The 139,332-nt window shown below is 41.9% G+C and overlaps 3 protein-coding genes and 1 long non-coding RNA gene across 4 annotated transcripts; 1 reads left to right on the forward strand and 3 right to left on the reverse strand.

Moving 5' to 3' along the window:
* Positions 1–5,133: 5,133 nt before the first annotated feature.
* On the reverse strand, positions 5,134–9,851 carry LOC306926828. The gene is made up of 4 exons (XR_013790439.1): positions 9,817–9,851; positions 6,629–6,760; positions 6,224–6,414; positions 5,134–5,408 (listed from the first exon to the last, which is right to left on the reverse strand). It is a non-coding gene; the product is annotated as an uncharacterized lncRNA (long non-coding RNA).
* Positions 9,852–15,120: 5,269 nt separating this feature from the next.
* ttc22 (tetratricopeptide repeat domain 22) lies at positions 15,121–35,810 on the reverse strand. Its single transcript, XM_079506396.1, has 9 exons — positions 35,727–35,810; positions 23,746–24,027; positions 22,277–22,577; positions 21,729–21,784; positions 21,295–21,410; positions 21,075–21,193; positions 19,142–19,303; positions 16,834–16,986; positions 15,121–16,286 (listed from the first exon to the last, which is right to left on the reverse strand). The coding sequence occupies exons 2-9, from the start codon at positions 24,006–24,008 to the stop codon at positions 15,750–15,752; spliced, it is 1,707 nt and encodes a 568-aa protein (XP_079362522.1). The 5' UTR covers positions 24,009–24,027; positions 35,727–35,810; the 3' UTR covers positions 15,121–15,749.
* On the forward strand, positions 30,601–45,308 carry lurap1 (leucine rich adaptor protein 1; the record flags this gene model as incomplete). Its single annotated transcript, XM_079505450.1, has 2 exons — positions 30,601–30,947; positions 44,391–45,308. The coding sequence occupies exons 1-2, from the start codon at positions 30,726–30,728 to the stop codon at positions 45,306–45,308; spliced, it is 1,140 nt and encodes a 379-aa protein (XP_079361576.1). The 5' UTR covers positions 30,601–30,725.
* A 24,428-nt stretch (positions 45,309–69,736) lies between these two features.
* lepr (leptin receptor) lies at positions 69,737–107,221 on the reverse strand. The gene is made up of 21 exons (XM_079506921.1): positions 106,891–107,221; positions 104,231–104,281; positions 103,500–103,552; positions 98,620–98,847; positions 96,766–96,895; positions 95,487–95,677; positions 92,967–93,112; positions 91,221–91,362; positions 83,837–83,997; positions 83,360–83,459; positions 82,853–82,952; positions 80,581–80,804; positions 79,793–79,947; positions 79,012–79,165; positions 78,469–78,551; positions 78,014–78,227; positions 75,616–75,813; positions 75,006–75,089; positions 74,405–74,498; positions 72,567–72,642; positions 69,737–72,377 (listed from the first exon to the last, which is right to left on the reverse strand). The coding sequence occupies exons 2-21, from the start codon at positions 104,239–104,241 to the stop codon at positions 71,541–71,543; spliced, it is 3,381 nt and encodes a 1,126-aa protein (XP_079363047.1). The 5' UTR covers positions 104,242–104,281; positions 106,891–107,221; the 3' UTR covers positions 69,737–71,540.
* Positions 107,222–139,332: the final 32,111 nt, after the last annotated feature.

Genomic DNA, 139,332 nt, shown 5'->3' on the forward strand with positions numbered 1-139,332 from the left:
TCGTCGCTTCCAGTCATCCCGGTTCTCCATACATTTAGCCAGTTTGTGAGTGCTTTGCGCTCCTGCGTCTTTCTTGAGTACATCCACATTATGTTAATGTCAGATTATATTAATGTCAATGTCCTGTCCTGGACAGGAGAGGAATGAAGCTTAGCTGAAGCAAGACAGAATACATGTGTGTGAAATGTGAATGAGAGGAACAGAAAGGTTACTTTAGTAACCATGGTTATTTAAGTAAGTGAGCGAAATATTTCGCTTATGGGAGGTTTCCTACTGGCAAACCGAGCTGCAGAACTTCATTTATGAACTCCCACAGGGATCAATTGAGCCCTGTGGGTTTAAGAGCTGTGACGTCAGGCGCTATGCCCCCGGGGTATAGAAGGAGCGCCTACGTCACCAGCCCTCATTCGGAACTTTTCTATCCTGCCAATAGCAAGACAGAAGGGTGTTCCGCAAAATATTTCGCTCACTTACTTAAATAACCATGGTTACTAAAGTAACCTTTATGTTAGCGAAATGTTAGCGAAATATTTCGCTTATGGGACCTTATGAACTCCCGAATCTTGAACCAACGAGTGAGTATTAGGACCGGAGATAAAGGGTGGGCTGAATGACTTCAATGGTCATTTGCCCGGTCCCTGGGGAGATGTACAGGTTAACTCAGAGTATCGCCTGTGCATCTCATGGCACAGAGGGCCGGAGTGGGCCTATTTATAGAGCAGCAGCTCCTTGGACTGCATGTGCCGGAGAGGGCGTTGCCACATCTAAGTTGTAGTATGTGGCGAAGCTTGCTGCAGTGCAGACATCCTGGATCGACACCCCCTTATGGAGTGCCCACGATGCTGCCATACCTTGTGTGGAATGGGCCCTCAGCGTTTGTGGGGGCTCCTTTCCTTGGCTAGTGTAGGCCAGACGGATGGCGTCCACTATCCAGTTGGAGATAGTGACTGTTGTAACAGGCTTCCCTTTGGTCTTGGTACCCCAAGACACAAACAGCTGGTTCCCTTTCCTGAAGGGACTCGTTCTGTCCACATAAGTGCGGAGAGCTCTTACTGGACAGAGGCAGTTCAGCCTCCTGTCTTCATTGGAGATGAATGGAGGGTGATGGAAAGCTTGTAGGTCTACCAGTAGACTAGTAGCTTTAGACTAGTAGCTTTAAACATCAAGACTAGTAGCTTTAAACATCAATTTAGGAAATGCGGCAAATTATGAAAAACTACTCCTAATTGGGTTATACCGCCAGCCCTCTGCAAAATCTCATGCCATTCAAAATATATTCAATCTAATATCCTCCCATGGAATGACGGATATTCTGCTCATGGGTGACGGAAACTTGGACTGGTTCACAGGAGCCTCCAGCACCTTTAAAAATCTCTGTAATAATCTAAACCTCTCTCAGCTAATCACAGCTCCAACACGACCCAATAGAAATAATCCAGAAAGAGCTTCCCTACTGGACATCATTCTTACAAGCAAATCACACAATTATAAATGCAGTGGTGTCCTTCCACTTGATTTCAGTGACCATTGTCCCATAGCTTGTATTAGAAACACAAGGCAACAAAAATCTGAGCATCGGATCACGGTAAAAATAAATTTCAATAATTTTATTAATGAAGCTTTTATACATGAATTGGCTCTTAGCGATATATTCAACACTCTCTCTATTCCAGACCCTCATTCTGCATTAAATTACTTTATTTCTATTTTTAACTCAGTTGCTGATAAACATGCTCCCTTTAAAAAGCTTAGAGTGAAAAACAGGAGGAACCCCTGGTTTTCCCCTTATATCTCAATAAAATTAAGAGCCAGGGACATTGCTTGGAAAAAAGCACGCTCCTCTGGCTTAAAATCCGACTGGGATCATTTTCATCTCATCCGAAATAACTGCCTTGCCATGATTCGGAATGCCAAATCATCATATTACATCTCCACCTTGTCAGATTGTAGCTCAAACCCTGGCAAATTCTGGAGTACCATTAAAACGCTATCCCAAAGTCAACCCTCATCGCTACCCAAACAGATCATCACAGACTCCTCCACAGTATCAAACAAAAACGATCTATGCAATGTTTTTAATAAGCATTTTAGCACCGCAGGCCATTTCTTCAGGAATTCGGACACACCACCTAGTAACCCAGTCCATGACAGTTCAAACTCTCAAAGTTTCACCTTCAGGCACTTCTCCAGCATAGAGGTAAAGGAAGCTCTACTTGCCATTGACCCTAAAAAATCTACAGGAGCTGATGGGCTAAACCCACAGCTTCTATTATTAGCTGCTCATACCATTTCTGACATTATAACATATATCTTTAATCAAACCTTAGTAACTGACAGCATTCCTACTTTATGGAAAACTGCGTATGTCTCTCCGCTACACAAAGGTGGTCCTACAAGTGACCTCAATAACTACGGACCAATTTCTAAACTCCCCTGCCTTGCTAAGATTTTAGAGCAACTGATCAATACCCAACTCAAATCCTTTTTATCCCGAAATAACATCTTAAACTGCCACCAATCAGGTTTTAGACAAGAACACAGTACTGCATCAGCTGCCACTAAGGTGGTAAATGACCTTGTTCATGCCCTGGACAAAAAACAGGACTGTGTTGCATTATTTATTGACCTTTCTAAGGCATTTGATAGTGTAGACCATGATCTACTTTTAAATAGGTTGAAGGCTATTGGCTTTGATCAGAAGTCTTGCAACTGGTTTAAAAGCTATATCTTTCTGAAAGATCACAAGCAGTTATAGCTGACGGCTACACCTCAGAGTTTTTAAATATCAACAAGGGGGTCCCTCAAGGTTCGATCCTAGCCCCGATCCTTTTCACACTTTTTATAAATGATTTTAGCAGTGGAGTTACAAATAGTGCAGTACATCTTTACGCGGACGACACCGTCATCTATTCAGTCGCCCCCTCAGTTGATCTAGCTTTTCAAAACCTACAAACAGATTTTCACAAAATTCAACAGGCTCTCACCAATCTCAAACTGCTTTTAAACCCTGGTAAAACAAAATTCATTGTCTTCTCTAGAAAACCAAATGCCACTCAATCAAACCTTAACATAACAACTAGTGAAGGAACTCCTATTGAAAAAGTCTCAATCTATAAATATCTGGGCATCAGGTTAGACGACAAACTATCATTTAAAGCCCACATTTCACAACTCATCACTAAACTGAAACCAAAACTAGCATTCCTCTATCGAAACAAAGCTTGCTTCAATTCAAAAAATAGGAAGCAGCTGATTCAAAGCACAATTTTATCGGTTATTGACTATGGTGATATTATTTATATGCATGCAGCTCCGTCATCACTAACACCACTAGACACAATCTACCACTCTGCCCTCCGGTTTATAACTGGAGATGGGTTCCTCACCCATCACTGTAGGTTATATGAAAAGGTTGGTTGGTCTTCATTGGCTAAGAGACGAGAACAACACTGCACGGTTTTTATCTACAAAGCCTTACTTAAAAAAATGCCTACATATCTTAGCAGCCTACTACATCCCAAAACTGGCCAACATCACACCCGCTCCCAAAACTACCTTATGTTAGAAATCCCCTTTGTGAATTCTGAATTGGGTAAAACAGCCTTTCACTACTATGCACCTCACATGTGGAACTGTCTACAATCAATCTTAAAACTGAATACTTTGATTTCACTTGAACGTTTTAAAAGACTTGTAAGGATCCATTTGAGATCCAGCTGTACTTGCTCACTCTAAACTGTTTTTTATCCTGTAATGTATTTATTATTTATATTGTATGGTATGTGTACTGTAATCAGGGCGTTATTGAAAAAGAGAGCTTGCTCTCAACTGACTTCCCTGAATAAATAAAGGTTAAAGAAAGAAAGAAAGAAAGAGACACACCGAGAGGGCATTCTTGGGAAGCCGGGTTCGCCTTGATGGTCATCGAACCTCATCGCACTCTGGAGAGATCGAGAGTGCATGTAGGTCACTTACTCTCTTTGCAGTTGTCAAGGCAACTAGGAGGGCAGTTTTAAGTGTTAAACACTTCAGGTTTGCTGCCTGTAGTGGTTCGAAGGGTGCCGTGGTTAGGGCCTCCAGAACCAGGGACCCTGTGTTCTCTACGGACGCCCTTCATGAATTGTTTAACTAGTTGGTGTTTCCACACCGTCTGGTCGTTTATGCCCACGTGGCATGCTGAGATGGCTGCTAGGTGGGTCTTAACCGACGAGAGTCCAGCCTTATTCCGATGAAGTCTATAGACTGAGTCGGCGTCAGCATGCTCTTTTCTAGGTTTATTTGGAAACCTAGTGAGCAGAGGTGGTTGAGCACTTGATGTGTGTGCAACCGCGCCTCTTGTGGAGAGTTTGTCATTAGGATCCAATCATCTATATATGTGGCTAGACGAAGACCCTGTTGTCGCAGTGGGGCGATGGCCGCCGCTGTGCATTTGACAAAAACCCTCGGACTCAATGACATTCCGAAGGGAAGAACCGTGTACTTTGTATCATGGTCATTGGTCAGACAATCAGGGACGTGATGAATCTGAAATGTTTATTTGTATTAAATAAATTACCGTAATTAGGAAACTATCAACATTTGTATGTGACAGGGCCTGACATTTAAGGGGTGGAATGTGTATAAAAATTGTTTTATTCAAATACAAAAACATGTGTGCAACAGACAGGTGGAGAGATGCTTTGTTGAGACTACAAGTGAGCCGGGACAAAGTCAAAGCCAGAATCTTTAATACCATTAATAACATAAATGCAGTGTTGGAAATAAGATGTTAGAAAAAGGTGAATATTAAAATGTTACACAATTGTCTGTCTGGACAGACGAACGGACAGATATAGGTATAGATAATTTAATTTAAATGGATGGGGTAAGCAACAAGTAAAACATTCGAAGATGTCCATTCATCCTCATTACCAGTATTTGTTGTTCATCATTGGAGATTTTGAATCCTGTTGTGACAGATAACCTGGGTAGGCTGGAGGTTGGTCTGCATAACCTACTGGAGGTTGGGGTGCATAACCTACTGGTGGTTGGGCTGCATAACCCACTGGAGGTTGGGGTGCATAACCCACTGGAGGTTGGGCTGCATAACCTCCTGGAGGTTGGGCTGCATAACCTATTGGAGGTTGGGGTGCATAACCTATTGGTGGTTGGGCTGCATAACCTACTGGTGGTTGGGCTGCATAACCTGGTGCCGAAACAGGAAGACTAGCTGGCATGGCATAGTTCTCTTGCATATGGACCTGGTGATTTGACACAGTTGGAGCATTTTGGATGACTGTAATATTTGGAGATTGCACATTGTTGATGACCGTGGGACTCTTCTTGCGATATTTCAGCTCACGGTGCATCTGACACCAGGAGCACCACATGCAGAAGCAGGAGGTTGCAACGTCATTGCAGAGAGAACCCTATGGGAACCACAAATTATTTTAGTAATTTTAGTATTTTTGTTGATGAAAATAAATCAACACAATACTATACAAAGATAACCCAAAGGGAGGAGACAAGTTTTATAATCTCTGCCAGGGGATCATGAATTGGCCCCTGTGCATGTGTCTGTCTATGAGCAGTTCAAATTAATGTAGGGCACCGCTGGACCGATCAGCACGAAGTTAGATGCACTCTCCCAGTACGTAGCCAAGGAAGAAACCCCACCCCACAATATTCAAACGCTTCACTTCACATTTTGGCCTATAGGCCTACAATAAAAAGTTTCCCCTGATTATTGGGATCATGGCACAACTCCCGATATATGTTTTGATTGTTTTGATCTTCCAGATTTGATCAAAACCTCACACACAAATAAGTACAATCTCTCTGGAACAGTCACACACACACACACACACACACACACACACACACGTGCACGCACACACACACGCACACGCGCACGTGCACGCACACGTGCACGCACACACATCTCATGAGTTATTTGGTTATATGACTCAAACAAGATTTTGATACTCCATGCCGTTTCTCTGTAGATTTCCTTCACAAATCAGTGAGCGGGGCCCATTTCTTTAAAAATATGAAAGCAACATCCAATCATACCCAAATTACTATGATAGTAGTTCGTATTTTAGTCCTAAATTACTGTTGTCACCTTGTAACTCAGTTTTTAGCTTTTTGCATTGTTTACTATCATGATATTATTAGATCACAAATGGTTATTTGTACAAATGACATATTGGTATATTTTAGATTGCATTATACTGCACCAGACCTTGATTCTGTATTTGTATCGAACGGCAACTCGAACAGCCAAAGCACCAGGAGGCACAAACAGAGGAATCCCAACGGCTACTGCTATTATGGCAGGGCAGCATATGTCTAGTAAGGGGAAACAATTATTTTCTCCAAGTTTTGCTGTGGTGTCACAGGCAAGGCAAGGACAGCACCAGAACCCATAGCAACCTGGAAAACAACAAAAATATATTCATATAATTATAACATACAGATGAACAGAGGTAGATATATTAATTTGATGTATTAATTGAAAGTAAATTCGAAATAAATTTGAAAATAGCAATGAACAATATGTGTTTCAGAGGCCTGTTCCCAAAATATTTGAAAAATATAATTACTGCAAATAAAAATTAAATGCTGATAAATTGATATTGATACTGACAAGAATTCATATTATCACAGCAGCTCAAGAGATCAGAGTTCCAGCCCGTCTCCACAGGTAACTGGCTGTTGGCATTGTTGGTAACTGGCTGTTGGGTGATAACTACTGAATTAGCCATAGCAACCGGACAACCTGCAATCAAAATACAGAATACAACTATAAAACTGTGACACATAAAAAATATATATATATATATATATATATATATATATATATATATATGTTTAATCAGATTAATCACAGTTTAAAATGTTATATTGTTTACTATTGGGCGGCTCAGCTGACTGCAATTGTCGCATGGATAAGTAATGATGAGACAGGGTGGAACTGAATAGAACAGAGCACAATTAAAGGGGTGTCTCTGTCAACATTACCCTTCCTTGATAAAAAAAACAATTGATAAAAACAAAATTAAAATAGGAAATGAATGGATAAAGCATACATTAAAGGTGTGGGAAGCAGTTAGGAAAACACTGTGGGGACCAGGGTCAGTTTCAAGGGCAATGCCAATAATGGGTAATATTGATTTGATTGACCATAAATCAGTTATTTGACGGAACAACTTTTAAATCCTTTGCTCAACTCCAGACGCAATAAGCCTATCTCACAGAATTTCCCCGCCCCCCTAAATACGCCCCCTTTCGGGGTTAGTGGTGATAGCGTGACGTCACTCCATAGACGCTACATGTTAACAGAGGTAATTTAAGAAGTCTACAACTTTTGTTTTCTCAAGGTAAGGTTTGTTCTATCTGTTCGACCTGATTTACCATCTTGTTTGCTTCATAATAATATTGGTCTGTCACATTTTTACATTAGAAAATGTACTTAGATTCTCCAGAGAAAAAAACGTGTAAATGCTCATGTTAAAGACACCACTATTTACCGGAAGTGGGCGTGGAAAGCGGGCTGTGAGATAGGCCTATTTAAACTCCCTTCAAGTGATTTATTTAGGTATTTCCAAATAAGACATTATATCACAGATCATAGAGAGAGAGCTGGTTAGTAAGAACCCAAACGACATTGAGGTATACTTCATTGGTATTGCAGGAAAAAATAATCCCAACTAAAAAACATGTTTCTAATTTATATAAAGCGCTGGATGATATTTCTCAAAACACATGGTACATTAAGGATAAATGGGAATTGGAACTAAATATAATTATTGAAGACAAAACTTGGGAGGATATGTGTGAAGGCTGCCACAAGGGAATAAATAGCCAAATGTGGAAGGAATTTGATTGGAAACTCAAGACTAGATATTTCAATACTCCTCTGGTCATTTCCTCATATGTGAAAACACCATACATAGAACTATGTTGGAGAAAATGTGGGGAAATCGGAGACCATACACACATTTTTTGGGACTGTCCAATAATATCAAGGTTTTGGAAAAATGTTAATAAGGAAATCGAAAAATGTTTAGGGTTGAATATTCCTTTTGGTCCTAAGTTATGTCTGCTTGGAATTATACCAGAGGAGGTGCGTGATTGGAGTTACATATTAAGGATACTTATACTGATTGCTAAGAAAATGATAACAGTAAATTGGAGGGAGATAAAACCACCTACTATAACCCAATGGAAACAGAGACTGAAGCAGGTTTATATAATGGAAGAAATGACTGCAAGATTACAATTAAAAATGGAAAGTTTCATTATATTTTTATTTTTTGTAATTATGTATGCATGTATTTTGTGTATGTGTGTATATATATATATATATATATATATTTATTTTATTTCCTCCAGACTGTTCCGACTATCCTTGGGATTGTGGGTGGGGGAGGGTGGGATAGGGGATTGAGTTTTATTTTTATATTTTACATGTCTGTCTAATACTTGCCCCTGGGCTACTGTCGAAAAACCTGAATAAAAAGATTTTGAAAAGAAAAATGGAAAGTTTCATACTTAGATGGACTTCTGTGATATTGTATTTGGGTGTTTCGGTGTATGTGTAGAGGTTGTTGGGTCTGTAAAGTGTCGTGTAGTGGTTGTTTTGTCTGTAAAAATAATGTCATATCTTCTGTATATTGTGAGTCATGTCTCCTGCTCTTTCCTGTCTTGCCTTGCACTTAATTTGAAAAATTGTTGTAGTTTATGTCAAGCTGTTTTTCTGTTTATCTTTGAGTTTCTTTTGTTGTCTTTGTTTTTGTTATGTTTTTGTTTTCATTTATTTATATTTGATTTGATTTCTGTTCATTCATTATTTGGTGGATAAAAAATTGAAATAAAAACAAAAAAAAGTTATATTGTTGTGGGAATGATAAGATAAATGTCAGAAGGTGGATATATACATTTAACATACGTATGTACTGTATGTATGTGTGTATCTCTGTCTGTGAGCCTCTGTGTCCAAGCATGTGTTAAAAATCGAATTAATTTCACTAATTAATTTAGACAGATAGATAGATAGATAGATAGATAGATAGATAGATAGATAGATAGATAGATAGATAGATAGATAGATAGATAGATAGATAGATAGATAGATAGATAGATAGATAGATAAGATAGATAGATAGAAAAGTTGTATTATTAGGGGCCTCTAGTGGTGTATTTCCTAGGACCTATGGTATGCATTACTATTTGTGCATGGACAAAATGTTGTGCAGACAGAGTGGTTTGGTAGAAGAAGACAGACAAGATAAACGGGTCCCGCCTTTTCAAATAGTTTTCTATAACTTGAATATTCGACTTGGAGTTGCTTTGTTTTCTCATTGTTGCAGACAGATCTCCCTTGACATTTGCTTATAAGATAATAAGCTTCTAAGCTAAATATGTGTATGTATCAAGTAATTAAATAGTTAATGAATTCAAGAATAAATGTGTTGATGAACCAAAACTTAAATTGCACCTTGCAGTAAATCTCTTAAAGCTGGCATGGCAACTATGGACAAACGACCTAAGTTCACTTAGGTCACTAAGTGAACTTATAGGTTCACTTAGGACACAGACCGAGACCAGTCTGACTTGCTACGCATTTATTTAATGGGAATTCATATTATGGTTTATGAGCTATGTGTAGGTTTATGTCATCATGCCATGCAAATCCTTTAGAGATACATTAAATACATTGTAATTTAAGTAACAAAAACAATTAACTAAATGAAAAATGTTCAAATTGAAGTTAACCATGTTTCTTATATTGGCCAAATGTCAGATTTGTAAAACCAAATATGTTGTTCTTACCAGATGTCCTTGCGGCAGATTAGTGCGTCCCGCTGTAGTGAGACCGGCTGGACAGTGAATCAAGTTATACTTCCCTTAAGTACTTCACACAAGAAGCATGCTGCCAAACCTGATCCTGCAAACGAAAGGACATTTGTTCTTAGACCCACTTAAGAGGTTTTTAAGAAGGTTTTGGGATCCCTCAATGTTTTCTTAGCTGTGATTTGTTCGTAGGTAAGAACAGAATCTACGCACACTGTGGAGCACTCTTAGGGTGCCTTTTTTGTTCTTAAGTGCAATCTGAAAACATAAAGGAAAAACAGCACCCTCTGCATGATGCTCAAAGTTTGGTCTGGGGACCTCAAGGGGTCCTTGAGGAAGTTCCAGGCAGTCCACAGCAAAATATGGAACATTTTTGCTGAAGGGAAAAGCCGAAAAGAAGAAGATTGTTTGCAGTATTTATTCATTTATACATATAAGTGTATATCCTCCAGCCACAAACAAATCAATAGACAATAGTGCAGATGTAATATATGTCAGTAACTGTCTTGCACTCTAGACAGGAATGGCTTTAGCCTACTTATTTCAAGTTCAAAGGTAATTTTTTAATTCAAATAGTAGGGGGTGGTCTGTTCCAATGTTATAATTTGGAGCTGTCCATACATTTTCCCAAAGGGAAATGCTATTTAAATTCAGTCTGCAGAAGCAGGGATAAAACATATCCCCACCAGCAATAAAAAATGAATGACCAGAGTATCAAAAGCAGATAGGCATGGACTGGATTGTTAACTTGTTTCTGCTGAATCACTGTCAACAAATCAACTGCAGATTGCTTTAACGAGAAATGAGACTGTGAGAACAGGTTTGGTACAGGAAGGAACAAAATGATGAGAAGATTTGATTTATAATCCTTTTCCTGTCTCAGGTTGTATTTGAACCCAGGAGAAATGTGAGAAGGACTGTTGCCTCATTTGTGCGGTATGTGCTCTTATCATGTGAGTTTATTTTATACCTGTTTTGGTACAGTTGGCTACTCATGTGGAACATCCAGGTGTATTTACCCGTTTGTCCGTGTGCCTACTGAGCAGACCATCAAATTGGCCTATGGTGCCGCACTATAACAGGCTGCTTTTTATATACACTACGGTTCCGCTTAGTTTTAATCAGTATGATTCATACAGCTATGCACATTTTACCATGTTCTACTATGTTTTTATTGCTATGCTATTTGTGTTTGATTTGTTTTGCTGTAAAGTGCACAGAGACCCCCTGGGGTGATTTTGTACTATAAATAAAATAAACTGAAACTGAAACTGAACCATTTAGCTATGGCTGCCCTATATGCTACAACGAAAAAAACCCTCCCAAATGACCCAATATATCACCACTGAAATGAACATAATCATATGGTTTTCATAACCTTTACCAGGCCCTACTAATTTAAATCGAGCTAGGGACATCTCCCAGCTCACGTTACAAAAATCCAGTGGCGTGCACAGATAGACACTAGGGGGTGCTAGAGCTGCACTTTTTGGCAATGTGCCCTTTTGAAGAAAAACAAAAAAAATGTCTTCTTCTTTTTTGTACAGTGTACACTGTACAGTATGTGGACCATGGTGGCATTAAGGCAACCGGCCGGTTCCACGTGCTGCACAAGGTGCCCTTTTTTCACTTGAGCACCTGCCCCTCTAAATGTCTGTGCACGCCACTGCAAAAATCAGTATTTGTTAATCATTAGTGGACCTGCAGGTTGTGATATAAACCCAGTAGTAGGTGGAGACACATCACCCGGGGCTTGGGACACATAACCAGGGGGTTGGGCTGCATAACCAGGGGGTTGGGCTGCATAACCAGGGGGTTGGGCTGCATAACCTGGGGGTTGGGCTGCATAAGCTGGGGGTTGGGCTGCATAACCTGGTGCTGGAACAAAAACAGGCTGACCAGCTGACATGGCATAGCTCTCTTGGCTAACCATATGGACCTGTGAAGTCGTTGGGGCATTTTGGATGATATTTGAAGAATGCACATTGTTGACCGTGGGGCTCTTCTTTCGCTGTTTTAGCTCACGGGCCATCTGACACCAGGCGCACCACATGCAGAAGCAAATTGTTAAGCAAATATATGATTCATAAAGTAAATAAAGCTCAATTTAACTAAACGTCTCAGTTGTGAAAGCAAATATTACCTTGTTGCAGCAGACTACCATCCAGCTGAAGTGGACAATGAAGGCTCAAAAATACAGTATCTGACAAAGACCTCCCTTCAGTTCATTGATCGAAGGGAGGTTGCTGCTAAACCAAGTATGCTGCTAAACCTGAACCTATAGGCCTATACTATTATCATCAAATGAAAATGAGATTTAAAGTAGTTCTTGGGGCATTTCACTTTCAAACATGTTTGGTGTAATTTTAACGCGTACTCTGGCTTTTGTGAACACCCCAGACAGTTTTTAAGTTGCTTGATTCAGTATGTATATATTTAGTATTAATTTGATCAGAAACACCCCCTTCCTATACAAACCCATGTAACTTCAAACCCATGACAGATTCATCAAAATCACCCGTCCTTGTTTCTGGTGACTGATATTGTCCTTCCAATATGTGAGGGGGCATGTTTTTTTTTTCAATTACTTTTTTCATTCATTTTATTTTATTTTATTTATTTTATTTTTCAAATATCCCTTTTACACCTAGCTGCTCCCCCCAGCGCTGTCCCTGTAGCGGCCACTGCTTCTTACTTTAGCATGGGTTAAATGCAGATACCTCTTGTCTCTTCACTGTCAGTGAAGCAACAGTGACAAATACCACACGGGGAGTGTGGACTATACTGTATGCTCACATTCAAATATGTTATGTATACAGGTTACATTTGAGTGTGTATGTAGGTTATTCTCCTGTGACTTTCATGGTTAGTAAAAACAGATGACACATGTCTAAATACATGTTATTAACCATGGCAGAGTGAGAAAGTTCAGCTCAGATACTCCAACTATGCCGGGTATCAGAAATAAAGGTCTACAGTAACCTACTAACCACACTGATTTAGAGCACAGGTTTATATTTGTAAAGAAAATGAGCAGAGCGTGGTTCAATTCAATCAATTTATTTTAAACCACCAAACATCACTCGGCCTAGTGAAGCTGGAACTCAAACACACAGCAAAACAAGCTTATTACACAATAAGGTGGGTTAGGTGCACACACAACAGCATGCAGTGGATAGGAGGAGGCCAAAAGCCCTCCAGACAGTTCCCACGCGAGCGCCCCTTTCCCCGCTGTCGCCTCCAACCCTATTTGGTTGACGCAAGAAATATTAAAAACAACTGGGGTTCTCACAACGAAACAAAATACAAACAGGGGTCTGAAAAAGGGGCAAAGGCAGCAAGCCTCTAACATACACTGTCATTATACATGAGAATACATTCAAATCAGAATACCATATTACGTCAAGGTGTATGTGTAAGGGCCCCTCCCTTACGCTCTGCTTACACCTGATGCATTCCACAATGCCAGGAGTGGACAATAAGCCTTTGTGTACAGGTTACATTTCAGTAGGTGACATTCCATTCTCCTGTGACATTGTTAGTAAAAACTTAACATACTAGTCCATACCTGGGGATATGACAATGACATACCAAAAGTATGTGCAGAGTTTCTCCCTCTCTCCCCCTCTATCTCTCGGCTCCACTCTCTCCCTCTACTCTTTCTCTGCCCCCCCCATCTCTCTCTGTAATTCGCCTGGGTGAAGGAGGCTCTGGGCTCTGTCCTCTATCGTCTTTCCTCTGTCAGTAAAACCTACTTGAGTAGGTTAATAGATACATAAATGCTGACCTATAACAGTCAATTATAACTGTCTATTTTATGCTAATTGACACCTTCCAGCCAATCAGCGCAGAATGGCACACCTTCCTGTCCTTCCATCCAATCACAGCGCGCAATACGTGTGGACGCATTCCATCCTCAAGTTTCCGTCCTCAGAAATTTCGTCCTCAAATTTTGAGGACATAATTACTAAAATGATTAGTTATAGATGACACAGCCACACAGGTCTAAATACAAGGTAACCATGGCACAGTGAAAATGTTACTACGCCAACTTGGGAGTTTCACCCAAAGAACTAATAAAAAGGTCTAGGACAGGTAACACTGAATTCCACACATGTTCATATTTGTAAAGAAAGTGAGCAGAGATGTACTTAAATAAAAGTCAATTTATTTTAAACAAGACACATTACTCGGCCAAAGGCACTGACCAAATTGATGTTACCGTTAAAATTAGCCTAATCATTTTTGCTAGCCCCCAAATTCCCATTGACAATGAATGGAGAATTTTACGACATAGTGTCTGAGCAAATCGGCATATTTTTGTCCAACACAAAGATTGACAATCCATTGACAAATGGACAATTTTTCATCATATTGTCTGAGCAAATAGACATGTTACTCCATGATGATGTACGATGTTAAAGGGGAATACCACTCATTTTCAACATTTTACTATGTTATTAATATACCTTAGAGTTGTTGTGTGGAAATAATAAAAAGTCCCCCCATTTTGTGTTGCCTAGAACTGGAGGTCTGAAAAAAACATTATGAAGTACATCTTTGTGATGTCACTGAGATGTACTTCATAATGTTACTGACTTTTTTATTGTTTCCACACAACAACTCTAAGGTATATTAACGACATAGTAAAATGTTGAAAATGAGGGGGCCCAAAAAGTCTGCCTCGCGGTGGCGCTATAACAGCCCACATTACGTTTTGCCCTATAACTATTGAACCATAAGTCGTAAAATCTAAAATAATTTTTCTCATACAAGCAACGGCCATTTGCTTCCACCATTTTGAACACACTTTTTGCTCTTCCACCTACACTTTGTGACGGGTGTGGGCAACAGAGCCCTTAATGGAGACAACAGTCTCCCTGTTACATACAGACGTTGAAATGATTTATGGTACTTAGTAGCAGATCAGGAAAGGTTGGTGGAGCTTTTCCTATGACTGACAGACTGAGGTCTCATTGACCATTCCAATATAAAAGACAACATTAATATTGATGTTGGACACTGTTCTTCTTGTAGAAGTAATCCAAGTCCTTAATAGAACATTTTTAGAATACAGAGATTTATTTTTTGGTGAACACGATTGTAAATCTAAAAAGTAAATCTTCATCAACAATCTGCCCCACTCTGCACTCAAAACGATTCAACCACATAAAGTTCTTTAGCAGTAATGTGTCTTGTTCTGGTTGGTTCATAGATTAATTTATACAGTAGGCCTACTGAAGAAATCCAAGCCCTAAACGGAGCATATAAGAAATTTGAGAGGGCTGTCAAATATTTAATGGACATGGATGACAGTTTCCATTGTTGAATAAATATGATTAAAAAGATTACAACAAATGTAAAGGTATTGCACATTCTGGCACACTCATGCACCAGAGATGTGCGACACTTCACCACAACCTCTGCCGTGCGTTACAGTTCTTGCCACAATAAATCTGATTAAACATACAATATAATGTATTGTCATTCCATAATTACATGAACAAACAAATCTTCCTTCACAATCTACCCGCTGCACTCAACATGATTCAACCACATTCATACAGTAAGTCTGTTCTTTAGCAGTTTTATCTTTAGCACCTTTTCAGACACTTGGACAATGCTGCAGTAGCAGCACTGGCAATTGACCAACCGCGTTTGTGTCCAAATTCAAAAATAGAAATTAGCTGAACTGAACTGAAGTAGCAGTGAAGTAGCAGTAATGCATGTCTTGTTCATCATAGATGAATTCATCAAATCCATGCTTTGTAGCTCGTGCACATGAATTCATGGCTTGGTGTGTGTCCCCATCTGCTGGTCATCATACAATTGTGTACCGGTACCTTTATTCGATCACAACTTCTCATTTACTTGACCATCCAAAATCCTTAGAAGTCTGAAAAATAACAACCTCATGACAAGAAAAAGGACCTAGCCATTGGTCTCTTCTTGGTCAGCCGCTGGGGTTGCACCGTCTGCAGTAACCTCCTGACGAGCTTCAGCCTGCCTGTCCTGATCAGGGCCTTAGATAAGTCTGTCACCTCGGCTGTGTGTGTTCGACACAGGCTCCTCAACTCGGCCTGCACCAAGTCCTCAGGGTACCTCTCCTCTGCCCTCTGCACCCACACCTCCAGCTGGGTGACCGCAGGGCCCGGGTCAGACACTCCTTGGGTGAACAGAGCCAGGAGAGCCTCCAGGAGGCAGCGTAAGGCTGTGGTGTCTGTACTCCCGGGCCTCTCCAGCTCCAGGGCCCGTTTGAAGCAGTCTGCTGCATTCTGCTCCTCGCCTTTCAGCAGGAGGCAGCGACCCCTCAGTAGGTGCAGGTCTGGCAGGCTGTCGCCCATTTCACACTGCCGGGCTTGTGACAGACTCACCAGAGCATTGTTCAACGCAGCCTCGTCCACCACAAGGCTCTCCTGGAGGGCATCCACACCCATGTAGTAATATACCTAAAATGAAACGCCACATTATACAATTGTTTGCAAGGTACCGGTAGACAAGATGCATTCATATTTGCACAGTTTTATCAAATCAATCACAGCCAGGGAAATGTCTAGGGTCAACTCTAGACCATGTAGCAAATAAATGTACTTAAGTAACTCTCCACAAACACCTATGAAGGTCACAGTATTTTATAATGCACACCCATAGGGCCATAGGGAATCACCTTATTTCAACAAAAACAACCTAGTCAGGCCAGTGACAGTTTCTACCCCGACATTAGTGAACCAACAAGCGAGCTGTGTAAACAGAATTACTTACTAGTGGTGCCTCTTATCGACACGACAGTACTGATTGTAAATTGAATAAAAAAGACCTCTGTCATTGCAGAGGGTGCTGGAGTTACAAATACTCTTTGCCATCAGTTAGACAAGGAGTTTATTAGCTTGCATGACCTTGTCTTCATTCACAAATCTTCTCTACTTTTAATATCATGTAAACAATATATAATAACAATCAACTCAGTTGGAACAAAAAATAACCATGTTGTTTTACCTGTGCTATTTCCAGGTGAGTACGCAGACAGGGACGTACAGCCAGGACCTTGTCTAGGTCTTTTCTGGCCTCAGTTAGGTTTTGTCTGTCTGGCAGCCCACCGTCACCCTGCTTTGCTCGTTGCAGGTCCCTCACATAGGCAGTCATTTTGATCTAAATGATGTGAATTTACAAATGAGGCAATTATCCGAAATACGTTATTGACGACCTCATGAAATATATGTATTAATTGATTTTAAAACATGTTTAATAACATTATACTATCCTGAGGTAAATATTCCACTCACAAGTATAGAAGTAACTTATCATTATTGTTGTCAGGAGATATTAAAACATTCAATAGAAGTCCAAAAGTACTACTTATGTTTGATTTCTATTTAGTTTCTATTTAGTTTTGAATATACCTGAACAAATGTTTAAAACAGCATTAATAGACTCATAATAATAACTGCATAACTGTAATTCTTTACTGAAACTCTACTGAAATTTCCAGAAGCCGGTGGCATACCAGTTCTGGTTTGTTTATCCACTAGAATTTCGCGGGCCTTCGGCCCGCTCATCCCAGAGTTGCGTTGCCCCGCGTTGCGAGGCAGAAGTCCACAGGTACAGAAGTCCACAGTGACACGCGTTGTATGCAGCTGTTTTGTGTTGCAGCGCGTGCGCGCGTGTGCGTGCAGACTTACTGCCATAAGGAATGTAATTACCTTCCGCTCCTGGCGGATTGATCCGTCAGATAAGCTTTATTATTGATATCAAACCGGATCGCTGATTTCTATTTTTTCATTATTAGTTTGGCTCGGCCTTTCCTTCTTTAGCGATCCTAGACCGGATTGCGCAACCGCCCTGCCGCCGACCTCCCATTATACAGGCTGACTAAAAGCTGAATAACTCCTAATCTACTGAGCTCTCCATGGTTTGGATACAACGCGCGATGTTCAGAGGTCTTTGCTGATTATCCGGTGGTCTAGATGGAAACATTAGCGCTTTCTAGAGCAAGGATGGCTATGGTTTAGCTCGCTAGCATTGACGCTATTTATTTAGCATAAGATGGACGCCCACAACATCCGTTTCTGTGCTGTGTGTTCACCCTCTAAATCGCCCCCGCAGCCCTCGGCAGTCTGAGGTTGGCTTTGCGTCCAGCAGGTGGCAGTAAACGTGAGAACATGAGGGGGATGTAGCACAGCAATCGGTGACCCCTACATTAAGCTGTGTTGCTCCCAAGATGCAGTGCAAATGCGTGTTGTAGCAACCGTAGCCAATGGGGAAACAGGATGCAGTGTTGCCAGGTCCGCGAATTGTAAGCGAGTTGTAAGTAGCGTGTTGAATGGCATGTTTTCTGGGCTTGTTTTCATAGACCTGGCAACAAATTAGGCGGGGGTGTCGGTGCTTGTGGCGTGTTTGTGTTTATTATTGATATTGATATTGTTTGTGAGTCTGGAGGGGAGGCGGCTGTAGTGTCAGTGCAATGACAGTTTTTACGCGGGTGTTGTTGATTGTGGGCGTGCGGCGCGACATGAGGAGATAGCCGTGGATCGACGCGGAGGGTAAGGCTGTGTCGTGTTAGTGTGTTGTTGCAGTGTGTGTTGCAGCGTGTCAGTGACGTAGTAGCTGGTGACTTTATGTTCCTTTCCTGGGCTTGGGCACATGTTTTCAAATGTATAATAGATAGCTGTGTTTGATTGGCTCGGCAACAATATGTTGAAACTCACAGTTTCCTACAGTTACGCAGAGTAGTTATGCACAGAGCCTATTACGGTACTTTCCTGTAGCACATTGGTTCTCAAAATGGAGGTCCTTGACTTGAAAAAGTATGAGAACCACTGCTGTAGCACAGGGGTTCTCAACCCGTGGGTCACGACCCCTCGGGGGGTCGCCAAATTATTTTAGGGGGTCCCCAAATTATTTTCAAAAAAAAAAAGATTTTTTTTAAATTTTATTTTCACGATTTTTCAAAAATAGCAGACCTACAAGCTCGTAGCGCGCCACTCGGTGGCGCGCTATGAGCTTGTAGATCTGCTATTTTTAAATAGCTAAATTATAACAATGCTTAAAACACCAAAAGGGGTTCCCGCCCAAAATGGGTTAAGGTTATTGTAGCAGTCAATTTATATTGGGGGGCGCGGCGGGGGTCCCGAGACATTGCCAAAGCATTTCCGGGAGTCCCCGGCCAAAAACGTTGAGAACCCCTGCTGTAGCATACTGTTTTTATCCAACAAAACAGAAATAACTTCTCAAACAAAAGGGATTTCAATTAGTGATGGACTCAGATCTTCCTATTGAAAGATGTGGGTTCTTTATTCTTCATTACCTTGGCCCGTGTGCAGTAGGCCTGCCAGTTTAGCTCTGGATCAGGCAGAACATTGAGAGCCATGTTGCAGATCCCTGTGGCCATCTCATGTTTTCCCAGCACAAAGAACACCTTGGTCAGAAGGTTGAGGATGAAAGCATCATCACTGGCCATCTTTATAGCCTGTTGAAACATTGAGGTATACAGTAGGTTAAAAATATACGTCATTTATATAGATATCGAGTCTATCGACACCGTTTGGCAGAAACCTTTTATCTCCAGTTTTCTTGAATTCAAGCCCTATTTTTTGTTTCATCATATGACAGTGTTGACAAAATTAACGGGAATGGCTATTGCGTCGTGATCTTGTAGATCTGCTGTTTTTGAAAGACCTTTTTTTGTTGAAAAATGTCACCTATAATCATAACATGCTCAAAATAGGGACACTATAGGTTGAAAGGGATTAATTAAATAATAACTATTGGAACAAAGGTAATTTTTTCCATTTTCTGAAAAGTTACAGTTTTGGACATAAATGTTTCCGCCCAACAGCGACGATATAATCTCTGCGGCATAGAATAAGCATGCTGTGATTTGGCCAATCTTGTACCCAATAAAGCTGATGAAGAGATAGAATTATTATTCAACACCATCCCTCTCGGGGGGAGAGAGTACCATATAGCCATGTGATTTATATGATAACTGGATCAGCATAATATACATAATATACAAAGAGTCTGAGAAAGCATGCAGTATGGTCTTTTGCAAACATGCCCAAGTGCAGGCAAACATTGTACAATTTGATATAGACACAAGAGAAAGTTTTCCAATATGGTTGGAAAATCAAGAGCAGATAATGTCAAATGAAATACACCTGGAGGTGAAAAGCCTGCATAATTTTCCATGTTGAATCCAATACAGCAAAGTTTGCATACAGCAGCGCAGCAGAATCAGCAGCAGCAAGCAAGCAAGCAGGAGGAGGAGTGCAAACCTTCCAGTTTAAATAGCCAGTATGAAGATGGAGTGAGTGTGTGATTGGCTGAGTGAATCATGTGGACTGAGGTTTCCTGACTGAACTTGCTCTGCGCATGTCTGTGACAGGTGCGATGCTCATTTCAGTCAGGACAACTCAAGAATGGATGGAATAGATATTTATTGAATATAAAATTAACAATATGTTTATTATGTTTTGGCGATGAATTGGATCTGCTTTTTAGGTACTCAGATCAAGCGCATCAGTCCCGGCCATAGGGACTCCGAATCCCCCAACACAGCGCAAATCATCCGAATCCCCCAAAAACAGAGCACCTGATGTTTCCTGAACCAGGAAGACCATACCGTCTCTATTCCTGGGTAATGATGATTATGACATTTTGACCTTAATTGTGACCATGACCTTTAGACCCAGAAATGAATCATCTGTTTGGGGCAGCCTTCTGACAATTCACCCAACTTTTCTCTTGTTGTTTTGTTCACAGACAGACAGATAGGCCTACACAGACAGGGTTATAACTTATTACAGCAGCATGCCATGCATTTCTGCAGGTAGGTAATGAATCACATAACCTTACAGGGGCCAATGTGAGTTGGGTTGTTTGTGAAATCAGCCCTGAATCCCAGTCAGAACACATCAGACTGTGTTCATACACATACTTTGCAAAAGAAGGGAATGCATGAATAGTATGATTGAATGATTCATCATCTTGGGGCCTCGGTTTCAGGCATACATTTCCAGTAATTTTCTACAGTTATTTTTGTCAGTTTGTTTTTAAGGCCTCTCTGCTTTGGCACAGGAGAAGCAGGGGGACAATGCAGGGAATTCTACAAGCCAGAGTCAAATCCAGTGTAGAACCACACCTAACCGGCTTCCAATGGTTTTGATCATTATACTCCTGAATTCCCTGGATTTACGTCAGTAATAGTTGGATAAAGGACTAAATGTGACTTAACTTACAGTTCCATAGCAGGACAGGGGGTCAGAGCCTGAGAATCCACAGTCATGCACAGCCATGGGCACGGGTGAAAATTCCTCTTTTCTCTCCAACAGGATGCCAATGTAACACCAGGCTAGAGCTGAGTGTGTGCAGATATTTTTTACAATTAGAACATGAAAATCTAATATTCTACAACATGAACATGGATTATTGTTTGTCCTCAACAGTCCAGGAGCATACCTTTGTGCTGTTTCTTCTCTGACTTCAGTGTTTCAGTGAGAAGCTTCAGACCCTTATTGTAGTGAGAGGGTCTAGAGTAGTCAGAGTCCACCTCAGTCTTTACTATGTCATCCAGTCTACAGGGAGAAAAGCAGCCAGGAATGTTATCCCAAAGACCTGAGGCCAATTCTTCAAATGCCTTCTAAATCAGTAGTTCTCACACTCTTTTTATCAAAAATATCAGATGTACAAGCTCGCAGTGCGGCACAAAGTGACACGCTGTGAGCTTGTGCATCTATTTTTGAATAGTCAACGCTAAAGTCTAAAATGACACAGATGCTTTCACCGGTTTTAACGGGTTAAGCCAGGAAACATTACAATCAGTAAAATGTCATCATAATAACAGTAACATTTCTAGGTCAAAGTTGTTGGATGTGTCAGCATGTGTACAGTACCTTATATAGATTGTTGCCATTTTAAAATACCAGCTTCTCTTTTCCTCATTTGGGATCTGAAAAACAGACTCTGTATAATGAATCATCTTACATTTACTGGCTATAGAATGATGTTATTGTTCAACCTCTGGAGTCTATAGCCTATGTCCACTATTTGGTTGTCTCTATAAGATGTTCAAAAGAATCACACCCGTGTGAAGTGAGGGGCGATCATCGTACATCATCATACATCATCTCCTTCCGGCCAATCAGAATTTGCGTCCTCACCTTCGTCTTCAATGTTTGTGTTTATGCAATGTTTGTGTTTACACAAACACTCAAAATTGGCCATTAATTATCAATGGCATTCAATATTTCAATAAATATGTAAACTGACATACAGGACGTGCCAAGAACAACATTAGCACAGAGGGGCAGTTCTATTCTTAATCCTGCAAATAGAACCGCTCCTTTGTGCCAATACATTTTAATTCACGGCGATCCAACGCAGTCGAGATAAATTAGCCTTAGTATAAATTGGGCTTCATAAGCACACTCCTCCATCTCACCAAATGTCCACCATAGTCCAGGGCTCTGTTGTACAATGTTAGGGCTGCGGTCAGTCTCTCCCTCATGTCCTCATCTCTGTCGAGCTCCACGTCGTAGGGGTGAGCATAGGCCTGTTCGGCCAGGCACCGGGCAGCTAGGAGCCTGGACTCTGCCTTAAAGTCCTGCCCTGCATCAAGACCCATGAGCTCGGACACCTTATCCACACATTCCCCTGCGTCCAGCTCTCTCCCCAGCTTGTCATAGACTTGGCCAAGGTTAGCCCAGGCATTCAGATTCCCTGGGTCCTCTTTACAGATGCTTCTGAAAAGCCAAGATATACAGGACTGTCAACTTTCACAAGGAAGTAAGATTTGTGGGCATTTGGACTAGGCTGTATAAGTGGTTTGGGGGCTTTCATTTCACTACAGAAGTATTAACAAAATAATGTTTGTAACCTTTGAAAATTGACTTTTCATACCGATAAATAGGTTATGCTATGTTAGTTCATGTGATCCAAGATGCATCACAATCGATTGATTGATCATTAAAATAAACCCAGTGGTCAGATGGGTGGGCTGTGAACAACATTTAGGATTACATTTTTTAAATGAGTTGTGCATATCAGGCATGAGCTCAAGGGAACTTGTTGGAAGTACAGAAGTTCTGCTCTCAATTTGGTGATTATGAATTAATTTGACTTCTTATTTATTACCAAAGACTACAGGGAAAATACAACAATGGTGGTATACCTTTTGAAGTCTATGATATACAGTATAAGTAATGATAAAGTCTTAGGTCTGCAGTTAGTTCACTATCTGAGGCTTCTAAATGGTTGAGTGTATACCTATATGCCACAGTCTGAATTCAAAGTATTTACCATTCAGTTAATCATGTTCTTACTGTACAGGAAGTGATAGATCAAATCCCTCTTCTGTTAAAACTACCAGGAATAGCATTAGCATAGCTCATCATTGTCCAGCATTTACTTACTTACTTACTTAGGCCTTTAAATTCCCTGAGGAACATAGGCATTGTCCAGCATTTGGTGAATATAAATAGGCAATGTTTTTGGAACATCAGACAGGCATGTTTTTGTACTATCACAGGTACCCATTGTGCTCACAACGTTTGACGTGTGACAATTGTGTGTCACCCTTCCTGTAACTGAGTAACTCTCAACTGAATACTGTCGAGATGCAGTGGTTCTTAAAGGGGGTTCCAGCCAGGCCGGGGTCCCATTGTGTCCTCAGCTAAATATTGGTAACTAAATGGAACCAAATGGACACGTAAGGCTGGGTCCTTGATGAATAGCTTTGAGAACCACTGGTCTAGGCTCGTCTAGAAGCATAGAAGGCAATACCTTAAAATGATCAGTCTACAATGCTCTATACTGCACAGCTAAATCCTCTGAGTTAGCCTATAATGTTATCCTTTTTTAACTCCAAGAGCTACGTTTGTACACTCTCAGAGTTTAGTGTTGTATGGTCACCTGAATGTTTCCTCGGCAGTGTCCAGCTGGTCTAGGTGGAAGGCCAGAAGCCCCAGCAGATTGCGGACGGCGTACTGCAGGAAGCCAGTCTCTGCCTCCAGCTCGACCCGCAGGCTCTCCTGCTTCAGGTGGGTGTCCCTACGCCGCAGCTCACCCGGCCCCACGGGGTCACAGTTGAGGTTGAGGTCCAGGTGGAAGTGACCGGGGATGTACTCCATGTCATCTATGAGAGACTCGATGTCCTCTGTACTGTCTCCCTCCATGGTGTCAGCCTATATGCTCCTTTGGAATAAAATAAAATAAACCACATCAAAGTTACCGCAAAATGCTGTCTCATCCGTATAGGTCCACGCTTTGTATCAAAGACCTAGAGATTGAGAGATCAAAGCAGGGACAATCCTATACACCTCCACGGCCACCTCTTGTTCGGTCCAGTGTTGGCGGTACTGAGCTGGCAAGGAGTGCCTGACTCGGCTTGTTGTCATCCTGGTGCATACAGGTAAAACTGGTTAAGCATGGAGGTGACTGGGAGTGGAATACTGCGAGTCGACTGTCTTTCCCAATCTGTCCTCAAGTGTTTCCCAAACAACATAACATGTTTATGGGCTGCGAGTGAATATCCCTTTTTTAACGTCGCCTACAATTTAAAAATATATTAAAAAAATATATTTTCAGAAATTGTAAAAACAATATCAAACATTTTTTTAAATAGCCTAATTACATACTGAAATGCTTTTTTCATAAAATTACAATATAATGTCTGGACTTGGACATCATTACTACCCCCACCCAAACCCCACCCAACCACCCAAACCCCACCCAACCACCCACCCACCTTCACCTTTTTGCCCAAAAGACAGTGGAGGAATGTGACCCATCAGGCTCTGTGTGAACAGCTATGCTACACTGTCAGCAATGCGATGTTGTAATGTTTATAGTAGTTAAAAGTATACGTCAACATCACTTAGCTGGATAGAATGTTTATTTCAAGCTATATTTCTATATTCAATCACATCTCAACAAGCATTTATCATGATTGTTGTTGTTTTTTACATTGCCAATCAGTTGTGTCTTGTCAACTGACGATTTGAGAGAACGTCAAAGATCAAAGAGAAATACTCAGAGCAGCATGGATCGCTTCCATCAGTATCTACTATCTGTCATGATCTAAATCACTGTTTCACAGTGGGTCGGGACCCATAATGTGGCTTGCAGACCAGTTTTTATGGGTCGCGACTCGCGAGTAGATGGCATACAGTAAATGCGTGACATATAGCCAGTGTATGAGTTGTTGTTTTGAAAGCCCTGGTATTCCCATCCATTCCGATTCTTGGTCTGTATTTTCTAAATTTCCCTTCTTGAATATGTGAGTCAATTATTTTTTTCCCCATTCTACTGTCAGATACTGAATATCTTTCATTGTAAAGACCACAATACTCCACCAGGGGGTTCATTGGAGAGAGTATGTTTTGCACTCCGTCCATGTGTGTGTGCGTCCGTGCGTCCGTCCTTCCTTCCGTCCGTCCGTTACCAGCTAATCTCCAGCACCATTGGCCCCGATCCATGCCAAACTTTGCACACACACTCCCTGGATGCCAACGATGAACCTCTGCCCCAAATATTCTTAAACGGCCTGTTATAACGCCACCATGAGGCCGATTTAGGCAAAACATATTTCTGTAGATTACTCGTACACATTTTATCCATACATCACACAATTCGGTATACACCATCTCCATAGTCATGTGATCAACACGGATCTGCACCATTTCCCATCTTCCATCCTGATTGGCTAAGATTGGCTTCCAAAGCTCACATGATTGGTCCGTTTCGAACAAAATGCCACAAATCACAAACACAGTGTGCAATTTCCGTGAAATTATACACACATATTTCCACTAGGCCGCGGACGACATCAGTCTCACGGTGGCGCTTTAACAGGGAAATTCCTGTTTTTACCTATAACTGCATCGATCTGTATACAACTTCTGTATGCGCACTCTCTAGAGGCCATGGAAAAATATTTTCCCCGCCTCCCTCCACATCTGCCGGTTATAGCGCCACCATGAGGCCGATTTCTGCAAAACACATTGTTTATGTTAGTTGCACAGATTTCATCCAAATCTCATGCAAATCGGTACACATGATCTCTGTAGTCATGTGATCACCACAAGTCTGTTGGATTTCTCAGATTCTACACTGATTGGCTAAGATTGCTTTCCAAAGTTTTCAGGAGTGGCCCGTTTTGTACAAAATGCTGCACATGTCCTGCTCATCCAGAATTCTATCCTCATCACACACATCACACACACACACTCCTATCCTCCTGGTGGAGACCTGTGCCCAGAAGGGCTCTTTTTCTAGTTTGCATTAATTCAGTTTGGTTCAATTTTGTCTTGCAGGTGCAATGAAATTTCAATTTGCAACTCCCAAGTCAATTTCACAAAAAAGGGGAAAGAAAAACAGGCAAGAAAATAATATCCACAGTAATAATTTAGGTGAAATAAAGACATTTCAAATTATAATGCTAATGATAGTACCTATCACCTATTATGTGCATAAATTACATTTTGGAATATTATTCAACATAAATGTTGTGAACGTCAATAAAATCAGTGTCCCTGATGCTTGGCACAATCTAGCCTAGATAAAGATAAAGTATACACTGGAGAGGCAAAATATAATAGCTAAAGCAATTCATGGCTGTACAAATCTTTTTTGAAAGAAAGAAAGAAAGAAAGAAAGAAAGAAAGAAAGAAAGAAAGAAAGAAAGAAAGAAAGATAGAAAGAAGTGTGTGGGGAGTTCCTGTATCCAAGAAGAGGATAGTATGAAATATATTCTCTTTTGATACACATACTATAGTCACATGAACAGAAAGGGCTCTTTTAAGGTGACTCACTCTGGCAGTCTCTCCTGTGTCTCAAGCCTTTCATCGTTGTCATTTGATATGGTCTTTTTCTGCACATACTGTAGTATGTCTAGACATCTGACATAATATTGATTTCACTGGGTCTGGTTTCTATTCCATACCTTATACTGACTTATGGTATTAACATGAAATGAATCGTTTAGCCTGACTCTGCAGACATAGCTGAGATGTGAAACTTTAACATCACCTCAATATTTCCATGCCTGTGATTTTGCCTGTCCAATTAAGCCCTAAACTGTTTTTACTTGGTAGCCTACTGACCTTAACGCCGCAGAGACCTTTGGTCAGCCATGTGATTGGATTGTCAAGCACAGACAGAACTCACGAACAAGTGGTTTCCCTCACGTCACTTAACTGGAAAATGTGAGCCAATTGGTGTGTGTTTTCCCCCTTCTGTTTAATGTTTCTTCTCCTGTTTCTTTCTATATGATTTTAACAGGAGTGAACCTACCACTGCTGTGCTATGATGTCATAAGTATGAGACCATACCCAGGTAGAACACCAAAGTTCTGTAAAGCCTGATATAATCACCCCCCCCCCCCCCCCCCCCCGCCACACACACACACACACACACACACACACACACACACACACACACACACACACACACACACACACACACACACACACACACACACACACACACACAAATCAAAAGGAGAAAATTCTCCTGGCACACTGAAATTCTTCTGGTTTGTTCTGTATCAGATCAGACCACAATGAAATATACATTACTAATTTATACTTCATTGTGATGGCCTAATTTATAATTAAGCTTTACTGTAAGTGGAGCTACAGTAGAACTTTCAGAACAAGGGATCCATTTGTCTTTCCTTTATCTTATCTATCTTATGTCTGTATAATTTTATTAAAACAAAAATGACTTCTATCTATCTTTACAGTATCTGTGTTTTGTGTCTGCTTTAGGAGGCAAAACTGTAGCTCTGATAGCATTGTCTCATATCCTCAACATGTTCAAATGCAATGGATATTTCCACAACTGGTATTACTTTGTGTGGGCAGATATTCGCAGTGTAGCTGAGCTGCACAACAGTTGCCATGGCATTCATGCATTTTATCGAGGTAGAATATGATTACATGAAAACATAAAAATGGCATCCTCATACTGTACATGGAGCTACAGTATAAACATCTGCTGAGAATGAAGTAGCATTTCAGCAACATATTTAAGGTCAGAGGCTATAGTATAGGCTACTGATTAATACATTGTACATTCCAGGAGACATGGGCCAAAACAAAGACATTGAGGTGTTAACCTCCAATAATCCCTAAGGGCCTTAGCAACATTCCCCTATGGAGAGGGATTAGTATATGTATCCCACTGTTAAAGGTTCTGAAGCTGTCATGCTAAGCCCTAGTTAACCCAGTTATTAATGGTTGTGATAATGGATGCTGTCTTGATTCCTGACACATAGCATTGTCAGCGTATTATAATTAGAGTTTAACCAGGGCATATGCACAACTATGTACTAGTAAGGTATGAAAATGACACTGCATGACCAAATAACCTGTAGCTTTTACAGCAGGTTTCAGTCTAATTTAATCCAGATCTTTGTCAGAATGGCAAATGGCAAACAATTAGCCATCAAGTGTAAGGAACTCTTAGCTTAATTTCCTCCCTGCCTGCATCCACAATTCCACAGGACATGAAAGTGACATTGACAGAAGCTTAGCTAGGAGCTTTGGGCCCCTTTATGAGATGTGACAGAGAATACAAAAGAAGTTAAAGAACATATAAAAACTTGAATGCATTCAGCCCATTCCGGTCAGGGGATCTTAGTATAATCTGATCGACAGTAGGAATTGACTTTAAAGAAACACGTTTTTTTCCGTTATTTTGTTTCTGAACAAATGTCAAATATTGGTTCATTTTCCTAATTTTCTAGCGCACAAATATTCCCATTCCATTTCCATCTCACTAACTAGGGGCCTCCAGTCCACAATCATCACCACATTTCTGCCACTCCGAGTAGCTAAAGCCTGTTTTATGATCCTTTTAGTATTGAATTAATCTGATCCATGTGGTATACATTTTTGTCATCTGTAGGCCTAATACCAACACTGACCTGATACAAACTGTGAATGATGAGTTGTTACAAACTGATCATCAAGTAAGTGCGTAGAGAGCGGAAAACCCAGTATCTCTCTGTGCTGATCACCACTGTTGGCTACTGCTACTGCTGTGCAGTATTTTATTGTATTTTATTGCAGCATCTCTTAGTAAGCACTCAGCCTCTCTGTGGCACTCTGAGTGAGTGCTCACACTGCTAAACATCCTTCCAACTCCCCACAGGGCCCCACTGACTGCAGATTAAAGTATGGAAAGGCTTGTTGCAGTCTCCCATCAGTTACTGAACCTGATGAGCAGCATGATATTTTTCCAATTTGCTTCTTATCTGGTTAAACTTTCCCTGAACTGAATTTTGCTCGTTAGACTTCCATTTCATTTCTTCCAAAGATACAAAATATATTTTGTTCATTTTTTTTTATCTTAACATTTTTGTGCAGGGTACAGTTTAGTTTTGATTGTTGATTGTCGTTGGCCTATAGGTTGTCCTGGGGATGATCTTAATGGTAAACTAAAGGATGAGAAACTTCCCCTACAACAGTTATCAACAAACAAATGCATCCATCCACTGTCAATACTCAGACATATCGGCGTGTCGCCATCTGTCTTGAGAAAAAAAATATTTTTCTTTTCCTTTTTTTTGTTTTAAAAATAAAATAGACTTCTTTTTGACAGGTTTTGTTAAATTGAGCAAGACATACTCACTTTACTTATCCTCTTCGTCCCAGTTGGGGCATAAGGCATGCAATCATACACTACCACTGAATCCTGTCTCGTGCTTTGGCCTGTGCTTCGTCCCAGGTAAGACCCATCTCCTTATGATCACTGTCCTTCGCCAGGTGTTCTTTGGTCTGCCTCTCTTTCTTTTCCCAATTGGGGTCCATCTCAAGGCAACCTTGGGTAACCTTTCGTTGGGCATCCTCAATACATGACCGAGCCATCTTAATCTGCGTCTCTTTATCTCAAGCGACATATGAGCAGGACATAATGCAGAGAAAACATCTGTTGTCTCTGCAGTAGGCCTGCAGGTATAGGCCTGATCGATGATAACTCATCACACCTTCCTTGTGGATGATCATCATCACTACATATACTGTATTTATTTACTGACACTGTTAACAAATTATATATTCTTTTTGTTGTAATTAATGCCCATCCTCAACATGTCAATTTAGGCTAGGTGAGCTGGGATGATCAAAAAATAAACGTTTGTGTTTAAAAAGGGGGGCAGTCAGCCAGCTAAAGAAAGTGATAGTGCCAGCTCAGATCATAAACTGTTTAACTGTGCCTGACTTGGTCTCTGACAGTAGGCGGTTGCTGCATGCAGCTACCAGTGGGCCGGGATATTATAGCCATTACGGTGGACAAGTTGTGCGCTCCGCTCAGCTCTCACTCTGACTGCGGTTGTTGTTTGCTGTCATCATGCAGGTGGAATCTGCGTCTGCATGGGAGCTCTTGCCTTTCTTGGTCTCCGCAATGTAGCATATGGAAGGATAACCGTGCGTTGACCAAGACATGTCCATCTTATTCTGGACCAGAGGGATCTATTCAAACGGATGGAATCATAAACTATGTTTTTTCTTTGGAGGGATTTCGATCAAAAAGTCACGGACTAGTGGATTCTCGTGATTCCATGTCTCCAGTTGATGCGCGCATCAGATCAGCTGGTAGGTCGGATAGGCTACTTTAATAGTGGGACCTCAATCAACTTGACGGTATTTCTTAAATGCCACTCAAGTATTTTGTTAAAGTATCTGGACTATTTTTGATGAATGTATGCCCTGGTGCGAGGAGCCCGTTGCTATATGTTCTCCCTCCCTCCCTGGTCGCCTGGTGCATTCCAACTCCATACCAGACACATATGAGGATGCTATCAGGGGTGACACTTGCAGCTTAAAATACGAGGACTTTCATCAAAATAAGTCTACATATCTAGATTCGATTAACGGCGCAATACAATAATGGATGAAGGCAGCGCCAACAACGAAACCATCCCAGATTTGAAAGATATAGAAGTGAAAATCGGACGGAAGACCCCCGAAGGTTTGCTCAAGTGCATGCGGGAAGAGGTGTCCTCGCAGCGCGGAGACGCCAAGCTGCAGCTTCCCGTGCACGACGCAAAAGAACGCGACACGGGAAAGAAGAGCCTGGATGAAAAGATCAGGAAATTAAAACTCGAGATGGTGAGAGTCTGAGTGATTTATGTAACGCTAGCTCGCGTGCGCGTGTGCGTGAGAGAGTTACACAGAGAGAGAGGGGTCGGGAGCGTGGGTGCATGTGCGTGAAACGTGAGACGATACGATATTGATAGCACGCACGGTTGAGGAAAAAAACGGTTGGTCGTTGAGAGAGGCAATGCATGCATGCATCGACCTTTTTACAAAACAACCTGTCAATAATTCAGCTCTGCGCCTCGTGCGTAGAGAGGCAGGTGGCTGGCTTTGTTGCGTTGGATTTCTCGAAAAGAGCTGGTCATCACAGCCTGGCCTGCTGTAGCCTAAAGGTTAATTAATTCACTCACCAATCATAATCATAATTTAATTATATTTTCTATATTGCTCAAACACTAACTGCTATTAATTACCAGTATAATTAAGCTGATGGTTAAACCATCATCTGTGTACATTCTCAAGATTTGGAATAGCAATGAGTCTTAGTATTTTATTTTGTGAAATCAAATCAACACTGAAAGCCTGTTTTTCCATCAGGTGAAATACATGTTTTAAGTCCCATTGGGCAGTCAGTGGATGATTTGTGCCATAGATTTGTCTCACTGGCCTGTCTGTCTTGTTTACATTGACCCACCACAGAGGAGGTCTGGAGAAAAAACACTGCTTTGGGGTTGTTTTTCCCCTCGTGTGTGTTCACAGATGTCATGCATTCCAGTGGTAAATGCAAGCGTGTGCACAGTCTGTGGTTATGTGACAGTTAAGACAGCATACTGCTGCAAAACGACCTACCAAAACAAAGCTTTCAATCTTCACCCCTAAAACTCATTTTCACTTATTTTAGACTTGGATTCAAACATCTAGAAATCAACATGAGTTTACATGGAAATAGATACACATTGCATTGCACATCACCACAAGTTGTGGTTGGTTTCAGGGCCTGAGGGAGGGTGATGCTGCATGCAGTAAGCTGTATAAACATGCCATTATCCCAGGAAACAGAGCAGGAACCATTGACCAAGATATGACTTGGTCAATGGTTTCACTACAGTTTTTCTTATCCAGAGCAACGTACTGTAAAATGTCAACACATGACAGGGTATAGCCAAAATGGTCATGTAGAGTTCAAAGAAAACAATGAAGTGCTACAAAGTAACTGCACTAACTAGGCCTTGAAACATATGTCTAGGTGACAAGTAGGGAATAGGGATACAAGGAATGAGAAGTGCTATAGGGGTACAGTAGAGTCTGAAGAAGTGTTTTCATACTGCGGCGGAAAATGGGGAGTGAGTCAGTCTGCAGTCCTGATGAGGGGGAGGTCATTCCATGGCTTGGGAGCCTAGGATAGAATAGTCTAGGATGCTTGGAGCGTTGGTCTGGGTGTTTTAGGGACGGGAGCTACAGACGTCCTGTGTTAGCTGATCAAAATGTGCAGGAATAGGTGTAGGGGTGCATGGATTATATCCTGAAGGTGTAGCATGCCCTTGATTGCCTTGTAGGTCACCACCAGTGTTTTGAATTTGAATGAACTGCAGGCAGCAACAGATAGCCAGTGAAGGGAACACATTCACACTGTGGATGCACTGATGTATGTACCATATTGGTATCAGCCAATATCTCCCGCTATCAGTCAATATCGGTATCGGCAAATAAAACTGTCATTAACGATGGCAGTAGCAGATATTTATCTGTTGATACTTGAAAGCATACATTTTGCGTTGGCTATGTTGGTGTGTTGGTTTTCTGCAGCCTATACCAAGTTGTATATTCTGATTGAACATTTATTTATTGTATTGAAGTTGAAGATGTATTTATTTCCCGGCACAAAAGGGGGAAATACAAACAACAAAAAGTAAATAAACATATATTGGTATCAGTATCCGCTATCGGCTAAATTGTTATTTTAAACATCGGTATTGGTATCAGCCACTCATTTTCATATCGGTGCATCCCTAATTCACACACAGCATCTGTGAGGTTTATGCATGTGCTTCTCTTCTAATTCTATTATCAGAGTGTGGGAAGTGAAATCGGTTACTTACATTTTGGCATTAGGCATTATCAGACACTGACAGAGAGAGAGAGAGAGAGAGAGAGAGAGAGAAAGAGACTTGATTGAATTAGTGAGAGTGTGTTTAATTAGTGGGACAGCTTGTCCTATCGCCTGTCTGTCACATAGGTCAGACATACAGCCTATAATCTCTCTCTCTCTCTCTCTCTCTCTCTCTCTCTCTCTCTCTCTCTCCATCCATCCATCCATCCACCCATCACTGTTTTTGGCATGTAGAGAGTATGACCTAACATGATGTAACACAGAAAGAAAGCTGAACGGAGACAGATGTGCATTGTAAATAGTATTACAGCCTGTGTATATGCGGGAGATGGATTAGAGCTATCTCCTGCAGACATCTATGTGCTGCACACAGCCGCGCACACGTGCACGCACACACACAGACACACACACAGTCATATGCCAACTACAGCCTGAGGCGTATACAAAATAATCTATAGTTTTTCACCACCTGCAGTAGCATCCACAGGCTGAAAGAGGCTGAATGCAGAGGTGTTGCTACGAGTAGGCCTACAGTATGAGTCACTACTCTCTCTCTCTCTCTCTCTCTCTCTCTCTCTCTCTCTCTCTCTCTCTCTCTCTCTCTCTTTTTGAGGCATTTTGTTCCAAAAATGTGTTTTGCAAAAATCCACCTGTTGGTGGCGCTATAACGTCTGTCTGTGTACAGCTGTGAGTGTGTGTGTACATATATAAGTCCAATGTGAAAAGGGTGGAATATATTCCTCAACCTAGTAGGAAAGTCTGTGAAAGATTTCACGTAAATTGCACACTGCGTTCATGATTTGTGTCTTTTTGTTCAAAACGGGCCAATCTTGCAAACTTTGAAAGCCAATGTTAGCCAATTAGGATGGAATATGAAATATCGGACAGATCCGTCTTGAACACATGACTATAGAGATACTGTGTAACGATTTGCGGGATTTTTGGACAGAATCTAAAGGAGTAATCGGCCTCCTGGTGGCGCTATAACAGGCCGTTCTGTAAAATTTGGGGCAGAGGTTCATCGTTGGTATCCAGGGAGTGTGTGTGTGCAAAATTTGGCATCGACCGGGTTAACGGTGCCGGAGATTAGCTGTACACAGACGGACGGACGGACGGACGGACACACAGACTCACAGACTCACACACACACGGACGGAGTGCAAAACATACTCTCTCCCCATGCCTTTGGCCTGGTGGAGACAATTGCCGTAACCAACATGGCAGCAAGGGAGCAATATGCACTAAAACAATATACACAATAGACATCACTGTCTGACACTAACGGTGTGAATTGAAGCTGCCCAGCATTCAGAAGTGAAGTCAGACAGATGGAGTAGGACACACAGATGGAACACAGCCGTCTGCTGTCTAATGTGACCGGAGAGAAAGCTTGCCAAGGACACCATACACGGCGTACAGTATGTTGACAGAGAGCATGTGATAGACAGGGAAGGTGAAGATACAGAGAACGGCAACACACGGTGAAACCCTAAGTGTTCATTTAACCATGAGAGTGTTAAAATGGACCTGTAAGGGTACATTGTAACACTCGCACAGCAAGTGTGTGTGTGTGTGTGTGTGTGTGCGTGCGTGCGTGCGTGCGTGCGTGCGTGCGTGCGTGCGTTTGCATGCATGCGTCATGGTGGTGTATAATGTGTTCCATTCCCGAAGGCAGTGATGTTGTGCTGTGCTGTTTCGTCACAGAGCCTATTAGCAGCGTGACATTGTGAAGCTGGTATATCTCACCATGGGAGAGTCACTGATTGGACATCAACTGTGTACACACACACACACACACACACACACACGCACACGTTCACACGTTATATCTAACAACGTGTGCCAGATTTAGCCTGACCTGTAAGCTATTAATCGTTCCGCATATTCCTGGCATGTCATGTATGTACCAGGGCATGGCATATAATGTTGCATCCCTTGTTATCTTCATCAGTTGAAGCCACCAGGAAAATGCAGTTATCCCTGAGAAATACTTAAAGTGTTGTTTTCCGTATAATGTAAGTGCCACATTGAGCATGAAAATCTGATTTGCACTGTGTGCCAAGAAGTGATCATCCTTTAATCCTGTTTCCTTCCCTGGTGGCACAGATAAAGGCTTGTATCAGCAGGAAATGAGTCATGTCTTATGATAAATATTCCTAACCAAGTATATTTATAACGCACCATATCTGTTGATGCTGCAGGCTAAACACTAGAATGCATTTTGCTCGGAAAGCACAACCTGATTATGCCTTTTATTTGCACCATATAAAGACAAAGAGGCATGTTCAAGATCAAAAGGAGAAAATTCTCCTGGCACACTCTTCTGGTTTGTTCTGTATCAGATCAGACCAGATGGAAGAGAACACGTACTGTCCACAGTCTGAGAACACGTTTATTTTATTTGTATTTATTTTTATTGATTGAATGCTTTAGTAACAGTTATAGATAGAGGTACGCTTTACAATGATTGTTAAAACACTGAAAGCCCTAGGCTAGGGGCTTGTTTCCATTGGTCCATACTGTCCACAGCACTGATGTTTCCATTGCAGTGGTGTGACACTGTCTGGAGGGTGTATAATACCACTGACTGTACTGTACATTATCTATTATACAATTGAAAACGTGTGCCCAAAACGCTGTGCGCACGCACAGGAACAAAAGCCACCAGCTACTACGTCACTGACACACTGCAACACACACTGCAACAACCCACTAAACACACTAACACGTCACAGACTTACCCTCCGCGTCGATCCACGGCTATCTCCTCATGTCGCGCAGCACGGCCACACTCAACATCACCCGCGTAAAAATTGTCATTGCACTGCCACTACAGCCGCCTCCCGTCCAGACTCACAAACAATCAGTAAATAAACACACACACAAACACGCCACAAGCACCGACACCCCCGCCTAATTTGTTGCCAGGTCTATGAAAACAAGCCCAGAAAAAATGCCATTCAACACGCTACTTACAACTCGCTTACAATTCGCGGACCTGGCAACACTGCATCCTGTTTTCCCATTGGCTACGGTTGCTACAACACGCATTTGCACTGCATGCTGGGAGCAACACAGCTTAATATATGGGTCACCGATTGCTGTGCTACATCCCCCTCATGTTCTCACCACCCCGTTCGGCTACACCACACACACTAACCTACACAATTCTCCACATGCAACACAGGGCCCTTATTGGCTAGCCCCCTCACATGGCGATCCCCACGCTGCAAAACACAGGGCAGCCAGCCACACACACACACACACACACACTCATTCTAACTTGGATGGACAGCGCCGCGATTACATACACAGTTTACCATACGTCCTCTTTTGGGGGCCTGTCCGGCCAGTCCGGGTGGTTTTATAAATTCCTTCAAATGTCCGGGGTTTTACACGTATCGCCTGTAGTGTATCGCTACGCTCACAGACCATTCACACCAATGTGTATTACAATGCACGTTCAATGGTTCGTAGTGGAAAAACACTGTGAGAGGTGGACTTTCAGCCCGAACCCCGGAATGTGTATTCTTCATAACTCTGCATGCGCTGCACGCTGACACCACTACCACTGGTCCCGACCGCAGATCAGGGAAAGGCTCGCTGGCTGCTCCGCTGTCTGCAGATAGACAGACAGCGGAGAACTATCTCATCATTGACATGCAGAAAAAGTAGGCTGCTGTTTTCTTAGCTTTGTGACTGACCACTGAGAAGCACATTGTATTGTCTGCAAAGGAACTATGTGTCTGTCACAAATACAAGTTCTGTCCTGCAAGCCCATGTCATGTCAACACAGACAAGGCAGCTGTGCGCGCGGTGAGTCCTGCAAATTATAATGACCCAATATTATTTTGTACAACCTAGCAAAGCATAAGATATGATGGTTTGGAGAATAGGCTGGTCTCTCTTTTTACAACAGATAAGCCATTGCATACAGGTTCTCAAACTTTTTAATTTCAAGGACCCCCATAACTCTGAGAGTCAAACCAAATGGACCCATAAGAGTCCCATTTGATTCCTTTTCTACAGTATCAGAGTTAAAAGTTATAAAAGACTCCATTTGGTTACATTTGTACACTCTCAGAGTTACAGACCTGTAAGGGTCCATTTGGGTCCATGTGTTACACTCTCACAGTTACAGACCTATAATGGGTCCATTTGGAACCCCCTCAAGGAACCATGAGGGTCCCTGGATCACACCTTTCAGAGCCACTGCTTTAAATACATACATAACTAATATAGAGCATATTTGATCCATTTATTGTTAGGCTATAGATTCTTTTGACATCTCAATTTAACAGAACCGCCCACGCACGGCACATGCACGACGTGCACGACGTGCACGCGCATGTGCACATCCACATGCACGCGCGCATGTGTCCTCTTTTTGGTAATTCAGAATATGGTATGCCTACACAGTTAAAATAATGCAAACACGCAAATCGCACAAACGACTGCGTCGACACCTGGCGTGGAACAAACGGGACGAACCGAGGCGCATATATGGATAAGAACAACAACACTACACGCGCGCGCGCGCACGCGCTGCAACACAAAACAGCTGCATAAAACGCGTGTCACTGTGGACTTCTGTATCTGTGGACTTCTGTATCGCAACGCGGGGCAACGCAACTCTGGGATGAGCGGGCCGAAGGCCCGCGAAATTCTAGTACAGTTACATTTGTTGAACACAGTGGCTATACAGTACAGTACACACATACTGTATGTGCAACACACTCATACCCACAGTACACATACAATACTGTACATCTCCACACCTACTGTAATCTGCTTGGGATATCTTGGCAACCCTGGTGGTCCTTGACCCCAACTAAATAATTGATAGTTTGGAATCAAATATAGACCCCGTATGTAACTCTGTCAGTGTACAAATGGAACCAAATGCACCCTTATAGATCTATTTTGTTACATTTGTATCATGCTTTTAGAGTAAAATGAACACTGACGATTTTACAGTGTAGACTGGGATCACAGAGAGGCCTAAGCATGTCAAACTGGGGGTCCTTGAACAAAAAAAAAGGTTTAGAATCTGTGGTGCTGGATGTGAGAAGCAGGAAAATGAGTTTTCCAGAATCCCACACATTAGCCGGGAGTTGTTTGGCCTGACTCCGGAATAGTAAAGCTGAAATCAGTTTGGCTTTGTTTGGTTGGCAGAAAGAATGGTTAAAGATGCATTAACAGAGTCCCAGTGCTCAGGCCCTATGGTCCATACGTCAACCCCCATATCACTGCTGTTGCATGGAAACTGCATAACCCACATATGGACATGGTCCTTTAGTTTTTACAATGTCTTAACCATGAGTTTTATGTATTCCAAGACTGCATGGTTGTCAATCTGAAAATAAGGGTGTTTTTCAATTCAGAAAACCAGCTTTTACAGCGACAAATCTCTTTGAACAGCCGCAGTATAATACATGCTGGATACCTGCATAATAAAGGGTTTTTGTATAGTATACTGTATATGCTTGAAGCTGGCTCTTCAAGTTCTTCATAACTGACATAACTTTTCTGACAGCAGATATGAAATACATTCACAACAACATCACTAGTTGGGACACAATTGAAAAACTGTAGATAATAATAACAGTACACGCATCCGCCTGGGTGATGGCAGACTGCTGGGGAAGCGCTGGCATTTTGGCATGGGGGTCAGATCAACATATGGAATGAATTCTGTACTGGCCATACATGGAGCGTGTCTTGAGTGTACAGGGTTTGATGAGGTCAGATCAACATGTGAATTGTCAGAACAGGTCAGCTCCATATATGGAGATCTAAGGGTGGAAGCGGGGCAGTGTCTTGAGTGTACAGGGTTTGATGAGGTCTGGTCATATATGGAGCGTGCCTTGAGTGTACAGGGTTTGATGAGGTCAGATCAACATATGGAATGTCAGAACAGGTCAGCTCTATATATGGAGATTTAAGGTTGGCAGCGGGATCAGTGTCTTGAGTGCACAGGGTTTGATCAGGGCCCAGGTAGGGCCAGGTCCTAATTTTCGGGCCTGTTGAGAACTCTAGTTCTCTAGTTCGCCGGCTTCCGGGTGCTAATAACTGTCTAGACTAGAGTTTGAATGGACAGGTATCAGTCAAAAGGGAGACATCGAAGAGGAAGGACGAGTGGGGATGGATCAACATATCGAAAGTCAGAACAGGTCAGCTCCATATATATGGATATCTAAGGGTTTGAGGTCAGATGTAGGGTTGCTGGCCGGCTACATATATGCAGATCTAGGTGGTGTTGGCATGTCATTGACCATGTAAATAGCATAGTCATAAACCTGTGAAAATGAGGCAAAACAATAGTATTGTTTTGTAAATAACATTTTCGTTCTGTGTGGTGTAAATATCTTTGACCATGGTGGCCTTACAGTATGTATTTAAATACAAGGGATGTATGAATACAAGGGACATGCTGATGTGGGCACACTTGGAATTCTCCTACACAACACCTTTATTATATGAAACCACATTATGACAGACAATGTTCTCATGCAGTTATGGATCATTGTCATGTCGAAGTGTGAGTCTACCACCCTATATAGTACATGATTCATTTCAGCGCTGCACTTTCTACTTGGATGGGTGTTATTACCCGCAAAAACATGCTGATGTACACCATGTCAATTCAAGTAGTACAAGCTAAGCTAAATACAGCTTGTAAACAGGGCACATACTGTAGCGATTAGTGAGGCCTTGGATCAGCAGAAGACAGGTTAATGTTTTGGCTTTTAAATAGATTGTATCAGCAAACAAACTCCGCAGTTCAATTGTTTTTTTTGTTTTGTTTTTTCTACATGTTCTTCTATGCAACCATGGAAAACTGGCTATTTCTCTCCTCCTAGGCAATGTTCTTTAACAATATACCATCTTACTGTATTTTACAAGGTAAAAACACTACCCATTACAGCTGAGATAACATTTTCTAGCATTAAAAGTAAAAGTCATTACGTAAATGCAACCTGCAGAGAAGACTAGCTCAGCAGCAGCAGATTCCACAGACTAGACACGGCTTTGTCAGCGTGTGCCACCTCAGCGCTAGCTGACTGAGACACAGTAGTATATTTACTACCATCCTCATTAGACACTCAGCCGTTGCCAGCCCAAACCTCAAACCTCAGTCCAGAGCCCAACCCCTGACTCTACCACACCCCAGGAGGCCTTGCTATTTACAGCAACACGCAGGCAAACAAAGTTGTGCTTGTTGTCTGTTGCTCACGTTCCCCGTTTTTCTGTTTTGTTTGGTACGCGTTAAATGAACAGCAGAAATGGACGGATGGACAGATGGATGGATGGATGGATGGATGGATGGATGGATGATTTGATGAATTGTTGAAACTTATGGATGGATGGATGGGACAAACCTGATGACTTGATGCCGGTTGACGTCAGCACAAATTATTTCTGTTGTGTGTGACATCAGACCATCATAGAGAGAGATGAAATCAGAGAGTCAATTTCACCCATGCAATAGTCCAGCCAATGCTGGGTGCAAAACCATTTGTTGTGCTTTTAATCTGATTGATTTCTATCCCCTATATTATCCTCTCCCTCAAAAGGCCTTGCCTTTTGCCAGGCCACAATTGTATTTTAATTTGTCTTGTCTGATTAAACAAAGGTTTAATCCTAAATTCATTAACTCGGACATAACCATAAACAAACCTGATACTCCCATAGGGCATATAGCTATGGCGGTCATTTTGAGGTGCCACAGATCGAAAGCCTATACATTTCTTTTAAAGCCTGGAAGCCTGGAAACAAGCCATCCAAGCTCCTGGTGAATCATGGCCATGAAACATTTGGTTCTGTGTCAAACAATAATTTATTTGAAAACCACAAAAATTATAATTTATTAGTATATCCTAGCTGTCGGGCAGAAACCAGCTAACTCCATTTTTCAGCTTTTTTAGGGGCACTAGCCCCTCCAATGCCTGCCTGGCTTTGTGTGTGTGTCCTGTGATGTCATGTGGCAGCCAAGTCTATGGACTTTTTATGCAGAAATCATGGATATGCTGCCTGATGGGTAGACTAAAGAGTGGTTGAAGTCACATCCACATGGGTGATGTCATGCCTCAACACTCCCTAGCTCAACCCTCTCATCCAAGTATGGTCACTAACTCTCACTTGTGGCTGCAAGGATACATGATGGCAGCGTCCTATATCCAACATGGCGACGGTCAATTAGCTCAAGGCTTCAAAATGAGAGTACACAAACCAATAGGTGACATCATGACAGTCACATTGACTCTGTCTATTTCTCCCCAGTCTATGTGCTCACCACCACCTTTTAAATCAGTTCAATATTGTGGTTTGAGAGCTGAGCCTGCCAGTGTAATTCATTGTACTGAAGCATACAGTGTGACTTTGGCATCAGCAGATCTCTCACCTCATTTAGCAGGCGCCTCATGCCATTCCCTCCGTCTAAACTAGCTCTGCTGAGAACACCCTGACTTTCTGCCTCATGTCCTCTTCTGGATGGTCACCAAGGCTTATCCTGCCGTTGGACAGGATTGTGGTGCCATGGTGTGTGTGTGCATGTGCGTGCGTGCGTGCATGTATTAACATTACAGAAAGCACAAAAATAATGGGTATAAGAGAAATCAAGGGGTCACTTTCTCAGCTTAGAAACAAGTAAAACGAGTAGAAAAATGTTATCAAAGCTTTGGTTTCAATCCCTCCAGCTATACTGTATGGACAATTAGTGTTGAACACTGTCAACTGTCCTTTGCATGAACCAATTGTGTGAGTTCATGCAAAGGGCAGCCGCCACCACCCTCATATAGGGAGGGAGGATATATCATTAAAATGCCCTAGAAAATGTTTAATCAATCTGTTACATTAGCATGCTTTCCTTCCTCCATAATGGAATATGGGTTCTCTGATCGTATTGTTTGGAACAATAATGATACACTTGAGTTGACAGAGACGTAACTGCTAAATCTATATTGGTATGTTGTTCCACTGGACAATGCTATTTTTTTTTTTGCATTTTTGCATTTTTTGCAATGCTAATGGCACTAACTATTTGCAGATAGTCGGAGATAAACAGTACGATGGCATCGAATAATCAATAGGTTCCTCTCGAGTCTCCACTAGTTCATTGATTTGACCTCGAGGGTCAGAAGGAAGCCATACAGGAAATAAGAAAGGTACGTTTAAGACCGCTAAAGGTCGGAGGGCAAAGGTCTTTGGCTGAGGGACAGTTCTATTCACTCTCTACAATTAGCTCATTACTCCCATTGACAATAGCTCAAACTATAGTGGTGAAATAGTTAATCGAACTAATCAATTTAATTGATTATAAAGAATAATCAATAATTTTGTAAAACAATCGACTAATAGTCTATCTATATATCGTATGTTATTTTGAACTGTGAAAATAGAAGCTCTAGAAGCTCAATGCGTGTGACAAAGTATAAGATTAAGATTGGCTTAAGTGGTTATAATCGATTTGTTGATATTGTCGATTTTATGGATATTGTGTTTCTTTGTTGTTATAGTTAGTAATCTCTGCATCATTGTAAATAAGGTTCTCCCTCAATGATCTGTCAGAGTAAAGGTTGAATGAATGCATGATATATTTGATTGAAACCTTTATTTATTCTCGAAAAAGCATTGTGGTTCACCCTCGCGACTGTGACTCACGAGGTAGAGCAATCGTCCAATGATCCATGGGTCGGCGGTTCGAATCCAGGCTCCTGTCTACATGTTAAAGTGTCCTTGGGCATGACACTGAACCCCAAATTGCTCCTGATGTCCTGGTTGGTACCTTGCATGGCTTCCGCCGCAATTGGTGTATGAATGTGTGTGTGAACTGTGAATGGGTGAATGTAATGCACCTTGGATAAAGGCGATTGTGTCAGGTTCAATTCACTTCCCAACAGGACTGGTGAATGAAGCATAAAACTGAAGCACAATGACATGTGCGAATGCATAGTATCGTATCATCATCTCCAGCAGTCATTATCACAAATCATCTGGCAATGAAACATTCAGAGAAAATCCTGTGGTGCACTGGTTTCTTTAGTGTGCTCAGGGCTGCGGAAGCCCCCAGATTGGCACTTAATGCAAAATAATCTAAGTTGAATTTTAAGATTGTACAGTGTGTCCATGTCCAGTTGGCAGCTATTGTGCTGTCCCCTGGGGCCAGGCCAGCAATCATAGCCAATCCACTTTGTTGGAGCTAGCGAGAAAGAGAGACAGAGAAAATGAGATGGGGGCAGGAGACAGACAAATAGATAAGTAGACTAGGTTGTGTGCGTGTGTGTGTGTGTGTGTGTGTGTGTGTGTGTGTGTGTGTGTGTGTGTGTGTGTGTGTGTGTGTGTGTGTGTGTGTGTGTGTGTGTGTGTGTGTGTGTGTGTGTGTGTGTGTGTGTGTGTGTGTGTGTGTGTGTGTGTGTGTGTGTGACAGACAGGAGAGAGGGGATGGATATCGTCATGCTAAACCTTGAATGACAGTTCCATATATCACCTCCTGGCCCCTGCTCTTTCCTGCAGGTTGCTCTGCTAATGTATTCTGTGCAGTGGCTGTTATTTTGGATTCCTAGTACTTACATTTATTTCCACTGCGCAACTCATAAACGCACACACATCTTTGACTAGCATTGATACCTGACCTACAAACGGAGAGCAACTAAGCAAATAATCTGGCATAGTGCTTAGTGTATTGTAAGCCATGGTGCGTTTTCTCCATCTCCCCTTATCTTTCCTTCCACCTACATAAGTCTTGTACCTGTCACTATTGTATGTGCTGTTATTGCAGTGGTTCTCAATCTTATCACGCCGTGACCCCCAAAGTAATCTCCAGTGTTTTCCCATGTAAAACTTATGTCACTACCTGAGTTGCCTGCGTATTTGAAATCCGAGTCAAATAGGACCCTGTAGCTGGCGAGACTGAATAGTGAAGTGAGCAAAAAACCAACGTAGCAAATCAGCCTGGACTCCAGGCTAAATGTGAATTCCAATGGATCTGTATTGTATTCATAGAAACATGACATTTCCATTCATAGCAATGCTGTGGAGACAGTAATTCATCCATACATTTGTTTAATATGAAGAGATGTGATTATACATCCATAGCATTTAATGTCACCAGCCCCCCCTGCTCCCCCAGCAGAGTAGGTGGCTCTGAACATCGGATGCAATGTGTGGGCACCAATTAAGTACTCTCTTAACTGTTACTCTAAACTGTAACCCATCGAACCCATTCACTCTACACCAAATCTCTGTACCAGAAATACTGTGGCGCGTTGCGAAGCTTGTAGTCGATCTGGCATTTTTACCCCAGAATAAGGATGCTGCGGTTCAAGTGGTTAAAATAACGTTCTTAAAAAGTTATTTTTCCGCTCTCTAATCTCACCATTTTGCTCCTTTCCATTTCTCCACAGGCACACCTGCGCTCAGTGGATGTGAAGATCCTGCAGCAGCTGCTGACCGTCCACGAGGGCATCGAGGCGGTCAAGTGGCTGATGGAGGAACGCAGCACCCTGACCAGCCGGTGCAGCAGCTTGACCAGCAGTCAGTACAGCCTGGGAGAGGGGCCAGACACCTCCTGGAGAGGCTCCTGGAGCAGCCTGCACGACAATGACAAGCTGGACAATGTCTCCATTGGCAGCTACCTGGATACCCTGGCGGATGACATGGATGAGTACTGCCCCTCCAGCTCCGAGTCTGTCATCTGCTCCTCCGCTCCGCCAGCCTCCGAGGCAGCCAGTGGAGGCCGGACAGGGGGAGGCACCGGGGATGCGGTTGCAGGAGCTGGGGTCGGAGACGGATCTGGGTCAGGGTCTAAGTCTGGAACTGAGGGCCTGCCTGGGGTGAGTGAGGTCGGAGAAGGGGCTCGGCTCGGTCCTGACGTCGCGGTCGGAAGTGGGATGGAGGTGATAGCTGGTCCAGGGACTGCTGGCAGTATCTCTGCAGTCACTACACGCGCTGCAGCACTTGGGAAATCAGCTGTACCTGGCGGCTCTGCGCAGAAGTCTGAGGGTTCTAAGCAAGAAGCTCTCATTTGGACTAAGGCAACAGAGAGGGAGAAGGGATTCCCAGCCAACAAGGACAATGGCCTTTCACAGGCAGTTAAGACTAATGGTGTCCTGGAGAAAGCAACCAAGCAGATAGGTGGTGGTTCTGACACAACCCGGCCCCGTCTCAATGACAAGTTGGGGAAAAAACAGAGTCCAAAACCTAAATCCTACAAGAATGGGAAGATCGACCTGGAGAGCTGCAAAAGAAATGGGAAAATGCACCTGGAGTATGATGCACACTGGCGGTGGGTGCAGTCACAAGAGGATGTGACTTTTTTGTAAGAAGGGTAAAGCCGCTATATTGACCACACTCTCTATAATGTAAAAAAAACTCAAGTGAAAGTTTGTGATGGAATTGAACAGCTGTTTTCAAATGCACAGCTGAGCCAGAGAGCATAGTATTTTTATTTTGTAGTTTCAATCCTGGGACTGCACTAATGTTATATAAAACATTGATGATGTCAGTATTAGTGTAAATGCACATTACAGAACGTTGACCATATAGCCAAAATAGATGGCCTCACAGAAAAGTACAGTAGATTATTAATTAAAAAAAAGATCCCATATCATAGTTTCTCAGGGTCTATCTCAGCACTCCCTGATTATATATTATATTTTCTAGATGAACTCAAGTACTCTCATAGTGTGAGTTCACCCTTACAAATAAAGCACAGTGTTAAGATCTGTTATAATAATCACGTCTACCACTTGCTGGATAGCCAAAACATCTCTTCTGATTTGTATTGTTTTGGTGGACATTTGTTTAAAACTATTTAACAATTTTACAAGACATTTATTCAGGAAGAAAGCTACAGTAAATATAAAATATGTAATAATTCAGTTAACAAGAGCTCTTCAACATGAATCAATCAACCTAATCTCCAAAGTTCACGGCCAGTGCTTTCCACAATCAATCCCACTGATGTCATAAGTGAAAATTTATTTTTAAATTCAAAAGATTACAATTGAACCATTAATGTGAATATTCATAGATAGTATTACTCAATAAAGTAATAGCAGACGTTGTGCAACCCTGAAATTAAATGCCAGGGTATCGTCATGAAATATGTGAGCCACAGTGTCCTTAGTGTTTCTCTGCCATTTCTATTAATTTGACCAGGAGCAGATGACATATTAGTAGGGAGAGAACTGAAGATAGTAACAATACAGTTCTCTCATTCAGAATGTACCCACTGTATGCACCTGTGTCTTTGTGGAGCTAATACCTACAGTACTTAACCGACCAATTGCAATATTGTATATTCAGGTACTAGTTGTGAATGGTTGTAGCTGGCAAGTGTTATTGTTCTTTTCTGATGATTACAGTAACCTGTGTTAGATTTATATTTGAGAGCAAATGTTGTGCCTGAATTTGGTGTAAACCTAACCTGCATATGCCTGTATTTTCTCTCCCAAGATGACTGCACTGTTGTTACGATAATCTTGTGTTTTTTATATGACAGTTGTTGATTTATTTGCCTCTGCTTGCGTGTCTAAATCAATAGACCCACACTCTGTGTACTCGTACCATGTGAGTGTTGAGTGGTCAAATGTGTTAGTGTGACTGGGTGGATATTGCATGCCCTAGCTGTGCTGAGAGCTTTATTGGTTGAATCGTGAGACAAATGTGTGATAGATTTAATACTATCAGAGAAGAAAAGCAATATTCCTGGAATACTTTATACTTGGCTTAAATCAAAAGCCTCTCTACACATAGAAAAGCCACTGAAAGCTAATAATGTCTGCTCTTCAAGACAGCGGGTTGCTAAGACTACTGACAGAGAGAGGGTAATGGATGCTGGCGCGTGCATGTGTGCGCGTGTGTGTGTGTGTGTGTGTGTGTGTGGGAGGGGAAGGAGAGAGTGAGAGAGACTGCCTGCCTGTGCACAGCTGGTCTGTCAGTTGTGGATACGAGCTGACAAATCCCAAAGGTTTTCAAGAGTTTTCAACTCATTCACCGTGGGCTCGCTCATATTTAACTGTCATATTTAGAATGGGAGATGCTGTATTTGGTATAATAGGGGAGACCACAGTTCATAATAAGTTCCTATCATTTTATTTATTTATTGTACGATTGCCAGAAAAAAACAACCTCTTAAAATGTAGCGGTTTATGTTCCCTCCTACATGTGATGACCTTTAAAAAAGCTGACATTTCAGGCTATGAACTTTGTTAGGCCACTTAGCACTCCCGCTATTACAGTTCTCCCTCATCAACAGCCCTGATTCCGTTTTTTCAAAAGTCCCTTTTAGCATAAAGGTCAACATGGTCCATTGTACTCTGGAACAAAACTGATTACAAGACTTTTGGCATACTTTACAACTCAGTAAAGCAACAAAGACAATGATGATGATGCTGTTGTTTGTTGATTGACGTTGAGGTGGTCCTATGTGTAAAGTCTCAACTGACTGCCACTCCTTGTGATTATTATTATTCAGACTGTATTGGGTATTACAGGCCAAAATATGAGTGGAGCATCATCTTCCTTAATTTATTCCTTTTTGTTTCTTCTCTATACTGCTCCCCCTCACTTTATTTGGTTCTTCTTCTCCATCACAACACTGGCTTCATGGAAACACGCACCCAGTGCCAACATGCACACACTACTATGCATTCACAATGCCTGCACATTTGAGGCTGCACTAAAAAGATGGCACCACAGTAACTAGTGACTCCAGGCTGACTCTGGAGGCAGGAGAAGGAAACTATGCGAAAACCAGACATTTTAAATGTTACATTCCCTCATGGACCAGTAATACATCATTAAAACCTTTCCTCAACTAATATCTCCCCCCCTCTCTCTCTCTCTCTCTCTCTCACACCCAATTCTCTCAATAAAACTAAAGAGAGCATCCATCCATTTTTGGATGAGTGTGCCAACCATGAGTGTAGACATGGAGTCTGGTTCCTTATTTAACATATGTGTTGGCTGTAAAACGTGATTGGGTGCCAGAGCGTCTGCTCCCACAGTTTGTGGTTTTCTTTCCAGATTAGTTTAGCCATATGGAAAAAGCTACATTACCACTTTCAGTGTGGGGAGCAAAGCTGAGAAACACATTAGATCAGGCTATAGTATATGTTCTGCTGTTGTAATGTTTCTTCACTTTGCACATCCATGCATAATTCACGCACAGAAATGGTCTTAAAAGAGAATTTACACGTTGTTAAAACAGACTCACCAGTGATTCACATCAAAATCTCATTGTCTACACTGAGAAATCCTTTGGGTTCATTTTACACTCAGGATTTAGGTGCCAAGAAGTGCTGTATCTGTAGGAGCAGTCTTTGAAAGCAGACATATCCTATAGGCTCAGTGATTGATTCACTGTGTGCGCATGAGTTTTATATGTCAGTGGTTCTCAAATGTTTTGAGAATTAAGCCCCATAACTCTCAAGAGTTAACAGACTTGTAAGGGTTCATTTGGAACCCCTTTAAGTTTGTGAACCACTGATCTATGTAAAATTGTAGGAAGACATCTGTATATATAATCAACAATGGCAATGCACCCTAGACTCGACTGTGACTAGTGATTTTCAGCTCCAACACAGAATTCACATATGATGTCCAGAATATGATTTGAGACTAATTGAAAGATTATACTAAGAGGTGACAATATGCTAGATCCATTGCATAAAGATTATAGAGGTGACAATATGCTAGATCCATTGCATAAAGATTATAGAGGTGACAATATGCTAGATCCATTGCATAAAATCCTGCCAAGCAGCCTGTCATTCTGGGCTTTAGACAGACAGCATGATTATGAACAACGTACTGCAGATAAGATAACTCAGTTGCCATGACAATGAGACCAACGAGGCTTCACCACTGGTGGCCAGCAAAAACAATGCGAACAATCACTGGATTATGTAATCAGATTATAGAAAAGAATACCAGCACTCACATAGTCTCCTGGAAGGATTCAAGTTTTTTTTGTTTTCCCCCAGCAGCAAACAACAGTCAACAGTGACGGTTGTTTGCTGCTGGGGAGAAACAAAATAAAACTTGAATCCTTCCAGGAGACCACGTGAGTGCTGGTATTCTTTTCTATAGACTGTATCTTCCAGAACCGTGCACCCGTGACATTATGACGTGGAAATACTCAACCGAGTGCTTGCTTTTGCTTTCTTCTTTATGTAATCAGATGACAGAAATAAAGTAACTTAATAATAACCAGCCTTTGAAATCATTTTATGCGCAAAAACAGTCAGGGCAATCTTGGTTTCTTAAAATCTTTATTCGTGTCATGATAACAATCCCTCCAACTAAAACTTTGATATTGTTTTAATTTGAGTTTTGCTTTACTTTCTGACTAGTGCATAAAATAATGTAAATGGTAATTTTACTATTGCCAACAGTATATCACTAAAGCTGCCAGTTTTCCCATCCTGCCAGGCAGTCTGCCATCTCAAGTGTGCCCATCTGCCCATTAGAAAGCTCAGCCACACTCTCTAACAGTCAGCTGAGTTGGTGCAAAGAGGCTCTTTACTCACCAGTGGCTGAAGCTGGGGCTTGTTTGAGTGGCTCTAGAAGAGAGGCTAATTGTGTGTCCCTTGATAGAATGAGGAGGGGCTCATAGAAAGCTGAGTGGTGGAACTGAAAGGAAGCTTCCACCACCAGAGTCATGCTGTTTTTCCTTTACTCACAATTGTGTGCATGCATGCGTGCGTGCGTGCGTGCACATGCACATGCACATGCACATGCACATGCACATGCACATGCACATGCACATGCACGCACGCACGCACGCACACACACACACACACACACAAAAACTTTGCCTGCACTGACGTGGGTCTCAAAGCACCTGATGGGTCATTAAAGAAAAGAGCCATTAAGACCAGCTTTTCCTTTCATTGATACTCTTATTTATGCCACTCTCCCTGCATGTGCCCAAGTTCATAGTTCATGTGGCTCAAAGAACTGCAAGTGAATAGAAACAGGCCCACTGTGTACATGAATCGCATCCTGAACTGAACACAGGGTGTACATAGTATGAGGAATGGACAATGCAATGCAATGCACAGATCAGTGGACATAATGTTTGACTGTGTAAGTGGGGAAAAAAGGATTTATTTTAACAACACATGATTTTGTTATGCAATGTTTCCAGAGAGGAATATTTTTCTTTGTAAAATGGAGATGAAATACAGTGATTGAATATGTTCATTCATGTTGAGAATTATATTATGCTGGATGCAAACTATACAAAAGCTTATCCAATAATGATTAAAGGTATTTTAAATGTTATGCCTCTGTCTCTGTTCCCTCCGCGACTTGCTAAAAGATGGAGATCTCAGTTCATGTTATTCATGAAAACATCCCATTAACGGATCCCCTGGGCTTGGTTGGGTTTGGATACTTTTGGCAATTCATCAAATATTTCCCTACAGAGCAAGCAAATAAGACATGTGAAACAGATCCCCCCCCCCACACACACACACATACACAACCTTCTAACGTTCAGGGAAACCCGTGGAGGTTCAGGTTCTGTAAATCAATACACTCCCAGTGTTCCCAGACACCCGCTCCCAGTGCAGAGCCATTAGCACTCAGATGTACATCGAGGACATTTACTTTGTTTGTGATAAGAGACTCTGCTGTAATGAAAACACACTGAGCATCACTGCCATCTCTCTGTCTTCATACACCGTCAAATAAAATACACATTGTTCATTTAAATCTGAGGGTGCACACATGGATGGTTGGTGAGTCTATAGATCTACTATTTCTGAAAACATTTGAAACATTTAAAAAAGAATCCCCTGTGGTATAGAAACAAACCCCCTTAAGGGTCCATTTGGTTACATGTGTACTGTACACTGACACTCAGTAACAAATGGATGAATTAATTAGGATTTTGGATGACAAGGGAAAGGGGTAGTACCCTAGTGGATCAAAGATGAGGGGGATGTGATGGGGTGGTGTGGGGCTACTGGGCTAGTAATGTTTGGTGTGGGGGTGAGTAGAAACTGGTGGGTGCCGGTGAGAGATTGAAGTGATGACAGCATGGTTGTGTGACAGGTGAAGCCACGCCCCCTGGGCACACATTAAGCTCACATGATATGACAGGACATCCAGATCAGAGTCTATAGAGATACGACTATGACTGCATCCACACAGTCGCGTCACGAAGATGCCAAATGCCGCTCGCGGCAGGAGTCTCAAGATTCAAGATTCAAGATTGCTTATTTGTCATTCTTTCCAACTGCAGCAGCAGAAAAAAACGAAATTACGTGTCTCCTAGTTAAAAGACAGCACAGGCTCATACAATAATAAATATATCAAGTGCAAGACAATACTCTGAATATAAATAAGTCTCTTCCTGGTGGTCTAAAAAACAGGAAGAGACTCCTGCCACGAGCGGCATCTTCGTGACGCTACAGTGTGTAAATGCTCTGTATGTACAGTTTACCCAATAAATAATTCCTAAGACTTGGAGTCCTATATTGTCCTCTAGTTTCATATCTATGTGAAAGTTCTGACAGAAAATGTGTGTTTAGTAAAATATCTCCACTTTTCTACAAGCTGCATACGGAAGACATTCTTCTCCAGGACGAGGGGCCCGGAATGACCGATGACATGGATATGAAACTAGAAGACAATATCTGACTCCAAGTCTTAGGAATTATTTATTGGGTGAGTATACACACAGAGCGCAGAGTCGCGCACCACTTTTATGCTGCACATCCGGTGGCTATCGGTGGTATTGCAGGTGGTCCCTGGCCACATTTTTTAAGTTGTATTCCTTTTTTTGAGAGGCGCTATTTGTATTGTTTGTTTAGATCACTTACGACACTTTGTGTTGTAAGTGTGTGACACGTTTGTTTAGGTCACTAAATGATTATAAGACCTTATGTGGCTGATATAAATACAGTGGGCGCCCCTCACTTCACACACAATTTTACTTTTACTTGTATTTGCTACTCTTGTTTCTTGTGAATAATAATATTTTGATGGAGGACTTGGGGTGTCCCGTTTTGTCCGGGGAAAAATACTTAAATAGTTGATGCATTCAATTGCGCCTGTATCCAACAAAAATACCTTTGAAAACTATAGATTTATTTTGTCCAGCTCATGAATATAGCCTGCGATAGTGGCTAAACTTAACCCATGGAATGGTGTATAAACCCCCACCACTATTGTGTCAGGTGGTTAGTCAGGACGGTGGTCCCTGGGTCAAAATAAATTGAAAAACCCCTGACATATAGGATTAGGAAAAATATATGTATTTTCTCATGTTGTAGTGGAGCTAAATGCAGGACCTCTTTCTGATCTAATAAGCACCTCTGGCCCTTTGTCTGTTGCTGGTACATGCCATTTACACTGGATTAGAAGGGGAAAGGGGTGAGGAGATTAAATATGACGGGAATATGATGGGGTGTGCATGGTGCAGTCTTGTTTGGTGTGGATTTGAGTATAAACTGGTGGCGGTGCAGTGGTGAAAGAAGTGCTCAGATTTACTAAAAAGAATGATATAAGCACCGTTTTATACCTCATTGTACGTCTGTACGATTGTTCAATGCATCGAAACATTGCGTTGCGAGTCTGTGACAGCTATTGTGTCACATTGTGAGTTTATAGATCTGTAGCCTGGCCCAGCCTGTGTGGTTTCTGGTCTAGAGGGGCCCCCTGCAGTGCCCCCAACCCCCTCCTCTCCTCCCCGGTAGAAAACAGCGGAGAACACTGACATCGGCAAATTTTGGGCGACGCACCTCTGCACTGTTATTGGTTAGCGAAATACAAGCTTCCTATGCCAAATATTCCAATGGGTTTCCCCAGGCTTTTCTTTTTGAGCCGAATTGAAAGGAAATTAGAAAAAGTGCCCTTCTGGGCACAGGTCTCCACCAGGAGGATAGGAGTGTGTGTGTGATGTTTGGCAAAATGTTTAGGAGCAATATAAACGTGTGTGTGTGTGTGTGTGTGTGTGTGTGTGTGTGTGTGTGTGTGTGTGTGTGTGTGTGTGTGTGTGTGTGTGTGTGTGTGTGTGTGTGTGTGTGTGTGTGTGTGTGTGTGTGACGCGGCTTGGCCTATTGTAGCGCCACCATGAGGCTGATTTGAAAACTGTCAAGTGGCATTTCTTCCAAAGCCTAGTGGGAATATGCATGCACAGTTTCACCACAATCGGACGCTGCGTTGAGTAGTTGTGGCGATTTGTACAAAACGGGTACAAAGCAGGCTACTCCTGAAAAGTTTAGAAGCCAATCGTAGCCAATGAGGGTGGATTATGAGAAATCAAACAAACCCGTCTTGATCACATGATATTAGAAAATGTGTTTTACATATGTCGGCCTCCTGGTGGCGCTATAAAGAGCAGATGTGAAAAATTCCAGGCAAAGGTTTTTCCTTGGCCTCTAGGGAGTTGGCATACAAAGTTATCCACAGATCTGTGCAGTTAGATGTAAAAACACTTTTCGGCCAGTTATAGCGCCACCATGAGGCTGAGTTGAAAATGTTCATTTGGCATCTCTTCCTCGGCCTAGTGGGAATGTGCGTGCACAATTTCACGGAAATCACACGATGTGTTCATGATTTGCAGCATTTTGTTTGAAACTGAGCACTCCTGCGAACTTTGGAAGCCAATCTTAGCCAATCAGGATGGAGTCTGAGAAATCTGAAAGACCCGTTTCGTTGAATGGCTCTAGAGAGACTGTGTACCAATTTGCGTGATGTTTGGACAAAATCTGTACTGTACTGTACTGTCCAAAAACTTGTTTTGCACAAAGCAGCCTCCTGGTCGCGCTATAACAGGCCGTTCTGGAAATTCTGGGGCAGAGGTTCATCGTTGGCATCCAGGGAGTGTGTGTGCAAAATTTGGCATCGACCGGGTTAACGGTGCCGGAGATTAGCTGTTCACAGACGGAAGGACGGACACACACACGGACACACGGACGGACGGACGGAGGGCAAAACATACTCTCTCCCCATGCCTTTGGCCTGGTGGAGACAATTAAAGCCTGGGTACCGAGGCTAAATAGATCTGCTGTTGCTGTTGCTCATGCTCAAAATAGGTCGCAGAGTGGTGAAATCAATGGTGTAAAATGAAACTATGCCCAGCAGTGATTTCCCCCCGTGGTAGAAACAAAACAAAAGCGTTTCTGTTGAGATGATGGAGTGCAGTGCTTGATGCAGTCTGGTCTGAGTGTCACATGCATTGGTTGTCGGTGTCTGGGAGACAGTGGTTTTGTGTCGAAGTGCATAGCTTTACTAATTGAGCTGGATAAGTGTTTGCGGATTGTGCTGCTGCCTGTGTCAGCATAGTCTTACTGTAACTGCAGCGCCTGCATGAGAAGCCATTATAGGTTCCACTGCTGTGCGCACTACGCAGATCTACAAATGGTATCGTACCGCGATGCGTCTGCTTGTAGATCAGTTATTTTTGTTAAACGACACCCTCGCATGATGGAGTATAATTTAAATTAAGAAAAACACTACATGAGTACATTTTGAGCTAATTATAGGTAATTCCCAACCTGTGGGCCGGGGCACACAGGTGGGCCATGTGTATATGTGGGCCACCAAATAATTAAATAGACCCATCTGACCACTTAACACGGCTGCCATGTTAAATGGTCAGATGCGTGGGCTGCGAACAATTCGAGATTTTCATGTCTGCCCTGATCCAGAAAAGGTTGAGAACTGCTTGGCTATACATTTTACATTTTAAGATAACATTTGGATTTACAATCCCTATTTTGCCAGAGCTCAGTTCTTCATTCTTTTATATTCCTTTACCTGATTCCCTACACCTGGTAGTAAGAGTGCAAAAGGCGTACGAGGAAGGCAGGGGAGGCAGTAAACAGAGCAGTGAAACAGCAGGAAGGAAAAGATCTGCTGGGGAGAAAACAACATCCACAGGGTGCATGGGGGGGTCTTGCAGAGACAACAAACAGGAGGGTCTGGGAGGATATGAAGTTTCAAAAATCACCCTCAAATGTTGGCTCATTAACATAAATCAGTAGCAGATGACTTTGTGTGGAGAGTTTAGGTAGGTAGGTAGGTAGGTAGGTAAAGTTGCAATCTGGAACTGATTTTAATGAATAAAACGTGTTTTTAATCTTAATGTTAATACAATACAGTATATCAAATAGCAGTGGTGGTATTTCTAGGTGGTCTCTCTACTACCTGAAGCTCAAAGCGCAATATCTCCCCAGATATCCTGGAACAGTGATTGAAAGTGAGGTTTTACTTGGTGGCGGGCTGGAGGTCACCGGAGCTTCTGTCTCCTCGGGGTGCGAGCAAGGGCTGGATGCAGGCCGGGCTTGTGACAATTAATGTTGGATATCTGCTGTATATTATGAGTCATGTCTCCTGCTGTTCCCTGCCTTGCCTTGTACTGTCTGAAAAATGCTGTATTTTTGAAGTTTGTCAAGCTGTTTTTCTGTTTTTCTTTTATTGTCTCTGTTTTTGTTATGTATTTTTGTTTTCTTGCATTCACATTTATGTTTGATTTCTGTTTCATTGTTCATGTTTCATTTTTTGAAATAAAAACAAAGTTAAAAAAAAAAAGAAAGTGAGGTTTTGAATCCCAGGCAGGACATGAAAGGGTGCAGCTTTTAAAAGTTCAAATCTGAGAGGGAGCTCTGACTTACTTCTCCCATTAAGTTATAAAGCTATGCATTCATTACAAGCCAGAATCAGAGAGAATAAATTCCAGTTGACTGCTTGTGTGCTTCCTGTCAAACATCCATTCAGGTTAAGCATAATGGTTTATAATGAACCACAGAGACCAACCGCACACTATACCGTTAATCCCCTCAAGTGCGCCTCAATATCAGGACAACAAACCTTTAAAACGGGTCGAGCTCTCCAAGTCTGGGGTGAAAGTCACAGCAGGCTCCCCCTCGCTCAGCCTAGAGAAGAGGAAACCACACGCCGGGGCCTGCTTACCATGAAAACATCTCAAGCCAAGAGTTTTTTATGACGTTGACACGTCTCCAAAGCATGTACATTACTAGAGCTTTTCAAGGACGGCAGTAGCTACACAGCTGATCAGAATCAAAGGCATTGGATATTAAGTTGACATACAGCCAGTAAACTATATACAAATTACGTATTAGTGGTGGAAGAAGTACTCGGGGGTTTTACCTACAGTAAATAAAAGTAGAAATACCACAATAAATAAATACTTTGCTACATTACAAGTCAAAGCCCTGTATTAAAAAGTACAAAAGTATTAGCATCAAATACTATTGGAATTAAAATATGGCTAATTTCACATATCATATTATTGGATTGTAAAAATTATTCCATTAATGTGTTCATCAACATTACTTTATGTGCTGTTGGTTGGCTTAAAAATATCATCATTAAATGATGATATTTTTAAGTTAATTTACACACAGTATATTTTGTCATAACAATCTACGTAAATCATATAATAACTAAATACTTGAAGAAAGGCAAATATTTTTCTGTGAGAACTAGTCGAGTAGAAATATTAACTATAAAAAGTATGGAATAATTATACTCAATTACAGTGCTTGTGTAAATGTACTTTGTTGTTTTCCATCCATTAGGTAGTGAGAGGACTGGAACATCCTGCTAAACCTTTCACCCTTTCTAGGTTAAGGTTCCTTCTTGTCCCACGCCCCCTGGCAGCAGGCTATAGCTTCTGTTTCATGGCTGTGTTGAATGCTTGTGAAGATAGCACTCACGCACGCACACGCACGCACGCACGCACGCACGCACACACGCACGCACACACACACACACACACACACACACACACACACACACACACACACACACACACACACACACACACAGACCATAGGAACATAATTTATAGTTTTAGTTTTACGTTTGTACCAATCTGAGAACCCATCGTCAAAGAATTAAGGAAAAACAGCGCCCTCTTTTCCTTTAAAATGTTCAACAGTGTCTCGGACTATACGTTTGTACTGACACGTTAATCAGTCTATCTCTATATCTGTCTAGTGTCCCATTATTACCAACAACATCTCATACTGTTCTGGTCCTCTGACAATTTGCTTGAAAATTCCCAGACCATTGGAATGTGTGTAGTTGCCACTGTGGAGTGTTTTTACTGTGGGGTCCCTAGCTGTTTGGGACTCTGAGGGACAAAGAGGAAGAAGAACTAGGCTGCAGAGTTCCCACCGAGTCATACATACATCCTAACGTAGGTCAAGGTTAGTCGAGGTCAAGCCTTGGATTGGAGTTGTTGTTGAATCTTCAATGGCTACACATTCATTTTGTGGTAAAGCAATCCCATGGAACGGTTCAGCATGAGACCATATGTTTTGTGTTAGCGTAACTGGGTGTGTGTGTGTGTGCACGCGCATGCACGCATGCAGAGAGAGGGAGAGAGAGAGAGAGAGAAAGAAACATAACAGTGAAATACAGTATTTAGTGCAATAGTTGTTTTAATACATTTTTAATTACATTTTTTGTTAAATAATTTAATATTGGGCCTAAGTGGTCGAGGCACCTAGGCCAGTAATCCACCCTGACAAAGTGTCGCGGGTTCGAGTCCCGAGCCCGTCGGCCTTTGCCGCGTGTCTTCCCCCATCTCACTCCCCCTTTCCTGTCTAATTACTGTACCCTATCAATAAAGGCAAAAACGTAAAATATATATATATATATATATATATATATATATATATATATATATATATATATATCGTATATAGACTCACTTAATGCTCTTAGTCTCAGAGAAACAACTCGATGTGTATCAATATTTTTATAGATAAAAAAAAAAAAACAGTAGAACACCACATTCATACACTCAGGATTACAGTTTAGGCAATTGGCACAGAGTGAAAAAATGGGTTACAAAATTGTGGGATAAAACAAACAAAAATTGATTCAATCAATTAATTACCAGCTGCATTATTATTATCTGCGGGGGTCCGCTATAACTGCCTCTGTGTCAGTTTCAGCGCAGTAGTTTAGGTAGGAACCAAGATTCTCTAAGGCGGAACTATTGTGTTCTGAGTTTGTTTCCGCCTGGACATATTTGCGGTGTACACACACACACACACACACACAAACACACACAGAAACAGCACATCGCGGTTAAGCCAATGAGAAAGTCAACTGGACTAGCACAGCAACGTCAGCCAATGAGAAAACCAGCTGGACTAGACTACTAGTCTAGAGGACTAGCTTGCACATTGATGATAGTCTCAGCTTGCTATTGCAAAGCAGCTGGTAAAAAGCTATTAGGTAATCGGCATGCAACAGAGTTATGGGGTGAAATGCTAAAAGAAAGTCCTACCGTAAGACTGCTATGACTGTACAGATCTCCAGTGTGATGGAATGCTGGAGTGTGCCAGTAATGTATTTACAGAGTGAGACACACCATAAAGAGATGCCCCCTGACCTGCTGCACGGAGTGCACGCACGCACACTCCCTCTCAGGTACAGTACACTCATGAACACATGTTTGGAACTCATGAACAGAGGCATGCATTGCATTCTATCTGTTGCTCTCTCTCTCTCTCTCTCTCTCTCTCTCTCTCTCTCTCTCTCTGTCTCTCTCTCTCACTCAGATACATTACCACATTCCACACATATGCAGACCTATGGCTACACTAAGCTATGCTTTCCCCTTCTTAAATTGAGTGAAAATCCCCTTTACACTCTAGGTACCTGTGTTATTACTTGAAATACACAAGAACTGAAGTATACACAAATAAAACAAGTATACACAGATTATTGTTGTTGTTGTTGTTGTTGTTGTTGTTGTTGTTGTTATTAATTATTTAATGGTTTAGAACAAGCTGTGATGTATTTTGTTTTTCAGGGAATTATATGATCAGAAATTCTAGTAAGTTGGTCCTGAATCAGTTATGCCCGTGTTTCTCAAACATTTTCATATCAAGGACCCCCAAATTGATATGTATTTAGTTGTGGACCCCCATGTAATAATAGTGTGTGCCAGGGCCCCCCATAAGAGAAGATTTGTGTTAAAAATGTTCAAAACTATTCACAGTTGCTCTAGTTTATAATAGCCAAAGGCTAAAATAGGGATAAAGTGGTCAAACCGTTCCTCGTTTTGCTGGGGGCCTCCGGGAACTCCTCCAAGGATCCCTGGGGGTCCCCAGACCCTACTTTGAGAACCACTGAATTAGACCACAATTGATTGTCAGAGTGAATAGAGGCATTCAGCAGCACCTCTTTCACCCTATTAGCCAGAGACAAACACACTTTGTGACACACATTCTGACAGATCCAAAGGAATTCTGCTCATCCGACCCATTTACAACATGCAACCTCAACAAACAGGCTTCCCTCTGGTCATTTTCAAAGACTCTGAGTGCATGGCATGTGTATCTCATGTTTTCACCCAACGAGCAAGTAGACTAATGGTTTTCACCACAGAAATAATTGGGCTAATGGCTTTTTCCACACAAACAATAGATTTCACAATTCTGAAAGATAGATGCATTCAAATTTATTTTTAAACCATACATAATAAGAAGAAATGAAAGAAAAGAAAAAATAGCCTATCCACTCATTCTTGAAGAACCATGATCTTTATCCATGTCATCCTTATGCTATGTTGATTCATTGAATACATCTTTATACATTAATTAAGAGTACATACTTTTTTGGGTTATCCTTTTAGCTCAAGTATATGGATACCCGTACTGTATGCATTTCTGTCTGATACAGTACTCAATCAATCAAAACACACCTCAACATCCACACACAAACATATTCTCATATACAGTAATGTCATAATGTCTAATGTCTATATACTTTCAACCTGGCATTCCTAATTTGGGCATGTCATTATAGAACTACAAAATCAACCTACAAGCTCACAATGTGTCATATTGCGATACATTTGTTAGCTATTTTTGCAATTGGTCTCCCAGCTCAGGGCATATGGCCACTGTGGTAGGATATGACCAACCACTGGTATGGTAGGGTTTGACCAGTGACCACTATTGGTTGACAAGTTCTGTCTTTACTATTGGTAAAGTCTGTCCCGACAGCCAGGAACCTTGGTGTTGTCCTGGACAGTCAGCTCTCGTTCAAAACACACATCACAGCTGTCACTAGATCCTGTAGGTTTACACTCTAGTCTACAACATACGACGAATTAGACCGTTCCTCACCCTGGAGTCAGCCCAGCTCCTAATCCAGACAACAGTCTTGTCAAAACTTGACTATTGTAACTCCCTCCTTACTGGCCTACCGGCATGTGCACTTAAGCCCCTCCAACTGATCCAAAATGCCGCAGCCCGCTTGGTCTTCAACCAGCCAAAATTCTCACACGTCACCCCCCTTTTCCGCTCCCTCCATTGGCTCCCGGTCGCTGCCCGCACAGAATACAAAACTCTGATGCTGGCATTCAAAGCAATCAAAGGTATGGCCCCCCCATATCTCACAAGTATGATCGTACCCTACAAACCCTCCCGCGCACTCAGATCAGCCAACGCAGGAAAGCTGGAGGTACCTTCACTAAAAACGCCGGGACAACGCTCCACACGTCCCAAACTCTTCTCCCTTCTGGCTCCAAAACTATGGAATGCACTTCCCATCACAGTCAGAACTGCAGCCTCACTCCCAATCTTCCGCCGTAGTCTGAAAACCCACCTCTTCAGACTCCACCATGGCCCGTAGCACTTGCCCTAGCCTAGCCCCTTAGATAGCACATTATGTAGACTTAGATAGTATTTTAAACAGACTTTTGCACTTTATGTAGTCATAGCACTTTATAGTACACATGTATAATATATTATATAGTATAGTATGTATAGTTAACATAGATACTCCACTGTTACGTTCTTAGTTTACGCATGATTCATGATAACAACTTTTTATATATGTGATGTATGCCATGCTTTTGTTATTGCGTAATGTAAATCGCTCTGGATTAAGAGCGTCTGCTAAATGCCTAAATTGTAAATTGTAAATTGTATTGCCTAGGCAGCTTCTCCCGTGAGCAGCCAGGGAAGCTCTATCAAAGGTAAAAAATCACACCCGTGTGAAGTGCAACTCCGTGGGGGGGTGAGTTCCAGACCCCCAGGAACGCGCCCAGGGGGGGCGGGCCGGTTCCGGCGTGCCGCCCCGCGTCCGAAACGGTTGAGAAATGACAGAGTTACCGTGTGGCGGTACCTCTACTGTACCCTCTACTCTACTGTCACTGTACTGTACGGGCACACCCGAAAGCATCATATATAAAGTTAATACGTGCGTGTGTGTGCGTTAGGTTGCGAAAAACAACCATGCTGTTTTCGTGCTCATACCCAGCCAGCCACCCACCCACCCAGCCACACACATAGCTCCGTAAGTAAGCCTTGCTGAGCCATGAGGCCCATAGGGCAGGAGCCTATCTCCTGTTTCTGTAGCGTGAGGCAGCTTGATGTACAAGTACACCCCCTGGACATGACGCTAGTATGTCGCAGGGACTTGCACCCCTAATCCAACCCTTGATGCTGAGTGCCAAGCAGGGAGGCATTGGGTACTATTTTTAGAGTCTTTGGTATGACCCGGCCGGGGATCGAACCCCGACCTCCCAGTCTCAGGGCGGACACTCTAACCACAAGGCCACTGAGCTGGTCCTAGCTCCATAAGGCACCACTCAAAAATGTGAGTACTTGCAAAGGGGACCTGGGTTGGAATGAGTGCAGCTTTAAGTGATTAAAACACGTACATAGTAGTTCATATACGTGTGATGGGGTGACAGTGTAAAGTGTGTTCCTCCAATCTGCTGATGTGAAAGGCACCTGACCTTGGTGAAATATGACGCCTTGGGGGTGAGAACAGAAAACCTCTGTCAGTGCCTGCAGCAGGGGAGCATAATATTGGCTCCTTTAGCTCCATGTCCTACTCTGTGCTCCCCAGTTGCCTCCCCTCTGTCTCTCCACGACTTGCTACCATCAATATCCCCACATCCAGTGCTGATGTGTAGCTACAATTACAGATTAGAGGGAGGGAGAAAAGCTTTTCATTCCCCACTGAACCTAAATCTATCCCACTATCTGAACTGCGGTGCCTGGCAACCATAATGGACGGGTTTTTTAACCCCTGTTTACAGGGACTGAAGAGAGAGCACATCCAAAACTGCTTGTTAGTAGATCCAAACCGACAAAGGGCAGATTTTCTCATTTCCTTTGTGGACATGGGGTTTGGAGTGAACTTACCACATTCAGACCTTTGCCCCAGATGAGGGAACCTCAAAGCGAACAAGAATAAATGCCAGTAGCTAAAGCTCCTCACAATTGCTGTTTAAGTTAATGCCTGGCGATCAATGTGGGATTTAGAGTGTCATGCTGCTAAAGCGTTCTCCTGATTCCCATTAACAGTGATGACAACAGCTCATGCATGTACACACATGTGACATGCACCCTGAGTGACATGCATTACTTAAAGTAGGATATGTCTTTCCTGTCAATTTAACAGATGACTTGCTTTTCCTGATGAATTCCTCACTATGTCCGTGATAAGACTTCAAATGCATATAGACACTGTATTTTTGCCACTAGCAAGAAAACATGTATACATCACCATTTCCTTCTAATTTTGGTTCTGATCCGACATCCATTCCTTTTAAGCTCCACTAGTGTTAGCACTCAAACAGTTCTAATTTAGATACTTTATCGTGATATAATGCAAGAGACTGTGTTTGGGAATAATTTGGAGGAGGAGGATCTTGGCCTTACTCTAACACCAAGGAGGTCGAGACGACACCCCACAGTAGTCCTGACAGACCTGGACTACGCGGACTACGCAGCCTGCTCTCCGACCATGTGGACAGGAGCTCCTGAACAGAGTGGAATCAGAGTGTGCTAAAGTTGGCCACCGGCTGAATGCCAAGAAAACTGAAGTTATCACCATCAACATCCCATCGCAGGAGGAGCGCAAAGCACCAATGAGCTGGCCAGGTGTATGGAGAACCGGGATGACTCGAAGCGACGATGGAGGGCTCGTCTGAGGACGACCTAGAGAGAGAGAGATTGCCAGAAATAAATTAAACTGGTGATCTCACATTTTTGAGTGCAACCACTCCCTTACGGAGCTATGTCTGTGGCTGGGTAGCTGGCTGGGTGGCTGGGTGGCTGGGTATGAGCATGAAAACACCATGGCTGTTTTTCACCACCTGTGCGCAACCTAACACACACACAAACACACACGCACATAATATGTGCGTCTGTATCATATATACAGTTAATATTATTAACTGTATATATGATGATTTCGGGTATGCCAGTACAGTACAGTACAGTGACAGTACAGTACAGTACAGTAGAGGGACCCCACACGGTAACTCTCATTTCTCTACCTTTTCGGACGTGGGGCGGCTTGCCGGAACCGGGCCGGCACCCTGGCCGTGGTCCTGTGGGTCTGGAACTTCCGGGGACCCCCACACGGAGTTGCACCACTCACTTCACACGGGTGTGATTTTTTTGTAACAGGACTGGGATTTTTACTACTACTAATCATCTAGGCAGGTTTGAACACTTAACAAGCTGGAAATCAGTACAGAGGCATGGTATGGAGTATGGACATATGGTGCAACCAAAAGGTATGTTCATTCACTACAGAAACATTTAAACAAAAGACAAGTTCCAAAACAGGTGACATGGTGAATGTCGCTTTTTTACCGTGTCCTACCAACAGCCCAGTATGACGTTTACTGGGAGCATTTTATAATCAGCTGGAGCGGCAATTAGTCTGGACTCCACCATAACAAGGGGTATATTAAAGAACATACAAACTATTTGCCAGAAATAGCCTATTTATAAGCTCACACCGCAAGATTTGGTGTTAAAGAAACCTATTCAACAAAAGTACAGTTGCAACTCGGGTCCATTTCACTAAGAATAGAGCCGGGTTTAAGTGGTCAACTTCATATCGTTTCCACCATGTCTTGTTTCTCCTGATGCCTGCTTTTCCTCTTCTTCCTGCAGGTCAGAGGCATTTAATCACTTCCAGATGAACTGCACTTGACTCAAAGATAAATCAGATAAGACTCCCAAGTTAGTTTTTGTGATTATTGCAGTACCTAAGAGCTATTTCCTGGGAGGCGTGGACGCCTTCTGTGGAAATATTTGTGCAGGCCAAGACTGCAATGCACTGACTCATTGTGTGTGTGTGTGTGTGTGTGTGTGTGTGTGTGTGTGTGTGTGTGTGTGTGTGTGTGTGTGTGTGTGTGTGGGGGGGGGGGGGGGGGGGGGATTGTTTAAAGATTAAACAATTCTCAAGGTCATGCACCTTGAGACTCAACACTTATCATGAGAGTGAGAAAAAAGCCAGAACACAATAAATGTCCTCTTCACATTTTTTTGAGTGGTGCAACCACTCCTATAGACAGCCATGTGTGTCCCTGGCTGTGTCCGAGCACGGAAATAGCATATTTTCACACACACACACACACACACACACACACACACACACACACACACACACACACACACACACAGAGGGGGGGGAGCTTGTACAGTACAGTACAGTACAGTACAGTACAGTACAGTACAGTACAGTACAGTACTCACTTCAGATGGGTCTGATTTTTTACCTCTCCACAGACAGAACAACGGACGTGTTTCAACCTAACAGGTCTTCCTCAGCGTGAGGAAGACCTGTTAGGCAATTGTTTCTTAACTTGATTCATGGTACAAACAATTTATGTTATTCTTTGATCATGCACTTGGTGATTTTACAAAATGACAGTGGAGTCAATGTTCTGAATTGTGCATGATGCTGTCACTACATGGTCCTATTTTGAGCACCTCCTTGAGTGTACTGAAATATAGTTACTGTAAATCAAGATTAAAGGCAGATAGTAAGAAGGAAGTCAAAAATGGATTATATTAATCTGAACCAGGAACATACAATATTATGTAATCTGCACATCATGTACTCTGCACATCGTCAGAGGCAGTCACAACCAATGAACATGATCCAGTTCTCGAAAAACATTTCTGCATTTCACAAATACTTAGTTTGTTTACACATGCTAGTTGACAACTGGTGGTGGTAAGAATACAAAAAAATCTATTTTTATCATGTTCCAAATTAAGCTAGAGCAGAAAGAAAGAAAAACCCAAAACATATATTGGTAATTTAATGTGTACAAATGTGAATGACACACTGGCACTGTAAATTTAAGTGCAATTTAAGAGCATATTATTTTACACCAAGGGATATTTTGTCACATCTGAAAGCTCTACACTATACCTGCAAACTACCAAATAGCTTACACATGTGCAGTATTACGTGCAGTATTTTCCTGCTTTATCTCATGACATTCCACTAAGCCCCTGGTTTACAGACCAGTAAAAACAAACACAGGTACAGAAGCCCAGGGGCCTTGCTAGGAATTCTATAGGCCCCCTGACAAGACATGACACTGGACACATCAATAATGTCTTCCTGGTCTTGGCTACTTTGCTGATTGAACATAAATTCAAGTGCCATTTGGGACATACAATTTTATTCCAATCTAAGTTATGTCTACCAAATATCAAACCATGTCAAACATCCCCAGTGCTATTGCTTATATTTCAAACCTGCCCTTACAGTGGGGAACCTAGCCTAAATAATAATCCCTTTGTAAAATATAATGCCCTGCACTTTCAAGAACACTTGTCAAATTAAACTAAACCATTAATCTATATTCGCAAACATAGCCTAGTTCCTAATATCAATTCATTATTTAACTCACTTTTTTTTACTCTCTTGTTCTACATTGTCACCATATTGGAACTGAACCTGACATGCATGGCAGCAAGCCTCTCTGCTTTTGGCACACTGATGGAAGCTTCACTGTGCAACATCATGCCCTGGTACAAGACAGGCTGAGGCAGGGACAGCAAACAAAGGCTAATCAGAACCGTTCTTTGATTCTTCTGATATATCAACCCACAGTGGCACTCATCTGTCACCTTGTCGCTGTGAAATGCAAATACATCTGATCTGAATATATAACAATACAGAAGGCTATGGGGCACAGCAAAGGGGTGTATATGGTGGAGGATGGATTACCTGCAGTCTGGCTCCCTCTACTGTCCACAGGAAGTAGGCAAGCCCTGTGGTCACCTCTAGCTCATGCTGATAGGGGGTCCCAGGGGGGTCCCTGCATGATAGAGACAGGCTGATTTGGATGGATTTGTAGATAGTTGTAGTTAATGGGGTTGAACCCGATGCTTAAGGAGTAGGATAATACTTTGTTCAGTTTGTTCACTTTTTAATATTTCATATTTAATTGCAACTGCAAACTGTCCCAGGAGTGTTTAATTTTCATTGCAAACAACTGTCTCTTTCCCCACACCAAACTATCTCGAATTCCTTTTCTTTCTTTTTTTAAGACCTTTTTACATTCATGGCAGCAATATTAGGGCTACTAATGAAAGGCTACTATTAAGGCTCCCCTCCATTAAAGGGAAACTGTCACAGCCTTCACTCACAGGGCTGATAATGTGCAGGTTGGCTAAGGCTCTGCTACGCTACATGTACTGACACTTGGCAGTCTCTAGATGGCAGACAAGTCCTGCTCATGTTTAGGGCTTGTTTGTGTACATTTGTTTACATATATGTTAATTCAACATGTATGTAAACAAATACACACAAACAAGTTAAAACATCTTTAACCCTTCCATTGTGTTAGGGTAATTTCTTTTATACCAGTTTTCAAGTTTAAATAGTATATACCTTTGCCGTGTATGGGTCGATTTTGACCAGTAACACCACAGATGTTAACTAGAAAAAGTGCCCTTCTGGGCACAGGTCTCCACCAGGTGGATAGGAGTGTGTGTGTGTGATGTTTGGCAAAATGTTTAGGAGCAATATAAACATGTGTGTGACGCGGCTTGGCCTGTTGTAGCGCCACCATGAGGCTGATTTGAAAACAGTCAAGTGGCATTTCTTCCAAAGCCTAGTGGGAATATGCATGCACAGTTTCACCACAATCGGACGCTGCGTTGAGTAGTTGTGGCGATTTGTACAAAACGGGTACAAAGCGGGCTACTCCTGAAAGGTTTAGAAGCCAATCGTAGCCAATGAGGGTGGATTATGAGAAATCGAACAAACCCGTCTTGATCACATGACTATGAAGAGCATGTGTACCGATTTGTGTGAAATTTGGATAAAATCTGAAGTTGTAATATTAGAAAATGTGTTTTACATATGTCGGCCTCCTGGTGGCGCTATAAAGAGCAGATGTGGAAAAAGTCCAGGCAAAGGTTTTTCCTTGGCCTCTCGGGAGTTGGCATACAAAGTTATCCACAGATCCTTGCAGTTAGAGGTAAAAACACTTTTCGGCCAGTTATAGCTTTCTTCCTCGGCCTAGTGGGAATGTGCGTGCACAATTTCACGGAAATCACACAATGTGTTCATGATTTGCAGCATTTTGTTTGAAACGGAGCACTCCTGTGAACTTTGGAAGCCAATCTTAGCCAGTCAGGATGGAGTCTGACTTGGACAAAATCTGTAGGTGTACTGTCCAAAAACTTGTTTTGCACAAAGCGGCCTCCTGGTGGCGCTAGAACAGGCCGTTCTGGAAATTGTGGGGCAGAGGTTCATCGTTGGCATCCAGGGAGTGTGTGTGCAAAATTTGGCATCGACCGGGTTAACGGTGCCGGAGATTAGCTGTTCACAGACGGAAGGACGGACGGACACACACACGGACACACACACGGACACACGGACGGACGGACGGAGTGCAAAACATACTCTCTCCCCATGCCTTCGGCCTGGTGGAGACAATAATATTAACAATTTTAAAGTAAAAAAAAAAAGTAATCTATTTTCGGAAGTGTGTTCTAATATTAGTCTTCTATAGCCAGATGATATCATTATCCATTGTCTTCATTATAGGAAATGTAATGAGTGATTTTTTTTAGGGATGCTCCGATCATGTTTTATGGGGCCGATCCCGATCACCGATTGTTTTTCTCATGATCAGCCGATACCTGTACCTTGTACATATAGAGGCACATTTAAATATTTAGAAAATTATTATATGTCAAAACTGTTCCTGTGTGTGTGGGGAGGAAGGGGAGAATGTTTAGGCCTGTCACAAGATGCAAAATAATATTATACTATATCTGATTGACTTTTATACCACTTGGTGTAAAAGATCGGGTAAATTGCCGATCACAGATAGGGTAAATTGGCCGATTATCAGAGCAAATATTGAAAGATGAACCCTAACCCTAACCCAGGGGTATTCAACTAGATTAGGCCCCCCTGCCTACAGTAGATAGTAAATTGGCAGCAGCCATCACTGCCCTAACCCATAATAATATTTTAAATTGTGTTCACATGGATTTGAATACATAACAAGTCAGCTATGAGGTGGGGGAGAAAAACATAATATTTTTATAATTTGAGTATTTTGGGCTGAGTTAAATCACGGGTCAAATTTGACCCACTATCACCAAAAGTGTCTGCTGCTGGTTTCTAGAACAATGCAACAATGTCTCCAGCAGTGATTGCTGAAACAAAGAAGATATGCTCTTTTCTCCTGACAATACAGCATCACACTGTTATTATGGAAATACCAGTATGTATGGGAACCCAGCAAGCCAAATGATGTCATGATGATGTTATGATGACGTCCTCCGGTGACTCCAGTGACGTTCAGGACTAGGCCAGATCACAGCCCATATGGGGATGATCTTTACGTCATTTCCAGGACGTCTTCACCAGTTGAAATTATATAGCTTATTCTGGGCCAGATCTGACTAGTTATGACTTAAGCTGATCTGGCCATGATCTGACTCTTTCTGATTCATCCATTAATGTCCGTCTTAGTGAGCAGAATTGATGTTGGTTGAAATCAGGTGATATTCTGGGCCAGATCTGACTAGTCTTGGTTTGACTTGATTTGGCCCCAATCGAGACGTCACTAATTCGTCCAGGTCCTGACCGTGCTTGCTGGGAAGGAGAAGCTGGACCTAACTAACTACACTGCATCTACTCTCTACTGCCCCATCGGTGGGGCAAACGGTTCTCGAGTTACGTGGATTACAGACGTACACACGCAAGTAGTATATTTGGGCATGCCTGACAAAGAACTCCATATATGGGCATAAAAGGGACACAGATGGAGCTGACCTGTTCTATGGAGTCTATGCAGATGTCAGAACTTCATTGTGATGTCAGTTCTGGGTCAGGCATGCCCAAATATGAAGTGTTGTGATGTTCGGACAGGCCAGCTCCATATATGGTTCTGGACAACCGGCTATCCGATGGACTCGACACCGGGCACTGCACTCCCTGGGGGGGGGGGTCGAATTTGAAGTAGGTGGGGTGAACGGTTCTCGAGTTGCGTGCATTACAGACGTACTGTAGACACGTACAGACATACAGAGACGTTACGTGGTGCATTTATAGATACTGCACTAGTGTAAATTTACATGATGCCTTTTGACGTGTGGCATGTGCTCCATTGTCAATAAACCAGAACTATTCACCATAAATATTTTATTTTGACCATGAAAAATAGACGAGATCTCATACAATAACAACAATACTGTAAATATAAACCCTTCTTCCAGTTTTACAAAACTGTCCATCTTTTGTTCCACTGGTTTAAAGTGTACATTCTTCAGTCTTGTGAAGTACCATTCTAGAGTTTTCCATTGAAAATAGCAAACACTGAAAAATAGACACATTTCTCACGATATGTAACGTTTCAATTACAGTATAGCACAAAGAAAAAAAATAGACATCTGTATTTTTTTAAGGGGGGGGGGGGGGGGGGGGGGGGGGGGGGGTTGCGTTGTCGATGCTGATCTTTAACCAGTTCTCCTCCACAACAGTAAAGGTAAATTAGTGTTCAAAAAGCATCTCCCACTTCGTGAAATGATCCACAATACCAATCAGTCAGTCACGCCAATGGGACTGAAATTAATCCTTGCAGCTGCGCTAACTTCAAAGTCTAGTGTGCTCTGAGAAAGACAACATATCGTAGATTTTCTCTCACTCCATTTGTATCTTCTTTTTTTGAGGGCCTCCAAATTCATATGGCAGCCAGGCCTATGGACTTTTAATGCTGTTTAGAGCACTTTAAACAAACAATGGCAGCCAAGTCTATAGACGTTTGGAAGGGCGTGCTATCCCCTTCAACGTCTGGCTTTTGAAATTACATCATATGGCAGCCAAGTCTATGGACTTTTTTGAATGTTTGTTCAGAGCACTTTAACCCATTTAGGACTGAGGCCGATTTTTGCTATATACTGTAGATAGCAACAAGTACCCCAAAGGAGTTCCCGTCCACAACCATTACCAGGCACCCCTCACTTCACATGAGTGTGAGCGAAACCACTTCATGTGGCAGCCAAGTCTATGTACTTGTAATGTTTGTTTAGAACACTTTAAACAAACATTACCAGTAGGGATGTCCCGATCCGATCCCGATACCTCCATTTCTGTGTTAGCCGATACCAATACTGAATACCGATACCGGTGTTGTGATCTTATGTTGTTTTTATAGCTATCTAGCTATATATCTCGTGTTGTGTTTATATACTTCTTACTCATATGTGCACTTCGTATTGTGCAACTCGAAAGCAAACTCCACATGCCCCAACATTTTATTTACCTGCCATAGTGTCAACCCCATACCCCTGTGTCGGATCGGTGGTTAGACTGGCATATTCGCCGATACCGATATGACCCGATATGACAAATAAGGGCCGATACCGATACTGTTCCGATACCGATACAGTATCGGGACATCTCTAAGTACCAGGCGCCTCTCACTTTACATAAGTGTGATTTTTAAACTCTCCTTCACATTCAGTCTAGCATCAATCCATTTTCAGTATAAGCTGGAGAGGAGCAGTAGTGTATGGTAAACACAGCTGTACAGAATGTATCCACATTTAGCATAGGCCCAATTGGATTTTAAATTAGGTCCAATTTGGCTCGATTTCAGTCTAATGCTACTGGGATATGTAGGAGATTATACAATATACCCAACTTCCTTGGCAATGTACAGTATCCACATCCTCATCTATACATTATATCCACCGCATTGCCGTCCATCCGGGCTATGGGACCACACAACAACAACTACAGGTCCCATAGAACTACGGCATTGTCATCCATACGAACTATGGGAATGCAACGGCGACTGGTAAAAATTATAATGAACAACTTAAATGTGGTAAAAGTTGAAACTCCCTGCATAATGTTAATGGGCAATGGTCATATACCATTTCAGATCAATTGGTAAACCCACAGAGAAAAATGCATGAGGGCAGTTGTACGGATAGATGGACTGACAAGAGCTTTGTTCATTAATTTAAGGGTGACCACTGAAAAACAAAGTGTAGGCTAATCCTGCTACTATAGCACTGAGTAAAAATTGTGCATTTAAAGCTCAGTAAAGAAATCCAATTGAAAATTCCATTCTCTTATCTTACATTCAAGACACCATAGCAGCAATCAGTGAATAGCTAGAATTGTCGGCTGAGGTATTATACATGCTGCTGCATTATGCTTTATTATGCCTCATGAATCAGCATGAAAACCTGCCCGGCAACACGTTGGGATGGCACAACTTCTGTTTTCTTATGATGGACCTATAATTTGCCTGCAGCAGCTCTGAACTGGGGCAGGTACAATGGAGTAAAGCCATCCACTGATCCTGACCCCAGCGTGGTGGAGTCTGACTCCACAGGGCAGTCCTTTCTGCTTAAAGCTTCGTTTCTAAGGAGCACAATCTTGGCTTCCTCCTCCGCGTTCTCTCTCTCACTCTCCTCGCCCTCCTCTTCCTCTGTAGGATAGTCCATTCCTAGGTAATACAAGTCCTTCTCCTCTCTCATCCCTTCATCCTCCTCTTGCTCTGACGCTTCGGAAAACTCCTCCACAGAGTTATACGAGCGGGAGAGGCGCGGGTCGTCCGCCTCCCCACCCCGGGAACTCTCCAACTCCCACAGGCCTCCGCGGAAAGATCCAGAAATGTCAGAGTTGTTGGCGGAGAAGTTCCCCTCATCGCTGGAGCTGCTGCCGCTGCCATCCGTGTAGCTGTGGTGAGTGGCCTGCTGGTCTCGCTCCGGGTCGCACAGGAGCACAGTGGCATAGGTGACCGAGGACTGGGCGGAGCTTTCTGCAGTTTGAGTAAGGTGGTCTAGTTGGGTGCTGGTTGGCTGGAATCTGGCCACTGGGTCGACGGTAGGGTCTAAGAGGGAAACTTCAATCTGGATACCAACCCTGTCGTTTTCATTGGGCTGATCAAGCCCTGAAATCAACCTCGGTGCTGGGGAGAGAGCTGCCACTTGAGCCATGGCTGTGGTTGGAGCAAGGAGATCAATCTTTCCCACAATGATGGCTTCTGAAATATTCTCAGAGGGCGACAGCAGCAGTGGCCAGGCTGACACACCCTCGCGGAGGGGGAACAAGTGGTCAATGGTGTCACCCTGAAGGAAAGGAACTACATTTAAAATAAAATACATGAACATTGTTCAAAGGCTAATATGAATTTGCATATGCATTTTAAATAGCATTTTCTTTCCTCATTTTTGTCCAAGGTATACAATTCCTAATTCATTAAGATATTTGGGGACACCACCAGCTCATCATTCTCTATTATTGCTTTTGTGTCTCACCTTTTTGAAGTCCAGGCCTTTGGCCCACGAGCAGTTGTTCGGGTTTGGTACGTCCTTCCACACAAACTTCTTCATCCTATAGGAACAATAGCAGATTCCTCAGTATCCCTCTTTTGTATTCACAGTCTGTTCAAACACCCACATCAAAAAACAACACATAGCACATAATACCAAGACAATACAAAAACGATGGCTGAGGGGACAAAACTCCTACTAAAACGGACCTTTTCCATGGCAAGGTTCTGTATCTTTATCCAGATGGCATAGAATACTGAAGCATTTTCCTTCACAGAGGAACATAAAAGTTTTTCCAAATAAATTCTTGCTAAAGTTGTACAACCCACTCAGTTGTTGTGAAGTAATACCTGTGCATTTATTTAACAAAATACAGATGTATCTATTGTTTATATAGACTAAGACTATTCACATAGGGTCATAGGGCCATTGATTTCAATCTGTTGTTGCCACTGCAAGGTCAGGAGTCAGGACTGACTCATGTCTTGGCCATTTTTCATACAAAATAAAATCTTTGTATTTTTCCATTGGAAATAATAGTGTCTGTCTTTAATGGATCGGGTGGTGAAAAGAGATGCATTGCGGTCGAAATTATTTTAATTAGCCTAGGTGGGTGCGGGTAACAAACATTACTACAGTGCATCGGTATAAAAACAAGTTAATGTTACAATGGCATATTCACACAAGCGATGTGGTTGTGCAACTAGAAATGCATTGGAGGAGACATTGAAGAGAAGCAGGGAACCTTTTAGTCAGAAAGGTGCATGGACAATAGACATCACACCCCTGTCCTGCTCTGTAGCTGCTCCTTTTACACAGACATCGATTTGGTTCAATGTACAATTAACAATTTAGGCATTTTGCAGATGCTCTTAATCCAGAGAGATTTACATAAAGCAAGGAAAAAAACATGGAGCTCTGCTAATACATCAAATGCATAAAAATAGTCATCATAGCTACATAAGTTGAGCCTATGCATACGCCTGTAAGGTCGTCAAGGCTAGGGCAAGTGCTACGGGCTAAGATGGAGTCTGAAGAGGTGGGTTTTCAGACTACGGCGGAAGATTGGGAGTGAGTCTGCAGTTCTGATTGCAATGGGAAGTGCATTCCATAGTTTTGGAGCCAGAAGGGAGAAGAGTTTGGGACGTGTGGAGCGTTTAGGGAAGGTACTTCCAGCCTCCCTGCATCGGCTGATCTGAGCACACCGGGGGAGGGGGGGGGGGGTGTTATAGGGTCTGATCAGACTTGCAAGATATGGGGGTGCCATACCTTTTGTTTGCTTTGAAGGCTAGCATCAGAGTTTTGTACTCTGTGCGGGCGGGCAGCGACCATACGTTTCATACAGAACAGAGTACGGGCCGGAATAAAGGCATCCCTGCCCTGCTCTCATTTCTCTCTTATCTCACTGTTATCTATCAGCAAAGGTCAACAGTCATTACACCCTTGTTAACTGTTAAATGCCACACTTCAAATGTTGCATAATCAGGTTGTCCAGTCCCCTAAATTAGATTGTAATAAGCCACCCACATAGATTAACATCATTTATCACCTCTTGATGGCATCAGAGTAAAGAGTAGTCTTAGTAAACATTGCTATCATAGAATTAGCAAGATGAACCAGGCACAGTTTTAGAGGGTAGAGCCCAATGCAATCAATCTAGTTTTTACGGTCATTTTTAGTGGTGTGCTGTTGTGTGCACTTACAGTACAGTATTTATTTTTTAGGGTTGTGCAATGTTTGCGTTAGTGTCAATGAAATCCATTCAAAACCCACTGTGAAATCTGAATCAGTGTAATTGATGGTGAGGTGAGATGTGCTCTTACCGGTTTTGGGAGAGGATCAGAGTGACCAACAAAACAACAGAGAGGAAGGTGATTATCATCAGCAGCATGTAGGTGGCAGGGTTTCCTCTGCTGGCTACAAGACCAAAAGAGACCGCTTTACTGAAGGAATACTACCTCCAACACATGCACATTCGGTCACACATTTAATCAATATCAATATACTTCATTGACCGGGTTCCCCCAGGATCTGTGGAAAAACTACATCAAATCTCTTTGCTGAAATTAGCCGATCTACAAGCTAACAGTGCTTGTGATACGCTGTGAGCTTGTAAATGTGCTATTTTGGCTGAATATTCACCTATTATGACATTCCCAGAATAGGGATGCTAGGGATCAAGTGGTTAACACAACAGAAAGCGCACTCTCTGATGTTAACATAGTCATACCAAGTATTACCAACCTGATGAACCAAAAGAAAATGTATTTCTAAATGTACAAGAAACAATATAATATAGCCATTATCTACAGTAGGATCCAGAAATGGAATCAGAAGGAAACTTTAGCCAGTAATTATTTTCTGCAGTAGTTTGAAATACATGGATGAAAAAGGGCTTTGCTGCAATAAAGTGTTGAAGTTTACCCGTAGTGAACACTGGCTCCCCCTCTCCATCAGCAAACACTGGATGTAAAGTGAAACCGTACTCTTCTGAACCAAAGAAATCACCTGTGTGTAATGACAATACAGATTTGTCTTTAAATCATTTCAAAACGTTGTCTGTGAGTGGATACGGTAAAGTACAATTTGACTGGAAACATGGGGGACTCATGGAAGCCATAATAGTATTTGTTGTATGACAAATACCGAATATACTGTAATGTAGCTGAGCTACAATTAAGCTCACAGTATGTGTCAATAGGACGTGTTATGAGCTTGTAGAATAAGGATGCCAGACTGAAAGTGCTTAAATCCATTGCAACAATAAGAAGATGAGCTACTGTATGTACACGACACAAAATGGAACTCATTCTAAAAATAAATAAATAAAGCCCATTCATACATTTGGTTATTTCCAATTAGTGCTTGGACAAACATTTTAGACAAAAAAATGTTAGACAAAAATACAGGAAAAACTCAAAAGGACAAAATAAACACAAAAGCAAAAAGACAAAAAAGAAAAACAATCCTTCCTCCAAGCCCTCCCCCAGCTGCATTTTTGCCTGTCCATCTGAATGTAACGAGCCACACTTACCCCTTAGATACAGAGTACGGCCAGTGTAGGGCAGTCTGACCCAGCTCGGGCTGTTCTGCCTGTCAGTGTCCTGTAGCTTCAGGGCTGACCACTCGACCACCATGGCTATTGGCACAGAGCTGTTGTCCATTAAGCTCCAAGACAGAGATGCACAGGTACTGTTGACAATCATCACACAGAAAAATCGCACACAGTGGCCTGCAGAACACAAGGAGGGAAGATAATCGAACAGATTAGGTTGCATTAGATCTTTTATTTTACTATACAGTGAGCATACTCTACTGTATACAGCTACCTTATGTATAGAAAATGTGAATAGAATGATCCATGCACTTGACCTATTACTGTAACATTACTGGTGTCCAGTAATGGATGGCACTCACATGGTGCATTTGAAATATAACTGTGAAATTCAAAACAGTACCAAAGGGCTATTACAACCGGAGGTAATTTGTAGAGATCTGCACTTATTATTCTACAGCTTTGAAAAACAACTTCTGGGTTTTTTGTAGACATTTTGTAAATAGCCAATTCAATTATAATTCTTATTAGCTATTTAATGAAAATATGATTAAATTAATTAGACAAACTCAGTAAACAAACATCCCAGCAGTGTACCCACATGTAGTGCTGTTATTAGGATTATCCCTCTTGCTTTTTCAATTAGAGCGCTACAAACAAACTACTTCACCTAATGGATGGCTCTCCATTGTAGGGCTTTTTGAGTGGTGCAACCACTCCAAGGAACAGCAATGTCCGTGTTAACCTATGTGTTAACCTATGTGTGTGACTATGAGTACCAGTAGGGGCAAAAGTGGCGCTGTTGTGCCAGAAACAGAGAGAGAGAGATAGTGCTGCACTGTTGCCTGCTAATGAGAGAGAGGAGGGGGGGCAGGGGGAGAGGGGAGTTGCACCACTCAGTTCACACGGGTGTGATTTCTTAATAATAATAATAAACATACATGTACATATCCCCCCCTCCCCCCCATTCAAGGTCAGAACAAGAAAAATAAAACAACAAAGACAAACAGTACAAGACAGTAAAAGTAATTAGTAAACTAGTATTGAAAGTACTAATGCAATGTAGGGCTTTTAACTCCTACAGTATATACACACATTCGTATCATGCCTTAATGTGTAGTTGTCTCCACCAGGCCGAAGGCCAGTCTGTCCGTCTGTTACCAGCTAATCTCCGGCACCGTTAACCTGGTTGGTGCCACATTTTACACGCACACTCCCTGGATGCCAACGATGAACCTCTGCCCCAACGGCCTGTTATAGCGCCACCAGGAGGCTGACTTTTGAAAAAAATATATAATTACTTCTCCAGATTGGCTTTCAAAGTTTGCAGGATTGGCCCGTTTTGAACAAAAAGCCTCAAATCATGAACACAGCGTGCAATTTACGTGAAATCTTTCACAGACTTTCCTACTAGGCTGAGAAATATATCCCCCCCTTTTCACATTGGCCTGTCCACCAACAGGTGGATTTTTGCTAAACACATTTTTGGAACAAAATGCCTCGAATCATCCAATTGCCATCCAAGGCGTAAGAAAAGATGGCACCCTTTTCACATTGGCCTATTATAGCGCCACCAGGAGGCCACAACCTGACCTGGCCTGGTGGAGACCTGTGCCCCGAGGGGCACTTCATCTAGTTGTATTCTCGTTTCTCAGTGCCAAATGCCAGGAAAGCATAACCTCTCTATTATGTGCATATTTCACCACAGACTCCATTAAGCACTGTAGCACAAGGTTGCCGATAATAACGAATGACTAATGAAGGAAAAAAATTATATAGCTGCAACGCTGTGATTTAGAAAGCGGTTTAGTACCATCTCCAAATTGACTATTTCTCAGAAATAATTTTTTTGAGAGGACACTGACAGTGTCAGCTTGGAACTGCATGTACTATAACAGGTCTTGTCAGGCAAGATATACATTCTGTGGTGAAGCAGTCATCAGTGTTTCCCAAACATTTTCAGCTCGAGACCCAAAAGATTAATTTGGTGTCTCACCAGGAACCAAAAGTAAGAATTTCATTACATGAATTAATATTGTAGCTCAGTTTTATTGGGGGGGGTGCTGGAAAATCTTTATTTTTTCTATTTTTGAAAATCATAAAAAAAGGCAATATAAGAAAAGTATATTTACTCACAAACCATAAAGTGGTTTGTGAAACACTGGGCTAGATATGCCAGACTTTATTTTTTAATGTCACTGGTTTGTAATTGTCTTGTTTACAGTCATGTCTTTATTATGTTATTTTATTATCTGTGTGGACCTCAGGACAATTAGCTGATCAGCAAATGGAGATCCAAATAAACTCTACTCAATCAACCCAATTCATCGTGTGGAGGAGGAGTGCCTATAGTTGCATAAATAAATAAATAACTCACGTTTTGGCTGTCTGTTCAGAGTCATCTTGATGTTGCTCTCCGAGCTCCCCAGGCTGTTGTAGGCCTTCACAGTCACAGTTTGTACCTCCTGGCTCCACTCAAAGCTGTAGGAGGCCACCTGCTCTATCTGCTCACTGGTCACATTTCCACCGGAGTCCTGGTGCTCAACTACAAGTCCATTGACACAATAGGAGTGTTCACCTATGGGGGGATGCTGAAGAGGAAGACCTTTGAGTTATACATTTTTTAAATTGGGAAAACATATTATTATTATTATTTTTTAACCCATTTAGGACGGGAACCCCTTTTGGGGTTTTTACCTTTCAAGACGAGAACCCATTTTTGTTTTTCAGAAACTATAGGTCAGGATTTAGAAGGCGTTTTAGAATCGTCCGCAGTCCTAAATGGGTTAAGGATATTACCGCCGTTTTAATTCAAATAATTCCCTCGTCTACCTTGAAGAGTAGAGTGACGTTGGTTTGGTTTCTGTATGGAACATCCACAAGAATTCTCCAGAAGTCAGGACCGTGCTCAGGAGCTGAAAACATGCAGTATAATATTATGTCATAATAGCATATTATATAATTTCATATTATCCTCCTACACATACACACTATTTACCTTATGTGACCCGTTATGTTAAGAGACGGTGATGAGATAATGAGAGATAATGTATTAATCCTGATGTTGTGTGGTGTGTGTGTGTGTGTGTGTGTGTGTGTGTGTGTGTGACACACACATGTTCGCTCGAAAATTCCTGCCGAAGTTCGAGTCCTAAAAAAAGGACTAGGGTACAGCCTTAGTGTGTGTGTGTGTGTGTGTGTGTGTGTGTCTGTGTGTGTGTGTGTGTGCGTGTGTGTGTGCGCGCAAGTGCAAGTGCGTGCATGCGTGTAGTATACATGTCACAGTGGTTGTGAGTGCATCTGTGCACCGGCATCTGAAAGCTGTGCATGGGTTAGTGAAACTGCCACAGCAGAGGGCCGTTTGTGTCAGCCTACCTCTGCGATTCTGGGGAATGGAGTAGACGGATTCCGTCCAGCCACTCCAGTGGACTGTGCTGCTAGCGGACATGCAGCGGACCTGCACCACATATACCCTGCACATGTCTGGAACCGCCACGTCTGACTGATTAACACGCGTTGGACTCTGGATCTGCAAGCGGCACATGTTGTTTTCTCAGAACTTCATGATGTATAATGTAGAAATGACCACTTCACTGTATTACCCATTTCCTCAATCAATTCATCCAATTCAGCTTCTAAAATGAGAAATAACTCTGAGCAGAATGATTCAAGAGAAAGTTTCCGAGAATGTTTTTCAATTTCCACAAAACCTAAAGTTACAATCCAACAATGGCACTTCAAACTCATACTGAACCTGCTAAGGTCAGGCTGAACATTAGATGCCAAATTTAATAGGAACGATGTGGATAGTCATTTCGCAGGACCAGCTGGGTACATGTACTGTCTACTTGTTGTCTACTTGTCTACTGTCGTTTGTTTGCTTCCATTTGGAAGGCTCATTAATTAAAAAGAATTGCTTCTTAGTATTTCATTAGCTGTTTGGACAGTTTCAGGGAAGGAGAGCAAACTGTGTCTGTGACAGACGTCATGCCTCGCATTGCAGGTTGGTGAATTAACTCTTCAACAGCTCTTAATCTCTACCATGTTGGCAAGTTACAGAATCCATCGCATATTTGTAGATACAGTATACATGACATTCATAGCACAATCTGGCAGTGGCGGTGCACGTTAACAGTCTAATAAAAAGCTGCTATACCTTCCACTCTGGCTGAGCCCTCACAGTGGAGGGGGAGTGATACCGGAACTGGCACTGGACACCTTCCACGGGCAGAGATGGAGGCTTCCATGTAACCAAGAGTGTCCCATTAGCCTGCGTCACTGCCGTCGCATTACTTGGAATGTGAGGTTTCACTGCAGGGGAGACAGGATGGGAGTTGAGTGGTGACCAAACTCGCCATAGCACAAGAACTGGTAGAACTGCTATGTGCCTTAAAACTAACATGGAACTCTGAATAGAATAGTCCCCTTTGGTGCTGTAAGATAAGTAAGTATATTGGCGGTTTATGTGTAAAGGACTTTGTCCTTTCTCAATAGGAATTAGGAATGTGCTTGGATTTCGCCCATCTTTTTATTGTGAGCAGACTACTTATTCACCACCTGGATAGGAGTTGTCACCATGTGAACTCTAAACGGGGAGCATTCCGAAAATCTTTGTTTTTTGAACAGAATGTGGATATTGGACTTGTCTTGAAACAAAGACATTTTGTTTGCTGGTTTATTTTTTATTCTGCTGAGTGATTCAGCAGATCTGATGAAAGCATCCACATCATTGAGTATTTCTGCCTACTTCCATCTCTTTCTCACACACACAGACAACATCTGTGTGTGTGTGTGTGTGTGTGTGTGTGTGTGTGCATGTGTGCATGTGTGTGTGTGTGTGTGCATGTGTGCGTGCGTGCGTGCGTGCGTGCGTGCGTGCGTGCGTGCGTGCGTGCGTGCGTGCGTGCGTGCGTGTGTGCGTGTGTGTGTGCGTTCGCTCCTCACCTTGGTCTGTGGGTAAGACATAGATGGGTCTGGACCTGACGGGGCCCAGAGTAGAGTTCAGCTCCAGCCACACCTTATAGCAGTTCATCCTCAGAGGCTGAATGGTGCAGCTCCGTACCCTCTCGCCCAGCCTGCCAGGATAGCACACAGACTCACCCTTTTCTCCCACTTCCTCCCCGGCTCTCTCCCTCTCCTCCATTACATCACATGGCAGGTCGGCCCACCTGTAATGGAAGCGGAATGTGGAAGTGAATGAACGTAGAGTAAACTTAGGACTGAGGCAAGCTGGTGACTCAGTACTGTGAGGTACAGGACACACCCTTTCCTTGCAATGCTGTTGCAGGGTTTGGATGCAGTTCAAAACCCCTTGGCACATGCAGTCGTCCTATTAACCGCACGCGCGCGCACACGCGCACACACACACACACACACACACACACACGCGCGCACACGCACACACACACACACACACACACACACACACACACACACACACACACACACACACACACACACACACACACACACACACACACACACACACACACACACTAATGGGGGATGAGGAGGATGGATGAGAACAGTACACTACTGTCCCAAATTCCTCTGGGGTAGACATGAGTACACACACACAAAAATGCTGTCTGTTCAGTGGTTCTTATGAGAAAGAACAAAGAACCTGATCAGTCCCTGTATGGTTCTTTAGACGTTCTGTACTGGTTCTTCAGCTTAGATTAGGCACCCCTAATGTTTCTATATACTGTACAGTACCATCATTTTACAGGTGTTACACAGAACCTTGAAGATAGGTGGTGTATAGCACCAAATATGGTGTGTCGGTCATGAACAAATGGCTCAAATGAACCAGTTGTTTTTGGTGAACAAAATTAACTAGGTCTCTTCAGTGAAAGATCTGTCAGTCCGTTCAGTTGCAAATGCGATGCGGTGACTGACTGAGAACGAAAAGGGGAAGGGGTTAACGGTAACTCTGAATGAAGTGCTGTGACCAACCTACAGTACCTCCACCCCCACCCACCCCTGCTTCTCGAAAGTGGTGAACAATCGAGAACGCAATGAATTAATCTGTATACTGAAAGACCCTGAATGATCCGGTTTACTGAAACTAACGATAGTTCCCATCACTAGCACCAAAAGAGGTTCCCCCATGATTACGAGCACTAACATCATCTCATTAAGCAACCACCTGGGAATCAGAAGGTTCTCGGTCAAAGTGTCCTTGAGAAAAACACTCGAATCCTAATTGCTCCCGACGAGCAGGATGGTGCCTCCGGTTGTCTTTGCCATCGTGAGTCAATGTGTGTGAATAGGTAAATGTGAGGCATATTTAAAGATGGAGTGCCGTGAGTTTTGTATTTTTTCTAGTTTTTGTGTTTATGACAGTACTTCATTAGACCCCTTGGTGTGGTTATGTGCAATGATGTCTTCCCTTTGTATTTAGGGTTTCTTCCTGGAGGCTGAAACCTTGACAGTCAAACGTGCCTAAAATGTGAAGCGTTTGAGTTGTTGGAAGACTAGATAAGAAACCATTTACCATTCATACCTTTCCTGCCTTCCCTATAGGAGCTCAGGTCAGTACTTGTCTGCTTAAAATATACTGTAGGTTTGCCTGAGGGGAGGTTTGATATCCCTAGTACTGTAAGTAAAACATATTTTTGCCTTTAAATTATTTTAAAGTGGAATGAAGCTGATACAGTATGCACATCACTTGTTGGGGTGCTGGGTTAAAACCTGACCTGACTCACATTCTCCAATACATTTTAATGATAAAGAAAATAAGTCCGCTCAGACAGCTGTATGCTCTGAATCATTTTTATTCAGAGCATACAACTGTGTGTCTGGATGTGCATAATAAATAATAAATAGTTTGAATTTGTAGTACATTTCGAGCATGGGCTCTTCAAATCAATACTTTTCCCTTTTCTCTCCTCTCCATATCGCTGCAGTGATTCAGTAACTGAAAAACACCAGTGAAACTCTTGCTTTAACGCCTATCTCCCAATGGCGCTGCCAAAATGTATGAGCTTGTGAGTGTGCACTGTGCAGTCTCTATTCCTTTTCCAAATATAAAGTGGCAACATCACTTATTACGTATTTGTGTGAAAACAAAACAACAAACCCTGTCACCTACAGGTGACACAGCCCTAAACCTAGCCCTATCGCTACCCCTAATTCTAACCCTAATTATAAGTTCACACGGGCAGACGCAAAGATGTACAGACAGTACAGTTGTGTGAGTTTGAACTGTCTTTACCTGGATCGGAAAGTGAGCTTAGTCCACTGTGTGGTTTCCCAGCTGCAGGTCATAGCATCAATGTCACCAGTGGTCTGACAGCTGATATCAATGGCTGCACCTGAGACGCAGAGGGAGAGACACCCTGTTGGCAAGAAAGCTAAGCAGCGGCAGCAGCAACATGTGGTGTCCCAGTTGACTTCCTTAGAAAAACATTTGTGCTCCGCTAGAACTAGATATTCATTTATTGATCTTAGTATCTATGCATGATATGGATCAATATGACGCAATTCATTACAAGATATCATACACGTGACTGACATACAATAATCATCTGACTGCACTAAATGAATACCATAATATAAGCGTTGTGAGCTTGTAGATGGGCTTGTGTAGACTGTAGACCGCTACTTTTGAAAGTGCATTTATTTACGAAAAACGTTGTATATCATTCATTCCTGCTTCATCAGCACTCACAGTCACACACTTACATAGATCAGGCTGTAAGGGATGTTCCATTCCACTCACCTTCTACATAGATCAGGCTGTAAGGGATGTTCCATTCCTGGGTGCACTGCAGGAGATCATACATCCTCCTCTCTGATGGACGCACGGTGACCTGGCTCACCTGGGTGATTGGACAGGGATTACTCCAGATGAGTGCTGCATTTGCACTGCATTTGCTTGGGGTTAATGGGACAGAATCCATGTCTCTGCTTTTGATCTCCCCCACCACGCTCATTAATTTGTATTGCCGGCGGGTCTTGTTTTGTCCTTGCTGAATTAATAAGCATTTCATTTTGTGGTCTAAATAAATCTGGTACTGTGGGGTCTGGTACTGTGATACACATTAAACATGACATCCCTGTTTTGGGATAACTTTAAAAAGACAAAAATAAATAGCAGAAGGTCACAACAGGTCGCAACTCGCTAAGCTTGTAGATCTGCTATTCTTTTCACCATTTGCTAATGTTGCTAAAGAAAATAAGTCGTTACTGTATTTACCCGTCGGTTGAGCAGACTAGACTGGTTGTGGGGAAGCTGATGATTGAAGTTGAGAATCCACACAGCCATGTTGGCGTTGGTGCCAAGGTCGTTGAAGACACAATACACTGTCACATTCTCCCCTGCCTTCACCACCACCTTCTCTGGGATGTAGCTCACAGCTGAGGAAAAAAATAAACATTCTTATCTTTACCATTTAAGTAAACACTGTACATAGGGCAACCGCTAGAGGGGACTGCGAAGTGCCGAACTGGCAAACCGCTTTCGGTAAAAACATCCTTTCAGTTCAGGGCTGTTCAATCTGGAATGACCTACCTCTGACAATAAGAGATTGTCCGTCATTTCCATCCTTTAAGTACAATCTAAAAAAAAATGGTTAACCAAACCTGTGACCATGTATAGTCTAATTATAGTCTAGTGCACCTTGACAGCGTAATGAGCGTATCCTATATTACTTGAAAGCATATAATCCATATAACGCTAAACGCTAAATTATATAGATGCACTTTACACCTTTGTACTTTCCTTGTGTATGTATGTTTTTAATGCTTTGTTTACAAATGTAAGGTACTGTTTGCTTGTTTTTATGTGGGGACTGCGGATGAGAATTAGCATTTTTGCTAAATCCGGTGTATTTACATTGCATTTATGTAATGTCCATTAATATGCACTGTCCCATCTAAATAAACAAATAAAGTAAAGTAAAGTAAAAGGTATAGCCAACTACTTTACATAATTGACATACACAGGCTCTGTAGGCGTTTTTCTCGGATTGCTTCATACCGAGAACTGAGAAACCGCATGTTGAAAAGTGAGTGGGTGAAAGTGAGTGGGTGTTAGGTTAAACAATGTTGATCCAGATGAAAGAATAATACTTCATTATCCTACAGAGCTGTTACCGCAACCTCAGCTATCAAGGTATGGTAGTACATTCTGGTGTCTTGGTTTGTTTAAGAATCTATGTGTGTAAGGTGTGGCGGCCCGTCTATCAGCATGTCTGTCTGACATGTCTGACATGCTTACTTGCGTTCAGTTTAAGGCAGGTAGATGATGAGTTCATGGTCTTCAACTGGGCTGTGTGCCCTTTTGGTTTAGTTGGCTGTTTCTCACCAATAGTTCTATCTCACAATTGATCACTCATCCAATGCCTGACTTACTGACTTTATGCACATCATTCAATAGTTTATTTTCTTATAATTATATAATCTACACTAAACTATTCGTTACTGTGTGGACTTCCATCTTGTTTCAACCTTTAACAAGTCGTAACAACTGTGAACATACTTAGTGTGGTGTAAATCTTAGATTAGAACCGGTTTTGGTCAGGGCAGGAATTTCACGGCGGCCACGGCGGCCATGGCCGTCGTTGCCCCTCTCTTTGGCCTTGCGCGTCGCTCGCTTAATAATCATTCATTTCTGTATCAATGCGGACATAACGTGGTAAATGTTCATAAGCACACAATTGTACAAAATGCTTTTCACACTTGACTTATCTCCAGAGTCCTCAGTCCTGCAGCCCCACAATGCCATATGCCAGTCTAGCCTTAAAATCTACATTTATATGTTATTCAATATATTACTTTAGCACAAAATATAGGCTTTTCTAAACCAAGCCCTCATTCAAAAGTTATGTAAGTAATTAAGTAAATGTTATTTATAAAGCACCTTTTGAAACAAAGTTAGAAGGTGCTGAACAATTTGCACAGTATAAACAATAGAAGAAAATTAAAAACAAGGAACATATCACACAGTTGTGACTATAGCAGAAGAAAAACAAACAAGGCAGAACAGAAACATAGGGCTATAAAAATGAATGTAGCCTATTTAAGAAGAACTATTCTGAACCAATGTTCGCCTTTAAATTAAAAAAAATGTAATCATCCTTAACCTTTAAGCTAAAATAATGATGACCGGGGACTTAAAATCATTGTTTTAATTGATGGCCTTCATGCCCTGGCACTTGGCCTTGTGCCCTCAAAAAGTTGACCACACTAAAGGCCAAGTGGCCTTGCCCCTAAAAGGATGAAATTCCAGGCCTGGTTTTGGTACACTAGACCAAGTTTTGAGGCACGGCCCAGTTGATTGGGGTTGGTTTATGTTTGGTTGGCATTTGTTTGGGTTTACAACAGATTGGAGGAGTGATTTTTGCTGGGTACACTGGGACAGGGAGTTACCAATCATCCAACAATGATGATGTTTTTTAGTGCTTTTCCCATGTGATGTACAATCGTGGGTATGATTACGGCCAAGTGGTTTAGCCAACTTGGCAGAAACTATGCTTCCTCATCAGGGGGACTCGTTGATTTGTTGTTTTTTGGGTGGTTTCATATTTTTGTATGTATTCCGCGTGGTTAGTAGCAGTACCAGCCATAGAATTGGCTTGGGCCTTTAAGGGCACAGTCACACAACGCTTCCACATTGGTGAACTTTGACCGGGTATCAACCAATAGGAAAGAAGTACCGTACCGTGGTTTGACCTCACGTGGCAGGTATTTCGGCTTGTAGGTTTACTTCAGTGAGCCAACCACACCAACATAAGTCAAACAAACTACACACCAGAAAACCGGCAGTGCCCACGACCCACAAGATAACATGGGATATTGACACGTCTGATGCCACGACATGTGTGACTGGTTGAGTGGTTCTCAACCACTGCTGGACCCCCTCAAGGGCCTTTGACCTTCCATAGTCCATCCTGATTGGCGAATTCCGAACATTGCTGACCCACATTGCCCCATTACCTGACCTGGCGGAGACCTGTGCTAGGAGCACGTTTTCCTCATCATACATTTCTATCTCACCATAATTGCTCACGCCAACACTCTCCCTCCTTACACTGACTTACTGACGCCACATATCATTCAAGAGCTGGTTATTTATTTTGTTTATTTCTAATAACGTCTGGACAGAACTATTCTTTACTAGACTATCCTCTTAATTGCAACTCTTAATGAGCACTCATAACACAGGCATGTGTTATGAGTCTGTCCGTGCTATCACTGGGAAGCTCACCTCCATCAAATGAGTCAAAATCAACCCCCACCTCAGTGTGTGCGTTGCTGTGTCTCACCTCATTAAATTCTTAACCTCTGAAACAATTACTCATCATGAGAAACATACACAAATGTATCAGCTTGCTCCACCACAATGACTCAAACGGACTACAGTAGACTCTGGGAGTTACTTGGTGCAGATCCAAATAATAGAAAACCACATGCACATGTGACAGCACACCAAATCAAGGTAAGATGCCAGATGCCACTCAAGGCTGCATCAGAGGCACATAGACTGGGATACTCCCTTTTTTGACTGATATTCCAAATGTCCTATTGTCTGGTGATCAACAAGCAAAAAGGGCGCACAGGAATTATGTTGCAGAGGTGCTGAGGGCGCTGTTTTTCCTTTTGTTTTGCCAATGGGTTCCCAGATTGCGGTGCAGAAGACTTTAATAAAGAAAAAAGCGGCACTGCTGTAGCCACGGCACAGTAACAGTAACATAGTATATTGTTTGGTGACCAATAAAACAATGATCAACTGTTTGGTATTTAATCAAAGCATAAAAAGTATTTTTTTTAAAAACTTTAAAAGTATTTATTTTATAGGCTCATTGGACCTCATTCACAACAGCGTTTACACTCATATCGTGAGCGGAGCGTGAGCGTACGGGCATTTACGAGGATTCCCACGTTATGTAGGAATTCATGGCCATGGCCATGCACTTGACGTTGACGGCCGTTGGTCGTAAACTAGAGTGGTGTATAGGGCATACGGCTTGCGTATATTTATTTAGAAGGCTTTATTTAGTCTTCATGCTGAGTCAATTAATTGTTCCCAGACCTCAAATAAAATATGTAGGCATGTGTCATTGGTCAGCACATTAATCAATAAATCAAATAATGAAATAATGAAAAGGATCAGATTTTATAACCTCTGCAATTGCAGTGCATGACAATTCATCAGTAAGGGCTTTTATCATTGCCGGGTTTTAATATAGCATTTGGTCGTGTGGTGAACTGTACAAATTAACTTATTTCTCATTTATATGTGAAAGTAACTGTAACATCAGTTCTACAAGCTCTACAAGCTCATCGCACCGCGTTCACTGTTGTGTATAACTTAAAGCTTGGGGATCCCGGATCTGTGCATTTTGCAGGCTGATGTATTTTGATATTTCCTGTTGCCTTATATGGTGTGGAATGGGCGTGGATGTTCCATTAAACCAGGCGACACCAGGCAAATCGCTTGGGAAAGAGGCGAACCGCACAAATGCAGTCATTACACCACCTTTGCTGCATGACACAGCTTATCGCAGCTTGATCGGACGGATAAATACGCGATCATTACGCATTTAATTTACACCCGGGTGTATATTTCCGTTGTGAATGAGGCAGTGTTACTTTTTTCACAATATTTTGATTTAGTCTTAGTCTTTTGAATACCACACCATTTAGTCTTAGTCCTATTTAGTCTTAGTCCTATTTAGTCTCCTGAAAAACCTTATTCGACTTAGTCTTTAGTCTTAGTCTTAGTCATAATGCAATGTTAATTTTGCCAGAAAAGATTTAGTCTTAGTTAGTCTTTTGAATACCACACCATTTAGTCTTAGTCCTATTTAGTCTTCTGAAAAACCTTAGTCGACTTAATCTTTAGTCTTAGTCTTAGTCAACAAAATTAACACTGGAATGAGGACCACTATCTTTAAGCACCTTTGCACCATTTGTGCAGAACCTGTTTTTTTCTTAATAGAGGGTATATGCGAATGCATAAAGTGAGTGGCAAATGAAGTGGCAAAGTGATGCAATGCAATCAATAGGACTTTTCTGTTTGGATGTATGGGAAAGTAGTAAGTAGTAAAGTACTTCAATTAGTAAATTGACACCCAGTAGGCGTTCCCGCATGATGATGATGTCACACGCATACCCTCTGTTATTAACTAAGAGTTAATAGGTGTATGTGTTTAAATACCATTTAATGGTAACTTTAATGTTCAACACTGTACATGGTATGGTAGCTTACAAATAACATTAAAATGTAAAAGTTACCTGTGGCAATATCCTTTATTTAAATTAGGCTAATTATGACTGGCCTCTGATTCAGACCTTATGGATCTTTGCCCTACTGGAATTAGTTCTTTGTGAATGGCTAAAGCAAATGACCGCTGGCTGGGGCCAGTTTTATGGTTCAGCATTGACATGCCATTAAATCTACCTGAGAGATAATGAAGGTCAATGGGTGAATCCTACAGTCATAAATAATGGAACACCTCGTCTCTGGACGTAGTAGTAGAAAACTAGAAAGTGCTCTTATTTCTAATAATAGCTGGGTCTGTTCGGCTCTGGGTAAAGTTTTTACGGATCTATAATTGGACATAACCTGTAGGTATAGTAGGAAAAAAAGTGTTTATAAAAAAGAATGGGAAGTCGCATCATGATCAGGATTCCAGGGAAAACATTTTTGGTTGCACGACCTATGGTACAACATTATGGGTGGAGGTTGTTCCATGGCTTACTGGGAGTGTGCATGCCAAGTCTTACGCTGTACTGATCAGTCTCGCAGTGTCTGAGATTAGCTACTCAAAGCTTCACCAACAGATAGGGTCAAAAACGTAATGGGTCTTTAAATCGGCCCCTGGCCGTTCCGTCCTAAAAAGATACAATGTACACTTTGTACAGATAGCATGTTGACTGTTGCAATGTACTAGCCAAAATCCATTAACATATTTTTTATTATGACACTAAACTGAAGGCTGTAATTTTAAGGGGATCCATTGAATGACAGGAGGCAGCTGTGATTCATTCCATTGTGTCAGTCTACTATGTTGGTTGAGCAATCTAAAAGCGATGAGATGATGAAGATGATGAAAGAACTCTGTTGAACCGAATCTAGAGTGTTCTTCAACCTTTTTAAAGAATGAAAGTCTAATCGGGTAAATAATTAGGTTGATGTAGCCTACAAGTGTTGTCTGTTTACCAAGTGCAAAAAGAAGGCCACAACATAGCCCGCATGTTACAAGACAAGATAATACATCCCCCCTTTGACTTAATAACTTACTTGTTCACTAAAATTATACGACAGATGATAAGTTACCTATTCGGTAACACTTTATATTAAGGTTGCCTTTATAATGCATTATAAGCTCATTTATAATGCATTATAATGTGCTTATAAGGCATTATGACACTTGTTATAAATGTTTGTAATCATGTATAACAACTTATAACCACGTTTATAACATATTATAAGTGCTGGTCATAATGCATTATTATGCTCAGTGGAACAGCACATTATAACTATTATAACTTAGGTGGTTATAAGGGCACATAGAGAAGTGCTGTAATGTCTGTGTCACAATGCATTATAACCAATGTGTAGGATGGAATAATGTCTTATAAACATCAATAATATGATATAGCAGGACTTTGAGACCTTTAAGTAAAGTGGCAACATTCTTTAATGGTTATTAGCAGTTGTATCATTTTATAATACCCTATAGCATGACTTTGTGACCTTTAAGTAAAGTGACAAAACTTTGTATAATATGCTATAGCATATTATTTATGTTTATAAGACATTATTCCCTTTAATAAACACATTGGTTATAATGCATTATGAGTGACACAGACATTACAGCACTTCTCTATGTGCCTTTATAACCACCTAAGTTATAATAGTTATAATGTGCTGTTCCACTGAGCATAATAATGCATTATGACCAGCACTTATAATATGTTATAAACGTGGTTATAAGTTGTTATACATGATTATAAACATTTATAACGAGTGTTATAATGCCTTATAAGCACATTATAATGCATTATAAATGCGCTATAATGCATTATAAAGACAACCTTAATATAAAGTGTTACCACCCCGGTGACAACCCCACAGTATGTCTACTGTAAATTGATGTGCACTTCTTTCTAACACCTTGATTTTAAAATGTCACTCACAATTAGAGCATCCATTACAGAGAAGCAGAGACAATACTGATTTCCTGGATGAAAAGCAGAATTGCTGTCTAACTCCTGAGGGATTATAATTCTAGTTATTTTAACTACTGTATTATCCAGCTCATTCTAATACCGTAATTACCCAGTATATGGACATACAGTACAATGGAATTGGTTAATACTGACTCTAGACAAACAATTATAATGTAGCATATAATGATAGTATCACACACCACGTAAAATGGTGGAGGTCTGGCAAAGAGAAAGCTCTGTGGAAATGTGAAGATGACTGTTAAAATGGTCTTCTCAGGAGAAAAAAAGTTTACAACCTTTATTTACAACCTTTGTTGTAAATAAATTGTAACATTGTATTTGCACAAAATAAATCCTTGGAATGGAATGGGTAAGCACATGAAGGCAGATGTTCTTCTTACTGTCAAGGTAGATATGATAGGGCTGGCTCCAGTCACTCCAGACGCAAGGCTGACCAGGACCTGAGCAGCGAGCCTGAAGGGTGTAGTTCAGCCTGGGCTTCAGGTCCAGAGGCACGCTGGATTCTCCCGACACATACACAAACTGTGGAAAGCAGAGAAATCAACACACACACAAGACAGTTTTATTACTTTACTAAGGCAATTAAGCAAGGTTCCACGAGGGCATGTTCACACAACATTTTTCCCTCCAATGCCTATTTTTACCTACAATTCTACATTGGGATCCAGACACTAAGGAGGCAGCCGTTCTTTTAAAAGCGATGCACTTGGCTACTTATTTGGCAGAGTGGAGAGCTTTCTGTCAAAGAAAATGCTGCTCAGGATGCGGGCAATTTCCCAAAACACAGGATGGAGACAGACAAAGTGAAGTTACCTGTTGATAAATAAGCATCTCCAAAGCCAAATCTAAGCAGCCTCCTCCTCACCATGGTTAATACAAAAAGAAATAGAAAGCGTACATACAGTGTGTGTGGTTATGGATTGAGGCGCTAGGGCCACAAGTCAAATCAGTTGCACTTGCTGTCTGCAATGTGCGTGGGACATGTTTAATCAATGTGCGTGGGTCCGTCCGTGGGTTGATTTGATTGATTTATATTCATTCAGTACGTTTGCATTTACAGGAGGTAATTAAAAATCGACTTTTGAATACACAAAAACTGATTTCCATTTGTTTGGCATCTAATGATAGTTATGTCCTCATTATGACCACAGGTATGCAGAGTGAAGCCTTGACTACCATTGACACATTGGCATATAGACGCCATTTCAAATCCAGCACACAGACCGCCATTGACGTATATATACACGTCATTTGGTGTTATTGTGGAAACAGATTTATATATATTTTATATATAATGCAACCAAGGAGTAAACATAATGTATTTGATTGCTATACCCTCTCCAATGCTTTGAATGTATAGCTTACAAGTCCACACAAAAGGACTTTTTATGAAGTTGAACATTACTAACACTAGTCCTTACCCGTTCGAATATATGAACACCCAATTATGTACAGTGTGGGTAATCCCTAATCCGATTTAATAGACCATATTATCGATGTATGTATTTTGAGGTGTACTCAGTCTGGGGCTGGGGGAGGGAGTTGTTAAGGGATGAACTTACGAAGTTGGGATGGGCACAACATTTATATTATTATTAGGCAGGTGGTCTGCGGACCCCCAAGTGGTCCGCAAAGGATTCCCCCCCCCCCCTCCACACACACACACACACAGTGCCCCTGCACACACAGTGCTAGAGTTAAACGGAGTTGGCGAAAGATGCTAATAAACAGTGTTACATTTGTTACATTGAAAAAAAGGCCTTGTTACGCCCTCCATAATGTAATGGTCAATGCCTATGTGGAACAGACAGACAGACAGACAGACAGACAGACAGACAGACAGACAGACAGACAGACAGACAGACAGACAGACAGACAGACAGACAGACAGACAGACAGACAGACAGACAGACAGACAGACAGACAGACAGACAGACAGACCCTTAATTATACATAGGTAAATTATAGGTAGATGTACAAATATCAGTACACATATCATATAGGTGCAGGGCTACAATACTTGCTCTAACCCATTTTCATGGGCCACTTATGAGAGTGAATCTCAAGTATGTAAGTATTAAGTACTGTATGTGGTGTTTGTCACTCAGAGGCCTGTGAGTGGTTACCTGCCAGACTGGAGTGCTGTAGGAATTGTATCGGACCTCACAGCTCAGTGGGCCGGTGCCAAACTGTGTGAGGGCAGTCCATCTCAAAAACAGCTGGCCTTCAATCGTCTGAGCATGTGTCAAATTTACAGGAGGACTTGGTTTAACTGTAAAATGCAAGAACATACAGAGTATTACCCCTCAGACAGTATAATACTACCCATTTATCTAGGTAATTTCCTATCTGTGATAACAAATTACATTTGATATTTTAATTTTTTTAAGATGTTATTGGCTTTTCTGCCTTTATTGATATATCAAGTGAAGATGGACAGGAGCGCGGGAAAGAGGGAGAGAGAGATGGTGAGAGACATGCAGCAAAAGTCGTCATGAACGGGACTCGAACACGCAACACGCTGTCAGGCCAAAGCCTATATGTGGCATGCGCCTGTACCACTAGGCCAGCGGGCGCCCAATGACATTTGATTTATTGTTTTATTTATTTTTTGCGATATAATGAAGATTGATAGCTGGTCATGCCTGGAATGTCCATACTTCATATCTGAATGAATCATACATTGATTCATTTCAGCCCGGAGGCAGAGTTGATGTAAAATATACTTTAATGTATAATTCAGTTTCTGTGCTTGCCAATTTATGTAATTTCCTTTGGTCCTTCCAGCTTTAAATCCTGCACTGATAACAAGGCTACAAATCCACGAATATATTCAAGTACTACCAATAAAAAGAGCGACACAGAAAGCGGAGTGAAGACAGTGCATCAGGGCCCACTTGAAAATCTCGAAAGCGCTTACGGCCAACCCGGCTGTCGTGTGAAGTGGTCAGTTGGGGCGGTCTGCATGCATTTTCATAGCACGTTTATTTTAATGAGCAATCAATCGATAGTAGACTTTAAGGGCTCCATTGTTGTTGCCGGCGTCACCCGTGACGCGGCCCGCAAGTCAGCCGCTGCCCGAAAATGCAGCGGCGAGTGCAGCACAAGTGAGACTTCAAGGCAAGCAACGCATCACTCTTCCATGGGAGACTGTAAGGCTATGAAGCAATAGCACTGGGAATAACGGCAACGGATAATTATCTTAAAGGCAATGGAATGTGGCACAGTGATTGGTTTAATTATTGTAACGCCCAAACCACACCTATGCATAATGTAACGGGTAACAGAGGTGTTTTAGGGATTTAGACAGGTGACCAAAATACCAAATTTAGTGGGGGAACACCCCTTCCACACTGCTAAATCCCCAAATACTGTATTTAGAAAGCTATAACGAAAACATATAAAAAAATATATGGGTTTTTGGTAGCCCACTTGCAAGATCTGTCTGTGACACTATGTGGAGATCTCAAAGTATGAAAGATAAAAGAAGAAACATCACTTCAATTTACAATTTAGGCATTTAGCTCTTACACAGAGCAGATAGAAATGCAAAATCAGAGTAAAATCTGAGTGATGATAATAAACAAACAACAGGGTAAATTCCATAGTCCCATACAGTAGGCTAAGTAGTGTGCAAAGAGACCAATGTAGTGCTTCAAATCTACTGTAGGATCTGTCTATTAAACATGCTATCTAAATAACAGCATCTATTACAAATCACTGCTGTTGGATGTGCAAAAAATGCACAAAGGAAGCTACAGTGTGCAGAGCTACCTTTATCATGTCTGCCTTTGGTCCAGCACCTGCCTAAAACGGTCTTTGAATATGTGTGTGAGACCCTTATGTACTGTTTGATCTCATGGCATGACACACACACACACACACACACACACACACACACACACACACACACACACACACACACACACACACACACACACACACACACACACACACACACACACACACACACACACACACACACACACACACACACACACACACACACACACACACACACACACACACACACACACACACACACACACACACACACACACACACACACACCTGTTTTATTCTCAGTACTCTGATCATGTCTCCACTTGACAACTGAATGAGACATTAGAGAATTCATGAGGCTGTAATTAATTGAGGAACTTTATATGATGTTAATTGACGTGGACATTTTTGTTATCAATCAATTAAGGGTGTTTTCAATGTGTTATTCATCTGCTTTGGTTAAGGCAAAGATTAATAGGACACTTGGCAGAGGTAAAGTGACCTATTCAATCTAGATGTGTGGAGACCTTTAGAGTCCTCAAATCCATGACAAGCAAGGCAAACAAAAAAAACAAGATTTCTTTTGTTTTTTGTTTTTTTAGTCAAAGGTTTCATTTTGGATGTCTTCCTTTTATGTTGTAAACAAAGACCTTGGTGAGGTTTGTTTTGCATATTGCCGGGGCTTTCAAATGTGAGGACCCACATTTCTCCGAAATAAAACCCTCTACTGATTTATTAAAACTAGATACTACAAAGGCAATTTAACCTCCCCTGAAGTAATCTCGGCTGTTTCGACAATGTGTATAAAAGATAAAGAATTCACGCAATAGCGCTCTCTCTCTCTCTCTCTCTCTCTCTCTTACCAGGATTGGGAGGAACATGGAGCAGGACTGGAGGAGCCATGACATTAGAGATGTTGACATTTAGCACAGCGATGAAGCCTGTCACACCACTGAGAGTGATGGAGCACACCACGGAATCCTCTCCCACACAGACAACAGGACTGTCAGACCCACCATCTCCAGCCTTCATTTCTGGGTTCTCTTCATGGGATCTGGGGGAACACACATGGTAGGCTTGTCACGATGTGGACATTTTACTTTACGATTAAAGGGCCTTTCAAACGTGAAGTGATATAACGCGCCTATGACATTTTCAATGAGACCTGCGTTTTTGCGCGGAGCAGTCGCGGTGCGACAACGCAATCGTATTTACGTGAGCGCGGTCCTGTGAATTTGTTGCGCGCATGCTCGTTTCGTGCACGCGCCCGCGACTCACCAGTCCTGGATTCTGTTTAGCTTTTTGTTACACTTGCGTTGTCGCGCCCCTCTTCAACAGACCTGTAGCAGACCTCTCGTTGATCCAGGCAACAACGTATGTGTTCCTCGCTTCCCGTTTGAAAGGCCCTTAATTGTCATACAAATAATTGCTATTAACGGTTTAAGATTAATTATGGAGATAAGCATGAATTTAGTGTACATTAGATCGTATGTTCACAGGCAAAATAATCAAAGTTGTCATAGAATTAAATACAATTCTGGTGCGCTTGGAAGCGATCGAACCTTCACATCTGCCCAAACAAAGCGCACTTTCCGACAATACGTTCCAGGATTCGTTTTAATCACAGTAAAACATCCTGGTGTGAATGTGCCCTAAGTGACATTTAGCAAATATCTAATGCCGGAGAAGACAAAACCATCACGTGTGACTGAATGTCTGTTATCAAAATGTCTGTTAAATCAGCTGTGGACAGATAGGCTTATCTATTGTTAACCTGTAATATGTACTGTGTAAACAGAGTCTTATGAAAAGGTTGCCATTCAGATCACACACTCTCTCTCTCACACACACACACACACACACACACACACACACACACACACACACACACACACACACACACACACACACACACACACACACACACACACACACACACACACACACACACACACACACACACACACACACACACACACACACACACACACACACACACACACACACACACACACACACACCCACCCACCCACCCTCTCAGAACCTACCCACCACTATTTACTCTCTGAAGAAAAGCAAGCGAGACATAACAAGCAGGATGAAAGGAGAGACTCTTGAAAAACAGACTAGACTCGTACTCACACCAAGCGATGTAAACTCACTGCCAACCTGCGAGCTTCCGACGTGCCTGTCGGTCGGGTGTGAGACTTGAGATCACATATTAAATTTTCACACTTTTCATCAATTCTGCACAGGCTGTCCAAGCAGGCATCTGCAACAGAATAAAATTGCATGATTAGTTACCGGTAGTACCAACAGCAGTAGAGGCTGTATCATTTAATTATTCAGGAAATCTATTATTACAGCTAGTAGAGGCCCTATTGACCACTTGACTATATCTATAGCTGTGAACACTGTACTGCATCTATAGCTGCATGAGACCACTGTACTGCATCTATAGACCACTGTACTGCATTTATAGATCACTGTACTGTATCTGTAGGTGTCCTCCACTAAACCACTGTACTACTGCATACTGTAGACCATAGACAAATTATATGTCCATACAAGCTCCCAAAGTAAAACAAAGTGCAAATTAAGCTCCTTCCTCCTCATGACCTATACTTCTGATCTACAAGCTCACAACGTGTCAATGTAGATTGGCTATTTGAAGTATTTTAAAATGCAAATAACTGAAACTAGTTTACTTAATGTAATATTACAATTATACCCTTGGTCACTACTTCTATTTCTTTCCTTTTTTTCTCCTCATTTTTTAATTAAACTTTAGAAGAATATATTGTATCTACAAAGGAGATCCATGCCTATGCTGAATCAAATTACCCCCATGTCATTCTTAGAAGCTTAGAGCACGTGTGGGCGCTGGTGTGCAGGTGTGACACAACGCTGAAAGCTCACATCCATCTAAATGCCACAGAGAGACATCAGCAGGGACAGAACAGCCCTTTACCTTTCCCAGTTAATTATCATTGCCTAGACCTAGCCCAGAGGGCTTCAGATAACGACATTGATTAGGATCTCAAAAATCGATCCAACAAACCAATCTTCCACAACACCATAACCAGTCTCAATTCTGTCACCTGCACCACTGCCCCCATGCTAACTGAGAATGAACAAGCAGTTTAAAACAATGCCTCGCTTTAAACAACCTCAATGTTGTTTTAAATTAAATACTTGAATGCCTATTCTGAGGGGAACATTCACCAAAAATGTTTTAAATGGGAACGGGTCTATTTGTCTAAGACCAGAGGGTTTAAGTGGTTAAACAACTCTCTCTTGTGTATGTTTCCCTCCTTCCAGCTTTGCTTTCAGACAGATCAAACAAAGGGATCTTTCCTACCTAGGGAGCAGAAGTAACATTTGTGACTGGTCTTGGATTTTAGTGATAAACAGAATGGGACAGCCTCATTAGTTGGTCACAGCTGGAGACTAAAAATGGCGTATGGGTCCAAAGGAACTGGTCCCAATATATTCAGTGGTGTTTCTGATGATGAAAAATGAAGTACGTTACCTTGAGCATTCTGATTCATAATAGTGTTAGAATATAAATTTGAGGTAAGTCACAACATAGTCACAGCACATTACATCATGCCATCAGACACCAAACTTTCAGAGGCAGGACCCTAACTCATATGAGCACCTTTCACATCTTCACTTTACTGATAAAAAATAAGTCATAGGCCTAATAGCAGTTCTTTAGTCACTGGCACTCACTGCACAGGAGTAGAATCTTACACAGAACATGAGGAAGGGAGTAATGATTACATTTCATTTAATATATTGTCTGTTCCACGCCTCTAATGTTATACGGTCAGCACCATATGACAGACAGACCAATTGCTCAGGGTTGCTTTCCTTCCTTCAGACAAATCAAAAACATTCACCTTTTTTCTACCTTCAAGGGGACATAATGTCAAATATTAATATCTAAGGAGAGCAGTCACGTCAAAGAAAAACAGAAGTCATTGGACATACCTCCGCTGGGCACATTTATATGAAGTTGGGATGAACTTGTTGAGCTGCTAAACTTGCAGTGGAGGGAGAGTGGATGGTCTGATTCAGACTCATTTTTCACAGACCCCATTGTGGATCTGCCCTGTTCCTCCTCCTTGATGGGGTGGGTTGTTGATAAGTCACAGCACAGCACATCATGCCATGGGAGGTCCAGAGAGCCCCCCTTCTTTGGCACCAAAGACAACGCACCTAAGACAAAAAGAATGTCTCACAGGAATCACAGAGTAACAAAAAACTTTCTTAGATGGTGTGTCCAATCAAGGACTCCCTGACTATTTGAATTTATTGTCTCCACCTCCACCAGGCCGAAGGCATGGGGAGAGAGTATGTTTTGCACTCCGTCCGTCCGTCCGTGTGTGTGTCCGTGTGTCCGTGTGTCCGTCCGTCCGTCCGTCTGTGAACAGCTAAACTCCGGCACCGTTAACCCGGTCGATGCCACATTTTGCACACACACTCCCTGGATGCCAACGATGAACCTCTGCCCCAAAATTTCCAGAACGGCCTGTTATAGCGCCACCAGGAGGCCGCTTTGTGCAAAACAAGTTTTTGGACAGTACACCTACATATTTTGTCCAAACATCACGCAAATTGGTACACAGTCTCTCTAGAGCCATTCAACGAAACGGGTCTTTCAGATTTCTCAGACTCCATCCTGATTGGCTAAGATTGGCTTCCAAAGTTTGCAGGAGTGCTCAGTTTCAAACAAAATGCTGCAAATCATGAACACATCGTGTGATTTCCGTGAAATTTGCGCACGAACATTCCCACTAGGCCGAGGAAGAAATGCCACATAAACATTTTCAACTCAGCCTCATGGTGGCGCTATAACTGGCCGAAAAGTTTTTTTACCTCCAACTGCACGGATCTGTGAATAACTTTGTATGCCAACTCCCTAGAGGCCAAGGAAAAACCTTTGCCTGGAATTTTTCACATCTGCTCTTTATAGCGCCACCAGGAGGCCGACATATGTAAAACACATTTTCTAATATTACTCCTTCAGATTTTATCCAAATTTCACGCAAATCGGTACACATGCTCTCCATAGTCATGTGATCAAGACGGGTTTGTCATTGGCTACGATTGGCTTCTAAACTTTTCAAGAGTAGCCCGCTTTGTACCCGTTTTGTACAAATCGCCACAACTACTCAACGCAGCGTCCGATTGCGGTGAAACTGTGCATGCATATTCCCACTAGGCTTTGGAAGAAATGCCACTTGACCGTTTTCAAATCAGCCTCATGGTGGCGCTACAACAGGCCAAGCCGCGACACACACACACACACACACACACACACACACACACACACACACACTCATACATACGTTTATATTGCTCCTAAACATTTTGCCAAACATCACACACACACTCCTATCCTCCTGGTGGAGACCTGTGCCCAGAAGGGCACTTTTTCTAGTTTGGCATCTTTTGATATGGCATTAATAACTTTTTCAGGATTTAACGTGATTTTTTTTTTTACATCTTAACACTTATTGTACTCTCAATTAAAACCGGTATGTGTCTTGGACGTGTATACACATCTTTAGGTCCTATTTAATGATATAAAATGGGATCGCTGTAATACATCGCTGTAATACATTGCTAGGCAACGCCTTACACAGAGCTCCCGGACATGTTTTGCGCATGCCACTTCCTTGTTTACAGGCCGACAAAACTTGCTATTATCAGTGAATCTACGGCGCTTAACCAAGCATCTCGTTTGGAATATTAATGCTTCTAAAGAGAGATCAGATGAGGTTGCGTGAGGTAGTAATGGAACATTATACCTCCTGATTTTGGGGGGAAATGGAAGGAGGGGCTTTTCAGAGTAAAATCTGCCCATCTGCTTGGCACTCTATAGCACCTTTATTCTGAAAAGAATCCCGGCAAAGGTAGTGTTAAAAAGGTGGATTTTGCAGATATACTGTACGATACATGTTGTGTGTACACTACAATGGGGCAAAGGAGTGGAAATGTATAGGCAGGCAAGGACTTGAAGCTGTTATGTGTGGGTGATGTGTATTGACTCAAACACCATACTCAAGAATGTTTTTCTAGGTTTGACAGTATATGTACTGCACCTAGCCCTGGTCCAGTGCTTACAGCGAGTCTCTCACTGACGCCCTGTGGGAGTCCCTTCCGCAGCTCTCTAGCAACTTTCTCACTCCCGTGCAAGGGTTTACAATTCCCAGCAATAAACAAAACGACGTAACTACTCACCGACACAAAGCCTGCTAGACCTTGGTAAAAGTCTATTATCGAAGCTGGGAAGCGTCTCAGGTCCCCAGCTTCTCTCTAAAATGCACTATTTTAGTCATTAAATAAAATGAATCCAACCAGATCGGCGCAGGCAAAACCCAGAAATGCCGTAGTAGAAGAAATGACTTTGTCCGGTACATTCAGGGTACATTGCGTTATTAAAATGGCACAAAGTATATTTTAGAGAGAAGCTGGGGACCTGAGATGCTTCCCAGCTTCGAGAATATTTTTTACCAAGGTCTAGCAGGCTTTGTGTCGGTGAGTAGTTACGTCGTTTTGTTTATTTGCTGGGAATTGTAAACCCTTGCACGGGAGTGAGAAAGTTGCTAGAGAGCTGCGGAAGGGACTCCCACAGGGCGTCAGTGAGAAACTCGCTGTAAGCACTGGACCAGGGCTATACTGCACCTTGCATGAATACCTACAGCACATCAACATCATCTTCATCACCTTTATTTATACATACTATACTACACATACTGTGTGTGTGTGTGTGTGTGTGTGTGTGTGTGTGTGTGTGTGTGTGTGTGTGTGTGTGTGTGTGTGTGTGTGTGTGTGTGTGTGTGTGTGTGTGTGTGTGTGTGTGTGTGTGTACAGTCCAGGGGGAAATATGGCCACTGTGGTCATGTGTCAGTTCTATGTCAAACAATCAACTCCAGTCTTCAATGTAACGGAATCAAAAGGATTATGTGGACTTATAGGAGCAATATTTCCAGCTCAGTGGGCTTGTGATTAGAGTGTTCGCCCTGAGACTAGGAGGTCAGGGTTCAATCCCCAGCCAAGACTATTCTTTTTTTTTAATGTACCAAAAAGTGGTACCCAATGGCTCTCTGCTTGGCCATGGGTTGGATACACTAGACCTGTACGTGCCCGCCGCGGTTGGCCACCGGCCTACTTGGGAACGATGCAACTTGGGAACCTAATGATATACGTTGTCATAGCACCCGTTTTAACTGTCAGCCGGTGTCCCACATGGAGATCTGTGTATGTGCCTGTGTGCTTGTGTGTGAAGACTGCAAACTGAAAAGTGTACTTGGCAATCAATTCGGCCCACTGGCAGAGCCTGATTGGTTGAGCCTCAATTGGCTGAGGCAGAGGCTGGAAATTGCACAGGTGAAAGGAGTTGGCCTCATTAGGCCCACTGGCAGAGCCTGGCCCAGGTGAAAGGAGTTGGCCTCATTAGGCCCACTGGCAGAGCCTGACCAGAGCCTTTTGTGGTGGTTCTGGAGAACCGTGGGTCCGACCGACTCGATAACGGGCACTGCACTCCCTGTGGGGGTGTGGAACGCGTGTGTTGAATGTGAAGTCGGTGGGTCAAACGGTTCTCGATTTACGTGCATTACAACCGTACACACACGTACACACGCACGCACGCACGCACGCACGTACGTACACAGAGACGTGGCGCATTTATAGTAGGATACTAGCGTCATGTCCAGGAGGTGTACTTGTACAAGCTGCCTCACACTAAGGAAACAGGAGATATGCTCCTGATGTATGGGGCTACAAGGTGATGTATGGGGCTACATCAAGGGGCCAGTGAGGCTATTCAACGTTGAAGCTCTCCTCCCTAGTGGTAGGAGGAGGGACTACAGGCGGACCCGTGGATTCATGACCGGGAAACCCTGTGCAGCTAGGCTTTAACATTGAGCGCTCGGTTGCACTTCCGCATTTGACCACCAAAATTTGGTGGTCAAATGCGGAAGTAGACGTTCTGAGACTGTACTTCCGGCAGTCTTCCGGGTGCTTCAAAACGCCACTGAGCAACTTCCACTGACATGAATAGCTGGGGGGGCGGAGCTTCGCGCCAGTTCAGTCTCTATCCTTTTATATACTCTATGGGCTACATGGCTCAGGAACCTGTGGTTCCCAATGCAACTTACCTATATGACCATTCAACCACCGTTCAACATTTTTTAACCACATAATTATCCTCAGTGTTACATAATGAATGCCATTTCAGTGATTTCACATTGCATATATTGACAAAATTTGAAGTGCCATTTAGGTATTTTTGAGTGGTGCAACCACTCCAAGGAACATCAATGTCCCTAAGTCCTAACCTATGTGACTATATCCCGATGTTTAGAGTACCAGTAGGGGCAAAAGTGGCGCTGTTGTGCCAGAAACAGAGAGAGAGAGATAGTGTTTCACTGTTGCCTGCTAATTACAGAGAGAGAGAGAGAGAGAGAGAGAGAGAGAGAGAGAGAGAGAGAGATGCAGGGGGAGAGGGGGGGAGGGGGGAGTTGCACCACTCAGTTCACATAGGTGTGATTTTAATTAGCGGTTTCTAAGCACTGAGCTCATCGTATGAGTATTGCACCATGTGCATAGAAGTGTATACAATGTGCACGCACGCACACACACACGCACACACACACACACACACACACACACACACACACACACACACACACACACACACACACACACACACACACACACACACACACACACACACACACACACACACACACACACACACACACACACACACACACACACACACACACACACACACACACACACACACACACACACACACACAGTATATGGAGAAGCCATTTGGTGTTGGAATTGAAACTCACCATGGGAAATTACTAAAACAGGTACTAGCAGAGCCAACATTGCAGTCCAAATCCTGTATAGGATGAGAAAGAGCAATAGAGTGTCAGAAAAGGTTGTGAGGCAGGATAGAATATGAGGGGGGAGATGAGAGAGAGTAGTGAAGAGGTTGAAGCAGCTGGTGATGTAAGTTGACTGAACACAATTCTACTGTAGAGGGATACATTATGGTATCACAAGGGAACACAGTCAGTAGCGTAATATTCAGTAGGCAACATGTGCCACTTCATTGTCAGCTAATTTAGTTATTGCTCCACAGCACAGTGGAGGAACAGGTAGACCGACTTATCTGCCAGGTTGATACATGTTAAACAGAACTTGACATGCAAAGTTACACAAGGGTTTTGCATTGAAACCTGTCAGCATTTCCTGCAGTGTGGGCAGCACAAAAGTGAGTGGGAACTTTTAGAGAAGATGGTGGCCCACAGAAATCTACTTGTATTCAAGAATATAAACACACAAACTACACACAAAAATTACATTTGTAAATTTAAATGAAAGTTTACATCAACCAATCTTAAATGACCTGACCACGGACCAGAACATACCGGTATACGTCATATTGATATAAACAAAATGTGCTGGCTATTTATTTATATTCTATCAGTGAATAGTGATGTCCATGCAATGCCTTAATAAGGCTCATGCCTTTAATGAATCCTTCTTCGCTCCCCCGAGCCAATATAGTACTTACATTGTATTCATAGCTTAGTGACCATGGCCTGGGCTTCGGCTGTGAATGTCACTGAGAAGGGAGAACACAAAGACGTTAAGACTTTGCTTACGGTCACGTATATAAAGCGTGTTAAAGCAATACATAATCATCAGGAACAGCCATTTAATGGTGAAGGAAAAACTGGTCAGTAGATTTATTTGTCACATGCTCATTTCAACTAATTATTAATTAAAACCAGGATAGCGTTTTTCAGAAAGCTCTTAGGATTTTTGAACAGTGGTTCTCAAAATACAAGCTCATGGTGCGTCACTTTGTGCCATGCTGCGAGCTATTTTTGAATAGCAGATACAATTTTGGAGAAAGTGTTTGTTTTGTTTTTTTTGAGAACCACTGGTTTAGAAGGCACAAATTTAAGTGGTTAAGAAACCACTCAGAAACCAGGCAGCACAATCTGGGAGAAAGAGGCACATTTCCAGTAATAGCATTATCAGACAGACAACAGACTGTTTGTTGGATAAATCATATTTCAGACAGAGGCAGAACCCTAACCAATTTATGAGGCTTCCACATCTTCACTTAACTGATAAAATAAAATTAAAGCATTAAAGTTGTTCAAGCTAGAAGGTCCTGGTTTCGATTCCCGCTGGGGACGCTGTGGGCGTGTTCTCTCCTCCGCGTCATCAGTGCCCATACCCGAGGTGGGTTTGGCGAAAGGGTCTTTCTGTGTGGAGTGTCCCCTAGGGTAGGTATACCCTCACAAGAAACATGCAGTAATCCTGGTCTCTAAACTACCTCCCCCTGGCCAGCCGGGGTGCCTGATGGAGGGGAAAGGAACTGGTCGGAATATGCATAGAAGGAAGCAGTCCGCTGCCCCCCCAGGTTGGCAGAGGAAGTGTAGCGCCCAGGATTACATTAGATAATTGACACTGCATGGGTGAAATAATGGGTTGCAAAATCGTCTAAAAAATCGTCTAAAAAAAAAAGCAGTTGTTCAGTCGCTGCACGGGAGGCCACATCACTGAAGATGTTAAATTGCCTTTCAGTTTTAATCTGTTGCACACCTCTCCTTAGCAGCTCAGCACCATGACAGGCAGACACACGTTTGCTCAGTGCTACATAACAAGAAGCTATTATGTTTGTTTGTTCTTCTTTTTTTCACTGTGTGAGCAAGGTTACTGTTACTTGTCTCCAGGGCAACTCACTTAAATTGACACAATACATATTAATGCACACATTATTCTGCATTCTGTTTTTCAAAAAAACAGACATGAAGTGGATAGAAGCAACATAACACAAGCTCAGTGATGACCACTGAATGTATTGATCCTCCACATCATGCTGTAAAAAACGAAAAGATAAACAGCACCATGGACAGCTGCCATGTATGCACCTGCACAACATGTGCACCAGCAGGTGTTAATGCATGTGTATGTGATGCAGTGTACCATGGGTCACTGCGAAAACAATATCAGACAGGGGAATGGATGACTACACAAAAGAGGTTAATTTTCCAAAATATTCAATGAGGGGAAAGTGAGGGAACAGTAAGTAGCCTAAATGACTGAATGAGTGCATAGCCTATACCTGTCACAAAGTACACTTGCACAAAACAATCCTTTACTATTATAGACTATAGACTAGACCATCCAGACAAGCTCCTTTGAGAGATAACAAGCCACCTTGCTGATGAAAAACAGCCAATTGTACTAGTGCCAAGTCATTATTGTGCATTAAACAGAAAGAGATTAAAAAAAATAGATCAGGGCCAGCTAACCTTAAAATAGCCTATCTACACCTGTGACGGATTACATAAACACATAACTATTGAATGTCAATATATATCAAATTAATATGCTACTGCAATGCTGTGAGGGCCGTGATTGAAATGTCTGGAGCCTACTTAAGTGCACACTGTCAGCAGCACCATTTACAGTATCTTGCCGGGGAAAAAAAGACAAAATAAATATGCCCTTGATTATCTGAACTAAATATAGGCCTACCTATTGTTTTCGGGTAGGTTCTAAATCCAAGACAGACTCTAGCTGCTGTGTGCCTCAGGGGATCCAAAACGTCCGCCAAAGCAGCTATTATTCATTTGGGTCTGACTCACTCTCTCTGCCAGCCGGTCCTACACCCGGCGCGCCGGGGCTTGTTTCCAGCAGCAGCAGCAGCAGCAGAGGAAACCCTGACTTTCTCTGTTATTTTTACTGTTATTTTCAAGTCGTTTCTTGGGAGACGGCAATTATATGAGTAATGTGACTTATGGCGTACGACGTACAGTATACGTTCACACATACGGTCTCGTTTAATGTTTGACTCTGACTGACCTAACAAAAAGTGAGTAGGCTAGCCTATTGAAATGACAGTCACATAGCCATCCAGCCTATATGTCATCCATGATCTGTAGCCTATAGTGTAGATTGCAAATTGCAATTTGTAGTCTTTGACAAACGCTTTGAGAGGAATTTGGGGAAAACATGAAGACAAATAACAAAACTGACAAAACATGATGAATCAGTTCGCAACTTCGCACCTGTGTACCAAATATCAGAGGAATGCAGTTCTGCCTATATAGCAGCAGCGCGCGAACTTGATGGTGACATTTAAATAGGAGAACTAAGTATAGCCTAATGAAACTGCTGCTGAGCTGCTCTACTGTTATTGAATGAAGTCCTTACTTGGCTTATAGATGATCTCCCGAGGTGTTGTTGTGGCACAACTCCACTCGTCCCGAGTCCGACTCCCACCACAAGTCACGTCAAATCGGGGTTTCAGGTTTCCAGTCTTCAGTCCCGAAGTTGGCTAGTCTGTTTTTGGCGTTCTAATTCTATAATAGGCTAATGTCGGACTTTTCCCACTGTAATGATTATAAATATGGGTGTCTCTCCCACTTACTATAGCCTACGTCCCTCCACTCCAGTTCCCCTGACATTAAGTGAGTGTCTGGGCTGTGTGTAGCAGAGTGTGTGAACATATGAGAGGGAGGGAGATGAAGGATCGTGACGTCAACAACAAGGCTACAGTGGTTTTGCACCTGGCCCCTTTTCATATCATCATGGCCCATTATTTTTCAGCATTTGAGCCACGGAGTCACGACCGCTATTTGATGAGATTTATAGTTTGCTGACCCTGCACAACTAAATCAATTTGTTATCGTTGGATAGGATTTTGTCCACAATTCCATTCTCTAAATCATGTAGACTTCTTGTAAATTAGGCTACTGTAAGACATGCAGATCGATGTTTAACAATGACTTAACTCTTGAGAACGGGTCCATTTGGTTTCATGTTACACTCTCAAAAGTTAAAGAACTATAAGGGTCCTTTTGGTTCAAACTCCATAATTTACTGTAGCTGGGGACCACCTGGAACCCCCTCAAGGACCACTGCTCTATAAAACTCGCCCATAATAAATTAAATATTATTTACCCCTTTTCGATTGTAGCCTACCGTATTTCCTTAATTATTTATTCACATCTAATATATTGTGTAGGCTGTTTCAAAATTCAAATCAGTCTCGAATTAATCCATTTTATAGGTGATATTGAAAATCCACTGATTATTGATTAATATTCACCTACCGTTTTTATATAGCATTTATATAGCACATTTCATTATTTATTTGTGTTCTCCTTTGTCCTGTACTTAAACAAAAAAAAACTAAATTTAAAAAAATAAACTGGAATGGACTAGTTGTATGGATATTGTAAGTAGGCTAGTATTGATTATAAATGTCCTTATTCTAATGTCACCGATGAACACCGTCCACAGGCTGCATGACCTCATCCAGGATGATGTCATACTGTATAATACAACATGAGGCTGGCTTTACAGAGACATTCATGGACGTCACACACACACACACACACACACACACACACACACACACACACACACACACACACACACACACACACACACACACACACACACACACACACACACACACACACACGTACACACACACACACACACACACACACACACACACACACACACACACACACACACACACACACACACACACACACACACACACCAGGTCCACCACCACCAAGAAACATTAAAAATCACACCTGTGTGAAGTGAGGGGCGCTAATATATTAAAGTCTAACTCATGTTGATTAGGTGATGTAATGGTGATGTAAAACAAATGGTGCAAACACAAACATTAAACGCCATTAACAATAAAGAGACAATATGACGTAAATGACACATTATGACGTACATTTTCCCTTCATTGTCAATGCTTTTACAAAACAAACATTGAACTAAAGACAAACATTAAACCTGTGTATATCAAACTCCATTATACACTGTCACTTTAAATGTTTTTTTTTTGCGGCTTTCGCCTTTATTTTACATTTTTTATAGAGGGACAAACAGTAGGCTGACAGAGATGGGGGAGTGACATGCGTAATGGGGGAGAGAGATGGAGGGATGGGGGAGTGACATGCAGTAAAGGCTGTCGGGATCGGGAGTCGAACCCGCGGCACACTGCCAGACTCGGTCTACCGGCCAAGGTGCCTGGACCACTGAGCCACGGCCCAGGCCATACACTACCACTTTAATACAGTTTTTTACTGAATAAAATACATTCCTCTCCTGTACTGTAAAACTGAAAAAACCTTTATGTAGGTGGAGAACTGCTTGAGCAAAAAGCCCAATAGTGGCCCCTAGGGGATGTGCTGTTCCTTACATCTTCAGACTCAGAGCATGATGAATATTGATTGATTGATTGATTGATTGATTGATTGATTGATTGATTGATTGATTGAAAATGGTATTCAGTTTGTAGAATGGAATACAAAACCAGAAAAAGCACTAAGACTTGTTTACATCAGGGTCCTCCATTTTCAATTAATCTGAACATTGTACAAATATACACTTCTATGAAAAAGATGATCGTCATAAAGTAAAAAATCCCACCCGTGTGAAGTGAGGGGCGCCCTAATCTTCGTACATCATCATCAAGAATCTTATTGGCCAAGGGTTCCCACCGACATACCCAGCCAATTTGTTCAGACACATACATAACGACGTAAATTCTCCATTCATTGTCAGCGGCATTTTTTGAGTGGTGTAAACCACTCCTACAACTGGCTTTGTTAGTGCAGAAAAAATGAGCATGGTTGCTATGTTCACCCTGTTCACCCGGGTGTGATTTCATTACGTCAGACATGATTTTTGAGTGGTGTAAACCACTCCTACAACTGGCTTTGTTAGTCTGTGCAGAAAAAATGAGCATGGTTGCTATGTTCACCCTGTTCACCCGGGTGTGATTTCATTACGTCAGACATGATTTCATTACGTCAGACATGATTTCATTACGTCAGACAGGCTATAATACACCACTCAGTTCACACGGGTGTGATTTCTAATGTTTGTTCAGACAACACAAACATTAAACACTATAGCTGTTTATAGGAGCTAGGGGCTAGCGCCCCTCGAAAATTACACTCGAGTGAAGTTAGGGGCACTCACTCTTATCATCATACATCACATTCCGTGGTCACTCAGCCAATCAAATCATCACAAATGTCATTATGACATTTATGATGATTTGATTGCTGAGCACGGAATGTATGTGATGTATGATGATGTATGATGATAAGAGCATGATGATAAGATACTTAGCAGTGTTTTGTTTGGAGTTTGGAATTGCACTTTGTCACCTCATATATTTGCATAATCTGTATGGATGTACAATGACACAAACAGCATTTTTAAATTGGGCCTGTAATGTAAATTAATCGCAAGAACTAAATGCTTGGTGTGTAAGCACCTATACACCCAAACAGACTAAGAACTAAATGCTTGGTGTGTAAGCACCTATACACCCAAACAGACAAAGAACTAAATGCTTGGTGTGTAAACACCTATACACCCAAACAGAACTAAATGCTTGGTGTGCAAGTACCTATACACCCAAACAGACTAAGAACTAAATGCTTGGTGTGTAAGCACCTATACACCCAAACAGACTAAGAACTAAATGCTTGGTGTGTAAGCACCTATACACCCAAACAGACTAAGAACTAAATGCTTGGTGTGTAAGCACCTATACACCCAAACAGACAAAGAACTAAATGCTTGGTGTGTAAACACCTATACACCCAAACAGAACTAAATGCTTGGTGTGCAAGTACCTATACACCCAAACAGACTAAGAACTAAATGCTTGGTGTGTAAGCACCTATACACCCAAACAGACTAAGAACGAAATGCTTGGTGTGTAAGCACCTATACACCCAAACAGACTAAGGGTGCCACACGTTCGGAAATGCGCACCTGGAGCAAACTCGCATATTAGTTTGTATTGGCAGTGCGCTCAGTGTGCCTATATCCGAACACACCCTATAGGGGTGCTGCAGAGAGGTGCTGAGGGTGCCCAGCACCCTGGTTTTTGAATGAATGAATGAATAAATAAATAAATAAATAAATAAATAAATAAATAAATAAATAAATAAATAAATAAATAAATAAATAAATAAATAAATAAATAAATAAATAAATAAATAAGGTTTACACAAATATATCTATTACAACAACAATATTTCTGCTTGTATTAAACGACGTTAAACGGCGTTAAACTCGCCGGAAGTCACTGAACGGCCCTGTGTACCACCTGTTTCGAAATTGCACATAATGCAGGAGGCTGCACGATGCGTTCATGAAAACTAGCCCTTCTAAACTCCAACAATCAAAGAAAGTGTTGTCTATGGTGGATTTTTATGAAACAAACGCTTTGCAGATTTAAAGAGGATAATTCAACAGCTGCAATGTTGGTGAGTTTTAACGTTGTTTAATACAAGCAGCAGACTTTTCATTTGGATGAATGGGCATTGAACCCTCAACACGTGTTGCAACTCTAGATTCAACCCATTATAAAAAAATCTAGTGTTGCAAATTGCGGCTATGGAGAAATAAACTGCCTGATTTCCAGTAAGGTTCATCTAGCTGGGAGATTAATGTGCAAAGCAATTTCCATGGGAATCCAGCCAGCACTGCCCAGCAGTTTTTGATGTTGTCTGGGACCAAAATGTTGGACGGACGGATGGACGAATTAACATCACGGCGCTATACGTGGCGTTAATAATCTAAATCCAAATTTGTGGTATGATGTTTCTGCTGGGTACAAGTGACATTTATGTGGATCACTCACATTGCCAACTGGAGTTTTGTAGGGGTATATGGGTCCGGCAGTGGGAGCCTGCAAGACAGATTTCATAATGTTTTTCTCCCAGAATGTGTTCTTGGCAGAATGGGCAGTCCTCACTCATGTGACTGAGAAATCCTTTTTTATGTGTTTTGAATTAAACCAACACAAACTGCTTTTAGGGCAGATGTCATAGGAGGGACACTGCTGAAGGCAAAATACATAAAGTGTGAATTAGTAGTGTACTGTTATACTTTATTATTAAATAAATGGGCCATTTACGCTCATTGCCTTTACATTACCCCTGGGTGTTGGAGCTCACATTAACTGTCTGTAGATGATAAATTGAAGGCTGGTAAGAATGCCGAATCAGGAAAAAATAATAAGGAATGCCTTGGCCGCTGCTGTTCTTCCCTTCTATTTGTATGTGTGCATGCTTGTGTGCATGAGTGAGTGTGTGAAGCTACTGTAAGATTGACCAAAAATTGTGCATGTGGTTACAGCCTATTAAGCTTGCTCTTTAATTATGGTTATTCATTACAAAATGCAGCCTAAAGCAATTTTTTGGGGCAATTCTGTGGGAAATCTGTGAATCCTTAGAGATTGTAGTAATGTTCATCCCTTCACACAAGGCCCACACATCCCTTGGAGAAAAATGCCTTTCTCCCTTTGTGAAACCAAGACACATAAGCAGCAGACCAGTGGCGTATCTACAATAAGGTGAAAAATCAATTTTCTGCCTGGCCAAAATCCATACACAAAAGGACAAAAACAAGACCTGAACTACAGCGGACTGGCCGTTGCGGTAGAGCGCGATCACCCATTTGAATGCAAATGCATGCCTTTCAGCCTTTGTATCCTACTGTCTGGCAGGTATCACATCTTGCCTGCCCAAAATGTAATTCTTGCCTGCCCAAAATGTAATTCCTGGAAACGCCACTGAAGCAGACAGCAACTGTTCCCCATGTATGTTTGTGTTAGTGTGTATACTGGGGACCACACCACACCACACTACTGCACCCATATCTGTTACACTTACACTTGTCTGTTTTTCTAAATAACTATAGGCCTAACTATGAGTGCTGTTAACTGCTTACTTACACATTATTGTGTATTTGTTTGAACTATTATGTAGTATGTGTAGTATGTGTGCGTTTTTGTCTGAGAGCGAGACGTAGGGAATTCCCAATGTCAACATAAATACTATCAGTTCAGTATTGATGGTAAACTTTGTGGTTGAATGCGAGTGCCTGGCCACTAACACCTTATGACGTATATTGCAAATATTTTACTGTATGAAGGCGGAGATATATTTCCATAAAGATTTCCATAATCTGCGTCATTGTGAAGCTACATTACTTTACTCATCAACTGTTACAGCTCAATGGTTTCATAGAGATATATTATGCTCCTCTGCCAGTTGGCATACTTTCCTCTGTGTACTGCTGCAATGGTTATTTGGGCATTTGGGCATGAGCATCATTTACACACAAACATGCACGCACACACTTACACACACACATCTAGCATCTCTTAAATTATGAGTCACAAGATAAGGGGGGGAAACAGTGTGTGGAACACAGAGGGGTGAGTCCCCATTATTTGCCTGTAGGCACATTTTGTTTCAAATAGCTCATAAACCAATGCAAGATTGACATTATCAGATAACAGCCATAGTCACTAACTGTAACTGCAAGATGTTTTCTGTCAATTGCCACCACACTCTTGCTGCTTTTGATGGGAAACCTTCCTGTTTTTATCTGGGCCTATACAGTGCAAATTCCAGTCAACTCTGTTGAATTTGCCAATTTGATTTGCCAATCGAATTGGCAAATCTTTAATGTAGGTTCAAGGTTCAACTTTATTGTCAACAATACCAGTTACAGGGTAAAAGGCACGTGAAATTCATTGTGCGTTAAAAGACCATACAACAGCTACAGTCTAGTGTCAAATAATCTGTATAAAGAACTAAGTGCAGGTTAAAACTAACATCTCTAAAGTACACAACTACTGAAAGTGCAAGATCACAGTTGCAAAAATGCAGAAGGCCTTAGGCATATTGCCATATAGTCCGGGCCTTGTAAGTGCCTACTGAAACTACTGAAAGTGCAAGATCACAGTTGTAAAAATGCAGAAGGCCTTAGACATATTGCCATATAGTCCGGGCCTTGTAGTGTTCAGTGTCTGTTCATGAGTCTGATGGCGGAGAAGAAGAACGTGTTCCATAGTCTCTGTGTGCGGCTGGCGAGGCTGAGGAACCGGTTGCCTGGCCGTGGCCGCCTAGATGGCTCAAACAGGCTGTTGCTGGGATGATGCACATCTTTAACAATCCGTTTCGCCTTGGCCACGCATCGGCTTTCGTATATTCCCTGGAGGGAGGGAAGCTCACCTCCAATGATACGCTGGTCTGCTTTCACTACCCTCTGTAGTGCCTTCTGCTGGCGGACAGTGCAGCTCCCGTACCACACAATGGTTCCACCCGTTAGGATGCTCTCAATGGTGCAGTTATAGAACGACCTCAAGATACGGGGGCTGACCTTGAACTTTTTCAAGCGTCGTAGGCAGTACAGGCGTTGTTGTGCCTTTTTTACCACATGAGTGGTGTGAGTAGCCCACTTAAGGTCCTCATCAATGTGTGTGCCAAGGAACTTGAACTCGCTGACGCGCTCCACTGCGACTCCATCTATATAGATTGGTGCGTGCTCGCTCCTCTCGTCTCCTGAAGTCCACAATTAGCTCTTTCGTCTTTCCAGCGTTGAGAGCTAGGTTGTTCTCCCGACACCATAGTGCGAGTTTATTGACCTCGTCTCTGTAGGCCGTCTCGCTGGCATCTGTGATCATCCCCATGAGTGTGGTGTCATCGGCATACTTTATGATGGTGTTGCAGCCGTGCGTGGTGACACAGTCATGTGTGTATAAAGAGTACAAGAGGGGGCTGAGCACACAGCCTTGGGGTGCACCAGTGTTGAGGGTCATTGGGTCGGATGTTATGTTCCCCATCCGCACCACCTGAGCACGGTATTGATGTAGAGTGTATATACACTGGGAAACCATCCGTCTTAGAAACCATCTGTCTAACAGTGCTCCCAAATGTCTACAGGGTTGGACAGGCAAGGGAACGGCGCACTTGGGAATAGTGGTTCAACAGAAATACTTACTAGAATTATTTTTTATATCCACAATTCCATCTATTTAAGTTTAATGGAGTTAGAGAAGTTGCTTTGCTCCTCCTCACTTCTCTAGAAATGCCATCCCTTTTGAATCGACTGAGGCGATAACAGTTATCCATTTTGCTGCCAGGTAGAATAATGTGTGTTCTGATGCTGAGTAGATAGAACTTGCTATGTATGCTGAATCATAATATCACAGCACATGTATTGTGAGCTTTTATATAATATCTGCTATTTGCACATAATGTTCCCCTATTTTCACTGAATGTTTGCCTATTATGAAATACTGAGAATAGTGAGGGATAGATGGCTATGTATGTACACTTTTTCACAATGCATAAAGAAGTTGCAGGTCAATAGCCAGGATTACTGCACTTGCAGCCAAATTTACTTACTATACACAGTACTGGAAATAACCTAGTGAAGAAGATACTGATGTGATGATGTGCACATCGAATTGGTACAGTATCGTACCCAAACAATGGGCAGAGGCACAAGTTCAGGTGTACTTTGAGATTTTGCGAGAACCACACCTTATAGCTAGGCGGCTAGGCCTATATATAAAACTGTGTGTGTGTGTGTGTGTGTGTGTGTATGTGTATGTGTATGTGTATGTGTATGTGTATGTGTATGTGTATGTGTATGTGTATGTGTATGTGTATGTGTATGTGTATGTGTATGTGTGCGCGCATGCACATGTGCGTGCATGTACATATTATTTTATTCATGCCTCAGTGATTAGACAAAGCCACATGTGAGACAGAGTACTAGAAAGGGAAACACAAAGCATAGGGGTGATGCTTTTGAAATGAAGAGGTGACATCATTCTAGCATTATCTCACCCTGGATGACATCATCCTCTTGGTATGTAATGCTCCTGTCAGGATGGCCTCATGCAGCATGTATAATCTGATACATTATTAATGAGCGGATTCCCCCTGTTTGAAGTGCAGAGGCCAGCTTTCACATTGCAGGGTCTATTGAGCCGTGTCAACATGATTATAAAGAACCAAAAGGCTCCATTCATCTATTATCATAAATGGGGTGTGATAATAATAATATGTGATAGCTCAGCTTAGGAAAGAAAATCACACTTGTGTGAAGTGAGTCACCTTGGGCAATGGCATAATATAAAATCACATTCATGAATATCGCATGCAAATTATAAATGGACTGCTTTTACCATATATTCTTTAGTCTTTACGTCCTTACTTTATTGCTCCAAGTCTTTACGGCAATTCAAATGCACTTCACATTCCGCCTTTTGCACACACCACAACAGCAGAACACCACACATTCATGCAGAACCCACCAATGCCTGTCCTCAGCCGTATTCAATAGAACAACATGAAAAATACTAATTCTTAATGATGCCAAGTCCCCCATGTCAAAGTTGTGTCAAGTATGGCTCAATGGCTGTAATTATGTTTTTCTTCAAATAACACTTGAACTTCACACCAAAGTGTTTACATGGAGAACATGTATTACACTGGTTAGGTGTGGTGAAAACAGAAGACAAGAATTGAGATCAGTTATTTAACTGTGTTGCTGGCAACATACATAGAAGACTTTCCACCTGAATCACTGACAAACTGTCCTCTGGCATCTCTCAGTGGGCCAAGATTTTAAACGCAGATTAAACTGAGATTGGCTATTTCAACGCATGCTCTCTGAAAGAGTTTTAGTTCCCAATCCATCCATTTCGTATTATGTGCTACACAGAAGCTTCTCGTGAATGCCAACAAAAGCTGGAATATATCTTGTGGGGGGCGCTGTTCTCACACCAGGCCAACTCTGGCACAGTTTTTATTCACAGAAATGATGCAGACAACGGTAAGTGCATTAGGCTAGGCAAAGTCAGTCTCTTTCTCTTTCAGGGGGGCAGGGTGGTGGGGCCAGCGAGGAGGCGCGACAGCGGACCAGCGGAGGTAAGTGGGTTTAGTTTTAGGGTTTTCCTTCCCTTCTTTTAAATTTGTGGCACATTTAGATTTAAAAGCTATCCGATGGACGCGTGGATAGCAGCATGGTTGTGTGCAATGCATGTCAGAGGGAAAGGATCCATAAGCCATATGACCAATGTTAGCTTCCATGCTTCATGCTAGCTCTGGTCCATAGCCAGAGCTATGGATCAGAGCTAGCTTCCATGCTAGCTGCTTCAGCTTAGCATGTCTCGCAGAGTAGAGGCTTGCACGCCTTGCAGAGGCTCGCGGAGATTTCACCACAGCACGAAGCTGTCAAGCTGTCCTCGATGCGAAACATACTGAAGCAGCAAGTGTGAAAGTCCGTGGTCAGACAATGGTCTGCCCCAACCCCATGTGAAATGCACTCCCCAGCTAGTTCATTCCACCGTTTTTTTATTTTGTTCCTTTGTCTAAGTGTTTACCCCCTAATAAAGTTGTTTTTATTTATTTTTCTCATGCCCCACCATGTAAAGCACATTTGAGTATTCATAGACACTTTATATAGGCACTTGGTGCACTTGTTTATCTGTTGGAGAAAAAAAAGTTGTATTGCTTAAAGGGGAATACCCCTCATTTTCAACATTTTTCTATGGAGTTGTGTGGAAAACTGGAAATAATAAAAAGTCACCCCATTTTGTGTTGCCTAGAACTGGAGGTCTGACAAAAAACACTATGAAGTACAGCTTTGTGATGTCACTGAGATGTACTTGTTACTGTTACTGATTTTTTTCAGACCTCCAGTTCTAGGCAACACAGAATGGGGTGACTTTTTTATTATTTCCACACAACAGCTCTAAGGTATATTAATGACAGTAAAATGTTGAACATGAGTGGTATCCTGTAGTCACTATTCATTGATTCACTGGGATACCAAAAAACTGTTGAAAAAAAAAGGTTTATCACTGTTCTCGGGTTGAATATTGATATGCGATTAAAATGCGATTAATCGAGATTAATTAATCACAAAGCTTCTAATTAATTAGATTAAAATTTTTAATCGAGTCCCAGCTCTTATTTTGTGCATAACTCTTCTGGTTAATGATGAAATTAGGAGCGTTCAAATCAACTCAAAACAACAGTCCCTTTCTTACAGGGAGCTGGAGGAGCGTCGACCGGTAAGTAGGGTTCGTGCCAGGGTCTCTCCTCAGACAACAGGTGAGTTTAACATAATTCCTCATATTTAGCTCACTGGTGGGGAATAGGGGGAAGGTGTGCCATAGCCTCAGAGCCCAACGGTTTTCACACATCATGTAGTTGAGCGGCCTGTGAGGTGAGAAAACAACAATTACTATCTTGCTAAGTGATATTTGTGTGAGAGGGAATATGGGCTTGTCTTACCGAGCACCGTAGGTTTCTCTGCTTCCCCGGGAGAGTCTCTGAGGGAGTGAGCAGGTGAGGAATATGAGGGAACCATAACTCATTTGTACACCTAGTTTTTAGATTAGGGAATTGGAACATAAGGTTGCACGAGAAGTTGTCACCTTCAGGCTTCTCTTAGCAGCAGCACCCTGGTGAGGCATTGATCCTGGGCCAGACAGAAGGCCATTGAAGGCCACTCCGCCTCCCTCTCTCTCCGAGGTTGCAAACCCGACCGAGACGCCACAACCTGTAAATGCTGCATTTTATATAGTGGATTTCATTCACAGACTGACAACAGAGGCAACGACACAATGCACCAACCTGTCCTTATCATCGGGAGCAGTTAGGTTAAAGTGTCTTGCTCAAGGACACCAGTTAGGTTAAAGTGTCTTGCTCAAGGACACTTTGCCGCTTGGACATGAACCAGGATCATTGTGATGCCCAAGCGGCTGCTCTATAATCTAAGCATGCACTTTAAAAAAGCTTTCACTGTAATGTCACTTTTCTATTCTCACTTCTTGAGGAAAGAGGCACTAAAATCTGGCAGAGTGAGAAGGAAGTAAATATAAACCATTTTCATTAAGACTCTTCAGCTCAGATTGACAATTAACCATTTATTGCAAATATATTGCATTTAGTATGGCGGTGTGGCTCTGCTCATGTGATATCCCAGAGTATCTCTGCACTGAGACACAGCTCTGATATCATATCACATTTGATATCTCAGATTACACAGCTCTGATAACAACAATAAACCCCAGAGCAGAGCATAAGATGCTCTGATAACAACAACAAACCCCAAAGCAGAGCATAAGATGCTCTGATATCAAAAACAAACCCCAAAGCAGAGCATAAGATGCTCTGATAACAACAACAAACCCCAGAGCAGAGCATAAGATGCTCTGATAACAACAACAAACCCCAGAGCAGAGCATAAGATATGCTCTGATAACAACAACAAACCCCAAAGCAGAGCATAAGATGCTCTGATATCAACAACAAACCCCAGAGCAGAGCATAAGATAAAGACATTACATCAACAACATAACTTCCAATGCATTCCATATACCACATAGATACATATCACATGATCATAATACAATCCATAAACACATTATAATCACAGGTACCCATAACAGAACTAGATACTACATAATAGTACAATCCATAAATCACATTATAATCACAGAATCACCCATTACAGAACTAAATGCCACAGGGAGGAGGCCGGGGAGGTGGAGGGAATTTGAACGCTGATATCTGAACATTGTGAACAACCAGCTTGGCATGTAGAGTGGGCACAGAGTAGTGACTCCTTAAAAGGACCACCTGATTGAATTGTGGGCGTGAGTGAGTTAGCTTGCAGCGGATGAGAGTGAAGGGAGTTGACGTGGAGTGAGACAGCTGTAAAGGAGCATTACTGAGAATGAAGGGGGGGATTACAGTATATAACTAGAAAAGTTGCAATTTTGAAAAATTGCAAAGTGTGGTTGCCGCAATCGCTTACACATTGCGGCTTAGGAATCCACCACTCCTGAATGAAGTGTCTGGTTCTGGGACTCTGGTGCAACGCACAGGTCCTGGGCCTGGTGAGAGCAGGAGTGGACCTGGTGAGACGTAGGAGGGGCCCGGACAGGAGTCAACCCACAGAGCCTAGTCCTACTCCCAGCCCTGGCAGAGTAGTTCTGGAGTAGTTCCAACGGATTGTGTAGCCTTGGTCTTTCCCTAATGGGACTGATCGAGGGTAGCTACTGGGACGTAAGTCGGCACTTGATCACCCCGACTCGGTCGCCTGAGTGAGGGGTATGATGTTCGACAGACCCGAAACCCCGATGACCTTGGGATACATTACTGAGGATATGTCCCAGGTGCATCCATGCAATGTTTTTTGTTATGGAAGTGCATGCAAAAAAAAAAAAAAAACTTAAGTATTCAAAAGAGTACTCAAGTAAATGTTCTTTAGTTACCGTCTACCACTGCCAATTTCTGACAGTCCCGTCTGTTTACAGGAAATTGGACACGGTGACCGGCGTGATTGGACGGGGCCAATTCGAGGGCACTATGTGTTCATCGGCAAAGAGACACTAATGGCATATTCCCTTCCTTTATGCTTCTTAAACCAATTAGATTATCAAGATGAAGAATGTGTTTTTAAAATGGATCAATCTGGTGTTCTCCATCGAGTTACATAACCTCCGCCTGAGCGACCATAGAACTGGAGTGACTAAATCTGACAGAGCAGCAGGTGTGCAACTGTGCATAATTGTCTTCTGTCCAGTGATGGAAAAAGTATCGATGAAGTAGAAGTCGAGTATTCAAAATGTAATGGACTAAAAGTACTAAAGTGCAAAAGATATACCTAAAAGTACCAAAAGTAAAAGTACTCTTTACGCAGAGTGTCCCATTTCGTAATTGTTAAAATGAAAATAGCCGATCTGCTATTTTCAAATAGCCGAAATATGTATACGGCTGAAGTGGTTAGCGTGTTTTGTAATGATACTCAAAATCTTAATTCTACAAAGTAACTAGTAGCCCTAACAATATTTTCCTTTGAGGTGTAAGTGAGGTAGTAAGTAAAAGTATTGAATACGGAAGAAATTAAAAAAAATACCTAAACATTGTACTTTAGTACAGTAGCCTATTTGAGTACTTTACAATGTTACTCTTAGTAGCCTAACAGTCAAACAACTGTTGTACTTCCCCTTTTTTCTGCACATTAACCACTTAAAGCCCAGCGTCCTTATTGTGGGGAAATCTTTCGCTGAATATAGCCGATCGACAGTGGTGTAAAGTAAGTACTGTACCTACGTGCAATTTTGAGGTATTTGTAGGTTTACTTGACTATTTCTAATTTCCAATACTTTTACTTCTACTCCACTACATCTCAGAGGCAATTATCGTACTTTCACTCCACTACATTTATTTGAAAACTTAAGTTACTAGTTACTTTGTAGATTTTGATAATTACAAAACATATAGGCTACTAGAAAAGTCGAAATTTTGAAAGATTGCAAAGTGTGGTTGCCGCAATCGCTTACATAGGCCCCTCCCACTAATTTTGCTAGCCAATTACAATGTCAGTCACCCCTGTGATCATGTGCAAGTAATTCGGAGGGGATTTATCCCCCAAAAATCATGTTTTTGCATTTGCGGTGCCCCCTATGGATGAAAATGGAATTGCTTTTAGCTCTTGGTTGATTAAACCATCCGCGAAATATGATTCAAATTCGGGGTGGATTGGACGTTTGGTTCATGATTTGTGGCATGTTTTGTAAAATAGGCCCCTCCCACTAACTTCGGAAGCCGATTACGGCCGAACGATACGCACTATAAAAAGTCTGCCTGTGGTGTTTTAATCGGATAGGTCCGGAGATCATGTGTACCAATTTTTGAGAGATTTGGACAAAATCTGTAAGAGGAGCAAAAAGTGTGTTTTGAAGAAAATTCAAATTTGGTGGAAATTCTTTCCTGACGGAAATGGGCGTGGCCTATATGGGGGGATGCGTCATGACCCAAGGAATCCATGGAAAAATATTTTTTTATTTTACAACTTACGGTTCAAGAGTATAATTATGGAAAAACGTAATGTGGGCTGTTATAGCGCCACCATGAGGCCGACTGATGTAATTCCTTTTCACTTAATTTTCATAATTATTATGAACCTCCCCCCAAGTCTTGTAAATATGGCGCTCCCCTCTCCGAGGGAAAAAATACTTAGATTGGAGCCTTAATTAGTCTTCGATCTTCCCATTGTAAGTCTATGGAGAACTAATTAATTAATATCAATGAAACTATACAATGGAACTATCGCTGTGCTGGATACTAGCTCATGGTCAGAATACACTGACCACTGATATTCAGAGATGTGCCCATTCTGTACAGCTAGTGAATGCACATTTTTCTAGAACGTGAAAATCAAAGGGAAAAAGCAAATCAGCAGATTTTTTTGGCCTTTGTAACTGTTTCTCAACTTCAAATGATGATGATGATGATGTTGCTTATAGGGTAAATTAACCGGTCAAATGTTTGGCATTCTCCCTGAAGAGAATGCCGAATGCTGAAGTTTAAGCAGGTGAAACTCTGGCCTGGAGTTTTTGTTTGTCTGTGTTGATTTAAAATCACACCCATGTGAACTGATCGAGTGGTGCAGTCTGTGTGTGTGTGTGTGTGTGTGTGTGTGTGTGTGTGTGTGTGTGTGTGTGTGTGTGTGTGTGTGTGTGTGTGTGTGTGTGTGTGTGTGTGTGTGTGTGTGTGTGTGTGTGTGTGTGTGTGTGTGTGTGTGTGTGACCCCAATGCGACCCCAATCAGTTGACTGCTCAGTGTGAATGACCCAGCTGCAGGGGTCAATGGGTTGTACTCATGGGTCTGTACTCAGACAGGGGTCAATAGGTCAATGTCAGACAGACACACAGTCAGTTAATAGGGGTGGTTGGCACCGCTCAAAAAATATTATTGGGAGGGGCCTATGTAAGCGACTGCGGCAACCACACTTTGCAATTTTTCAAAATCGCGACTTTTCTAGTTAGTTATTATTGCGACCGCAGGTCACATTTACTATGAAAATCAGTCCGTCCATCACCCCACGTCTCCATATGGTCATGGAGATCCCTGATCAATATTAAGCCCATATATGGGAATGCCCATACATATATATGGAGATCCCTGATGTCATCAATATTGGCCAGCAACTCTACATCTGACCTCAAACCTCAAACCCTTAGATCTCCATATATGGAGCTGACCTGTTCTGACATTCCATATGTTGATCCTTCCCCATCCATCCTTCGTCTTCGATGTCTCCCTTTTGACTGATACCTGTCCATTTAAACTCTAGACGGGCCCGCCCCAAAGTTATTAGTGCAGCCGCACCCGGCAGCCGGCGAAAACTACTTCTCAACAGTTCCGGAAATTAAGGCCCATCCCTATACCTGGGCCCTCATCAAACACTGTACACTCAAGACACTGCCCCCGCTGCCACCCTTAGATCTCCATATATGGAGCTGACCTGTTCTGACATTCCATATGTTGATCTGACCTCATCAAACCCTGTACACTCAAGACACGCTCCATATATGGCCAGTACAGAATTCATTCCATATGTTGATCTGACCCCCCAGTCTGCGTGCACGCCATGAGGGCGTCTTACTGGTTATTATTACTACTACTAGTTAATAATGATAATTATAAGCACTGACAGTGTGGTGTTATGCCAGTATTTACTTGACAAAGGTTTTCTATCACGTTCTCACTGTAACATTTTGAATGTTAATTTAACTCTTAATTTGAACACATAACGAACCATACACATTTTGCTGTCTGTCCTGTGTCCTTGGGGTACAGTAACAATTTTCCAAATTGCAGGAGATTCTCAAGTTGGTGGTTTTTCCACTGAAGATGAAAATGACCATGCATGTATTTTCCTGTATAGAAAAACACTACACAAAGGATGGTATAAATAGACTCTGTGGAAGGCCTGTATGTTGGACACATCCACAGACTTATATTTTCATTGGCGCTGCGCCCAGGGTCACAGCTATGAATGTTCCTGTGTCTCATGGCCATAATGATCACTTCAGCAACCTTCCACTACTCACTGAAAGAACTGTTCATAACCATATCAACATATTTTTTGGCTTGGAAAAACTTTGGTTGTGTTGTGAAAGTATTGCAAACACTGTAAACATTTGTCCCTATAAGTAAGTAGTAGTTGGACCCCCTCGAAAACGAGATGATACATCTCAAGGGGATATCCCTTTCTCAATAAAGTGTTATTTTCGTGTTTCAACCTGTGAGTGCCCATTTGTGTTTATATCGTGCATTAGCATGGTTCAAGTGCTTTGTTTATATCGTGCATTAGCATGGTTCAAGTGCTGTGTTTATATCGCTCATTAGCATGGTTCAAGTGCTGTCTTTATATCGTGCATTAGCATGGTTCAAGTGCTGTGTCTGCTGGCAATGTTTAAGGATGATGTATTTTCCTGACAACACATGTATCAGATGTCACCTCAGAGATGATGGCGTGCCACAAAAACTAGCTGACTTTGTAGTAGTCATGAAGCTGGAGGCAGCAATAAGTCCTGCTTCGGGCTGCTTTTCATGAGGTTTGTGAAAGAGCAATCCGGGAAGCCATCAGTTAAAAAGAAATCTGACATGAGAGATTAGTGAAAGAGTAATAACTTGTACTTCAGTTTTTAATAGTGGTTGGTACATTTTTATGTGAAGACAGCAGATTTGAAAAGCACACAGACACATACACTGTACACATACAGTACACATGACACACATATAACAGTAACACACTGCTCTCCCACCCATCCCACCGATGCGATGCAAGCACACATGGAAGAGGTGGTGTGTGTGTGTGCGCGTGCGTGCGTGCGTGTACGCACATGCTCTCCCTAAGCAAAAACAGGTGTGCAACCTAGTGGTTATTGGTTAATGGGTCTCATTTGTGAGTATACTCGTCAGTTCACTCGTACATGTGAGATACATGATTATATTGGGATTCTGAAGTACATGATTGATTATATATGGGATTTTGGAGTTCATGATTATATTAGTTGTTATTAGTTGTCATTAGAAATGCTTACCTGTTGTAGCCTACTGCCCTCACTGAGGTGTTGTAATGACAATTAGGCAGCCAGCCAAACTCCATACAAAAAAGAGACAGGAGTCAGGAATGAGGTTTCTTGCTCCCTTTTTACTGATCTTTGTCAGGAGTGAAACTGTAACACAGTAAAATGTACAAAATACAATACGGTTAAGAGTCACATAAATAAATGAAATTATACAGACCATTACAATAGCCTACCAAACTGCTACAAAACTCTACAGCATGTATATAGTCATCAAAAAGCAGTTAAACAATTGGCATTTAAATAATCAAACCAAAATCACAACAATCCTGTCTAAATCCAAATACGTGATACATTCTTGCATTGTATATATTACTGTAGTAGAGAACATCTTTGTGTTGAAGGTAAGTGGCTCAATGCGTTTGGTTGTGTTGTAATGCCAAAGGCCCCGGGAGGAGATGGGTAACCTTCACTCATCTGCTCTTTTCATTTACTTATTTCTCTACTGATACTGTACAGCTTCAGAATGGTAGCAATAGCATCATCAATGTCTCACCCTATAGTGTATTTATAGTTTATACCCACACACACACCACCTCTCCTGTCTCTCTTCCCTCTGAAAACCTTTTCACTCACATTCTCCGCACATAAGGTCACCCACCTCTCTCTCTCTCTCTCTCTCTCTCTCTCTCTCTCTCTCTCTCTCTCTCTCTCTCTCTCTCTCTCTCTCTCTCTCTCTCTCTCTCTCTCGCACACTCACATCTTTATTTTCCCCTCACGTGTACTCACACAGAGGCAGGACACACATTTTTCCTACCTCTTACCCCATTCTCTCGTCGGACAGAGGAACGAAGGAAACATGGAACAGACCAGCGAGTGCCCCTTTTTTCCTTCCTTTATCTCCATCCGACGGAGAAAAGAGCATGAAGGAAAAGGAGAAGATAAAGAGAGAGAAAGAGAGAGGGAGCTCGTATAAACGAGCCACTGCGTACTGCGTATAGCTGGTGCGTCAGTGGATTTTATGGCCTCAACTTAGTGAGCCATTGCCATCTAGCCAGCGCATTAAAGCAAATGGCCAGGGAATAGAGTAGGGGACTGTCAACTTCACACACTGTCATGACATGTTGAAATACTGTACTGTTCTGTAGACTACAGTACAGTATTTCAACATGACAGTGTGTGAATGAATACATCTACATCTACAATACACAAGTCCCCCCCCCCCACACACACACACACACATACACACACACATACTGTACACACACACACACACACACACACACACACTACATGCCCATGTGTGCCAAAGTTAATGATGTTTTCAGTCAGTACTTGTGTATGGTAAAGCTTAGATTAATCAGGCTGCAAGCAATATTATTGGATAGCTCCTTCCCTGAGTCATACACTCTACAATCATTTCATTTCTAACCACTCTACACGTCTCCTCAGTAGGGGTGTCATCGATGCACCAACTTGCTTTTACTATTAACCACTTAAGCCCCGTTTTATACATCATCATACAACAGTGTCACACATTTTGAACGTTTTCAATCCATAATGACATTCCCACAATAGGGATTAGGGACACCAGGTTGAAAGTGGTTAAAGAGCTCAGCTCTTGGGAGAAAAGTGTAATTTGCCATCTGAATCATGAACTTCTATTTCTGCTTGATCACATTTTTGTCTTTTGAATATTCAAATACATTCGCAGAATCCAACTTGTGTTTTGATGGCTTTATAGTAATAATAAGTGAATGAACATTTTGTCTTGTATAAAAACAGGTAACCTTCCACAGGGCTAATCAGGAAGGAACCACCTGTACACTCCAAAAGAGTAGATGGATGATTTTTAACAGAGTACCGAATCCTGATCCTACTACACCTGGGTCACGGAAGTATTTTTGCCACCTTTTTTCAAACCGGCCTCATGCTCGAAAACTCACAGAAATCGGTACACATTATCTCTGGGGTCATGTGATCAAGATGTATACGTGAATTCTCAGATACCATTCAAAGTGACTGACTTCCAAAGTTTGCAGACCCTGTCTGGACCCTTTCTCAGCTGAGGCCATTTGTCTTGTAGAATCAATTTATGGTGCATGCTTAAGACATATTTAATGAGATAATTTACATATTTGAAGAAATTAATGGAAACAATTCAATAATACATACAGTATATGTATTGATACTATGGGTGTAGGTAGACAGAGAAATGTCTTTAGGGCACAAAATAGTCAAATTGTTGCTGTCGTGGCTCTGTCATGCTGTCTCGGCTGGTAACAAACACCTACACACTGACAGAACCAATTACAATACCCTGCTATGCACTGTGGGCAGGGTGAAGGAAAAACAAAAACAGAATTCAGCGTCAAGCTAATGGCACATTAGAGAAATGTACAAGCCTTCCTAGAATATCTATTACACCTATAGGACAGGTCTATTGGGAGCAAATATTGTCATCATCAGCAACAGCAGCATTTACTGGTCATTTTGTACTTGATGAGTACGCACGCACGCACGCACGCACGCACGCACGCACGCACGCACGCACGCACGCACGCACGCACGCACACACACACACACACCTGCCAATCTGTAGTTATGTAAAAGTCTGCTCTTCTACCATGCCAAAATGGTAATTACTGTATGTCACAGCACATTGCTGTGACATAATTAAATAACTGCAGGTGAATAGGTTAAGAGCCACATTTCGGTTTAAACCAAGCCTTGGACAATTGATCTATCCCAGACTGGTGTGTCCTTGCCTCGGGCAAATCTTAAATGTCTACCATGGTACCAACAACATCAACTTAGCCTCAGACAACACAGGCTGTTTTCACTGCAGTGTAAAACAATAAATAATATATTTTAACGTTGATTGCTAAATCCTAAACATTTCACTTACAATGAGGCAAAAAAACCCACATACATTTATCTAATCTTCATAACAATTTTTAAAGTGAAACACAAACTATTTCAGTTAACATGCAAGGCAGCCACGGTTTAACAATTTTGGAATGCAGAAAGAGATGTCTGACCTCTGTGTCTGGCTGACTGTGTGATTACCAACAGGTTGGTTGCCTCATTAAAACTGGAAGCAAAACTTGACGGGCCAGGAATCAATGGCTCAGTACAATCCAATTATAAAAACAAAACACAAGGCAGGATAATATTGTCCTGCTTGAACAAAGTGAGAGGGGAATTAAACTACATACAGAATTGTTGAGAATTGTTGAGAAATAAGTAATACAAAGTTGAACTTACAGATCGAGCCAATACCGGTAACCTCAAGCAAACAGTAACATGTTTGTTGTTGACACAGTGTCTGTGTCCTTCTGACACAGACACACAACTCCCTTGACTGAAGAGCGCCACCGCAACGGCCAACTTGTGCAGGCTTTAGTAGTACAGTACTTGCATGTTTAAATGCAGCTCATCATTATTTCTCAGGATTTCTCACCCTTTGTATTGTATACAATCAAACATCAAATGGGAATGCCTTGAAGACTAAAATAAATATTAGTAATTAGCTACTCACCAACAGCTCCACATCACCAAGGCACTGTCTTCCACTCCTCAACTGCTGCTGAAGCAAGAAAAGTGTTGGTAAAATGAAGAGGGGATGCATAGTCATCTAGATGCTACAGTATGTGTTTCACAGCCTGAGTCCTATCAGTGGTGCAGGACTTCTTGATCAGAAGTTGTAACAGAAAAGTCCCATAGGGCTTAGAGAGCTTAAGGAGCTTTATCTGGAGTCACCAGTGACCAGTGTACTGCATAGGGTTACAGAAACAACCCCACCACTTCCTCGTGGGTCGCTGGGCATGGCTGGCTATTTCTGGGGGAGCGTATCAAAATACTGAACGAACCAATAACAGTATCACTCCCTCAAATGCCAGGGGCATGCATGCGTGTGTGTGTGTGTGTGTGTGTGTGTGTGTGTGCACGTGCGTGCGTATGTGTTGCCTTGTGGTGATTTGTTTTGGGGGCAATTGCCAACTGGCATTCTGACCCATGTTGCGTCACAGTATTGTTGCCACTTTCCAGCCTGGTAGATTGTCACTATGGCTGTCCAGAGAGAGAGAGAGAGAGAGAGAGAGAGAGAGAGAGAGAGAGAGAGAGACAGAGACAGAGACAGAGACAGAGACAGAGAATGTGTGCAGGGGCATAGGCAAATCTACACCTCTAATTGGGTCAAAGACTGTTTGTACTGTGCCTCTGCATGCACACAGGGGTGCATCACACATAGCAGGGATTCTTTTCCACACACTTTTAATCTACAGCAGTGGTCTGCTGGAAGTGTGCCCATTGCTCATCTCAACCCTCACAGTAACAAGTAGGCCTAACACAGCAATCCAATCAATCAATCATAGTACAGAGTTCAAGTAATCCAATGGATTATGTCAGGTGATTAATCATAAACAATAGCCTACTGTAGCATAATCCAATTACTCCAACACTGTAGCAGAATGATATATCAATTCAGCTGTGTTTCACTGTTTTTTTGTTAGTTTTTTTATTGCCTCGTTTCCACAATCACAAGTGAAAATCAAATTAAACAGGATTCAATCGCTGCGACCCAGACTGATATCGTTATATTGTGAGAGTTCACTCAATATAGTTAAGATTTGTATTAAACCTGCACATCAGAGTCTGGGGTCCAATCTGTGATGTGTTGGAACAATAATTGGAGACTATATACAGGCACGTATGTGTATGAGCCTATATTACTGTACATCCTGTATTTAATGCAATTCAAACCGAATCCAGAAATGTGCCCATACTGACCCAAGATATAAGGATGTATTTGTTTCTTGATTGCTTTGTGAAGATGGATCTTGCATTTTTAGCTTCAGGGGTAATTTTCAGGAGAGACTGCAATGACCAAATTAAGATGAGTCACACATGACTCATGAAGTCAGTATATGATCACTGCAATCACAATGGTTAGAGTTAAGAGAACTATTATAATTTAGAAAGTACAAGGCTAAATACAAGTGACTAAATGGTAAATGGTAAATGGTGCATTTATATAGCGCCTTTATCCAAGGCGCTTTACATAGATTGTGCATCCGGCCACTCTACCCCTGAGCCACCACCGCCCCACTATACAGTATTACTGACTGTAGTGTACACCCAGCTCGGATGACCGATACTTCCATACTGCCTCACACTCCCACTAGTGAGAATAACAATTAAAAAGGCTGTAAAAGGCTGTATTCACTCAGGAATCACAAAGGCTTTAATGTTTAATGTTATTATGGAGCCAAGGGGTCACCAAAATCAGTATGGGATTGGACCATCCTCTTGAGATCCTGAAAGTGCACAGAAAAATCCAGTTGGGAGTTTTCAAGATGTTGTTTGAGGTGTTGCATAGACCTTCCTTAGAGCCCAGCTAGTAGCGGGGGTTAAAAATAAAACAAAACAATCAAGCAAGCAATATCTTTCGCCTTGGCTTGGCAAGTCCAGAGCCTTAGATATAGACAGAGGTACGCAAACTGCGTTCACTTCATGGGGCCAGTCCAATGGCGGCTCTCCTACATAGACTTCTATTGAGTATGGGGACAACCAACTGGGCCTGGACCGCTAGTAGGCAGAAATGCAGTGGACTCAGGCAACAGCCCAGCTTTAATGATCTTAAATCCCTTTATTTTAGATTGTTTTGTAGTAATAAACATTACAGAGACTTTAGTTGTTACTGTACAATACTTGAAAACAGTTGGCATGTTGCACACATGCCTAAAATAGCTCTTATTTGCGCCGCCCTCGTTGAAAACAATGTATTTCCAACTCCAACTTGTCTCAGTTCAGGCTGCATGAACAGCGCTCGAGCGCTCGGTTTCCGCCCCCTCAATATCGTAACTCTTCTATTAGATGGCTCTGGGCAAGTCTAATGAATCGGCTTGTTAAGAAGATTCCCCAAGTTCTACTATGTTTATGATTGTTGATTTCTAGTATAGTTGGTTCCCTTAATTTAGTTCCTTTGATGTGTGCTAACCTCGCGTCACCAGGCTTTCCACCTCAGAGGAAAGGTCTGTGTTACAAAATTTCTGTGTGAACCGGTCTGGAACGGATGATATCGCTACGTCATGTAGCTATTGTTGTAGTATTGTAGTATTGTTTTGTAGTCATCAGGCAGGATCAATCAATCAGAACTTCCTTTTCCATCAAACCGGAAGAATAACAATAAAAGCTCTCGTAGCCTGCAGCTTTTATTGAGAAAAATCGGTTTGAGGGGAAAGGAAGTTCCGGATGACTGATGACTACAAAACAATACTACAACATGACGTAGCAATATCATTCGCTCCAGACCGGATCATAAACCCGAAAATGCTGCCCAGGCTAGATGTGTGCTGAGTGCTTGATTGCTTGTTTAGTTGCACATGTTGCAGTGCTTTGATGTTAGTTTGATTGATCAGTCCCGCACCTTGTAGTGGAAACGTTTGCCAGTGTCATTTTCTGTGCAGAGACGAGCAGCAGTTTTACAGGATCACTTTTGCCAAAGTGTGCGACTGCGTCCATTTGAAGTGAGTTATGTTGGCACTTTATAATAACTATACACTATTAACCATTAGTTACGCATTAGTTAATGCTTAATTAATCATGAATTCATCATTAGTAAAGCATGATTCATACATTACTAAGCATTAGTAAACACAGTTGTAAGCATTTCAACTGCACACTATTAAGCATTAGTTAAGCATTAATAAAATACTTAAGTCATCATTAGTAAAGCTTTAAGTGTTGTATTGCACACTGATAACCTACTCGTGAATGTGCTTAATCATTCTATTCTCATATTTTTGTTAATGATAGATTCAGCCCTTTATAAATATGTGTTTTATCAATTTACAAACTAGTTATTTATGAGTTAACACATAGATTTGTACATAATGTGTGGGTAATAAATGCTTTATAAATACTCTATGAATGATTTATTAAGGTAGTTATTACTCATTAGTTAAGCATTTTGTGGGAACCCATCTAAAGTGAGGACTATCTATGCGATAATAATGAGAAAGAAGCAAAGTTCTTTGCACAGATTTGATGACATTTTATTTATGTTTACATGCTTTATTTATTTTCAATGTTTTATTTTTTTTACCCTGGATGTTCCATCAAAATAAAAATGCAATTTTCTATATCACTGAATCATGTTTTACTAATGATGAATTCATGATTAATTAAGCATTAACTAATGCTTAACTAATGGTTAATAGTGTATAGTTATTATAAAGTGCAATGTTTGACATTGCTGTTTTGTGTTGCATGCAGTTAACTTAATGTTTTATATTTTCTGTCCTGTATGGACAGAAAATAACAAAACTGTAACTCTGTACCCTGCACACAGTGCACAGTGCGTGAAGTAAACAATATACAAAAAGAAGAATTGCATTTTTATTGATGCACCACAGTGATCAGGCCACACTGAACCTTTTACCAGTTACAATTTGACATGGCTGTAAAAACCAAGAGCAACATCCCCAACAACAGGTGTTCAATTTTAGAAGGACTTACAACAAATATTTATTTTCCACCACAGCTGCAGCTGTTGAACAGGGAGAACCTAATTATACTCTGCTAGGAAGGTCTACAAAACTGCTGGGAAGTTGAACAACATGAACCATTGTCTTGTTTGTTCCAACATGTTTAGTTATTTTATGAGACAATGAAAATGTATAGGAATAGATGTAGAAATTAATTTGAATACACAGGATCGATCCAGATATTTTAGAGGTACTCTTTTTTTTGCCTGCAGTATTCAGGCCTGCCTATCTATAATGCTATGTTTCTGATACAGTTCTTGCCTGGTGAGTTTGTGTAGATGAACAAATGTCACCGGCACCGCAGAGCATTGGAGACTACACTGATCAATTCGGGTCAAATGTTCCTCTAGCCTGGGACTAGTTTACAAGTGGATACCCCATGGTCGGGTGGCTGTAAAAAGGTTCATGTTTCCAGGGTTTACTGTCCAGAGAGCTAAAAAGTCTTGGAGCAAGTCATTAGACAATATTGTTTCGCCAGTGCCTTCTGGTGTATAGTACAAACAGTAGAGAGAAATCAACTGAACGAAAGGTACATTGATTCCAACTCTCAGAAAACCACCATTGCTATCATAAAATAAAGAATCTAAATATGCTTTAGATTATAATAATGACAATTAAGCAAACTCTACTTGATGTTGTTATGTAGTAACACACCATAGATAGAAAAAATGATGCCTCATTGGCCGCTGCAGTTCATTGGAGCGAAGTTGGGAACTTCCTAGCAGCGAAGGCGGAAGTGAAGCGGAAGTGACTACTGACCAATCACAGCGTGTATTTTCCGGGACTTCAAATTCAATGCAAATTCAACACCAAAGCAAGTGCACTGGGGAAGAGGGCCTCTGATTGGCCTACCAGCCCTTCTGTGATGCACCCGGAAGCTTGGCAAACTTCCGCTCATGCTTCTTGCCTTGCAAGAAAATAAAGGAATCTCAGGAAAGCTTGCCATGTTGAGAGACACACGCCCCAGAGCATATTTTGGTTTCATTGTAGTATTAATTTGTTTTCTTCATTGCAGTTATTGTCCTCTGATTGGACAATAGATTGGCTTTGAAAAGTGCACAATAAGCCAACTACTTATGCATGCAAGTCATTATAAGGCCACTGAAAAAGAGCCTTGTGAATGTAATGAGATTTCTGCATTGGCATTTTGTAGTGTGTAATGATCGGAGCACCATCCCTCCATTACAGCTTTATGATGATATGTTTATGGTGGTGACTCGGCAATATTAATTATGGTTAGCTGTGCTGAGTATACTGCAGCTGAAGAGAGCTTATTAGAAGAAGAAGAAAAAAAACTCAGGTCACAAACTCAGGTTGCCTACAAAGTGGGGCTCATACACAGAATGAGAAATCATGAAAGTGGACCATTTTTAAAAAGAGGAAACAAACCGTGCCAGTGGGAGCAGTAACTCGTCAGAATTTGGTAGCAGCAGTGAGCGGAGAGCTTTCTGGTGTACTGTTTTGCAGATTTCTTAAAAATATATTTGTATTTAATTTTTCTAAGGAAGTCCAGTTGGACATTAAATACAGCAGATACAAATATTATGATTTTGCTCTGTGGAATTAGTGCCCCCAAAACAAACTTCTTCTTTTTTTATATATAATTTGTATCCCACAATTTTGTAACCCATTTTTCACCCCTGTGTCAATTATCTAATGTGATCCTGGGCTCTACACACCCTCCGCCAACCTGGGGAGAGCAACGGACTTGAACTCCTGCTTCCTTCATGTCCAAGTCGCTCCTTTACACCTGACAGGAGGGAGTTTCCCTGGTTGGACTTAGCCTATAGCGAGTGGAAGGAACACATTATTCCAACCAGTTCCTTTCCCCTCCATCAGGCGCCTCGGCTGGCCAGGGTGAGGCAGTTTAGAGAATGCAAACTCCACACAGAAAGGCCCTTTCGCCAACCCCGCCTCGGGTATGGGCACTGATAACGCGGAGGAGGGGACACGCCGCCAGCACCCACAGCGTCCCGAGCGGGAATCTGTGAGGCGACAGCACTACCAACTGTGCCACTGTGCCCCCCAGCCCAAAACAAACTTCTTGAAAGAGTCAAGAATATTGTATGTAGGCCTATTCATGTATGTATGCACGCACGCACGCACACACACAGTCACACACACAGTCACACATACACACACTCTTTCTCTCTCTCCCCTGAGTCCCCTCCCCCCTTTCCATCAGCACTCATACCATCAACACCTACGTTTGTAGTTGTACCTTGAAGTTTGAACTACTTGCAGCACGTATAAACATAAAATGATGGACTTACCTAAATCCACTAGTTACAAACATTGTATCCATCAGGGTCAAGTCAGCATCTCATGCATGTATGCACACACACACACACACACACACACACACACACACACACACACACACACACACACACACACACACAGGTTTGTGGGCTAAGGACTGTGCTTAATTAGGGATTAGGTTAGGGACAAATCACATAGGATATCAGCCTGGATGGCGGCATACATACATCAGCACAGATTCTCTGTCAGGAAGTGCGTCAGCAGAGTCAGCAGGTTTCTGCATGGGAGGGTGAAACAGAGCCTTATTTTTCAATGAATCACTGCTTTTGGGGGGTATTTTTTTCAAATGACACCAGATTTCCTTTTGGATGATTAGTCACATAGGGGTTCATACACTAAGAAGACAACAGCAGCATTGTGTATTTGTGATTCAGAATAGAAGAGGAGGTAGCCTACTACAGAATGATTCAGAAGGCTCTTTAGGATTTGAGAAAACCTTACAGATTCTATTCATTATTCTTTCTTTTTTTACCGCTGATTAATTTGAAAGACATATTTAATGATTCCTAATTTCCTATTTTTCCTACTGCTACTGCTGCACAGCAAGCAGCAGTAGCAGTAGCAGTAGCACAAGAGCAAGATAGCAGATAGCAAGATAGCAGGCCTCAGGCCTCAGGTCTACCATTCTGAAATTTAATTTAATAATATTTGGACTGCTGGACAGCTGACAGTAGGCTCTCTTTACTCGTAAAAGAAAGAAAATGTCAGCTGTCCAGCAGTCCAAATATTATTAAATTAAATGTAAGAATGGTAGACCATACCAGGCCTGAGGCCTGAGGCTTGAGGCCTATCATACCAGGCCTCAGGCCTGAGGAACAGAAGTGGTCACGTGACTGCGCCATGACACTTTCATGGACACTTTCATGGGAGCCAAACTCACACCGGAAGTGCAATGAATACATGGCAGTGAATGGAGCCGGCTGGACCAGCTCATAACAAACATTACTTATGAACAATTGAGACCTTTTGTAAAGTAATAACTTCTGGACATGTAACACATTATTGTCTGCTGTGTTGCTATTCGATGTGTACACTGTGTAATTTTTTATAGAGGTATGGTATCTAAAGAGCACAAAGTACCTTTCTGAACGCACCAAGTATCGCGAGACTTCCCACCGTTTCCTGTCTGGCAGCCAAATCTCTCGATACTTCGGAGCCAGAAACGATACCTGCTGCTGTTTAGATCCTCAGATAAAATGATATACTGTGCACTCTGTTATTTTCCAGAAGTGATTAGTTTACAAAAGGTCTCAATTGTTCATAAATAATGTTTGTTATGAGCTGGTCCAGCCGGCTCCATTCACTGCCATGTATTCATTGCACTTCCGGTGTGAGTTTGGCTCCCATGAAAGCATCCATGAAAGTGTCATGGCGCAGCCCAGTCACGTGACCACTTCTCTTCCTTCTCAGACCTTCCTTGCCTGGATCCAGCCCAAAGACCCCGCCCACTCTCTGAGTGGACTGCGTCTCTTGAAGCTTTAAGAAAGCTACAGTCTGATAATCAGGCTAGTTCCTGAGAGAAATTTACATTAAAGCACCCATATGATATGAAAGCCTGATTGTTCAAAATTGGTTATTTGTGGGGATAGAAAAAAATATGGGAGCCCCAAAAACAATCAAACATATTATCAGATCCAGGAACTATATCTACTTTACACTATGGAAAACTATTATGTTACAAGTAAAACCTTTCACTTCTTAACACAACAGTGATTATAATTACAATAAAAATGCATCACTATACTGTAATCTGTGAATATGGTGTGGCTTGTTTTCTCTCTTCCAGACCATGTCCATGCAGAACCTTTGAAGACGGTCTCATCGCAAATATTTATTTCAATGAAATAATTGTATACAAGCTTTGCATTGACTTGTCCTTGCCTTTTGTAACTGTTGGGGGTTTCAAAGTTTATACTCTATGTATATTGTGTTATTTGACACAATAACAAGGCAATGTTCCTATACTAATATGAATGCCTTTATTATAAAACAGTAAACATACGTATTTGTAACCCAAACTGTCATGAACTGTGTGAATATGTGAAATTGTGAATAGCAAGGCCTGCACTGTCGTGTTGTATACTGACCTACAGAACATACCAAGAAAGCTGTTGAATACAAACATATCGAAATAAGATGCTAGTTATTGTGAGACAGAGCTCTTTTCTCAGTATTTGGTGGCCCGCAGCCCCCGCTGTGCTCTGAAGCAGGCAAACTGCTACTCCTGGTGGAGCCATGCTGTGATTGTGCCATGCTGTGATTGTTACGTGTTTGTTACGTGCTTGTAAAAATTGTACTGGAGACACCTTCTCAAGGGCCACATACACACTTTCACACTAAGACCCCTTTTCCACCGGTTGGTTCAGTTCTTTTTGGTTCTTAGTCCATAAGCCAGAGTTCCAAAATTGGAATGAGTGGGCAAAACTATACCTATATTAAATTGTTTATAGGATCAATATAAGTAAATTTATATCATTTGCATATTTAAAAATGTAAAATTTGTAATACAATAAATCATTGTCTTCGTGTAAGTAATCAACTCGGGAAGTTTCATGGTGTTAACAATCATGGTTTTGTCCAATTCATGATTAACGTTCCAATTTTGGAGCTCTGGCTCATGGACTAAGAACCAAAAAGAACTGAACCGGTTCCCATTGGGAACCAACTGGTGGAAAAGGGTCTAAGACGGTTTCTGTTGTCAGGTCTACTACTGTCACTTAAGATTCACACAGTGTAGTTGGAGCTGTTGCATGATACTACTCTCTAGTGGTCAAAATGAGCAACATTTATAACATAGTTCAAACATGATTAAAAAACAAATGCTATTCAAGACAACTAGGACAGAATGGACTATCCTTGTGAAGTTGCCCGAACGGCCAAGGCTCCAAGAACAGACAAATGCAGTTTAAGGGTTTTTATTTTACCCAAACTCCTCCACCAAAGTCCAGTACAGATTCAACAGTGCGAAAATAGGAAAATAGCAATAATACTGAAAAATGACAAGATTGACAAGACCTTAAATCATGGCTCCATCTTCATTCTTCACACTAACTGGTCATAGTTATAGCTTCCGACCCTGGATAGCCCATCTCCCATGCTCTGGACTCTTCTCTCAGGGTATCTCTTGTCCTATAGCCTAGGATTCTTTTTGTATTCGTTTCATGGTGTTTTGTTCGTACACTATGTTTGTGTATAGTTTCATGTTACAAGGTGGACCACAATGGAAACAAGGCTTTTTTGTGTCTAAGTCCATTTGACGTTTTTTTAAAATGATGTCAATTTCTGTAATTTTCTTAAACTGCCAATAAAGTATTCTATCTATCTATCTATCTATCTATCTATCTATCTATCTATCTATCTATCTATCTATCTATCTATCTATCTATCTATCTATCTATCTATCTAAATAAACACTTGAGCAAACACTACTGAACGAAACCCAACCGGATAAGAACTCTCTTCAGGCTATACCTTGATCGCACAAGGCCCTGTAGCTCTCCCTCAGGGATGTTACCTGTGTCATTGCCCACCACTAACTACCCTGTCTGTCCCTGCCGCCTCACTTAATCGTCATGTAAAATTTCATGATCATGACAGTAGGACAGGAGTGGGCAACTTTGAAGATTGTGAGGGCCACTATATTTCCACACTCACTCCAGAGGGCCACATTGCATACTGTTGTAGCAAAAAATAGCCGATCTACAAGCTCAAAACGCGTCTCATTGCGACGCGTTTTGAGCTTGTAGATCGGCTATTTTTTGCTATATTTTAATTGAAATCCTGAATATGTTTTTGCTATTTTTTAATTGGAATCCTGAAAAGTAACCTTTTTATTTAATTTCAAATGCATTTAGTTATAGTTATGTTAAAGGTATATTCAGTGATTTCACTTAATTCAAATATCACTTATTTTTTCTTATTTTTTGGATAATCCTCCCTACTATAAAGCGTGCTGACCATATAAGGAGTTCCTCCCTGTCCCCAGTTAACCCCTGGGGTCAAAAAACCCTAGTTTCGGTTTGGGCTTTGGGTGGCAAAGCCTTCATCCAATCAGGATGAGAGGGGCCTTCCTCCAATCATGATCGAGTGGGGCGGGCCTTGGTGCATGTGCTGTTGGTCTGTTGTACTTCCCCCACTGTAGAGCGTGTGCATGTGCACATCTTGTTACCGGGTGGACCAGGGTTTTTTTCCAAATCACCCAAATCACTGAATGCTCCTTTAACTTTATGAACTAAATACAAATACATTGGACATAAAAAAGACAACATTTTAATACTACTCATTAAGCTACTAATTTAGACAGAAGTAATTAAAGCAGGTCATATTTGCATGTATAATAATAATAATATTTCAGTATTCCAAAATAATCTGAGGGCCACATTAAGTGAAGGTGAGGGCCGCATGTGGCCCCCGGGCCGCCAGTTGCTCATGAGGATATGCGACATTAGCTGCTGCCACTCGTGTGCAAAAAGTTGATCTGGTGTAGATAAAAACATCTTCATAAGAAGCAATGGGTCAGATATTGATGAAATTATAACGCAGTGAATATGTTTGCATTTTGCATTTTTCTGCACGTGATGTAGCATACTGGGAATAAGGAAGACACACAGACTTTGCTTTGGTTGTTGCTCCCTCCTTGTATTCTGTTCATTATTTATTGTGTGCATTGCACTTGATCATTATGTACATCCGGTAAGGGTAAACAGAACGAACAAGAAATCACGCAAACGGAAATGTACATGTTTGAGTAGCTAATACATTTACAGCAGACAAGCAAACACATACAGAAGCTTGTATCCAAAATCGTATCACTTCCTCACATACCACTTTTCAAACAACACACATCCATTGACTAGACTATATAGAGGTTAGCTTTTAAACAGTTTGCAGAATCATGTAGACAGATATTCCAGTGAGGGAGCTTATTAGTGTTATTTATTTCACATAGGTCCTCAGTGTAAATAGAGTACGTACAGTACAGGAGCACTTGCACAATCCCAGTGTCTGGTACGTCACCAAGACAAG

This window comes from Electrona antarctica (genome assembly GCF_951216825.1).
Source record: "Electrona antarctica genome assembly, chromosome: 7".
In the NCBI taxonomy this organism is placed as follows: Eukaryota; Metazoa; Chordata; class Actinopteri; order Myctophiformes; family Myctophidae; genus Electrona; species Electrona antarctica.

Excerpts from the sequence above, each read along its gene's own strand:
- lepr (XM_079506921.1), bottom strand. Across the intron at positions 83,998-91,220 it reads CTATCATATCTACCTTGACA|CTGTGAGCTACATCCCAGAG; the intron begins GTAAGAAGAACA and ends TTTTTTCCTCAG. Across the intron at positions 80,805-82,852 it reads AAGCTCACTTTCCGATCCAG|GTGGGCCGACCTGCCATGTG; the intron begins GTAAAGACAGTT and ends CTTCCATTACAG.
- ttc22 (XM_079506396.1), bottom strand. The coding sequence starts at position 24,008 with ATGGAGGGAGACAGTACAGAGGACATCGAGTCTCTCATAGATGACATG. Across the intron at positions 21,785-22,276 it reads TGGACTATGGTGGACATTTG|ATCCCAAATGAGGAAAAGAG; the intron begins GTGAGATGGAGG and ends TCTGTTTTTCAG. Across the intron at positions 19,304-21,074 it reads CCCTGTCCTGCTATGGAACT|GCTATAAAGATGGCCAGTGA; the intron begins GTAAGTTAAGTC and ends ATGTTTCAACAG.